This window comes from Haliotis cracherodii, unplaced genomic scaffold, assembly GCF_022045235.1.
Source record: "Haliotis cracherodii isolate W230 unplaced genomic scaffold, xgHalCrac1.p SCAF_16, whole genome shotgun sequence".
In the NCBI taxonomy this organism is placed as follows: domain Eukaryota; kingdom Metazoa; phylum Mollusca; class Gastropoda; order Lepetellida; family Haliotidae; genus Haliotis; species Haliotis cracherodii.
The window spans coordinates 22,002,910-22,130,528 of NW_027266271.1; the positions used below are offsets into that span (position 1 = coordinate 22,002,910).

General features: G+C 38.8%; 1 protein-coding gene across 10 annotated transcripts; it reads right to left on the reverse strand.

The window, feature by feature from the left end:
• Positions 1 to 754: 754 nt before the first annotated feature.
• Positions 755 to 119,284, reverse strand: LOC139463935 (neurabin-1-like). 10 transcript variants are annotated; one of them, XM_071245383.1, is made up of 23 exons: positions 119,164 to 119,284; positions 74,256 to 76,643; positions 36,241 to 36,347; positions 33,648 to 33,790; positions 32,427 to 32,559; positions 31,439 to 31,559; positions 27,764 to 27,868; positions 27,211 to 27,472; positions 26,154 to 26,384; positions 25,623 to 25,676; positions 25,028 to 25,156; positions 24,330 to 24,451; positions 23,500 to 23,596; positions 22,757 to 22,889; positions 22,121 to 22,225; positions 20,362 to 20,522; positions 19,436 to 19,527; positions 15,752 to 15,922; positions 14,438 to 14,598; positions 9,575 to 9,751; positions 8,582 to 8,688; positions 6,640 to 6,822; positions 755 to 5,871 (listed from the first exon to the last, which is right to left on the reverse strand). In XM_071245383.1, the coding sequence occupies exons 2-23, from the start codon at positions 76,277 to 76,279 to the stop codon at positions 5,722 to 5,724; spliced, it is 4,968 nt and encodes a 1,655-aa protein (XP_071101484.1). In that variant the 5' UTR covers positions 76,280 to 76,643; positions 119,164 to 119,284; the 3' UTR covers positions 755 to 5,721. The 10 variants fall into 10 exon arrangements, with proteins under 10 accessions (XP_071101484.1, XP_071101485.1, XP_071101489.1 ...); XM_071245384.1 differs by lacking the exon at positions 119,164 to 119,284 and adding an exon at positions 79,645 to 79,665; XM_071245388.1 differs by lacking the exons at positions 74,256 to 76,643; positions 119,164 to 119,284 and adding exons at positions 55,668 to 55,977; positions 60,024 to 60,136.
• Positions 119,285 to 127,619: the final 8,335 nt, after the last annotated feature.

The window sequence follows — 127,619 nt, forward strand, 5'->3', positions numbered from 1 at the left end:
GAACTTGAGGGCTTCCCACAGCAATGTGCCGAGTCCTACTATTCGCGTACATACTGCTGCCACATATCTTCTACATGAAAGGTTATGTGGATGCATCAAACTGAATCTCTCACTCGCAACTTTTTCTTGTGCTAAATGCAACAAAATTCATCACAAAAGCATGTTTTGAAGGATTGAAACGCAAGAACATGTATGGATAATAGCCAATACCTTGAAAATACCTTTGTTAAAGTTCATCTACCATGTGTAAGGTACAGGAGCTTGTATTACTTCTGGATGTTAGAGACGACTTTGGACACAGCTACCGGTATTTGCGCTCAATGGAACTTATGGCTCTAATACAAGTTGTCTCCCTTATTTTCTGTTTGTGGAAGTACGGACTACTCAGTTCAATCAGCAACCAGGTGAGGTGAAATTGAGTTTAATATGGTGTTCCAGATTAATTTGCTCATACAGGGACATTCATTCATGAGAGCAGCTGCTTTTACTAATGCAGAGATCTGCAGGTTTTATAGTGCTATACCATGCCTTGTAGATGCCCCCACTCAGACACAGTAACCGACTCTGAGGTGACCAGTCCTTGTTTTATCCCCATAGTGACGAGTGGCAGACAGAGTAACAACAAGCACCGTCTGTAAACGTCTTTTGGAACATTGTGTATATAGGGCTCAACCACTGACCTTCCACTATCCAGGCAGACTCGATCCACAACACCAGATGGCTGCAACCAGTTGAACAAAATAACAAACACGTGTTCACATCATACATACTTTAATATACGGCTCCCAGACCGAAATGAAGACCAGAGATATATAAGAGTGTCTACATACAAGTGTTTACACCTGAATTTACAGACTGTTTACATGGATAAAAACTTACAGATTTGCCTCCTTCAAAGTTGTGTTTTTAAGAAATGATCGTAATATTAATCACTTCTGACGTGTGAAAATTTAAGACACATTGATGTGTAAGATGAAGAGATGTCGCAATGCAGGTCGACATTCAGACTTTTTGAAGTTTCTATCCTTGTAAACTTTCTTACATGATCTGCTATACATAAGTGCAATTATGATATGTCTGAGAGTCTCAATCATCGAACACACACCAGTCATTCGATCAGAATGTGCAAAGCCTGCAGGGATCCAGGGTTAGAAATTAACACTAGCCTGCTAGCACGAGGCTAGTACAAATTCCTACGGGCTAGTACATATTTCAAAATTTCCCCATTGTATTAACATTACAAGGGCATTTTATCTTCAACCAGGCTAATAAAGCTATTCAGTTTAGTTCTAATCCTGGGATTGTATTCCAAAAAGTTCCCAGGGTTCAGAGGCCCATTTCACAAAGCGATCGTAGCGCTATTTTATCTGTCGTAAGTATGTGTTAAAGTATAGGAGTTACGACAGTCGTAGCGCCATGAGTTCTCTTTGAAAGAGGCCCTGGGATCACCACCAGCACAGATGCAACATCTACACTAGAAAAAAAGTTGTCCAGTGGATATAAAAATATGAAAGTGTTTTTTACAGTTGTACGTTTGCAAAAAAGGTGTAGACAGCATTATTAGCATCGGCATGTATGAAATAAATCTTCGTGGTTGACAATTTCATGTTTAAAATCAAATTTAAGTTGAAATTATGTATGCACAGTTTGGGTATATCAAGTCTATTACTAAGTCACACAGTGAAAGGCATCTCCTCGGGGCTTGAGGTGACGCACACAGGTACTGCCTGAACATACACTAATAAAGTTACATGGTGTGGTTTTTGTGCTTTGCACAAATCAATAAGGCGCTTAATTACTGGCAACGAAAGGCTGGCAGTCATCTAGGCATCATATGGGTTTGGTTTCACAGAGGAACACAACATTGCAGACACTCTGGTACAAATAAAGAAGTCATTTGTTAGCAGGAGAAGGGTCGGAGTTGAGTATAGAATATTTCACTGCTACAAGTTAATGCTGTTTTTTAACATGATACAAATTGTTATCTGACTATCAGGGTCGGCTTCCATTGGTCAGTTGATATTGTCCTTATTACCTGACTAATTCTATTGGACATTTGATATCAGTATTCAATCAAGTTGTGATATTCTGAGTCATTCGGAAATATCCATGAATTAATCCTTGTGGGAAGAATGTATTCCTACGACTACTAAGTAGATTTCTACTGATTTTGTTATTGCATATTTCTAAATATATGTTAATACATCTTAGGGCTGGGACGATACACCATCTGCACAATCTGATATGTATCACAATACCTTGCTCACAATCCGATACGTATCACGATACTTGCAAATGCTCTTATCGGTGATGTGTAAGGCATCTTTTTCATAGACTGGATGGCCAAATACCTCGCATACTGACAATTTACTATTGGCATTGTCAAGTATGGCGCAACGGACGAAGATATTTACGTTTTCACAACTCATTTTCACTAGTAATTAGTTTTTTGTGAAACATTTATTAAAGAATACATTTAAGGTTAAAATTTATACTCTTTACTTTCGATTGTGATCGATACTTGTATCAAGAAGTGAAAAATCGCGATCCGCCGATGCATCAGTGTATCATCCCACTACTAATACATCTCCCAGTGTATATGGTGATACTTGAGTGGAACTACAAAAATATGTAACTAGAGTGAATTTTGATTATACTTTCACGGATTCCATACACAAATGCAAATTGTGACTTTCAAGGTGCACTACAATGAATCCAGTTGTATGAGGTGAGACATGGAATTTGAACATATCTATGAGAGTTAATGTTGATATGATACACAGTGAATAGAACTGATATCGGGATAAAAATTAGTTAAAATGAACCAGTCCCGAAGTGATTCTGATCACATCTGCCTAGTACATCTTTACCAGACCACACACTCAACAGATATTGAGCATTAGCAGCAGGTTAGGTTTTCAGCATGTCTATCATGTAGAGATCACCCTGAAAAAAAGGTGTAAATTATGTCTCTACGACATAAAGATTCAAAATTTACCATTTTGCTCAGAAAATTCTAATTATTTCTAATAATGCACACTACTGTATACCTGAACACATATGTGCCATTTTGAATACAAAAACTCCTATGTGCCTGCATTGTCATCATATTAAAAACCATACGATAAAGAAGAGTTGTAAAGTTGACTAAATAAATCCCATTATACACAAGGAAAGGTACAGACAGAGCATGCACTCTCGTCTCACAACATTAATATTAGCACTTGGTCTCGTAGAAAATTGATTGCATTTGTTGAACAAGGCAATTACAGCTTCTTTGGTTCATACCGCTCTTATGGAACTGGTAAACTATGAACAACCACTTGCTGACTTGCACCCATGATTGACTCCCTTCAGTCACACAAGCTTTAGGGGTCCCTCAATCACAAACTTAGAGAATAAGAACAAATCATGTATAAAATTTCATTTGGGAAATAAAGTATTGACATGGATAAACATGTAAATAATAACAGTCGACTTCAACACGCAACACAGACAACAATTAGAAGCAACAAACAATATGGCGGCATTCCAAGGGAGACAACTCAAGGTGCCATCAAAGCCTGTTTCTTGTGTTGAGGATAAAAGATTCTATCTGTCAAATGCTGTAGTTCGGTGGCAAATTAAAACCTGGAAATACTAAACCAAGCTTTGCGCAATTTCATACTGAGGTATAAGGCTTGCTGTATTCAGCATGATGGATTGTTTAAGACTAGAAATTAATGCATTCTGATATTCAAATTTATTGTGGCTGTTAAGAGGGATTGCATAAAACCATTTCATTACTTACAGGTACATATTTCCCCGAGTTGTCTCCCTTGGGGCACACATAGTTGAACATCGCGATCGAGACAACGGGAAGTTGTGAGCAAATCACACTCTTGAAAATGTTTCATTTATTGAGCATATTGTCATCTACATCACAATAGTTTGTCTCCCTTGTCCAAAACTTAACACTATTAAATTGTTTCATAGCACTCACTTATCAAGTTATCAGTTTAAATGAAAATCTTTATGCATTGTTCAAGTTTGAGCATTTATGGAAATCAGCATTTCTAACACTTTGAAGTGGCGTTAGAACCTAAAATACCTTCAAGTTTGTAAGATAAATATAATGATAACATCAAAGACCTGCCTCGAATTTATGATGGATGTTAGCGTCACAAATTAATAAAAATTTGATGAATATGTTTTCAATATCAATGTACATTCTGAGACCTGGCTGTCGCTAATGGTCACAAATTGAGACAAGCAATTTCACACCTCAGTCAAGGTTATATAACACATAGGGTCAAGGTTATACCACATGGGGTCAAGGACATTAATACAGGTCAAGGTTAATTAGAAGGTAAAGGTTACAAAGGAGGAGTGAAATCTATTTGAAAACATGATTACACCGGATCCTGGACAATGTGACCAGGACACAGAAAATATGACGATAAGTTATACTGATCTGATTATCTTACAGACTGGCGGGGTATACTGAACTGTAACACGTGAATACTTCTCAAGGTACTTCAATCAAGCAACACAGCAGTCAGACAGGACATCTGTTAAACATTACACTGATTTTCTGCATAATTTCACATATCTCAAAGTAATTTGGAAATAATATTCACGCAAGAAGTATCCATTCCATCAGGGACATGAACGTATTGTCCAGAGGCCTAACAACATGTCTCTTTCCATACACTGATTGAGGTCTTGCGCCGAATTGAACATTTTCAGTTATATCACAGCGGGTTGTCAGCGTGGGAACAAGGCCGGAAGTGAGCGACTATGCACAGTAAAATGTTGCACCACAGACAATTGGTCATTCGATCATCTCGCAAACAGGAGTGCTTACAATTGATTTCACTTGTAAATGTGGTTCTCAATTATTAGCAGGAGCTTTCATCAACTTGTAAATTCAGTCATGTGACCAGAAATAGAACATCCCTGAAAATGCTGACACTGTGTGATTGTTTGGCAACTGAGTGGATCAGCCCTCAACTGGACATGAACGTGTAGGTAGCTATCTTTACACAGACATATATACCAAAAATGATGACATTTAAGTTCTCTTATGACATGAATGGGTTCTCTAGAAAATCAATCAATGACATGGTTTCATGATTTCATGTTACACAATCAATGTCTGACATGTTCATACAGTTTACTTTTTATACAGAATCTATAATACATTGGTATATTGCATGGGTAAAATACGTCGAGATGTGTTGATAAATGTACCACTGCACAATCGTGATACAAGGAATAATACAATCCTTGGATCGGCATTAGCTTGATTTCTAACATGTAGTTCCTTCTGTACACACGTAATGGTATTTGTTGCTGAGGGCTTGCAGGAGAATCAACTCCTTGGTCACTGTCATGGGAAGATCACTAAAATACCCATCAAGGGTTTTATCACGTCCCACTTGTCTGGTACCATCGTACAAGTTCCCAGGCACGGAGGGGCGTACACACAACTGTACATACAACTGTACACACATCAGAACTATCACTGTACTGATAATCACTTTGTGACACGCTCTCTGTCCTAGCTGCATGTTGTCCTCAAGACTGCCCATCTGTGTCCTTCATTTCAGTCATGTGACAGCTTCCACGAAATCTTCATAATTCTCCAAACAAAACAGGAGAAATCGTTCCTTTCACTTTCTTGGCCAATCAAATGTGTCCATTTCACTTTTCAGCCAATCACAGCTGCCTTCAAAGTATTCATTTCTTCTTCATCTGCTTCTTCTGTTCCTTCTCTCTGGCTTTCCTCTCCTTCTCCTGCTGTTTCTTCTCCTTCTCAATGGCAGCTTTCAGTTCCTTAATCTTCTTCTTGAGTAGTTCGCGATCTTTACCATTGGTTATCCCTAAACTCTGAAACACAGGAGGAGGTGCACTGGTAATGGGGAGTGTTCTATCCAATTATTATTGATTCATTTCCACATGATTACATACTCCTCTACTCATCACTAAAGCAGGAAAAAGATGATTATTTCTGAACAATCATCTCAAATACAGTCCAGTGATCGATATTGTGAGCACTGATCAACAATGACACATAATTAACCAAGCCACCCAGACTACCCAATCAATTTGGTCACTTCTACAACATAGTTTACTGAGGACGTATTAATAATAAAATAATAAAACCGTATTCGATGTAATAAGCGCCAGGGCGCTCTCAAAATTAGAAATAGGGGGCTCTTATTAGAATATTATTTTAGTGAAAAAAAAGCAGAGTTAAAAGATAAATTTTGAGGTTTATGTTGACAGCCTGAAATGTTTATGTATGACAGATATATCTTTCCAGAATTTAAATGCCCAAAATTAAGTGTGCATATAACACAAGAGTGCGTATATCACGCGAATAAATAAGTCTTAGGTACATTGATCAATCGGAAGGGGTGCTAATTAGGATAGTTCATTGGCAAATATATTAGCAAATATCGCTGTGGGTGCTTATTGGAGCAGGATGCTTATTACGTCGAATATGGTAATATGGCTATTTCTTTTGCGCAAAATTCCACATCACTGAAGGACATGCTCAATGCGCAACACAGGACATGTACATATATACAACAGGAAGGGGACAGTATTATGATAAAACTATGCACATCCCAACCTAGAATCACTTGTACTAACCTTGAGTTTGGAACCGTCCATCTGGAGCAGCTGTGGTCCCGAGATGTTCCTGTCCTGGAAGGCATCATTGTACTTGTCGAGCTCCAGCAAGATGAGCCAGCGACACACATGCTCCGAAGTCCAGTCCAACGGGTGCACCGACTCAAACTGGTTCTGGTTACGTTTATTCGGAGCAACCATCTCCTGAGAATGATAAATAGATGTGTGAACATTTGCTGGGCATAAATGAGATACTTCAAAACAAAATTTCTATGCATGATTTAACCTTTGATTGCAGATTATTTTACAGTTCACATAAAATAGGACCACATGTATCAAATAGTAGAATGTGGATCATATTATATTAAGGATAGCCCCAGTATTATTACCATGATATACCTAGTATTATCAGGGTATCCCCAGTATTCTTATCAGCATACTTTTTTATTGTATTTTGATCTGGATATTGTTGGGAAATCCCTGGTAGTTTTATCAGGTTATCCCTACCATCATTATCATGATATCACTCATATCTACATCATGATATCCCTTGTATTTACATCATGATATTCGTAGTATTTACATCAGGATATCCCCGGTACTATCCCTGCTATTTACATCATAATATTCCTAGTATTAACATCAGGATATTCCTCATTTTGTCATCAGGATATTCCTCTTATTGTCATCAGGATATTCCTCGTATTTACATCAGGATATCCCTGGTACATGTATTTACATCATGATATTCCTCGTATTGTCATCAGGATATTCCTTGTATTTACATCATGACATCCATGGTATTTACATCATGATGTCCCTGGTATGTACATCATGATATCCCTTGTATTTACATCATGATATCCCTGGTATTTACATCAGGATATCCCTGGTACATGTATTTACATCAGGATATTCCTCGTATTGTCATCAGGATATTCCTCATATTGTCATCAGGATATACCTTGTATTTACATCATGATATCCCTTGTATTTATATCAGGATATTCCTCATATTTTCATCAGGATATTCCTCATATGATATCCCTGGTATTTACATTAGGATATCCCTAGTATTGTCATCTGGATATCCCTAGTATTGTCATCAGGAAATCCCTAGTATTGTCATCCGGATATCCCTAGCATTGTCATCAGGATATCCCAGATATTGTCATCAGGATATCCCAGGTTTTGTCATCAGGATATCCCAGGTTTTGTCATCAGGATATCCCTTGTATTGTCATAAGGATATCCCAGGTATTGTCATCAGGATACCTAGTATCGTCATCAGGATATCCCTTGTATTGTCATCAGGATATCCCAGGTATTGTCATCAGGATATCCCAGGTATTGTCATCATGATATCCCTTGTATTGTCATCAGGATATCCCTTGTATTGTCATCAGGATATCCCAGGTTTTGTCATCAGGATATTCCTTGTATTGTCATCAGGATATCCCAGGTTTTGTCATCAGGATATTCCTTGTATTGTCATCAGGATATCCCAGGTTTTGTCATCAGGAAATCCCTAGTATTGTCATCCGGATATCCCTAGCATTGTCATCAGGATATCCCAGATATTGTCATCAGGATATCCCAGGTTTTGTCATCAGGATATCCCTAGTATTGACATCAGGATATCCCTAGAATTGTCATCAGGATATCCCTGGTATTGTCATCAGGATATCCCTACTATCATTATCAGGATCCATATTGTTAATAAGTACATGGTAACCCTTTTATTATGACCACCATATGCCTAGCTCATCATCGTGTCCCGCCCGCATCTCTTGACATCAAGCTAGATTCAGCTGCCTATTTACTTGCTGTGGGTCTGAAGATAAAACTCAGACATGGAACATCATCACTGGCCAACATTCAACATTGAAGCTGAGGATTCCGAGCTCGACAAGCTTCTCCTCGTTAGTTCCTCCAAGCTTCTCCTCGTTAGTTCCACACTTACCCCTGTTGCTGGTGTCCCTGAAATGTTGAACCTGCTCGACTTCCCCTCATCATCAAGTTCAGACACCATCAGGGATGACGAAATTTCACTGGTTGTGCTGCTGCCACCTAGCAGGGAAATATCACAATGAGCACTGGGTACACGTTTCAAACTGATCATTGAATAAAAGCTCAAATCTTTTGTAAAATCAAATTAACTTTTACAATATGTACATATGAGTAATAATAACATTCTTTCCACACATATATGTTCTTTTACCATTCCTATTATTTTACAAATAAAATCTTATTCCACACTTGAATCTCTCTGTGATTTTGGTTTCAGAAGTTGTTAATTTGAGAAGAAAAGTATTTCAAGAAAATAAGACTTTAAGATTAGGAGTAATAACATTCACATATTCAAAGGGGTAAAGTCAAAAGGAAACAACATTTTTTAAATTTCAGATGCGATCATATTTACAAGAAAAAGTTATCTACATTCAATATATAAGTGTTGTCTGTTTGAGATGGAACAGGCATATGATCTCTGGAGCTGAAAAAAGTTGTCAGACATTGTTGACGAATGAAAGATTGAGAAATGACATGCACGTTCCTACCAGACTGACAAAGGGATCCCTACACTATTCATGCGTAGTGTACATTCAGTTAGTTCATGGAAGGGTTAAATCCTTTCCCATGCAATATAAATCCTTATCCACTGTAAGAAAACATGCCATGACTGTCACGGACATTATAGAAAAGAATAATTTCAACAAATAACACATATAATCGAACAAATACGTACGTAAGCATATAGCAATCACAACACAGAGAAAAAAAAATATGATTGAAAGTCAAGAGTTTATGAGAAATACAGGAAAGATTCAGTTCAAGACAGGAAAGGCATTATCAAATGTTCCCCAAATAGGAATTTGATAATTAAACTCATTAAGAGGCCGAAATGTGTTTCAAATTCACTAACTTCTTGTTCATTTCACTGAACCAAGTAACTTACCGTCATAATCATATAAGCCTGTATCTATGTTTTTTTTAGAAATGAGAGTTATCCCCCCCTCATCAGAGGTGGCAGGACTGTCGCGTGGTCGGCTAGACAGCAGCACAACGCCACTGGTGCTTGAGCTGCCCCCGCCCAAGGACTTGGGCCTCAGCGAGAATTTAGGAAAACCAAAGCCTGCATGAGGAACAAGTTGTATGTCAAGTCAGTTATATACAGGGTGGGGATGGACAAACGTGGGCAGCTGGCTGGGGAGGAGGGTGCAAGGTGACATCCTTGACTGATCGGACAATACATATATTGATATGAGATAGCCTGGCGGTTAGTCTGTGTCCCAAGCAGGCTGGAGTGCAGGTATGGATGAACTGGTACAATGGAACATTGTTGTGTCACTCTAAGTGTTGTAGTGCAGGGTAGATTGTTTACTGTTGTGCTATGTAGGAAATGCTTGGTGTGGAATAATAAGGCAAGGTGTGGCTTGGTGGTGTGTGGTGTGGCGGGGCGGTGTGCGGCATGGCGTGGCATGGTGGTGTGTGGTGTGGCGTGGCATGGTGTGGCGTGGCATGGCATGGTGGTGTGTGGCATGGCATGGCATGGCATGGCATGGTAGTGTGTGGCGTGGCATGGCATGGCATGGCATGGCATGGCGGTGTGGCTTGGCGTGGCATGGTGGGTGGGTATGTGGCGAGGCGAGGTGTGGCGAGGTGTGGCGTGGCGTGGCGTGGCGTGGCGTGGCATGTGTGGTATAGTGTTTGGTGTAGTGGTGTGTGTGGTTTGTGTACCTAGTGTGGTATGGTGTGGCATGGCATGGTAGAGCTAGGAAGGCATGGTGTGGCATGGTTTGGTGTGAATTGGTGTGGTGTGGCAAGGCGTGGTATAGCATGGCAAGGCATGGTTTGGTTTGGTGTGGCATGATGTGGTATGTATGGTACAGTGTTGGCATGGCATGGCATGGTATAGTGTGGTAAGGCATGGGTTGGTGTGGGAGTGTGGTGGCATGGCATGGTATAGTGTGGTAAGGCATGGGTTGGTGGGGCAGTGTGGTGGCATGGTATAGTGTGGTAAGGCATGGTTTGGTGTGGCAGTGTGGTGGCATGGTATGACTTGGTAAGGCATGGCATGGCATGGGTTGGTGTGGCAGTGTGGTATCTTGAAAGGTTGTGGAGAGGCAAGGTGACACTGATGAAGATTCAGGGTCAGTGTGGATAAAACTAAATAGGGAAACCGGTGGGGTTGTGGATTGGGTCAGAAAGAGAGAGGATATTGGTGTTGCAGTGGCTGCAACAATGGTTAAGGAATTAAACAGGAGCATCAACATGGATAAGGACATAGCAGATGAACTGAAACTTTGATCTGGGCAGAGAGCAAATGTGTAACTTCAGTCAAATGTAAGTGGCCGAGGAATACAGCTAGACAAACAGCTTCAGTGTCCAATAACAGTCAATGTTAACCAGTGTTAGGTTTCATTATACCGTGAGTGAATACATTGTTGGCTTACAGGGGTGAGTTGTGTGAATGTTGTGTTATCCCACAGTCAGTAATATTACAGTTTTAATGCCACCTGCAGGTGATCAGGTCTGGACCGGAGGAACTGGTTGTTGACAGCAGAAGCAACAGCTCAAATTGTCTTCACACAGAGACACAAAAGAAGCAAAGTCACATATTGTAGCTTCCTGATCCATCAATGGAGAATTCAGTTTGGGCAGCCTTCTCAATGGTTAATAAAGATTTAAACTTACAACTGAATAGGTGAAAAACACTTTTTATCCTATGAGTGATCCTTTATGTAACTCTGTCAGTCTCAAGTAACATTTGTTTGTTTGTTTGTTTGTTGTTAAACGCTGCACTCAGCAATACACCAGCTATACGAGAGTGCCTTTAAATAATTGAGTCTGAACTGAGCATGATTCGTGCCATTATTGGGCAATGACTATGCATCAAGCCGTCAAAGAGCCTGACCAATCATTCGATCCAGCAAGTCCTCTCTTACGTAGGTTGCTGGGGGGTCTATAACCCAGAATCCTGACAGTTCCAAGTAATAGCTGATGAGAATGTCCGCTGACTAACTGGAATGTGGCTAAATGACTAAGTCTGTGCTGTTTCAAACCCCATTTTGGCTAGAGCACCACCTATTAAATGTTTGTGGGACGAAGCCTGACGTCACACAGGTCACAGGTGTTTACCTTGCTGAAACCCACAAGCAAGGCTGACAAACCAAGAATGAAAATAGGGGTGATTCTAGGAATCAAACCAACCATCAGCATGTCCTGCAAACTTAGGGAGGAACCTTAGTCCACTGAGCCACCCATGTCCCCTTGAATGAAGTAAAATGACAACATAGGAAGCAATAGGAGGCAACAGAATGTCCCAACGACCTCAACAGAATGTCCCAACGACCTCAACAGAATGTCCCAACGACCTCAGCAGAATGTCCCAACGACCTCAGCAGATTGTGAAAAGACTTGAAGACAGAAGACGATGACAATAGAAGACATGAATTCTGAAACCCAGGCCTCGTTCCACCAAACTAACTCGGCACTATGACTGCCTTAACTCTTATATACACCTATAACAGTGTTAGAGCTAGATTGTATTGTGGAACGAGGCCCTGAAACAGAAGGGGAGGATCTAATATTGGAATTTGTCAGAGGGATAGGGCAGCATTTGTGTGTTATTTGCTTGTTCACATAATAATTAGTGAAAAACACTACATTCAGAACTGGAGACTGCAGTTGCAAGAACAAGAACAATGGTTCACAATATGACAGCAGTACAGGCAACGATGTACCGATTCATATATAACCTTCAGGTCTGATTAATACGATTCTCAAATACATGACATTTAGATGACTGTCATCTCTGTAGAACTGGCAGCAAGAACTATGGTGGAATTGCCAAAAAGTATTTAACAAGACTTTCCAAAAAGACCCTGTAGAGTGGGTCCTGAAATGCTAATTACCAGATGGGCAAAGGAGACTTTTTCTTTATACATAAAAAGATTAATTAATCAGAAAAATCAGTCTTCTTGACTTCTTGAAACAGGAACCAAAATGCAAAAACTTCTAATCCCTAATGATTTTGCCAATAACATGTGTCTTGATTAATGGGGATTTAGTGTATTTGAAAGATCACAGCTAGCAATGACTCCCCTACAACTGTAAAGACAAGATACTGTATGGATGACAACTTGTTACAACTGCAGACTGAAGTGGTGAAAGGTAATGTTATTCCTCTGGTGCTTATCTTGACATTGAAAGCTCGCTTCTAGGGAACAGAACTATCTACCTGTTAGTACATTTGTTAAAAGGGGCTAAAAAATGGAGTGTAACATCTGATACATTAGTGATTAATATACAAGTGTTACCCAAGTGAAATGTGAATTAGTAAATACACCCAATGTTTTTGGTAAGCCCATCTGGGGACGTTACAGTTTGGCTGTGTTAATATTGTTAACTTTGTGGGTCTCATAAATAATTAATTCCAAGTTGTTTTGAAAATAAACACATTTTGTTAATGTATATTGACAATTCACATATCAACATGGACAATCATAAATAATAAAATAAAAAATTTAAAATACCTCAAAATTATCCATGCTCAACAAATTCACATATATCAACATCACAACTCAAAACAATTTCAAAATACACCCAAATTATACACACTGTTAAAAAAGCACTTTTGTTTTATGGAGGTGTTAAATCACTCTAATAAAACACAGCACTTCAAGAAATACTCACTCGACACTCTATCAGTGTTATAATGTTAGATGTAAATTGGACTGTGCATGGCTATCACACCCATAAAACACTGGTGGTGTATGTGACACTGATCATGCATATGTCCTCTAATGTCAGACAATCATGCATACATACAGGCACACCATTCGTGTCGACTACAGTGTATCGATTATTGTCTATCAGAGTCCACAGTTGGGCTATCTTTCGTCTTGGTTCACATGGACGTAGGTAATCATGATAACCATGATAAGAAGGATGGAGAAAGCACAATAATTTTATTTTATTTTGCAGTAAACCTTTTTTCTTACCTATAAAATCAAATTAACATAGATCTATCTATTAAAACATTTTTTTTAAATAAAAATATTTTTTTAGGATATCTTTATCACAGGAAGTTCATCAAGTTTTTCTGCACACATTTGGCATATTTTCAAAAGATTATTCTGTATTCTAAGCTATCTGAGATGTCACAGAAACATGCTTTCATATGGTGTTATTAATTTTAATAATTAATTGCAGAAACACTTAATGTTGCTATGGTAACCAATGTAGTATTTCAACTTCCATTGTTACAAGTCATTGAGGAATTCATGGAAGATAATTAATTTATACTTCCCAAAATGTAACTTAACTGTAGGTGTTTGCAAGTACAGTAAACTACGTTTATAACAAACAGGCTTACAACGAAAATGACATATAAAACAAACTATTTGTGGTCCCGAACATTTTCTGTATATTATATCAGACAAAACGGATGGATACAATGAACAAGCTTATAATGAAATAACGGATATAGCAAACTCAATTTGTGGTCTCGTGTGTACTCAATGACAATGTTTATGTTTATAACGAACTGTTAATCTCTGAGTTGCTCTTGTGTCTCCAATCAGCCTATGAAAACATCTGCGGCCATGCATGGCAGTTCAAAACACAATACACAAATGAAGACAAGTGATTAACTAGATCAAGTACAAACACTTGTCCTCAATTTTCACATAGTCCAAAACCACATCTTTACAACCTATAGCCTTGTTAGAACCAAGAGTCAAGATAGCCCTTTGCTGTCTGTACATGGTTAAGTTCAAGGTGAACAACACTACCTCAGTCAACAGGCATTTCTTACCCTTAGATCCAGATCCTTTGGCAGGCATATGAGTGTTCTCTCCTGACTGACTCTCTCCCGAAAAATCAGGAATCTCAGCGTCCATATTTCGAAAATTAGGCTGTGATGGATCATAGGACGTCTGAGAAACTGATGAAGAATTATCAGAGTGGCTCCCTCTTCTGGAAAAAATGGCAGTGACTCTTGGGTCAGAGATAACAGAAGTGGTGTCATCGATTTAACATGGAAGAAATGAGGAGAACATCTGGACAATTATGTAAAAGTTAAGAGTTGACTTCAAGGAGGGATAAATACATAATGGTATAACATTCACAAGAAAGAAACCATCACCGGATCCAGATGATTTACCGTTACCACAAAGTACAATAATAAACATATAGTTTGATATAAAGGGTGACAGTGCATACATCACCATCATCCCGAGGCTACAGAGTCTACCGACTGAAAAATTCCATTTTCCACCCTAGCTGAACTCGGCTGGAATTATGGAGATATATTTTGGCGTGACTAAAACGTGTATGCATAACACAACCAAAATTGCATAACAAAATCAACATTCGGTTCGTAAACTTTCATGCAGATTTGGGTCGATTGCAGGATTTGCAAAACATGTGTATTGCCAAGTTTGTGTCAACAGATATTTTCCAAATCTTTTCAAGGTGCTCACGTAATTGGATGCACTGTGCGAAGTTTGACCCTTTTAATTAGAAAATAGATTTTGATTATCTATCAGATCGTCTTTACTGGGCGCCACCATTTTTTTTGAAGCAAATAAATTGATATGAGAGGTGGAATCTGATTGGTCAATAGGAGGGACATAGAAGGCACATAAACTCATAAAAGACACTGGTGTGGCTATAACTGAGCCCTGAAATTCCATCCTTGTTCGGCAAGGGTCGAAACAGGACTTTTACAGTCAGTTAACTCCCTTGCCTTGGGAAGATGATACATCACATGTTGGTGACAACACAAGGCTATTTTGTAGACACAGCTCTGACTTACAGAAAGAAACATAGGCAAAGTAATAAATATTGCAGATAAACTAACAGAAATAAAGATACATAAGGCTGACAAGTGACTCGCAATGTAATATTTGCAAAAACTGGCCCGCAAAGTAATATTTGCAACAACTGGCAATGAAATGCATGAATGGCATGATGATGACTTATGATGATGGAAGGACAAGTTTCCATGGGAGAATTATGTCTGCTGAATTTGGAATGATTTCCTGTCAATCACGTTTGTCTCATTTGATCCTACTTATTTCCCTTCCTGTTGGAGTTGGTAAACATGCAGATATCCAAGTTGGGTTACCTAGACCATGATGATTGTTCAGAATTATTATCACTCTCATTCACAGGGGGAGCCACCTGAGACGAAATGGGCGGAGGAGGAGCAGAGCGGGGAAGCGGAGGTGAAGGAATTGCTTCAATTGGCTGAAATGCTCGACGCTTTTTAGCATCACTTTTCCTGACTGTGCTGTCGCTGTAGATAGAGGCGTCAAAGATACCAAGGGATGTAGATCATTGTTGGTCCAGATTACTTAGTGGTCAAATTTATATTTTTTGGTACATTTTTAATGTCCCCAAATTGGAATATTGAACATTCAAGTTAGATCTACATTCCTTGTGAACAAACAGAAATGCAAGCAGAAAAAAGGTATAGCCACAGAGTCTGATAACCACAGAGCTGAAAACGGTGTTAAAATGACGACACAAGACTGTGGCCCAGTTTATGAAAAGGATCGAAATCATGATTTTTTGAAAATTTGATTCTAAAGAATGATGTATTGATTGATTCTGTTTGAATGCATCATTTTAACTCATAATATTTGAAAACAAAATTACACAACATACAATATTAAATGAAGTTGGCAAATATAGCATAAATTATCTTAAGTATGAAAACATTGTAACATTTCACTGAAACAAAGATATCGTAAGAGCAAAATGCAATGCACACATAACTGCACAAGACTTTCTAAGCCTAGAGCATGCAGTAGCTAAAATTGTAAGGTTTGTCATTGTCCCCAGGGTGTAACTTTTTTAAATTAAATTTTAAAACAAATTCCACAACAAAATTAAATTAGCAATTTGTGTCAGTAGCTAAGGTATCTAATTTTCTGCATAAAATATGAAAAAAAGTGTCACATCTTTCACCGAGGTAACTGTATCCCAAAATATTAGTGTTATGTCGAATAAAACTTCATCATATTTCCCTCAGAAACAAATATTTTCGAATCAAATTGAAAACATTCCAATCAGATGTTAATGTGCTTTAATGACAAGTCTTACAAGAATGAGTTACTTACAGATAGATGAAGGCTGGCAGTCTAGGTGAGCAGACAAAGAGAGAATCACTATCTGCCACCTATGTTATAAACTAGCTCTACAGGGTATATAGCTATCTTAATGATACAGCTGCTGCCGCTATCATACTGAAGATGTAGTTGATATGCATAGAGAACCGGGGCCTGCTTCTTTAGCATCAAGCTGAACAATATCACATGTGGCTACTAAATCTAATTACACAGAAATATTAAGGTTAATTTTGGATTTTGTAGTTTACAATGTAATACAAAACAGGAAGCATGGTATGAAAAGAGGACATGTTCGTTAGAAGCAAGGGACATTCTTCTTACGTTTCAATGACCTTGTCCTTTATAGATTTTAAAAACAAGACAAGATTCATCACATCACTTCGGATGTGACAGCTGAAGGTCTGGGATAGATTAACACACCAAAATACCAACTGTAAGTATACAATGCATTATGCATTAACATAATGCATGAACAATCAAACAATTACGCTAAAATTAAAGTCTGCAATGCATTATCTCTCAACAATCACAGATATCTGCTGAGATGAAGAATTGAGATGTCAAGTATCAGTGGAAAAGAAAACCATATGAGATTAACTTTCAAAGATGAGTAACTGATTGCAATAAGTTTTCTCATGCAGATAGAATGAGATGTTACAAGAGAAAAAAACTATCTGTAACACAACTAGTTACAGACTTGATCTATTCATCCAATGACTAGAAGGATGTGAGAAGCATGAAGAATATTATAATGGGACTGATGTATCATTGAGTGAGATGCAGCTATGAGTGAGGATGATGATATGACATGCATCAGACGAGCAGATGACTGGAAAAACTCTACTCTACTCTACTCCAAAGGAACATTAATGAGTATATTATCATCACACTACATGTCAGTCATGGTTAAAGGGCAAGTTCACACGGAAATGAACCTTTTTTTCTTGTACTTTTTCCACATTAAAAGTGTTAACATAGAAGTGACATAGACAAAAATATAAAAACATCATATTTAATTAACATATTTTTTGCACTAAAACGATTTATATTTTTCACATTTACCAAGTGTTCTATTTCCATAACAAAAACACCATGGCTTATGTCCCTTGCAATATGACGTCATTGGTGCCAATTGATAAACATTATGACGTCATCATGCTTTGTTAGAGCCGCTTCACGTGGTGTAGGTACAGTTTTGTGATTCTAGCATCTCAGATGCCAGCCAGAATTGTGTTATGCTGAGTCACCACTGCGCCGGAGTGTGTCGTAGACCATGTTGTTTTACCGCAAACTGGTCCTTGATATCGTTTGCGTTGAGAATAGACAGGGACCCAGTTGAATTGGCACCAATTACGTCATAATCTAAGGGGGATAACTCAGGCCTATTTCGCTCGTAAAACGAAGGCCTCATAACGGCATATCACTTTCACACTATTGTGAGCTTCCTACTTTCACTGTGAAAAAAAATGAGTGTATATTTTCAAACACAGATACTAACTAATTCTAAAACTGCGTTTTGTTTAGAAAAAGAAAGAAAGTGATTTTTGCGTGTACACTTCCCCTTTAAGCTACTCTAACAGAGTGTAGAAATATAACCTTTACATATTCAAAGTACCAGACCAATCTAATTTCTTGTCTTAAGGATAATCCTTGACAATATGCAAGATTAAAATCAAAATTGTTTTCATGAATATTTCAGTTTAATTTCAAACAAAATAATTTATTTCTTTATTTTTCTAAACGTAGACCGGTCCTTAAAAGATCAATTGGTCTGGCATTATTAATGAGTATGAACATCTTAAAGCCCGAATCATGTGTGAAAGATGTCATATTTACAATTATAGAATTATTTTCCCATTGGTAATTCACATATATATTGTATCCATATTTCACTTTGTCTGACCTCCAAACATAAAATAGGTAAAAGGTCATATAAGAATGTTGTATTAATATTCCTTCTCCCAACACAGCTGATAGAAAAGAGCATCACCATCCACAGCACGTACCGATCTGCAAGCAGCAACACTCAGGAGCTGTTTACGGTGGGCAATGCTGCTAAATGGGGAACCATGTCAAAATGCTAGCTTTTCTACTACCAACTGAAGAACTCAGTGATTTTAGCCAGTATAGCCAGACAACCTCCTTCTGTCCAGTAACCTTAGCTTGCGGAATTGATGTCATTATTTACATTAAAAATCCAGTGAAGGGCAAGATGAAGATAGGAGATTCAAATGATTATGTGCAGGCTGGATCCCCCTCTTGCAAAATTCCATTTCCTCCATCTTGATTTTCGTATGTGAAATATTTGATATCAGAGAAGCAAATAAGTTTTGTAAATGACCTAACATTATTAAAAGGAAATGATTACACAGTTTTAATACATGTACTGTAATTTCTTGACCAAGAATATATATACACAATTCAACACAAGGATTATGATGCTTGAACAATAAGTTTTATAATTTATATTTCAAACAATATCCTGTCAAGTCCATTTGTGTTTTGTGTTCCTGCCTGCATTAGAGTCCTGTGTTTTTATTGCCCCATTGTGATTTTGACATGGTCCCTTGACCCAGATTGATTTTGACATGGTCCCTATGACTAGTGGAGGCTGTGAGATGTTACAGAAATCCAGCGGAGTCACACACACACACATACATACACACACACTGTCCTACCTGTCATGCTTTATCCACGTTTCCAAACCACTCTCGCTGCCATCGTGCCTCAGACTGTCTGTGTCGTTAGTGTCCTGGTCACTCTCAGACGACTACAAACAGCCACAATGGAAATAATTGCTTTGAAAATCTAAGAAGAGTGAGCAGTATTGCAACTATATGATGGTGGCTTGTAAATAATCAAGTCCAGTGATTGATATTGTGAGCAACGATCCAAGCTGATAATCCAGTGATCGGGGTACGTTGACACGCAATCAACTAAGTCACCGAGTCTGACCACCCGTTCCATTTGGTCACCTCATATGACAAGTATTGGTTGCTGGGGACCAATATTCTTACCTGGAATCTTACCTGGAATCCCTATGGGGTTCACCCTAATTCTGCAGCCAGCAATACTGAAGCTATACTACTCTAAAGAGGTTAAGGACTACCCGGTTCGTTCATATTACTCTAGTGAATCTATCATGCCCGCTTCTTTCACATTGCTATAGTAAATCTGTATGCCATGACAGATTAACTATAGTAACATGAAAAAATTGGGTGGTCCTTTACTTCTTTTGAGGAGTATATATTATTAATCATAATGTCTGGGCTGGGAAAAGACTGAAAGCATGAATGCCGATTCCACATCTTTGGGGCTTAATGACACCAATCAGCCGAGTCACATAAGAGTGAGTGAGTGAGTGAGTGAGTGAGTGAGTATGGTTTTACGCCGCTTTTAGCAATATTCCAGCAATATCACGGCGGGGGACACCAGGAATGGGCTTCACACATTGTACCCATGTCGGGAATCGAACCTGGGTCTTCAGCGTGATGAGCGAACGCTTTAACCACTAGGCTACCCGACCGCCCCGACAAACATAAGAACAGGACTAATCATGTCTTAAGTTCCACAAGCTTACTTGTAATGCATATGCAAATCTCACCTTTGACCTCTTTGTTGGGGGCCTCCTAGCACCCATGCCGCTAGCAAGCTGAGCCTTGGCGCGGTGGGCGGAGGTGTCGAGGAGCGGGGTGGAGGGCACCGACCCCAGGTCCTGGGCGGACTCGGATTTGGTGGGGGACTTCTCCATATCATTGATGATATCTGAAGATGGCATATCACCTGAATAAACTTGTCTTATACACATGAATCGCTTAAGTCCAAGCAGTCAGTGACTAGAGGTGTCAGAGTCAGCAATATCACAGATACATCACAGCAATGAAACATGGCCCGGAACACGTAGATATCGAATGATCATTGACCATCTTCAAACAGAACTTACAGGATAGCTTCCATTAAATACTTTCCAAGCCTCAGTGTTCATTTCTGTATTTCTGTTGACATCCGAGACACCTTTATAATATTATCACAGACAGCAAAAATGAATATGATATTCACAGCAGTTACTAATCAAAAGGTCAGTAACAAAAAATTCAAGAATAGTTACTAAACAAGAAAACAAAAAAACTGAATTTGGAAACATTAAAAATAAATTTAGAAATCATTCAAATTCCCCAAATTCATGCTACCCAGCACCACCAACATTCAGCCACATCCCCAATGCTGTGTCAACACAAAGTGCTCCAGCTATTTCTACTGCAGAACATTCTTCTACCATAGTCTTATGTTCATTGTGTCAGTACTTACGTGTTCAACACAAATATTGTCATATTCTTCTCGATAAGATAAATGAAATTGATTTGATTTCCTTGATCAAGAAAGGCACCACTGACTACTGCCACAAGATGCTGTCAACCTAAGCCTGCCTCATAACACATTAGATTCAGTATCTGATCAGTCATTCATTACATATGATCAAGTGCCACTATGAATTTAGTCATGACATCATTGGCCCAACAGTCAAAGAGTCATCTATCTTTGTTTTTTGTTTAACGCCACACCCAGCAATATTCCAGCTATATGACGGCGGTCTGTAAATAATCGAGTCTGGACCAGACAAGCCAGTGATTGACATCATGAGCATCAATCCCTGCAACTGTGATACGATGACATGCATCAACCAAGTCAGCAAGCCTGACCTCCCGATCCCATAAGTCTCCTCTTACAACAAGCATAGTCGTCTTTTACGGCAAGCATGGGTTGCTGAAGACGTATTCTACCCCGTGTCTACACGGTAAGCTGGCATTTCACTCTGGCTGGTGTAAGAGCACATCTAGCAGCTATGTTATGTGTTACCTAGTAGCTGTAGGTGGTTATATGAAGCATGTTAAGGTGCTCAAATATTTTATGGATTAATATTTTTAAAATCCTACTACTTGGTTTGCATTCTATTGCTTTGCTTTGAACCCATGACTAGGCACGCCTGAGGTATGCAGCTCTGCATAGCTAATCACGGTGCCTTAGAACGTCTTGGCCACCCGTGCCCCGAATACTCCAAACAGATACAGGTAGGATAAATTGATATAGTAAACTGGTCATCTCGGACTATTTCACTGTGTTCTGTTTGTTTGTTTGCTTGTTGTTTAACGCCTCACTCAGCAATATTCCCACTTTACAAGGACACCCTGTAAATAGTCGAGTCTGGACCAGACAATCCAGTGACTGATATGTCACCAAGTCTGACGCACTGATCCGTAAGTTGCCCATTACGACCAGCATCGGTTGCTGAGCAGCAATTCAATCCCGGCATCCTGAGGGCTGCTTCTCTGAGTAGCAGGTGTACAATGTGTAGGAGCATGTACCTGGAGTTGTGACTGGTTCTGAGTTGGAATGGTCGGACCCTGTAGATATTTCTGAGAGGTCATCCCGGGACTGTTTGGCTGATGATAAACTTGACGTGGTGTCTTCTATAAACACAAAGTTGGTATTGGGAAGTCTGTATTTGAAATGTACTGCTTCCCGAAGAATATACTTTGTGGTTTACAAAGAAGGGGGTACCACTTCCTTCCAAGAAACCAGCATAATTTATAAGCAACGTAAATGTTACAGGCAAGTAACAAGTGAAGACAAAACACAAACTAAACGCAAACTAAAAGCCCATGAACCATGTTATTCCACTTGCACAAATGCGCTACAATAACTGGCCAGAGAGAAAACTTAAGTGTAATCTCATGTCAAAAACATTTATATTCAATGGGTGAGACCATATGGGCAAAACATTTTTTTGACAAAAATCCCTGGCTTTGGGTAATAATGCTAACTGGCAGATGCATCAGTGGTATGCTAACTATGTGCAGACATTTGTAAGGAAGAATAGCCAGATGATCTATGAAAAAACTTTATGTTACAAATATCTATATGTATCACAAATGTGACTGTGGAAAGATACAAAGCAATTAAACTGTTACCAATCTACTACTTCCACCACCAGATCTTACCCAGTCCATTGGAGGTGGTGATAGCCTTCACGACCTCCGATTCTTCGTTGTCCTTGGATGTGTCCGTGGACAAGTCAACAGGCAGACCAGCTGCCTGCCGGGCCTGGATCAGGTCCTTCTCCAGCTGGAATATCTGCAGAAGGACGGTCAGAGGGTGAGGGAGTCGTGTTAATGTTGGATCATTGTTGCCAAGGATGCCATTTGGGGCAAAATCAGACACCAGGGCCCCACTCCAAAAAGCAATCTTAGCAGTAAGACAATCCTAACTCCCAATCTATAACACTGACTTACAATTATTAAGATAAGGATTACTCAGTGGGATGGGGCCCAGATGCGGGGATCCTCACATTGACCTCGACAGTACATGCAGGGTTCATTCAGATCCCAGAGATAAAAATTCTAGCACTTTTTCAGGAGAAAGAAACATTATTATGCATCCCAAACTGATCAATCAACAGTCTTAGAGCATCAAGTTCTCTTTAACAGTGAGTCACCTGATGCTAAGAGGAACCTAGATGTTGTTCAATCTCATAACAGGGAAGCCAAAAGTGCTGTGAAATTAGAGAAAGAAGTATTTTTGTAATCTTTCAAGGAGATATTGGTTTCTGTTAAAATTCCAGTACTTTTCATGTATATTAATACCATTCCAGCACTTTTCAACCACTTTGTTTGAGAAATGGTAAATGTAAGTAATTCACAGAGATAAAACAACCACAACTGAACATCCATGGCACACTACTGACCCTATCCTTGAGCGACTTGACCAGAGCGTTGTACTGCTGATCCTTCTCCGACTGCTGTTGTATAAGAGATTCCCGCTCCTGGATGAAGTCCTTCTCTCTGCAGCACAACAACAGAGTATATAGATAGGCTTTTGGACAATCAGAATGTGCGGGAAAAGGTGACAGGAAATAGGGTTTAACTTTGTGTCATGATTATTACAATTCCACAGCAACGGGCATCCACATGTGGACTACTCCAAAAGTATGCCGGTCTAATAGTGCTAGACCACTGAGTTACCATGCTGCAGTTTAACAGGGACACCCAAATCAGACACAGTACACTCTGAACCGATCAGTCCTTGTCTTATCCCCTGAATATCGAGTGCCAGGCAGGGCAACAAAAAATAACATCTTTTAACGACTGGCATGATGTGGCAAGGGATCAAAACACAGACCTCTTCCGTTCTCCAGGCAGTTGTCTACCCACTAGACCACAGAGGCGGCCTTACGCAAAAAGGTGTCTCGTTAAAACATGTATAATATTTTGAGACATCCAATAATTTTCAATTAAGTCTGTGATAAGTTTTCACCTTTTCCATAATTAATCTAAAGTAATACTTTTGGACCAGCATGTATATCAAATTATCTGATGACAATGATGCATACATTTTATTTCCCCTCATCATGATATTAATCTGGCATCTAAAGCAAGAGTTGGCTATCTTTTCTATAGGATGTGAAGGAATATAGTATTACGAATAAGGCATAATTCTCAAATACAATCAGGTACATGAATCCTGGAGGCCTGAACGACCTGCTGCTGATGCAGTCTGATAGTGGGTGCAGCTCACCTGAGTTGGTAATCCTTAATTAGCTTCTTGGCCTTGTGGTACTTCTTCTCCAAGGCTGTGAAATCAGCCTTCATTTTCTTTTCAAGCATAATATACTGGCCCTGTGATCCCTCCATTAGATCCTGGAAATCATGGGTTTATATGCAACATAATTCCTTAACAAGCAGTTGCCTAAATGAATAAGCAAATGAGTTGAAGTCATTAATTAATAAATGGCAAATAACCATGGTTTTTTTTCTCATTTTGTCTGTCAAAATGTATTACTTAGATACAGTGTCCAAAACATCTGCCTGCCCACTGCCCATGGCTTGTTACTTTTCTGTCGGGCTGCATGAAATTTATAATTACCTGCCTGACTATCTGGTAGATCATTTTAAAACTACTCACATATTCAGTTTTATGATAACTAACTTGTAGATTCTCTTGTTATTGTTTGCATTATTTCATCTGAATCAGGACGTCAGAATGTGGACAGTAACTTTGAAGATTGGTAGGCAACATTTATGGGTCACCTGCCTTGTTGGGTTTTAAAATTATTTCAAACACTGCTTAATTAGCTATACAAAAGATTGCTTTTCCAATACATTCCTTATATTCCAAAGGGTACTGGACATCTGTCTTGTTCAATTTCAGTACATTAGTTGAACTCCTCATCATTTTGTTCCCTATACACGACTGTATTTAAGTGTCGGTCCTACCTGGTAGTGAGCCAGCTCCTTGCGTGTATTTTCATGGGATTTCTCCCCCTCCTTCAACTTCTGTGTCAGTTCCTCATTCTTCTTCTCTAGCTGCTTCCTCTGTGTCTCCGCTTTGTCCAGTAGGATAATCTGGAGAAGGAGAACATGGATATAGTGCAACCATGGTAGTCTGGAAACCCTGCTTTGCGGACATTAAACAATACTTCCCATTGCTAATAATTTTAAGAACACTACCTCTATTACATCAGTGCCACAATCCTGTATTTTGTGCTGTCAACACACTGCAAATATTATTTAGATTTTTCAACACTGTCAGCTGATTCTAATAAGTTGTGTGGAAAATAGTTTTCCTTCACCCAGTCCCGAAACCCGGCACTCAAGTTGAGAAATATACACAGTGATAATACCATGTATCCATGATTTGAAAATCTATCAGTTAATTCACATATTAAGTTAGAGGACTGATGGTTGTTCCAGTGAACTGTTAAAATAAAATCCTTTCACAACAGTTGGTTGACAACAAATTTGTATGACATCAAGTGTGTTCAGGAATGTTCAATACAACAGACAAGTTGATGTCAAGAGAAACTCTTACCTTTGCCCTCAATTTGGCCAACTCTGCATCAGCAACAGCATTCTTGTAATGAGACTGAAAATGAAATATGACCATTTAGTGGAGATATCGTCATATCAAGATATGTTCCGAGTTTGTTTGTTACTAGTTTAATTCTGCACTCAGCAAGATTCCAGCTATGTGACCGCAGGATGTAAATAATCAAAACTAGACCAACAAACCAGCGATTGAAATAATGAGCAATGATCCACGCTGTTGGCGTACAATGACACGCTATCAAGGTATCCACCAAGTCACCACGCCTGACCAGCCAACCATTATGTCGCCTCGAACAACAAGGGTAGGTAGCGTGGGACTTATCTTTAACCGGAATCCTCATGAAGAAGTTGCCTTAGTACACTGAATTCCATGAATATCATGGCAGAAATACCTCAATGCCAGTAGTGTGGAACTTTAATATTCTGTGGTTAAATTTAATAATGGTATACATTCTTAAGAAAGTATATTTCTTCCAATTCCTTAGTTAAAACTTTGCTAAATCGAGTTTCTTACCTCCTTTAACTTAATAAACAGTGCGTCTATCTTCATTTCCGGCGACATGGAGTCACTACTGCTGTCGGGAAGCTCAAACACCTCCACAGTCGGCTTCTCCAAGTCGTCCTCGGGGGAACTCATGTCACTGTCCATCCCAGATGGCATAGACATTGGAGTTGCCTCCCCTGCAGCAGGTGCCCCCTCTACCATGTCTAATGATGTAGCCTTTTCCTGGTCCTCAACGATGCCCTAAACACAAATGGAAAATCTTTTACTTGTCACATTGATTGATTGATTGATTGATTGATTGAAGCAGCATTTTACGTTAGTTTAATGCAGAAAGAAAGCTGAAGGTGATACAGGTCTCAGACACTTGCCACTTTGGGCATGAAATAACTTGTCTATATATATAAATGTATCCACACATATATTTTTTCTTATGTTGAGAGCTTTTTATAAAATATTAAGTTTTTAGTTTTGACAAACTAAACACAAATCACAAATTCCTAAATTTCATATATTTGTCAAGGACAAAAGGACGAGTGCCAATTTCTACAACTGCTTTACATCTAAACAATGATGCAAATAACAACGTAGATTCTTTTGGGAACAAGAAAATTAAAAGAATTATGTGAACTAGCAAATTTTCTTGAGAAGTAGTTACGTTAAACAAAAGATTGGCTTTCCAGAAGTTGTTAACCATAAAGTTGAATGTTTTTCTTTTCTTTAAATCCAACCAATCATGCAGGTAACAGCTGAGATTTTATTAAAGAAAATTTATATGAAGTAGCACATTTTCAGTTGAGAAGTAGTTCCAATAAACAAGAGAGTAAATACAGGAAGAAATCTTTTCGATATTCAAATGTGCTGCTTCTATCGCAGTGTAAGTGAGTGTACAATATGAGTATTGGAAACAAGTTCAGCGTGACCAAGTGTTCTAACCACTTCAACCTATTCACAAACTATCAACGGATTTCAAGGATTTTCCTGGATAGAATGTGAGCAACTCAACTCAGTTTAGTTTATAAGTAGAGGATGACAATTGTGTAAATCACAACTTCCTGTCAATTCCCACCTTTTCCGACTCCGACATGTGACTTTGCTGGGGCTCCATCTGATCGTGATCCTTGAGTTCGTGTTCCAGGACCTCATCTCTTGGCACCAGCTCCTCCTTTAGCCGCATCCTCTCCTCCTCCTTCCGTATGCGTTCCTCGTTCGCCCGGCGTTCCAGTTCCTGCCTCCGTAGATCCTCCCGCCGCTTGTCCTGCTCCAGCGACTGCTGAATCAACCTGGCGACCTCACTCTTGCTCGGGTCCTTCTCTCGGCCAATCAGAAACCTGGCAAAAGAAAGATAAAAAATGACAAAACCAAAAATTAAAGTCTGAGTTGGACAATGAATATCTACAATAGAACCATTTCCTGTACACTAATGCTACCAGACCAGTGAAAAGTGACTTGTACTTTGCTCCCCAGTGAACAAAACACCCACCAACATTCTGGACTTAATTCTGACAAGCTAGATTTAGCTCACCTAGTCTATTGTTGATTACACAATTACTCCTTGCACACATAACAAAGAGATTCTAGGTCCAACTAGTTGAAATATCTGTGTTTGCTGCAGCACTTACTTGACAGTCCCTTGAGTATTGCGGAGAACATTAGCAGCGTAGGCCTGGGTGACTCCCACTAGGCTCTTGCCATCAACCTCGATGATTTGATCATTCACTTGTATTCTGAAAATCAAATGCATATGCTAAAACAAAACATTTTGGGGAAAAAATTGAATTTCTGCCTCCAGCTACCTCCATCATCCATATTCTGTTGCTCGGAGCTAATGTTAACTGAACATTCAGGTTGCCTTGTATCAAAGGTCATCATCAACACTGAATAAACAAATCAGAAAATATAATCTTGCATGTATAACAAGTGCAGATTGTATATCAGTGAAATGCTGTGTAAATGTTGTCAGAGCAAACAGTTGATGCAGATATTAGGGTCCCCTCCCCCATTAGCACAGATTGATGCAGATATTAGGGTCCCCTCCCCCATTAGCACAGATTGATGCAGATATTAGGGTCCTCCCCCCTCAGCACAGATTGATGCAGATATTAGGGTCCCCTCCCCCATTAGTACAGATTGATGCAGATATTAGGGTCCCCCCCCCTCAGCACAGATTGATGCAGATATTAGGGTCCCCCCCCCCCCCCCTCAGCACAGATCGATGCAGATATTAGGCCCCCCCCGCCCCAGCACAGATTGATGCAGATATTAGGGCGCCTTCCCCGATGCAGATCTCTGGGACCGCTGCCCCCCCTCTGTTACCCTACCCCTCACCACTAAGTATCTCCCCCCGCGCCCACACTATCTCTCCCCCCCCCCCCCCCCCCCCCTCTCTACCCCTCCACCCATCACCCCTCTCTACCTCCCCATCCTGAACTTCATGGATCCGTCCGTGTTGCAGATCACTGATTATAACTTCCTCATTACATTTCCTGATGTTAATAAGGTTATCTTTGCAACAACAGATAATACAGCTACACAAAACTCCATTGCTCCATAGCCTCAATAAATATGAGTGGCACTCAAAAACAATTGAAACCCCCTCTATTTTATGACTGCCGATAGATAACACACAAAGTAAAGCCATCTTATCATGAAGTGTCAAGACAATGACGACATGATGGTAACCACCATCTACATATGTAGTAAAACAAGGATTAGAAAAAACGGGAAGTTTGAGGACCATCAAAAATATAGTGAAACTGCATCGTCTGAAACCTGTTGATATCTGGAATCCTCAGGACAATTGTTACTTGGAATTCTAACCTGTGTACAAACTATATTACTTCTCTGTTCAGGGTACTCTCCCTTGTTTACAGTTGTTACAATGGATCTGCCCCAGCCTATTTACTGGAGTAAAAGTTACAATCAAGTTAGGAATCTGCATGCCATGGATAAACTAATTATATCTGTTCCAAGTGTCAATGTCAGGACCACCTATCAGATGATATCACATGGGGAGATTCTGGGTAAGAATATTGGTCCCTAGCAATGTTGGTCATAACAGGCAATTGGGTGGTCAGAATCGATGCATGTCATTGAGTATTGAGTTGAAATTTATTTCCCCAAAAATCATTCTTGAAATAAATAACAGTACCCCCCAAAAAATGTTTCAAAAAACACATTTTCATTCAAACAGTCTATTTTTAATCATTCTTGTACAATCAAAGTAGGCTGGCCTAAACACCAATATAGTATTCTGGTCATGGCAATATCAATACTGGAATTGTCTGGATTTTCCACTCATTTGGTGATCACATTACAAAGGGGATTCTAAGGGACAAAATGGCTACTCATCACTCAGTATATCATGGTGGCATCTCGATATGTACACAAAGTCTACATCCCCTGGATAAAAGCTCAATACGGACAAGGAATGGGAGTCATTTGGTGAGCAGACGGGTTGCAATGTCAGGTTTTCCAGGGTCTGCTCAAGAAAGGAGGCCATTTTGTAACAATACCGTGTCGTCTGTCATGTGATCAACATGCAGAATCATGGGAGTTCTCGTGGAGATCTTTTCTTAAAATACATGTGAAATTTCACATTCTATTTGCTTTATTTAAATAGACCTGGAAATTCTTCTGAAACAGGGAATAGAATACAGAATTCTAGTTTGAGAATAAATCACTCATGTCTTTCCATGAACATGTACTTCCCCATGTAGAATACATGAGAAACCAAATAGTTTTATTATCCCTTGGAGAGGTGAAATGTGAACCATGATCAAATAATTTCATGGTCAATTACGGTTTCAGGCAACCAGCTTTCAAAGCGTCTAATCCAAGCCATTACAATGCAGTTCTGCTGTAATGAGGTTAAGTGGAATATGTGACAGGAATGCTGGTCAGCTGGTCATGGTTCACTCAGGCCAGTGTTTCAACACGAATTCCAACTGAACCCATTCCGTTTGTCTGTCTCCCAGACCCTAGTGAGTGAGTGAGTGAATAAGGTTTTACGCCGCTTTTCGCAATATTCCAGCAATATCACAGCGAGGGACACCAGAAATGGGCTTCACACATTGTACCCATGTCGGTAATCGAACCCGGGTCTTCGGTGTGACGAGCGAACGCTTTAACCACTAGGCTCCCCGACCCGCACCTAGAGAATATTTTCATAAATACAACTCAAGTCTAGAAAGATTTGGCAAGTCTAGACTGCCTCGGCTCTAATGAAATTAAGCATTGTTCTGGGCTCCATTTTGATTTGATTTTGAGTTTGTAGATATATATTATTAAAGAAGGTATAACTTTTTTTCTAAGACTAAATGTAAGTCTAATCTTACAGTGCTTTTTGACGATTCAGACAAATATAAATTAATACTTTGGAGTTTGTGGTGATGATATTAATACCCTTTTAGGTCGTTTTGTGTTTTGAGTAATAAATCTGACAATTAACTTCCTGGTTTTGTACATATACATATTTTTGTGAAAAACTACACAACTTATTTCTTGAATAAAGACAGACTAGCTGAAGAACATAACTTTAACAGTTGTATCCAATTTGCAATATAAATTTCGTAATTTGTGATTTATATAATGTTTCTGTATACAATAAATCTGTTTCCACAACAAGTTTCTCCCTGTTGTCTACTGTCAGCTACAAAAGCTCATTCCATAATAATTTCAATGATGTTCATTATATACTAAACAATAAAAGTTAGGGGGGGGGGGGATATTTTTTCAAAATTGTGTTCTCAGTCTTCACCACAAATAAATATCCCCCAAAATATTCAAGATCCCTAACTTTCTATTTCAGTATATATCCAGTGATTGATATTATGAGCAAATTCCCATGCTGTCAACAAAGTCACCGAGCCTGACCACCATTCTGTAACACTGCATAGGTTGCTGGGCACCTATTCTAACCACAGGGTCGGTTTGTTTGTTGTTTTACGCCACACTTAGCAATATTCCAGCTATATGACAGCGGTCTGTTAATAATCAAGTCTGGACCAGAAAATCCAGTGATTGACATCATGTGCATCGATCCACGCAATTGGGATCAATGACATGCATCAACCAAATCAGTGACCTTGACCACCCGATCCCGTTAGTCGCCTCTTACGACAAGCATAGTCGCCTTTTACGGCAAGCATGGGTTGATGAAGACCTATTCTACCCCCGATCTTCTAACTACAGGGGAATCCCAAGGAAAAGAAAGGCAGAGCCAACAATACAATTTCCAGGAGCCATATGCCACAGCAGCCTCACAACAGACACTGGTGCCAGGCACCATAACCAACCTGGAGTCTCTCTGAGCGGCGCCACCTTCAGTCAGTGTCTTGATGAAGATGCCAAGTTTCTCCAGACCAGCATCGGCGCCAACACCCATACCGATAATACTGAGACCAAGTCCCTCCGAACCTGAACACAGGGATAATATTCAGTTATATCATTAATGTGTAATAAAAGATGTTTTGAACAGGTTCCATAGAGCTTCCTACTTTCTCATATCACAGCTCTCAGCTCTCGTATTCGATTTTCTAACCATTACCAAGATTATATGCTGCAGATAAGGAGTCGTAAGATAAGGGTTGTTTAAGAAAGTGGTGTCGGTGAGCTACCAGGATGCCATTAACAATACCTCAAAAATATACTACTGATAATTTTATACACCATAAGGGATGACAGTGGGGCATTTGAACTTACCACTAGGTAGTGGTGTCATTGATTGGAAAGTTTTGTATCGATACTGGACTCAAACGTATCACAATATATCAACAAATCGATCAATAACAAAACTAGTTATTCTCTATGTGTATAGATAAAAACAAAATCCATTTAGACCTGCAATTAATCAACTTAATGCTAAATATGAGTGAGTGAGTTAAAATTTAACATCGCATCAGCATTATTTCAGCCATATAGCAACAAACCAGTCGAAATATAGACAAGCAGGTCATGAATACAAGCTAAATATGAACTTGGCTGATCCATTACATGTGTAAAATGGATTTCCTGCCTTCGTATAGTCCATCTAAACCATAGGTATTTTAACCAATGTTAATATTACTGTGGCAGTGAATTATTGATTCAATCTCGATATACAACAATTTGTACTGATACAGTATCAACATTCAAAGCCGGAAAGAATAGAGGCCTTCAATGTTTACACTTTGGTTAAACCCACGAGCGCAAGTATGGTGCTAACACTATCATCAATTCTAGATTGTGGAATACATATGTTTCTGTTGCATTTAGAAAACACCACAAAATCAAGGCAGGTATTACCTTTCTGAAGTTCCACGGGGAAGACATCCATCTTCTCTACCCTCTTCTCCAGTTCATACTCCGCTGACGCTGCCACTGGGTCCACGTCTTCATTGCGGCGGTCGTAGTCGTCCGTGGAGTATGTGAAGAAAACCTGCGACCATCAAGTTCATGGGTCAAATCTGCTAGTCTCATTCACAGATGCTGTAAGATTTTCAGCTTCACAGGTGATCTGAAGTATCTATGAGTCTGTGGGGAGATAGTATCTCAACAACTTCCCATGGAACAGTAATACCGACCCACAACTAATTCGAGTAATTCTTCCCCCTAGGATGATCTGGACGAAGATATAGTCTATTAAATCTTTATTATTTTGCCCATATCTGCCATCAAGACAGTTTGTGGTGCAGGAATAAGGATGATCATCTGGGTAGTGTTTGAGGTCACTGTGTGTAGGATCAAAATCCTACATACGCTATGCAAAGTGTTGATAGCTTAAAACAACCAAGACCAGAGAAGTTTATTTCTTCTTTTACTGATTTGTTTAGATCATTTTGCCAAAAGATAATTAAAAGAAATGTCAGGATAGATTTGTCATTAATTTCCAAACATATCCCCTCAGTCTGACTACAAATACACCATTTTTTCAAACTGTGGGGATAGCAACCATGGCCAGACCAAGTTTATTTCTTATTTTACATATCTGTCTTGATCATTTTGCCAAAAGATAATCAAAAGAAATGTCAAGATAGATTTGACATTAATTTCCAAAATTTAAAAAACTCATGAAAGAAAAGTGTTTAAAACATTTATATTTTCGACCCCTCTGTAGAACAAGGCAAAAAATAGGTCTAGCTAAATTACTCACAAATAAAAAAATTTATTCATGAAAATATTTCTCAATAATCTTATGAGGTCCAAATGCTCCGAAAACTTAACTCAATGTTCAAGTAAATTTCACAATATTTTGATGAAGAATCGTGTAGTAAGCATGACATACATCCTTGATAATCACCAGGGTGAAACTCTGTTAGTCTGCAACATGTTACCCTGAAAACCCCTTCTTCTGTAGGATTAATGATGGGCAAACTTACATGTATACAAAGTGATTCTGTAATCATAAATCGTCAATCCATAAATTTATCAATCCTGATGAATCTCGTGAGAATGCTACCATCTGGTTTAACACATGGTTACACTGTTCATAAAACCCACAACTCGAAATGAAACCATTTCACTCACCCTGATGGGATCCCGGCTGAATTTAATTTTGGAGGCCATCTTGAAATCAACTTCATCTTCACTGCTGTCTTCGTCTGTGCTAGACAGCCCGGGCATCTCGAAGTACACAACCTCCTGCTCCCCTTCATCTGTGTAAGCCTCCCCTGCAGCAACATACAGTGAGTGAGTGAGTGAATCAGCACCACTTTCAACAGCATTTCATTCATATCTCATCATGTCAACTTAATCTGGAAGGAATGTACAATAGGCTCTCGTGAGTGAGTTTCATGCCACTTTTAGCAATATTTCAGCAATATCACCATGGGGTGGGGGATGGGGGTTGGGGTGGGGTTGGGTGTGGGGGTTGGGGTGGGGGCTACCACCAGAAATGGGTTTCACACATTGTACCCATGAAGGGAATCTAACCCGGGTCTTCAGTGTGACGCACGATAGCTTTAACCACGAGGCTACCCGACTGCCCATCAGAAGGCTATAGACATTTACCACTTTGTGCCACCTGAAAGCATGAGTATGGTGCTGACATCATCATCATCATCATCACCATCACCATCACCATCACCATCACCATCACCATCACCATCATCATCAGATGGGATAATAGTTTGGTGAATCTGGGATCAGAACCCTTGACAACATGATCCTGAAGGATACAACACCGCACTGTGAATTGAGCCGCCTTAGATCACTGGGCGACAACATTGGCAGGAAAAGCTTTAATGTTTTCAACTTTCAGTTTCTGTTAAAAAAAATGAGGAGAAGAAAAGAACACCTAAACAACACAGCCAAATGAAATAAATACCAGCAAGTATTGTTATGACTAGGTTCTCCAAAATGCAAATATAAACGGAAGATATACACTACGTTTCTCCATGGTGTAGTGTATACAAGACCATATGTATATAGTACTACAGGGCCATGTATATGCTGTTTCTCCATGGTGTAGTGTATACAAGACCGTATGTATATAGTACTACAGGGCCATGTATATGCTGTTTCTCCATGGTGTAGTGTATACAAGACCGTATGTATATAGTACTACAGGGTCATGTATAAGATGTTTCTCCATGGTGTAGTGTATACAAGACCATATGTATATAGTACTACAGGGTCATGTATAAGATGTTTCTCCATGGTCATGTATAAGATGTTTTTCCATGGTGTGGTGTATACAAGACCATATGTATACAGTACTACAGGGCCATGTATAAGATGTTTCTCCATGGTGTAGTGTATACAAGACCATATGTATATAGTACTACAGGGTCATGTATATGCTGTTTCTCCATGGTGTGGTGTATACAAGTCCATATGTATATAGTACTACAGGGTCATGTATATGCTGTTTCTCCATGGTGTGGTGTATACAAGTCCATATGTATATAGTACTACAGGGCCATGTATAAGATGTTTCTCTATGGTGTAGTGTATACAAGACCATATGTATATAGTACTACAGGGTCATGTATATGCTGTTTCTCCATGGTGTGGTGTATACAACACTGTATGTATATAGTACTACAGGGCCATGTATAAGATGTTTCTCTATGGTGTAGTGTATACAAGACCGTATGTATATAGTACTACAGGGCCATGTATATGCTGTTTCTCCATGGTGTAGTGTATACAAGACCATATGTATATAGTACTACAGGGCCATGTATATGCTGTTTCTCCATGGTGTGGTGTATACAACACTGTATGATCAGTACTTCAGAGTCATGTATAAGATGTTTCTCTATGGTGTAGTGTATACAAGACCATATGTATATAGTACTACAGGGTCAGGTATATGCTACGTTTCTCCACGATGAAGTGTATAGAAGACCCTGATCAGTGAGTGAGTGAGTGAGTGAGTGAGTGAGTGAGTGAGTGAGTGAGTGAGTGAGTGAATTTGGTTCATCAACGCTTTGAACAGTATTTCAGATATTTCACGGATTGATGTGTGAGGAAAGCCCAAAGTGATGCAGGTCTTCGACTGTTTCATCCTTGGTGAAACCCACAAACATGGGTATGGTGCTGACAAACCTAGAAACATCAACAGGGCGAATCTGGGATTCAAACCTACGATCAAAGGTTGGCCCTGATACCTATCTCCAGGACGTTTTTGCCACATTGGTGATGGTGAGGTACTGGCCTAGAGACCTATCTCCGGGGCCACTCTATGCCACATTGGTGATGGTGAGGTACTGGCCTAGAGACCTATCTCCGGGGCCACTCTATGCCACATTGGTGATGGTGAGGTACTGGCCTAGAGACCTATCTCCGGGGCCACTCTATGCCACATTGGTGATGGTGAGGTAATGGCCACGAGACCTATCTCCGGGGCCGCTCTTTGCCACATAGGTGATGGTGAGGTACTGGCCTAGAGACCTATCTCCGGGCCACTCTTGCAACATTGGTGATGGTGAGGTAATGGCCACGAGACCTATCTCCGGGGCCGCTCTTTGCCACATCGGTGATGGTGAGGTACTGGCCTAGAGACCTATCTCCGGGCCACTCTCGCAACGTTGGTGATGGTGAGGTATGGGCCTAGAGACCTATCTACTTCCAAGAGTTTAGTAATATAAATAGAAAGACGGTCACACTTAATCACCTTCTGAGCCGACATCGATGACGTTGCTGTCCGGGTCCTCATGCCCATCCCCTTGTTCCCTCTTCAGAAGCAGGCTGTCCGCATCTTCTAGAATATTGTGCTCTGAGCTGCAAAACAAACACACTGGTCAGACAATACATTCATAAGTTTTTCAGTGATGATTTCAGTGATGAATCAGCGTGGTTCATGCTGAAAAACAATATCCATATCTCATGCAACCAGCACCTCTGATTTCATACAAATAAAATGAAAACATAAATATAAAATAGAACTAATATGCAAATGAAACTAAATACCATAAGAAAAATATTTATTTTCAATTTACTTAAAGTAATTACAAATAAACAATTCTGTCGATAATTTCAACTCTGAAACACCTACTAAAACACACTGCCTCAGTGTGTGGTAGGGGCGTGAAGCCCAGCAACCAAAGCATGCAGGTCCCAGGTCGTGATTATAAGACCTGAAGCAGGTCTTCAACACAGCAAGCCAAGTGCTTGATACAACATGTCAGATTCACTGATAACTTCCTCCCAAAATTAATGGCTGCCACGCATGATGCCTCCTCATCACACTAACATGGAGCAGAACAGTTCACCATGGTGTGTAGTTTGATGAGTCAGGATAGGCTCAAGTCATTACACTGCCAGGGATGCTACGCTCATTGATAAAGCCGGAATCCCTAAATAATCTTGTCCCATCTGCATGTCTGTTGTAATCAGGATGTTTGGCGGAAGGACCTTGCTAGATTACAACCATATTTGATTCCATATCAGGATCATAGTACTGGTTAGTAAATCAACATGACACCGATCGAGTTAGTAAAATGTCACATTATATTGACAACATCACAGCAATAAAGTGACGGAAACCATGATTCATAGTGCTAGAAACTAACTGTTTTAGCCCACTAGTCCAGATAAGGATAACAACAAAACCCTTTAAAATGGCAAATTTCTACAAGTCCTTATGATGCCTTTACTATTGGGCAGTTTGGCAAGGACTACAGGACTCTGTCAGTGCCAGTGTTGTTACAGAATATTAGAACATTCATTTAAAACTTATAATACAAAATGTTCTATTTGTATGTTACACTTTGCAATAGAATCCTGTCCTGGTACCTCCAGCTAGTAAGGATGCAAGGGCATTGATGTCAAATCATGGCAATCCTGAACAAAGATATTTTAAAAAAAGAAGTAATGAAAAGATATTATATATTCATAAAAGTGTCATGTTTTAAGTTTTCACGATCCAGGAATTTCCAATTTAGTGACCCTACCACAGAATTGTTCCAATTTTAATATCCAAAGCATTTGATTAAAAATCTGCCTGCTCCATTGCGTGTTGGTGAAACTGGTGCATTACCCCTGATATTTGCCATGCTTCCATAGTGAGTGAGTGAGTGAGTGAGTGAGTGAGTAAAGGAGCGAGCGAGCAGCAACATTAGCAATATTCCAGCAATATCACAGTAGGGGTTACCAAAATGGAACAAGCTCATAATCCCCTTTCTAGTATCCTGTTGCTATCCTGTTGCAGTTGTACCCCAATAGGATGTTAATACATAAATTCTTATCCAGTTCCTGCATAGAATTAATAGAATTAAATACATTAGGAGTAACTTCCAAGGATCCCAGAACGCGTTTTATTTATCCTAAGTATCTTTTCCCCCTCCAACTACAAACAATTGAAAAATACTAAGTCTTTAAAACAGGCCTATTCACTTCACCGCTGGTGTTTTGTTACAAGTGACACACGCTCCTCAAGTTCCATGTCTAAGATTTGAGTGTGTCTGTATTAGCCCCTGCTGCCGCCGCCGCCGCCACCGCTGCTGCTGCTGCTGCTGCTGGTATATTGGCATCTGTGGCACCATGTGCAGGCCATGCGTACATGCCACAGTGTATACTGCATCAAGCGGCTTCATTCATACCAGTCTGGTCGGAGCTATCCAGACACAACACCACTGAAACATACCTATCAGACTTACCCAAGTCTCTATGGAAATTATTTTAAGTTTAAATTCACAATTCTTAATTCCTAGACTATAAAAATAATAAGAACAAGTTGTCCCTAAAAGACTGGCTGTCCTGTTGGCATATCTAGACTTTCCTAGGATAGAAGTATATATCCATCCGTGGATATATCATGCAGTACAGCCTTGGAGTAAGGCTACATACTTATGTCTGGGATGCAATACTCTTTGTACAGTGTAGATTACTTGTAAAACATTTATGTTTACTGTGGCACATACCATATTCGACGTAATAAACGCCCCGCTCTAATAAGCGCCCATGGTGATATTTGCTAATATATTGACGAGTGAACAATCCCAATTTGCACCCCTTCCGATTGATCAATGTACACAAGACTTATTTATTCCCGTATAATACGCACTCATGTGTTATATGAACCCTTAAAACGGGCAATTAAATTCTGGAATAATATATCTGTCGTATATAAACATTTCAGGATGTCAGCATAAACCACGAAATTTATCTTTCAACTGTTTTTTTCACCAAAATAATATTCTAATAAGAGCCCCCTATTTCTAATTTTGAGAGCACCCTGGGCGCTTATTATGTCGAATATGGTACTTGTGATTACAGTGTTTGGAACAAGGAGAGGCACAGCTAATAATCTGGGTTTGAAAATAATTTTAGTCCACATAAATTATCTCAAGTGAGTTGCCAACTACCTACTACTAAAAGTGATACTGATAGCCCACAAGATAGCCTGCTTCGGTTTGGGTCATGTGAATTATTCATCTCTAGCAGCAGCTGACAAGCCAACACATGTTCTTCCGAATAATTTTTATTAAATTTTAATCTGAACACATGGAAAGTTATCAGCCAAGATTACAAGACCAATCTTACATTATCTCGACTGCGGCTTTAAACTAATGGCTGAAGTTCCAGACTGAACTGTATACATCAAACATCTTTTACTGGAATTGCAAATAACAAGAATTTAAGAATATGTGAATGTTTTAAGAAGTTATAATTTGCATGACTATCCCTAGGTCACCTGTCCCAGCCTCGCTCGACTTCCCTTGAGAGAAGCCCTACTTCTGACATCATCAATCACAAAACATGTCTACATAATTAACATACTGCACTGTTCTCATGCTGTAACACTAATCCATTTATAATGCTCAACAGATGTGGACAGTTTCATATGCAACAAACCCAATATCTGCCAAATACCATTTTCCAATACTACAATATTAAACATTTTGCACCGAAAGTCAGTGCTGCAAATTTATAGAATTCAATCTTCTTGTCCCATAAAGAAATATCAAGACATCAAACAGACATAGCTTAGAACGCACTGTGACTGATACTCTTGATCTTAATGTCCGTGTTTAATTGTAAGTCCTTACATCAAACTAAATGGGAAAATAAGTTGTGAGGACAACAGCGTTTAGCCCTCCAGGCCCTGAGTCAGCATGGAGCAATGGTTTACATCATGGTTGGTCATTTTCTGGTTTGTCTTGTGCTGGTTGATGGTGTCATGATAGAAACCATATGCAGAACATACTGGGTACAAATACTCATTCCAACTTTTAATGTTAAGTGAGGACAGCATTTAAAAAGGTACAGGAAGATTATCAAAAGGTGGAGTCCGATTTAGAAAACTTTACATAGCAAAACTCCCCTTGCCTATCATTTCACCCATCAAACACCCCTCCTCCCACCCTAACACCTTGGAATCCCCACAAGGTAATACCTGAGAGGTAATATATTTTATTTTAAAGGACCTTATTCGACGTAATAAGCGCTCCACTCTGATAAGCGCCCAAGGCGATATTTATTAATATATTGACTAGTGAACAATCCCAATTAGCACCCCTTCCAATTGATCAATGTACACAAGACTTATTCATTCATGTATGAAACACACTGGTGTGTTATATGCACCCTTAATAATGAGCAATTCAATTCTGGAAAATATATCTGTCGTGTATAACACGCACAGACTTTTCTTTTGTATCATTTGAGGCTGTCAGCATAAACCATGAAATTTATGATCATTTAACTGTTGTTTTTTTCACTAAAATTATATTCTATTAAGAGCCCCCGATTTCTAATTTTGAGAGCACCCTAGGCGCATATTACGTCGATTACAGTATTATTTCCCCCCGAAGCCTTACAACACTATCCAAGCCTGACTTATATTCTATTAAGAGCCCCCTATTTCAAATTTTGAGAGCACCCTGGGCGCTCTTACGTCGATTACAGTATTATTTTCCCCCGAAGCCTTACAACACTATCCAAGCCTGACTTATATTCTATTAAGAGCCCCCTATTTCAAATTTTGAGAGCACCCTGGGCGCTCTTACGTCGATTACAGTATTATTTTTCCCCGAAGCCTTACAACACTATCCAAGCCTGACTTATATTCTATTAAGAGCCCCCTATTTCAAATTTTTTAGAGCACCCTGGGCGCTTATTACGTCGATTACAGTATTATTTTTCCTGAAGCCTTACAACACTATCCAAGCCTGACTTACTTCCATCATGTCAGCCCCTATCTCTGGCCCGACTCCCCACTCCAATCTGGTCCCACCTCTACCCAGTGTAAGTCCCCAATCACCAGCAGGAAGCTGTGCTGCCTGTTTAAACATATCTTCAGCACCTCAGCTGCCATCAAAACACAAATAGTCGGCCAGACAAAGCCCTACTGCAGTTTCCTCTCCCTTGTTTTCTGGCTACGATTACATATCATTCTGGCACTGAGTGAAAGGTTTACGTTGGTAAACAAATCTAGTTCTGACAGGATCTGCCAAAAATTCTCCAGAACATCCCTGATCCTCCTCTTAAAGATCATTTGCTCATATAAAGTAAAACAGAAAGTTCTCTGTACTCCAATGCAATACATAACCTTTTAATAATCTGGTTTTGGGACAAGTTTTAGAAGTTGTCAAAAGAAAAGGCATTTGTAGCACATCCTTCATGGATATAACAATGAACAAAGCATGATACATAATCCGAGTCAGCAACTTATGCAGCTTTCTTTGACTGTCATCTTGCCTCAGACGATTCAAAAAAATATCTCGTAAATGCACCAAAAAGATTCTTTGGTAAAAATAAAGTTGTCAGTCATACTGCTGCTTTTGAATACATTTTCTTTTTGTTTTGCACTGCAATATTCCAGGTATAAGATGACAGTCTGTAAATAATTAGTTCTGGACCAGAGAAACAAGTGATGGATATTATGAGCAACAATCCCATTCTGTTTGGGTATGACATGATGACATGCAATCAACCACTTGAGTAACCTCATGAGTGAGTGAGTGAGTGAGTGAGTGAGTGAGTGAGTGAGTGATTCTGCTTTAGCACTGCTTGAACATTATTTCAGTTATTTCACAGAATGTCAGCTTGAGGTGTGAGGAATGCCCAAAGTAATACAGGTCTACAATGTTTATCATTTTGGCGAACCCAGAAACACAGGTATGGGGCTGAGAAAACCTTCACAACTTACATGACAAGCATAGCTTATTGGGAACCAATTCTAACCTGGAATCCCCACTGAGAAACCAGCAGAAACCAGTGCACCACTAAGCACAATATCTGACTACAATAAAGCCGTAACAGAACACATGCCTCGCTTCAATTTGATATTGACAACTCCTCTCATTCACAAAGTAAAACAAAGTTCAATATCAAATCCAATTTCAGAGAGTCAAGCAAGGACCATACACCAAACAATGACACAAATACTGTCACTAAAACATCACCTACCACAATATCAACGACCCATGTAAGTCAGGATAAAATCCATGATCCAGTATCACTGAGTCCAGATAACCACAAACATCCGCCATACAATCTCAAATATATTGACAAAATATAGCGACTGTTTCTTCAGGTAGAGCCGAGCCATACAGCTGTATATCCTCCAGGAGCAGAGTGACAGGAAGAAGGCAGTTACATCACAAGCAAGGCTTCCTCCTGTCAAGTGTTGCCACTTCCCTCCCTCACAGTCTGCTTACTGAAGGAGTCATTACTGCCAATTGGGGCACAAGTGATTACTGGTCATCAAACTGACCATTAGGACGGTGGTCAGTGGTCTCCAGTGGAGTTCAGCTGGGGATGGAAATGAGCCCAATTTGATGGACTGATCTTGGAGGTTCAACTGTGGCACTATAGTGCTTCCAATGACACTTACAAATCATAAGCAGGAATCAATACACCAAGTGTGCGATGGGGAAGTGTTATTAATTTTCTGTCAATGAATTAGCCTAGACTAAACTTAACAGTTGTGTCAACTTTTGACTGATGAAGCCAACCTGTGTTGCAGCATACAACAGCAGTTTTCAGCCTGATTGTGAGGACCATTATTAGCTTAGTTTTACTTGTTCTGGGCCCACTTGCACAAAGCGATCTTAGCGCTAAGATGATCGTAACTCCCATACTTTAACACAGGCTTACAATAGTCGTAGCACTAAGATCGCTTTGTGCAAGTGGGCCCTGGACTAAATGAGACCAATGTTATATCTTGTTTTACATACATGTTTGGGGTTCAATATGGAAAGAGGAAGTAAGAACATAAAAAAGGGATGATTTGGGATTCATTTTCTAAAAATTTAATAAAAATGTTTCAGAAAAACAGAAGTTACGAATTCAAACCCAGCCCTTTATAAGCAACATTTTTTCCTTTTTCTGTGGGATAGTCCATCAAACATGTAACTTATATGATCAGGCCTTATATATATATATTGGTTTAGTTACTGATGTGAATACACCAATATTAATATCTTGACTACAACAGCTTTAATTTCTAGAAAACATTTCTCTGTTATTACATGTAACTAGGATAGCTTTCGTCAGAACATAAATAAATCACATGAGGTCAAACTTATCATATTGCTGACCTGTTGAACAGCAATACTGAAGTACACACCATGTTCAACATATCCGTATGTTGCACTGTTGAAGATAATAAACATTCCTGGTATCAAATTTATTTCCAAATTCCAATGTAAACTATCTCAAATCCCAACAATATGATCACATGAAACACACAAGACTGGAAAAAATTAACATTCGAGTTTTCAAACTAAAACTAAAAACTTCAATTTCAACATTTCAATCTAAATTACCTCAAATCCCAAACATCTGATAATTGATACATGCTAACTGCAAAAAATTAACATTCATATCTTCAACTTGTCACAATAGAAAGTAGGGCAGTCATGTGCATCATGTCTTAAAACATTTAAAAAAGGGAATAACTCTGTAACATTATCAATTTTCAAAGATGTTTTTTGAACACTAACATATATATCCCTCTTTGATATACACAATATCTCATCTTTGTATCAATAGTGGTCTTTGTAATAAATTGTCCCCATGATCGGACACACGAAGCCGAACCCTATATCCCCTGCTAAACTTCGTGACAAGGATAATAACTTTCAAGGTACCACAGTACAATATTCCCGAATGGCAACAACCTGATCAGTTATTGCATGTTGTGTTGTCCTAAACGAGGAGTATTGATTACACACTAAAGTGGTAAATCGCCACTGGAATGTTGGTTATGTGTCCGAGTCAGCTGCCAGGACGAAGACAGATGGGCATTGCATAAACTTACTAATTTCTCTGCTGGGATAGGCTGTTACTTGACATGTACATGGATGACAACTTGACAGTGTGTAAGTTTTTTGATTGATTATTAAATCTGATAGGTAATTTCAGGTCATTTTTGTGGTAATATTATTCAATGATTGTTAGGGTTGGTGAACTACGTGGGTGTACTACAGGCAAGGTGGGTGAACTACAGTCAAAGATGGGTGAACTACAGGCAAAGGTGGGTGAACTACAGTCAAGGTGAGTAAACTAGTCAAGGTGAGTAAAGTACAGTCAAAGGTTGGTAAACTACAGTCAAGGGTTGGTAAACTACAGTCAAAGGTGAGTAAACTACAGTCAAGGGTTGGTAAACTACAGTCAAGGGTTGGTAAACTACAGTCAAGGTGAGTAAACTACAGTCAAAGGTTGGTAAACTACAGTCAAGGTGAGTAAACTACAGTCAAAGGTTGGTAAACTACAGTCAAAGGTAAGTAAACTACAGTCAAAGGTTGGTAAACTACAGTCAAAGGTTGGTAAACTACAGTCAAGGTGAGTAAACTACAGTCAAAAGTTGGTAAACTACAGTCTAAGGTAAGTAAACTACAGTCAAAGGTAAGTAAACTACAGTCAAAGGTTGGTAAACTACAGTCAAGGTGAGTACACTACAGTCAAAGGTGAGTAAACTACAGTCAAAGGTGAGTAAACTACAGTCAAGGGTTGGTAAACTACAGTCAAGGGTTGGTAAACTACAGTCAAAGGTAAGTAAACTACAGTCAAGGTGGGTAAACTACAGTCAAAGGTGAGTAAACTACAGTCAAGGTGAGTAAACTACAGTCAAAGGTGAGTAAACTACAGTCAAGGTGGGTAAACTACAGTCAAGGGTGAGTAAACTACAGTCAAGGGTTGGTAAACTACAGTCAAAGTTTGGTAAACTACAGTCAAGGGTTGGTAAACTACAGTCAAAGGTTGGTAAACTACAGTCAAGGTGGGTAAACTACAGTCAAAGGTGAGTAAACTACAGTCAAAGGTTGGTAAACTACAGTCAAGGTGGGTAAACTACAGTCAAAGGTTGGTAAACTACAGTCAAGGTGGGTAAACTACAGTCAAAGGTGGATGGGTGCCATAAAATCTACTGCCCCAGGATTTCACACACAGCTTTAATCAGTATCAGCCAATATGGTGCAGCAAGCTTTATCAAAGACAACCCCTTCTTCAAAGTACCACAAATGACACAAGAACAGTACCATCATAAATCCTCATCTCCCCAGTTCATTACCCACGTATCTCAACTACCGGAGAAGACAGCTGGCTCCCAAGATAAGGGATGGAGGTGAAGAGACTGGAGTGGGGTTATAAAGAAAGTAATAATAAGTTGTTGTACCGATAGTTTCTGTGGGACGACTGAGGAAGGTACAAAACTTGATACTACTAGTTTACAGTCAGGTAGATGAACAACAAATATATCCTTGTCATTTGGAAGATATGTTATCATAAGTCATTAACTTATCTATATTAAATTACAATCAAGATGAATTTTCAGTACAAGTAATTTCATTTCTGAAATGGTTGTTGCATCTCATCCTTGATGAAGAAGAAAAATATTCTGTAAAATAGGCCATGTCCATCATTTTTACTTGCTTTTTCAGTGAGTATGGTTTTACACAGCTTTTAGCAATATTCCAGCAATATCACAGTTGGGGACACCAGAAATGGGTTTCACACATTGTACCCATGTCAGGAATCAAACCCGGGTTTCCGCGTGATGAGGGAACGCTTTGACCACAAGGCTACCCGACCGCCCCACTTGTTTATTCATATGTCTACCCTAAAACATGTAAAGGTAAATAAGCATAATTGCTGTGGTTGATTAAAAATAAGATTATTTTTACAATCATCTTATAACTAGTTTATTTATTACCTTAGTTCCCTTGATATTTTATTTCAATATATTTTTACACCTGACATATTGCCTATGGACCAAAACATAAAATTGGTAAGGCCAAAGATAACATCAACCAACACCTAGGAAACACCATCCCGTTACACTGATCTCATTTTTAAAAATTTTACCTGCTCCCGTTCCATGTTTTTTCTGATGTGGCTGGAATTGCCACAGTTTATTACTCCTTTATGTTTACATCACTGCATTTGCTCCTCTTTCTAAAGCCAATCTGTGCCATAACTAAGTTACAAACCAACTCTGAAACTCCTCTTACTGACTCTTTGCTACTAAAGTGCCTGATGTAATTTCTAACTTCTTAACTCAGAATGAGTTTCAACACACTGTCTACATCTCTTCTTCTAAAATTGTACATTTCAATTAAACAGCTAAGCATTTTATCCAAGTCCCTTCCATTGAGGGTCCGCCTCACATCCTCAGTGCCGAGTCAGACGAGTAGACGGAACCCACACCATCTTGTATCTCCTCTCCACAAGACAACCATCAAAGGTGTAATGGCACCGAGGAACTGGTTCCTGACAAAAAGCCTGGCGTTTTTCCACGCATTACTTGCAGAGACTTGCGAAGCAGGCAGCGCCCCAGAAATGTGCATTACAAAGATGACAGGGCATGGAGGGTTGTCCACGTGCAGCACATACAGTGGCTCATGTGTGAGGGCTATTCCTGAGGGCTATTCCTGGCTGGATATTTCAACATATGTTTTCACCTATTTGAACATTTCCCTCACCCAAACTTAGAAATAGCATGACGAGCCAATGCTTTAACAGCAAGGCTACCCAACCGCCCCATATAGCATTTGTCATTTGTAATAATTGTAGAAATATAAACAGAATGGTAACATATACTGATGGGACACAAGATGCTCTCAATCCTAAATGCCATGTAGCTATCTCCCTCATATCAAAAAAAAGAAAGAAGAGAAAATAAAAGAGCTTTCAAAGTATTTCTGATTCTTCCCTACCATCATAACTACTCCTATAGTGCCAATACTTCCATGAAATGCTAACACTCACAATTAACAGATTCTTCACTTTATTACCCAACAAAGGAAACAGCCAAATTTCCAAATTTCTTTACCATGCAAGTGAGCTCAGTGATTTCATAACCCCTTACCAAGCACCTCCAGCCATGAAATCACCTTGTGTCTGCTACAAGCATAAACACAAAACATCCTGATCTGATTCTGTTTCCAGACTTTTTTGCAGATAGGTAAGAAGAGATGAACAGGTCTAAATGCTATTAGACTTGCACATAAATGATGTCTGTATATTTTACTTATGTAACTCTTCAGCAACCCATTCTTGTCATAAGAGGTGACTATGCTTGTTGTAAGAGGCGACTAACGGGATGGGGTGGTCAGGCTCGCTGAATTGGTCATGTTGGTTTGATGCATTGTCTGGTCCACACTTGATAACTTACAGACCGCCGTCATATAGCTGGAAATTTCCTGAATGCAGCGTTAAACAACAAACAAACAAAACTTGTATAACTAAGTACGCGAGCTGTAATTGATGAAAAACATTTCCTGATCCAATAAAAATTTGTTCAGGAACATTTATGTCGTGTTATTATGGTCATGTCTAAGGAAGTTTTTCCACATGTCGATTTAAGAAACAGAACTCTCATCTCTCTAAGCCGTCAAAGAAAAACAAATTCAATATCATTACACCCGCTCATGTAAAACAACAACCTCAAAGGCCACATTACCACAGTTAGAAGCACCAATTAACTTGTTCATGCATCGCTGACATACACTACGTTGCAACCACTGATTAATATACATAATGCATATCTTAACGACCATCTTCAAAACTGCATCTCAATTTATGCAACAAAATCATGATGAACTGAGGAGACAACAAAATTAACCCTTAACCACCCTCCCATACTTCATAAGATTACTAACTGCAATTTCTTGGCAGAATCTAAAGGAGCCAGAAGTAAGTCTAGATGTGAGGAGTTCGCTCTCTTTAGATGGCGTTTTTGATGAGAGGAAATGTAGCAAAGTTACAGGTTTTCCACCAGGGTTACTAAGAACATTCTATCTTCCACATGTATTTCTTTCTTGGGTTGGCCCAAAAACATGGTCCAATGTAATCAAATGTGTCTTGAAGATAACTAGTGAACCTTTATACTCCAATCTTTTTTGGCAAGGAATAACAACATCAGTAGAACAGAGACCGGGGAGATCTGCCAGAAACATCCCCATGGAACATTACAAAGTTGATGGTACTAGGCTTAGAACCACAGAAGAAACCCATTTGAACCTACACATGACGATGCTTGCTAATTGTACAAAACCTTGAAATCATTAATCTGCCTCACATCTTCAATTAACAGCTTTTCTGAAGTGGCAGTAACATGCATTATTCTTATGGCATCAACATCTGTTAGACATCAACTTGGAGTGAGTGAACGAGTGAGTGAGTGAGTGAGTGAGTGAGTGAGTGAGTGAGTTGGGTTTAACACCGCTTTGAACAGTATTCCATTTATATCACGCAGTGTCAGTTTATTATTGGAGGAAAGCCAGAAGTGATGCAGGACTGAGACGTTTACCACTTTGGTGAAACCCATGAGTATGGGTACGGTGCTGACAAACCTAAAAAACATAATCATGGCAAACTGGGATTCGAACCCATGTCCATAGGTTTCTGGCCTGCTCAAGGGACGCAACACTGCACAACGAATTGTGGTGCCTCAGATGACTGGGCCACCCAGTTCTCCAGTGTTGGTGGTATTTGAATTCATGTTACATACCTAATTGGTAATTAAAAAAACAACTGCCGTATGTAATAGATTTGCTTCATCTGCAGCTGTGTGCCTATCTTTCATCATGGCATATCTATGATATTCTATATCCTAAGGAATAGTGAGTGAGTGAGTTGGGTTTAACTCCGCTTTTAACAGTATTCCAGTTATATCACGGCATGTCAGCTTAATGTGGGAGGAAAGCCAGAAGTGATGCAGGTCTCAGACGTTTACCACTTCGGTGAAACCAATGTGCATGGGTATGATGCTGACAAACCTGGAAACATAATTGGGGTGAACCGGGATTTGAACCCACAATCATAGGTTTCTGGCGTCCCCAAGGGCCGCAACTCTGCACAGCGAATCACTCCTAAGGAATAACTCATTTTCTTATAATTCAAAATATTGATATATTGTGATACTACTGAGTCGATATATTAATACTTAACTTTCCAGTCAATGACACCCCTAAATAGATACACAAAATACTTTCCTCATGGATTGACATCTTTCCTTTTCTTTCTTCCACTATTCAATAAAATACCTAATCGTCAACTTCTGATGTTACAAATTCCTTCTGCAAACTACTTCTATTGTATGGTAGTTATACAGTCCTTGAGATGAAGATAAATCTCTAATCTCTAAACATTTCCTCAAACAATACTACCCTACACGTAACTAACCCAATATGCATGTGTAATACAAAGCTACCCAAAGCAATTTAGAATACATTCCCCAGGATAACCTCCTTGGGTTGTGTGTCAGCTTTGGTTAACAAGACCATCTGTGCTGGTCGGAACCCTTGGGACAATTAACCCATCAGGAAGCTAATTATCTCCCCTGAGAAAAAACACAGATTTGTGTGTTCAGCCCGAAATGAACACAAACTTAGAGTCTTCTTGACAGGACTAGTGTTACTGAGGGCCCACAGTCACACTGGTAGCTTTCTTGAGTTGCAGTAGACAGTCAGAATAACTTACTCATACACGAGGCTGGCCAATGTCACTCCGTACAGCTGAATACTACCTAAAGATGGTTGGACAACATAGGATATCTATCAAATTAGTGAAACTACAAACTGTATCATCAGAGCTTTCAGCAATCATGAATGAAACATAAAAAGATAGAATTAGATGCACAAGATAAGATAAGATAAGATAAGATAAGATAAGATAATATTTATTGCAGAATCGTTCCATTACGGGACACATGCTGGTTTTCAAACACTTTCCCATTGAACTTGGGACTATATAAATAGATTATTATTATAATAATGTCTAAAAAATGCACCATGAAAGGAGTTTAAAAGATATCCTGTCAATCTATTACATGCCATTCATTTTAGACATGCGGAACTGTGATTCATGCTTGTGTCCGTTCAATAGCCTCAGAAGCAGTAACTACATTTGAATGCACTCTGATATGCTGAGGGGGCACGGGTTGTTGGCCCAGTCGTCTAAGGCGCCGCAATTCACTGTGCAGAGTTGCGACCCTTGGGCACGCCAGAAACCTATGATTGTGGGTTCGAATCCTGGTTCGCCCCGATTATGTTTCTAGATTTGTCAGCACCATACCCGTGCACATGAATTTAAGCAAAGTAATCAATGTCTAAGACCTACATCACTTTGGTCTTTCCTCCCACATCAAGCTGACATGCCGTGATATAACTGGAATACTGTTAAAAGCGGCCTTAAAACCATCTCACTGACTCAAATTGTTTGATAGGCATTACTAAGAAGTTGACGGATGACAAGAGAGACACAATTTAAGGATAACAACTTCTTTAATACCGTGAAAAGCGACGTTTCGGTATAGATCCTTATACCATTGTCAAGCAAGACAGTTATGCTTGACAACGGTATAAGGATCTATACCGAAACGTCGCTTTTCACAGTATTAAAGAAGTTGTTATCCATAAAATTGTGTCTATCTTGTCACTCACTCACTCTGATATGTTGACCTGGGTTATTATGTCACACACTTAACATTGTGTGGAGTCTTCATAAGTTTCTTTGATCAGTATGATTATCAAAGAATAAGACTCGGAGCTATGGCATAATATACCCTCTGAAATGAGGTCCAGTATTTGAGAAACAGGGCTTGATGCGACATTTTGCTGGATAAAAAGGTCATGAGGACATTTTCAATTCAAGTTTATCCCATTTTGACATTCTTCTGTATCTTTACCAAATTAAAACAACAACATCATCTTCAGGCCATTTTGGTTGACTATCAGTCAATGCCCAAGCAAAGGGTCCATTCCGAAAGCACGGTGATATTGCCCAGTGCATGAGTTAGGGAAGACTAACATCTAGTCTATGAAATGAACATATTTTACAGAAAAAAAGTTGTTAGATAATAGTCATAAATATAACAAAAAGGAGCCAAGAGACTTTCTTCATTTTCAGACCTGATACTGCAGTAATCTAGACTTGCCAAACATTATAGACTTGCATGGGCTGTATTGGATATATTTGTTTCAGGGTCTGTATGACAGACTCGAGTTAGGGGTTAAGCCCCTCACACACTCTGGAATATGGCAACAACCCACAGCTCCATGTGGTCAAGTTGGTCAATGGAGGCACTCAGTGATTTGGGTGGAGAGGTTGGCATTGTTGACATACAAGATATCCAGATGTTAGCGATAAGGTGCGACTTTTGTATCTGTGTTGTATCACTGCAGGAGGCTGTTGCCCTGGAGAGGTGATGGATGTAGGGGGAGCTGTTGGCCTACACCATTGTGTCTGGATCCCATCTTCCTTCTGATAACCCACTGGTAGGCAGTGCTCTCTGGCTGAACATACATGCTGATGTTAAGATGCAGATGCATAGAGCCTAGCCATCCTGGCTGCCTCCCTGTCATATTTCACTGGTCCAATACCAGTGTTTTCTGGCAAACAAACGCTTTGGATTAAACAATCTGCTGATTTGGAGGACTTAAAAGGCATCTGAAGAACTTCAGAAATAAGAAGCCTTTTGAGGTGCTTGCAGAAGAAAAAATATATTGTGTTTTTGAGTTAATATCCTGTGAGTTCATTAATCGTACACAAAACACAATCAACAAGGGCAAGTCTAACTATTCTGCTCAGCATCAAGTCAAATATTTCAACTCACACTGTCATTTATGAGACAACTAGAAAGATATAATACCATAGCAAAACAACAATTAATCATCTTTGTTGTTTTAGTGGGAGGGCTTACATAACTTGACACGTAGGGCGCCATACAAGTAATGAACATAAAGGAAGAGCCATTTGATATTCTTTATTTAGAGAGAGAGAGAGAGAGAGAGAGAGAGAGAGAGAGAGAGAGAGAGAGAGATATATATCTTTCAAGTAAGGCAAAAGTATTGGTAATTTTTTTTAAATAAACACAGGCTCCTACCACAATATTCATTGATCAGTCACTTAGAAGTGTACTTGACTTCCATACTGACAATAACACTAACTATCTTTGAGTAGATGGGAAACACATTTTCTTCTCAATACAACAAATAAATAACCCCTGATAACCTAGTCCAAAGAAATAATTAGTGTTTCCACTCACATAACTATGTTGTGTCTTCACTGTCATAACAGAACTAAACCTCCAAAGAACAGCTGTACATTAAGGCTCTCTTTCTACGCCGACTGTCAAACAATCTTACCTTATGACACTGTACTACTCCACTGATGATACAGTGCTATTTCCATTGGCAAAAAGCTCAATCAAAACTATTCTCATCCACATACTGATTTGTTGCGGTTTGACAATTCATGCAAAACCTAAAATACAACATATCCTTGGGGTTAGTTGGGTCAAGCATGATTGCTTTTCAGATATCTTTTATCTGCTAATGTAATGTGGGAATGTAGCAGGGCATAGATTTATCTAACAGAAGACATCTTAGCAATATTCCAGCTATATAATGGCGGTCTGTAAATAATCGAGTCTGGACCAGACAATCCTGTAATAGACATCATGAGCATCAATCTACACAATTTGGATATGATGACATGCATCTGCCAAGCCAGCGAGCCTGACCACCCGATACCATTAGTCACCTCTTAAGACTAACAGTCACCTTTTATGGCCTATTCTCTACTCGGATCTTCACGGGACTCTTGGTCATGTGGACAAGGCGTCCAACATCAGATCAGAAGGTCCGAAGTTTGGTTCCCATCATAGCACCTGGAAATTTTAGCACCACCACAAGAGGAAAGTCTAAGTGATATTGGTCGCTTGGAACCTTGTGAAATGTGAGGTGAGGTGAAATTGGGTTTAACGTTGCGTCCAAGATTTTTGTACTTATATAGCGACGTGCATGCACGTGTGTGTGGCTGCTTGTACTAGTCCGGATTGATGCCGATTTATAGTGATAGCACACTGAGATGCCATGCCGCAGTTTAACATGAATACCCCACTCAGACACAGTATACTGACTCCTAGCCGACCATTCCATGTTTAGCCCCTAAATGCCGAGCGCCAGACAGGGTAACAACAAGTACCATCTTTTAACGTCTTTTGCTATGACGCGGTCAGGGATCGAACCTTGTACCTTCCGCTCTCTGGGCGGACGCTCTACCAATAGACCACAGAGGCAGTCCTTGTGAAATGTATGAGCACAGGTATGAAGGCAGACAACCCAAGGTCATAAATGGCCTAATTAGGGGGTCAAACAATTGATCTGTGGGTTGTGGCATTACTAAGAGATGCAGCTTTGGGTTAGAAATCAATGTTGATCTGCCCTAGAGATGTCATCTAACTAATGTTACACATTGTTGTCCACCAGAAAATCTCAGTGATCCTGATGTTTCCAAAAGTCTAAAACAAATGGACATATGTTGCACTTGAACCCAGGTCTCATACCACTCAGCCACCTTACGAAAAGATGGATATCGGTTTACTAGAAAAGCAAATATTTTGCGGGTACTCAACCACGCTGTACCATGTCGAGCCTACTTAGTAAAATAACAGCTGTAATGATTCATGATGATTCTAACCTTGCAACATACACAGGGATAGATTGTGGGCTTATCAATACCAACTAACACATGATACATTATTAATAGCTGTGTTGACTGCCATATGGTCACAACTCAGTCACAAAATACACAAGTTCAAGCAACTCGAAATAGCTGAAAGAACAACAACACAATGATAGATCTCCTCACAAGCTTTGCTGAACATGGCTATGCCACACAAGCATGGGCCACAAACAGCTGTGTACACAAATCAACAATTTGTACAAATGATAACTTAAGGTCCTATCCTTTCCTATCAAGATTGATGTTTCAGCATTAATTTGAAGAGGGATAGTAGTTCTTTAACATTAGACATAATGTTCCTGGTTTAGCATCAGCCATTATGTAGCTTCTTAAACATTGGACCCGATGTCCTTTCTTTAGCATCATGCAGACATGATGTCCCTAGTGTAGTATCAGACACTAATATCCCTACTGTAGCGTCAGACACAGTCTGTTAAATGTTAGACACTAATGTCCCTTCTTTAAAATCAGACACTAATGTCTCTTCCTTAACATTTTACATGATGTCACTTTTGAAGTTTGATACGGTGTCCCTTCTTTAGATCATGCAGACTGCAGCACAAGACACAATGTCTGTTCATGATGTTAGACATGATGTCCATTCCCTAAAAGCAGACAAGATGTCCCTTCTAAAACATCAGACAAGATGTCCCTTCTTCAACATCATACATGATGTCCCTTCTACAGCTTTAGGCAAGATGTCCCTTCTTTAGCATTTGCCATGATGTCCCTTCTAAAACATTAGTCAAGACGTCCCTTCTTTAGCATATGATGTCCCTTCTAAAACATTAGACAAGACGTCCCTTCTTTAACATTTGACATGATGTCCCTTCTAAAACATTAGACAAGGCGTCCCTTCTTTAGCATTTGACATGATGTCCCTTCTAAAACATTAGACAAGATATCCCTTCTTTAGCACTTGACATGATGTACCTTCTAAAACAGTAGACAAGACGTCCCGTCCCTTCTTTAGCATTTGACATGATGTCTCTTCTAAAACATTAGACAAGATTTCCCTTCTTTAGCATTTGACATGATGTCCCTTCTAACACATTAGACATAGACTCCCTTCTTTAGCATTTGACATGATGTCCTTCTAAAACATTAGACATAGACTCCCTTCTTTATGATGATGGCTGATTTCCATGCCGGGTATTGCTGACACACATCTTGTTCCTCCATAGCTTGATAATTAGCTGTCAGACATTATGGGCAGATTGTGGCATCAAGCAATTAGCTATACACATCCTGTCTCCTACCTTTCTGAGAATGGCTTCCTGACAGCTCACAGTCCAGACAGAGAAGTATTGGACTGAATACAAGCAGCATTGATTTCTGACTCACAGATGATTCAATTTGGTTCAATATTTCCATTAATTTTCAGTTTATTACTAATAAATGACAAACATGTTTGACGGTCAAAAAATGATTTAGATTTATCTGTTGTGCAGGAATCCATCCAAAAATAAAAACCGATATCACTTGTGATATTGAATGTTGTTGAATGGCTAGAGGGAGGACATGAACTACTCTTCAAAGATAATGGTAACAACCTCTGTTGACATAAATACACGATCCAAGAATATTTCTATTTAGAATGTTCTTTCTACTCTTGATAAGCTTTCTGATTTTTAAAAAGGATGTACCGTATTCGGCGTAATAAGCGCCCCGCTCTGATAAGCGCCCAAGGCGATATTTGCTAATATATTAGCAAGTGAAGAATCCCAATTAGCAACCCTTCCGATTGATCAATGAACACAAGACTTATTCATTCGTGTATAATACGCACTCGTGTGTTATATGCACCCCAAATTATGCGCAATTAAATTCTGGAAAAATATATCTGTCGTACATAAACAGTCAGGCCATCAGCATAAACCACAAAATTTATCTCTCAACTCTGTTTTTTCAACCAAAATAATATTCTTATAAGGGCCCCCTATTTCTAATTTTGAGAGCGCCCTGGGTGCTTATTACGTCGAATACGGTATTTCATATGACCAATCTCAACCAGCACAACATCAATAGATGAACCTGATATTTATTTTTTGTTACACACCATGCAAAACATAGTTAGTAAACACATATTCACATACACGTCACATATTGTTTGTCAATACTTACGTGAAAACAGCAAGTTTTGAGCACTCAAACTTGGCCTTAATTCGAGCAACAGTCTTGGACGTCGGCTTGTCAATGATAATCATTGTTCAATCAGTTCATGAAATACCCAGATACAAATACCAGGGCTCTTGTCTTGTCACTCATTGAATGTAACAGCATTTCCCAAAGCATTTAACACAACATCCTCTGTCACATCACTGTTAATATCCACAAATAACGGAATATATCACATTTCATGTCAGGCTTAATTGTTTAAGTATTCCGATGGACTTAATCCTTGTGATATTTTCTTCACAACTTGTTTACACTCCTGTTGAAAAAGACATAAATTGACATCAAAATTCAGATTCCATCAGTTTGAAAAAACAAATCCTTTTCTTGACCAAGAGATGAACTAAATTTGACACATGAGTATACCTTCCAGTGAAGACCACTATTTCAAAACAACTATCACAGACAAAACCAGTCTATTAAATATAGATCTAGACTGAGTACGGGGTACACAAGCCAAACCTAACCTGCCTTTATCAAATGCCAGCTGTCAAAAGTCAAACAAACGCTAATTAAAACTCCATATTTAAACCTGCAACATCAAACACTGACCCTCGGCTGTAAACAAGCAACACTAGGTACGCCCCTTCAACCAACACCTAGCACCAACAAGCTAGAAACCTACACAGGCAAATTACACACTGATTACATATTACATATGGTGCAACCATCTGGATAATGCCGGCACACAGATGTGAAAACATGGCTATGCATTTCGTTTGTCAGTTACAGAAAAGTTTGAGGGAAAACTGAAATTTTGTAGGCGGAGTTGAACATATTCGCTTTGACATCCTGGCCCAGACAGACTCTCCCATCACTCACAATAAGGGAGCCAGTTTCACCAAGTCCTCAGATGTTTCAGTGACTAGTGCTGGGGAGGATTACTATCCTTGCCGTCTGAGCCATCAGCAGGCTGGTTATATGTGATGCTTGAAATACTCATGTTTTCACATGCACTGTTTTGACCTGGATATGGCTAACGTCTTTAATAGCAAGTTTAATTTTCCATATCTGTTGAAACATGACTACAGATGTCAGACGATGCAGGTCCAATGATATCTTCCCCACAACTCATTCCAATACGAAAAAAAAAACACTCTTGAAATTGTGAATCATGACTTTAGAACTTGTAAATTTACCATGAAATAATTGTTAACAATTAAAAATCTACAAACTTGTCCAGTAAAAGAATTCCTCTTTTAAGGTAATGATGAATATCTTTGATCCAAGTAGTCATGTGTGAAGCCCATTTGTGGTGACCCCTGCCGTGATATTGCTGGAATATTGCTAAAAGTGGCATAAAACTCACTCCAAGTAGTGAAATCTGAGAAATTAGGGAAAATATCTCTTAGTCTTAAGAAGCAAGAAAGCTACCTAGACTATCACGCAAGACAATAATGAGTAGAAACTGGAGCTATTTGATTGTAAAGGTATGCAGAACCTGCCAAGATGAACATCCTGAGCTAAAGGTCCTCAATTCTCACAACATCCCTTCAAGTAGTCCAGCACAAAGACTGAACATCCCACCTGAGATGACCAATGAGAGGCCCATTAGAGGTCCATCAGTGAAAGGAGGGGTGTTCAGTTAGGTCAGTGAGAATCATCACCTGCTGCAGGTGTCTGTGGTATTACTGTAATACTTCTCAGCCTATAAACTCTTCACATATACAACCAAGGCAATAAATAATGTTGAAATAGCACACATTATTTAAATAAAAAACAGGACCAAAATCATCTGGACAGCTGTGTAAAATTGAAATTTCCAAGATTATAAGATAAAACACTATCAGAGCAAGTAATGAGTGAGTGAGTGAGTTTGGTTTTACGCCGCTTTTAGCAATATTCCAGCAATATAACGGCGGGGTACACCAGAAATGGGCTTCACACATTGTACCCATGTCGGGAATCGAACCCGGGTCTTCGGCATGACGGGCGAACGCTTTAACCACTAGGCTACCCAGCCGCCCCAGCAAGTAATGAAGTTCTACTGGTTATGTTTCATGCTAGTGAGTGAGTGAGTGAGTGAGTGAGTGAGTGAGTGAGTGAGTGAGTGAGTGAGTGAGTGAGTGAGTGAGTGAGTGAGTGAGTGAGTGAGTGAGATGTTTTTAAGCCACTTTTAGCAATGTTCCAGCAATATCACGGCAGGAGACACAAGAAACGGCCTTCCTACATTGTGCCCATGTAGGGAATTGAACCTGGGTCTTCAGCGCAATGAGCGAACACTTTAACCACTAGGCTACCCCACATCCTTTTTTTATACAAAAACACCTCAATACATCAAATCAATGTGCATGATTTCTGCCTAAGGCCAATGACAAATTTGTTTGTATTTTCCTCATAATAACAAAACCAAATTGTCCATGTCTATGTTCCCAAATTTTGTGTTGAAAAGGAAATCTGGCAAGCCTAACACAACTTTGCACAGCAAATTACAGCGCTACACAAACTCACCCACCAGGATATAGCCCCATAATGAAAAACCATAAACAGCTATCTGCTAGTGATGATAGTGAAGAGAAATTCACATGTGGGATCTGGCCTGGTCCACTTGTGTTGATGGTAACAGTGGCACCAAGTCATCAGACATACCAACTGAAGAAGGAGCACTGCACGGTCCAGAGTCATTAGGTAAAATCAGCTCATCCACTTACGGAATTCATTTTCAAATCTAGGTTTCAGATCCAGAAATTCTTCTACAGTTCCAAAACAAATGATTTACTCTGTATTTACAAACAAACCTTGGATATCTATCATTGCAAGATGTAATATGTTGGACTTCATTGATCTCATAGCAACATCTACCTTGAGAATGTATAGTTAAAACTTTTTTTCAAGAATGTTTCTTACCCAAGTCTTTGAAAGGCATTTAGAAGTGATACACATAAGGAAGAGAATTTATGGATGTCAACTTCTATATTATCAGGAACACAACATTTTGGAGTATATACTTACTCCTTCACCTGCTGAAGGAGTAAGTATATATCCTGAAACATTGTTCCTCATAATAGTGAGTGAGTGAGTTAAAGCTTAACGTCACATCGGCAATATTTCAGCCATATCGTGACGTAACAAAATTGACATTAACAATATATAATAAGTAGTATAAAATTCTGCCGACGAAGGGCAGTATAAAAACTAGCATAGCACAGATTGTCGTAAAACTAGTTTGAATATGTTAAAAGAGGTAACTAACAGAATCATTTGACAACACATTATAAAAACGGGCTATAGATTGCCACCAACTGAAGGTTGATCACCATGCTAGGGTCCATGGGGACTTACAGTACTTTTGCTACCTGCATGGACCCCAGTCGGATTTACATCATCCTTCCAGTTGTTAGCGACGACTGACATAATTTAGCCAAGCATTAAAAGAACATATATGCTACGATTAAAAAGTGGAAGATATAAATATACTTTGAAAGAAGTGGTCTTACATGTTCCTCATAATAAAGAAGTTGACATCCATAAATTCTCTTCCTTGTGTTTCTTACTGTATCTAGACCTATCAGATCATACATCTTAAACAAAATGCTACGGCAACAATGGTTACAGTTTCAGTCTCATAGGAAATATTGAAATATTGTTGTAGGTTAAAGAATAACAGTTTACAGACTTGGCAATCACATATAGTTTTAGAAAAAAAGCATGAAAGTCAAAGGGTCCTTATGTTGAATATCATAGTTGTAGTGGATCCATGGATCCTAATGTCATAACCTCAAAGATCCCAGTATCCCGAACTGACATACAGAGCATAGCTGATACAATACTACCTGAATACAGTGTCACTTCTATTCCAGTTTAGTTACATCAAGCACACCAAAGATTCCAGCAGAATGGCACAACTACACGTCAAGTCTGTTACTGCAGTGAAATCTTTCCTGCTTCATTATCAGGAACCTCGAGACCTCCCTCAGCACAACAAAACTTGCTACCAAATGGAGGTCGCTGACAGTTGAATCAGACAACATGTAAAACACATCACACACAATTTGATACCTGATACACCAAAACATAACATAGCGGCCAGTCACAGAACTCATCACACACTGGTTGAAAACAGGTTATTCACATCATCATGTTAACATACCAATCTCGGAATGATCACAACAAAATCCATATAAAACTGATCCAAAGTTGGAATCCACAAAAACTAATGCTGGCAGGAATACCTTCACAAAAACGGAAAGTCAGCTTGGTTGCTGAATCCACCAAAAGTCCAGTGACTCAAATCACATGGTTAACTCATCGACAGATTTCACAAAAGATGAAAGCATTTCTCCAACTTTGAAAACTACAACACACCTATGTAATCCTCTGAGATGAAACAGTGAGGACTCTCCACACAACGGTGCTGACCAGCTCACTGGTGTAGTACTACACTTGCAGACAACATGGCATCCATGTGTGCAACAGCATGGGCAACGCCGTGAATGAAGCCTCACTCTCACCCCTGTCTGTCTGTCTACATACATGACGAGATGCTGCCCTTCCTCCATCCCCCATCCCCGAGGTAACCACAGAGGGTGTATACGAGGGGGGCACGGAGCCAAGCTTAAACTGAATGTAAAAACATAAGTGTTCGAAATGAAGCATGAAAGTCAAAAGGTCCTTGTCGCAGACCTAATGTTAAACATTAACAAGGTCCCCAGATTCAAATACTATAAGTCAATATTTGGCTGAAATAATGCTGATGCGGCGTTGATTTTTAACTTACTCAAATACAACAAGAGAAACCCCACGGACCCCATAAATCCCCCTTAATTTGGAACTCTGCACAGCCTCTTGAAATACTTGTCTGTACACATCAACTCATATTTGTTGAACAAAGGACCAATATTGATGAAAATTGTGTGGGGCCTTAACCTTAATCCTTAATTTCCAACATTATTTTCTTCATAAAAAATATCACATTGTTGTACATGCCTAACTGTAGCAGCGTATTACATTTCGATGGTTGACTATTTCCATATCCAGGTGGAGTAAAAGATTTAATACTGTTGTCATTAAAGATACACCTTAGAGCAATCAAAATGGCATTGAAAACATATGAACATCTTTGCTGGATACTCTATTTGCTTCAAAAATACATGTATATCAAAACCCAAATTGTTGATGTTTTTAGTACAGATATTGTAACCTATCTAAGGCTTTACATATCTTTTGTTTGGTATACAGATCTGTCGACCCTAAAGATGAAAATTTTGGGGAAAATCAAATCTAAATGACAAGTATTTTCTACATATGTTAAACCCTAATCAACTGTCAGACCAATTAATCAACAACACTGAAATGCCACTGTCAGATTTTAGGTTCATAATAACTATAAGGACACCAAAACCAGGCCAAGATTATTAATTTTTGGAATCACCTACCGATCCAAATCAGACTTTAAGATGATTTAAAAAATCCTGAACAATGCATTTTAATATATATTTTTTCCCCAACACACCAATCAAATTTTTCAATTTTAAAATCTGTAATTCTCCAGAAAAATTTAGTATGGCTTCAGGTTCCGATGTGTACAAAATGACACACAGGATCATACCAAAACCCAAACTGTTTATGTTTCTAGTATGGACACCATAACCTGTTTAAGGTTCTAATATGAGCAAAATGTTGCAAACTTACTTTGCGTGTACAGTTCGTTTCCTACCATTCTCAACCCGCTGACAGGTGTAAGGTTCCCTATGGGATTAGCAACATTCAAATCAAATCTACCACAGCCTGGCTGCACTAACTGACTAATTACACACGCCCTAAAGAATCCGCACGCTGTACGCTAAACATGATAATGTAAAGTCCCGTTCTTATCTTCGGCACTCACAGAACTTCTCTCATCTTCATCTGTATCCTTCACCTTGATCAACATGATATCATAACCTATCAAAATATATGACACATCATCCAAACACTTCCCTAATGAAACTAGAGACACAGATTTGTTACACAAAAGCAACAGATAAATATCTGCAACACCATCCCAAACAGATACAACATAAAATGTGACTTTACTTAAATATTATTAAAACAAATATTTTCTAAAAATTAAAGGCACATAATTGGTTACCGAAAGTATCAGACAAATCTGCAAAAAGTCTCATGTTTGACTTCATCATGTTCATGATGCTACCTTTAAACCATAAGCAATTTAACTAAGATTAATTCTGGCTTGAGGTAATTCAAATTTAAAAGTTTAAAGTCAGACCATTATGGCGCCACCCAAGTGAAATCAGGACTTGCACCTGACCCTGATAAGAGCCATGTTGTTGGATCGGTCCTGGATATATAACCCTCCTGCGGACTTATCTGATATACTGAAAGTCTATCAAAGCTGGCTGTGTGCCAGAGATTTCCACGGGACTGCCAGCCACAACAATATACACACAAGCATATAAACACACAACATAAACACGCTGCATGTGCACTTAATGTTCTAATGATTCCTTGTCCTTCTCTTCTGTGACATCCAATAGATGAATTGAAGAACTGAATCAATGGCTGCATATGGAATCTGTCAACCAAACAACCAACCAGCCAACCAACCAGCAAGCCAACCAACCAACCAACCAGCAAGCCAACCATTCAACCAGTCATTCAACCAGCCAGGCAACCAACCAACCAATCAACCAAATGAATCTATGTCACTAATGTTTAAACAATGTCATGAAAACTGAAACCTGTCTTGATTTCTGCAAACTAGTGATCTCATGGTATCACAATATGTTTGTTTTTCTGTTTAATGCTGCACTGAGCATTATTCCAGCCATATGACTGTGACCTGTAAGTAACCAAGTCTGGACCAGACAATCCAATGATTGATATTATGAGCAACAATCCACACTATTACAAGGGTTACAAGGACCGACCACGTCAGCAAGCCTGACCACTTGATCCATTTAGTAGCCTCTTCTGACCAGCACAGGTTGCTGAAGGCCTATCCTTCCCCGGAATACCCACAGGGATGTTATCACAGCATCACAGCGACAGGCTTGTTGGCCACCAGGGTAATGATCATGTTGTTATTGTGAGCACCACAGGTGTAACTAACGTTGAAAACCAATCTCACCAAAACAAGATCATTTACTCTAATATGATACCTCTCTGTGTCAAGACCTGATGCTACCTCAATAGAAAAGTCGTATCAGATGAACCCTGATCGTAAACTGACCGTCCAATCTAAAGAGTGAATGAGTTAGTGAGTATGGTTTTACGCCGCTTTTAGCAATATTCCAGCAATATCACGGTGGGGGACACCAGAAATGGGCTTCATACATTGTACCCATGTCAGGAATCGAAATCAGGTCTTCGGCGTGACCAGCGAACGCTTAAACCACTAGGATACCCGACCGCCCCTTCCAATCTAAAGAAGCATGTTTGGTTTCTTGAGTCAATCAATACCAACTACACTTGTGCAAAATTTCAATACAACTTGAAAAAAGATGGCAGATTAATAGCCACAAATGGGTTTCTAAACATGGCCACCATGTCCGACCACAGACCAGCCACATCAGGGAGCTAACAATATTCTAAGAACCTACATCCTTCTACATCCTTCTACAGAATAACTCACTTCCTCAAAAATAATTTAGCACAGATGAGATCTATCAAGATGAAAAATCTCAGGCTGTGGAAGAATATAAGCAATATGTTACAACTCACCTTGCAAATTTATGAGTTCATCTTGTACCAAGTTCTTATCTAATAATCGGTGAAGCCTTCCTCATATATAACAGGTATCACTTTCAGATAACATTAATCTCTTCAAAGTTCATGTATTAGTTCGAGTTATTATATCTCTCAGTCATACTCAATTCCCCAGGATAATATTATCTAGGAATCCAAACTAAGTGCCCTCCGTAAGAAAATTGGCAAACTATTGATATTTTGTTCCAAACTGGGATGTTTTTTAAAATTCTTATCTTCTTAATTTCAGAGATCTCAAAATTTTACTAAAACATTAAAGCATCTTCTTTTCTATTGATCCTGTTATCTGTGAAATACAAGTCCGCTTGACCAACACCAGGTATAACTTCAACATGAATTGGTAGGGGTACACAAAATCAGAGATCCAGACTACCAATTGTTGGACTTCCATATCTGTTGAAGCCTCGGTGGCTAAGTGGGTTAGGTTGTTGACTTTGTGTGCTGGCATTTAGGTACCTTACTCTGAGAGTTTGGGTTCAAATCCCAGATAAGATTTCACCCCAAAAAGTACTAGAATATGTACTTTACTTAGGAAGTGTAAACGCAAAAATAACATGTTACATGAATAAGGACATTTGCTGTCAACCTTGGGCCAAACAGCCTATGAGGAGGTCTAGATAAATCTCAGGTACTTGGTACAAAATACATGAATGTTATTTCTGCCTATGAAAAGCTTACATAGTATTCTGTTGACATTTTACATCAGATATATTGAGGTGAGGTGAGGTGAGGTGAGGTGAGGTGAGGTGAGGTGAGGTTTAACGATTATTGCACTCATATAGCGACGTGCATGTACGTTTGTGTGTTTGTGTGGCTGCTTGTACTAGTCTGGACTGATGACGATTTATAGTGCTAGCTCACTGAGATACCATGCCGCAGGTTAACATGAATACCCCACTCAGACACAGTATACTGACTTCGAGCCGACCAGTCCTTGTTTTAGCCCCTTAATGCCGAGCGCCAGACAGGGTAACAACAAGTACCATCTTTTAACGTCTTTTGGTATGAGACGGCCGGGGATCGAACCCCGGACCTTACGCTCTCCGCTCTACCACTAGACCACAGAGGCGGTCACATCAGATATGGAAGTATATATATGTACATAGAAAAAGTATATGTTAAGTGTCTTAAAAACATGCCCATAATTCACATTTTAAGTTAGCAACACAATTTGCAAAATTACATTCTACTGTTAATGGTTTATGGTACAAAAAGATTGCTTGAGAAGGTTCAGTTAAACACCAAGTGATAAAACTGCACATATGTTTCCGATCAAAAGGATAGCACTCCATCTCAGACTCTGGCAGAGAAACAAATTTCACACATTCTTCAAACTTACAACATTTTTGTGTCTATTATATGTCCTTAGCACATTCCTGGAGCATATTCATAGTCTCCCATACTCATATACTGCCAGCATAATCGCCTGAACCCAGGGGTGGTGAGTCAAACCTTAAGTCTTGCACATTAACCTTGCACACTTTGCACATATTTAACAGTGAGGTGCTTATTTTCAGCAGTAACAAGTTGCTTTCTCTCATTCAGGCACTTAGCTGTGACTGTCCTAAAATCTGTCATGTAGATTGTCGCAGTTTGGGACAAAACTATTCTATTACTAGCTAGAGCTTGTATTTCTTAATAATTTACAGATGACTAGTAAGCTGGTCTCGACTAGAAGAGACTTTACTAGACTTCGGACTAGTGGTTCAAGTCACTGTTTTCAAAGGATGTAATCAGTAATGTTTGTGTCTACTTGACAGAACTCATCTATTGGCAACATTTTTACAGGTTTTAATGTTAATATATACCGTATTCAATGTAATTAGCCCCCTATTCTAGTAAGTGCCCATGGTGATATTTGCTAATATATTGACAATCCCAATTAGCACCCCTTTCAATTGATCAATGTACACAAGACTTATATATTCGTGTAAAATACGCACTAGTGTTAATGCACCCTTAATTACGGGCAATTAACTTCTGGAAAATATATCTGTCGCGTATAATAAGCACAGACTTTTTTTTGTATCATTTCAGGCTGTCAGCATAAACCATGAAATGTATGATCTTTCAACTCTGTTTTTTCTCTCACCAAAATCATGTTCTAATAAGAGCCCCTTATTTCTAATTTTGGGAGCGCCCTGGGCGCTTATTACATCGAATATGGTAGGCTATAATGAGAGAGCTTACTAAACAGATAGTGATTCTACTTGACTCGGATTCGGACTGGTGGCTAAGTCGCAGTACTGTGTAATATATTTTTCATCTTTGCACTTTCTTAATAATCCTAAAGCAACATTTCAGTAAGATATTAGTACCTCTAGCAAGTGATCATCAGCTCTCTAAGGGCTGATAACATACCAATGGTTACATGTACACTTCAATTTAGGTGCCATATCTGTAAAATTAAAATAAACTGATCATTTTCATAGAAAAAAAACTCTGCAGCACTCAAAATTCAGAGCAGTTATAATTCCCATGCAATTCATTTTAGGAAAGGGTCTCATCCAGGGTATTTTTGTTCACATCAGGACACTGCTGATTTCAGGAGTGTTTTAAATAGAATATATGTAGTTAGCATATACTCAGCTTGCCACAAGCATTGTTCCAGGATACAGCGTGCTGTGTTCATAATTGGCTTGCACATCAAACATATTTGACTTTCTCATGGGCGTTCCTGTGGGTAAAGAAATATGCATGACAAAACTCCCCAACCCATCTACCCCCTAGGTTGGTACTTCGCGGTTCCGCGTAACCCTGTCCGTTATCCCATCACATACCTTCACCTATCAGTTATGCTGCTTCTTCATGACTTTCAGCTTTTACCACAGGTGAGAGCAAAAAAACGAGAGAGACAAAAAACATTACCTTGCCAATTAGTTGGATGAGTGAAACACTACGTGGCCCGTATTGGACTGTGCATTCAAAATATCACTTCTCTTGCCGGTATGTTCCACATATAGGTGGTATTATTGTAACAGCCAATAATATTTATACAGAAAACATCATGAGACTATATGAGACAGTTGGGAGCTCATTACAGTTGGGGTGTGATTTTAACATAGTCCACTCTTACGTATACCAGTTGGAGGGCACGAGTGGCCGAGTCATCTAAGGTGCTGCAAATGGTTGTGCTGAAACCTAACATGTGGTATCTGGTGAGACGGGATAGAAATGTGAATACACAACCTAGCATGGTAGAGACAGCTAGAGTTGTATACTCCCTAGGGAGCTGAGAATGAAAATTGAATGTACGCTTATTAGATGATCGCCTAATAATTAGGAGAAAATTGTCACCATTCAAAGTAACATTTGTATACGAGTACCCTCACATTTCTTATATATTTTTCTTATCGACACACTTTCCTTTCGCAAAGACTCTGTATCATAATATGGAAGCAGAATGCATCCTTTAGCTAAGCCCTGTATCATAATATGGAAGCAGAATGCACCCTAAAGCAAAGCCCTGTATCATAATATTGAAGCAGATGCATCCTTAGCAAATCCCCATATCATAATATTGAAGCACAATGCATCCTTAAGCAAAGCCCTGTATCATAATACTGAAGCAGAATGCATCCTAAAGCAAAGTCCTGTATCATAAAATTGAAGCACAATCCATCCTTAAGCAAAGCCCTGTATACAATCCATCCTAAAGCAAAGCCCTGTATCATAATATCGAAGCAGAATGCATCCTAAAGCAAAGCCCTGTATCATAATACTGAAGCAGAATGCATCCTAAAGCAAAGTCCTGTATCATAATATGGAAGCACAACTCATCCTAAAGCAAAGCCCTGTATCAAAATATTGAAGCAGAATGCATTTTAAGGCAAAGCCCTGTATCACAATATTGAACCAGAATGCATCCTAAAGCAAAGTCCTGTATCATAATATCGAGGCAGAATCCATCCTAAAGCAAAACCCTGAATCATAATATTGAACCAGAATACATCCTAAAGCAAAGCCCTGTATCATAATACCGCCAATATTCCACAATATCAATGTTGACAGCTCCTATAATTGTAGCTGTGAGTAATTACCCTGGTGTTGATACATGTGCTAATGGAGCATTAGAAGGCAACTGTTACCATTAACCCATTTCCTATGATTACTGAAATTAAGGTTTCAGTTCCTAGCAATTATCTCCCATGTTGTAACAAGCAGCATGTGATACAGCCACCTGCTCCACAAGCGTCAAACAACTTCCTACAAACATGGAGCTAATTAAAATTTACATCGGACTCAAAAACTGCCTCTTTTTCTACACCACTATTTGGACAGAAACCAAGATTATTAAATATTTGTTCCAGCTTTCAAAATACTATAGAAAATGTTGCATAATTATTTTAGATCACTTGAAGACACAGATGCTATAAATATATGTAATTGATTGAGAACTTTATGAACACTTTATGGAGTCATAAAGGTATCTAAATAAGCACAAAGCGCTGTCAAGAGTTCTATTCAAGTTCCACGAATAGCAGATGAAGTACAAATCCGACATTTCCTGCAAACAGCACTTTTAACTCTCCACACAAAACACACGTCCCAGTGTAAGTCTCAACGTGCTTGCCGATTGATCAGCACTGTCTTATAAAGTGTATACTGAAATCGATAGAGAAAAAATTTCATTTGTATTGCTACTTCCATGGTGATGCAGTCATCAAATTAGTTGTTTCAATCAGAGGTTGTTACTGAGATTTAAAACCACTGACTGTCCAATCAGAATCGTATATTTTCCAAATTCATAGAATGATTGTTTATCTACCATTTAAACCCTTATCTTCCAACATATACAAAAAATAAACTTCAAATTACTTCATACTGCTGTTTATCGGATTAGATCTTCACTTGAGTTAAGAATGCAATCTGTTGCCCAATTAAAAGGGTAGTTTATTGTGACAGCCAGGCACGCTTTTATTATGAGACTAATAGCTAGTTGGATCAAAAATCAATATGGCTCTCAGATCTGAACAAAGAACTCTCCACAATTTATAATCACAACCCTGTTGTCCCAATTGTAGTGTAACTAACACATGCATTCATTCAATGAGTTCACACAGTTTTTTTACTGCAAGTAGAATACCTTTACTTAAATCCCTTGTAAATGCAAGAATTTGTGACAAGATAGAATGAAGCCACATCAAATTCATATTTACCCAAATTATGAATATTTATCATATATGTTCTATCTGAAATCATGCTTCTTCAAAGCAATTTCTAACATGGCAACACTGAAGAGTGTTTGTTCTTATGAATATATACATCAAGAAAGTTTTTGTCCCGATTAGGAACATCAAAATCTTGCAAACATTAATATACTTCCTGGTGACACATACCACTCTTTGTCAGCTACAACATACTGTTTGAGAGATTTCCTCTCCAAAACCTATCCCAATAAATATATATTTAGAAATTAAGTGAGATAATTGAGGTTTTATGTGACAGAATATTAATCTAAGGATGACCTAAATCTATGTTTCTATGAGAGTTATAACAAGGGCCCCTTGACTTAAATTCTCAAGAAGGAATCCTCACTTTTTCTGCTATACAATATTTATCGAGACCCCTTTATATACATTTATATCTTTTTTAATAAGGTAACAACAAGGACTCTTTGACATAAAAAACTAGTTTCAAACAGGTACATTCAATATTCAATAAAAAATTATCTTCCTTATCAACTGTGAAGAGAGTGTTTATTTTTTATGAATATTGTAATATTTAATAGCATCATCAAGATTAACGTCAATCTATCATAAGGTATAATGAGTATATAAAAATCCAGTGTGTATTTACTTACAATTTGGGCTGAAGACAGCCTTCATTAAGACTGACCTCAACAAGTCCGACAGCCAGCATCAATGACATCTGTCAGCACATCCTTCTAACACACGCAACTCAATAACTCTCAACACTTAATTGCACACAATATCCACTGCCTATCCTGCACAATCCCATAAGACGGGCTGTAGTCGTTGTATCACTCCATTGTCATGCCACTGTATAGTATGGCCAGAATGCTGCAACATGGCACAGCCAGAAACCGATTCCCACACAAAGCCTGTTATCACACCCAGTGGCTAGAGTGTCGATAGCTCACGCCTGTGGAAATTGTCCCATTGAAATCTACATGACAAAAGCCGGTGATAACCACTGGTTTCACACGAGGGATGCAGGAGGGGACAAAGCAACACAAGCTATGTGACACAGTTTCAATGTCTATCGGTGATCTGACATTAGAAGAAGTTTCTCTTGCCCATTACACCCTACACTTAAAGGATTAGCTTTTTAATATTGTGATAGTCACCCAGTGTCAAGAAATAAATCTGAAATAGATTTATTTTCAATCATAGTAACCCATGCTCTGATTTAACAGAAATGCTGTTGTCCATATACAGAAGTAGTGCAGCTATTTTAAAGATAACCACTCGAGTCAAAACCTAATTCTTAGATAATTAAAAAAAAAAGTTTTAAAGTTTATGCTCTGCTTAAACAATTTGTTTTTCCATATACACATTTGAGTTGGAAGAAAATAGTATATTTACTAATGGTAATCATTAGAGTGTTAAAAACAAATTTTAATTTTAATGGAGTTTATGAAATTACCACAAATATTAAACAAAAATAAATGCTATATGAAGTCATGTATAACATTGCTCAACTGTAGCTACTCATGAAACTAGGCCAACAACAAACCAATCCTTCAATTATATTCACACCCTATCCGAGTTTCCGAAATCTAAAAAGATTTTACATCATGGGGATTGTTGCAAAAAAACTCTTTGAAATATTTAATCATTCGTTTCAAATTCTAAAATAAACTCATTACTCATGTTATTCTTCAGTTGTTTTATCTAAAGGCTTGCTGTTCCACTTTTTGAGCAGATTTCTCCAAACATGCTGAACAAAGGCAATATAATATTTATTGGATCTGCTGCCAATATGACCCTTTTCAATGCAGGGTGTCAATAGCATAATCAATAATGCATTAAACCAGTTGAAACATGATATTCATTTCTACAGTGATTAAATGACTCAAATATTTGCTAGCATTTACGCAGAAGCAGATTCTATCAAAGAGTTATAATGGAAACATTTTTCCCAAAGCTGTATTTTTCTCTCAAGCTGAATGTTTTTGTTATATAGAAATTAATTTTCTACTTTAAAAAGCCTTTACACATGCATGAGAGGAAAGCTACAGTGTGTCGGGATATATTGTGAGATGCGGTGACTAAATTGTCATCCATATGTTCAGTGGCAGAAATTAACCGTTACATTTACAAGCACGATGTTTCACACACACACCCCAAAGACATGACAGCTGTTTAAATCAGGTGGCTTTAATCAACATGTTAATGTGTTTCTTATGGGCAGAAACAAATTGGTCTCCAAAACATAACTTGTCAACATGTCCAAAAATGATGTGCACAGATGCATGAGCAGAAACAGTTATCTAGGATTCCAAACTAAGTGCCCTTTGCAGGCAATTGGAAAATTGGTTTTGTTCAAAATGGTAATTTTCTTAAAGTTCTTCTATTCTAAATAGTTAAATTCAGAGCATGTTTACACTGTATTTGAACACTGTATTCAATGTAATAATGTGAAAATAACCAGTCTTCAGGGAAATACAAATTACCTCTGCAAAGTCACAACAATGGTCATAACTATACAAACATGAATTGGGAATTTCTTAATTCCAACTTTTCAAATATTTGCTGCAGAATTGGGGCCAAGTTTCATCCCCTGATCAGGTCAACCTAAATCCATGAGAGTGAGTGAGTGAGTGAGTGAGTGAGTGAGTGAGTATGGTTTTACGCCGCTTTTAGCAATATTCCAGCAATATCACAGCGGGGGACACCAGAAATGGGCTTCACACATTGTACCCCTGTCGGGAATCGAACCCGGGTCTTCGGCGTGACGAGCCAACGCTTTAACCACTAGGCTACCCGACCGCCCCTAAATCCATGAGAACATAACTGTTCATAAGTGCCAGAGTTCCAGACAAGGGACATCAGGAATGTTGTGTCTGTTCACCTGTACTCCACAATAAACATTTGATGACGACATCCTTCTGGGGGAGAAACGCTATAGTTGTTCAAGAGTTATGTCCCTTCACCTACCAACAGCCAAATGCCCGTGAAGGATGTGTACAAAACATATCTAACATTCCTACTTACATTTTTTCAAATACCCTGCCTATTACACCTTTTCATGAACCCTTCATTAACTCTGATGTGTTGTAACACCTACACACCAGTCTGTGTGAACAGTGAACAGAACATCTAACCAGTTTACCGCTGGTAGACAGAATACCAGTTTACTCTTTTACCACAGGTGCCAAGAATTTCAGATTGGTCTGTATTTTAGGCCCCTAAAAATAATTATTATTTTCCCAAATGTCCTATTTTTTCAAAATTGGTATTGACACAAAAGAATGTCCTGATAAAAATGTACAAAAATCATGCAAGTGTTGTAATATAAGCTAAATGCCTTTGTCACACACAACAAAACCAATGAAAGAATTAAGTCATCTAGTTGAAAACCATATCAGCGTAACTGCAGTGTAACAGTTCATTGCTAACTTTAGATAACAGTATGTTCAACAATTCTGTTACTTAGAACTGACATAGCAGAAAATCAGAATTTGCTAAGAAGGCCCAGATGTAAAAAGGATGAGCTCTCTGGTCAAAGGGAAATAACTCTGGCAGCCTTATCTGATCTCTTTGTAAGCTCTGCATGAGTCTCAAATAAGAATTCATGATTAGCACAGAAACGATTTACCATATTAATCCAGTGTTTCCGCTGGCTTTTGAAAAATTTGAACTCTATAAAAATTACCAATCCCCACTAATTTTTGTCAGTCCCAGCTTTCAACAAATTAAAAAAAAACGTATGAAAATTACCAGGTTTTAATTCCTTCAACATCATGTTTAATACAATGACGTCATCTCTGCAGTAACTTAGTTAGATCTACACGTCATTCACACAAAGTCCAGTCACGAATTTCTCTTTTTTTAAATATTTCGAGACTAAGTCGCTAAAAATAAACAGTTAACCTCGAAGCAAGGCCAAATGTTATCTCCTTGCACGTAAATTGACAAGGGGAGACCCTGATGGTGACAACAAGCTGACTTTGTACGAAAAATATACTAATATGAATATCACCGATGTTTTGTTCAACAATAAAGATTTATAAAGTACTCTATTTGCTTGTCCACAGGGAGTGGTAGTCAGATGAATTACTGGTCCACGCCTAATTATACCGGTAAAAAACTGGTAATTACCGGTAAACAGGAACACTGTTGTTAATATCATTTGTATCATAAGTATCATACTTGATGTTTCTTCATACCTGTTCATGTTTGGATATTATTTAATGATAAATTGAAATGACCACTGTCTACACCTCTTCACAGACTGACACAGTGCTTAGAAATGTGCAATGTCATCTTTTGCGTGTGGAGGTTTCTTATACTTGTATCATGTGTATAATGATCTCTGTTGATCTTTATTGCCAGGTTCAGCTATGCTCAACCAGGTCCACAAAACTGCTGATGGCTTTCTTATAATCTTTAAAACAATGTGTGCCATTACATCTATAAAATGATGTCATAAAAATATTTATTGTCTTTTAATTGTTTTAATAGCTTGGCACCCGTTGTTATTATGAAACATTGTTGCATTTGCAAATTGACGAAGTGTTGTTCGAGTCGGTATCTGAGTTGAAAGTTGCAACTAATACAGCATTTGCTGCACCTCACATTAAACACATCACTGAAATTGAATATTTGTAAACTGATAAAAGCTTTGTGTACGTAAACAATGCCATGGCTCTGAAACTGTTTTAATCTGTGCAAACACATCCCTAAATTTATGATGAACCATTTCAGGCTAGTAAACTAAAGTCTGGGCTAGTTCGGTCAAAAGATATTGGCACAGACTGTAGATGACTACCAGTATAAACATTTCCTTCTTCCAGGTTTCTGTTTCATAAAGCATCATGTCAGTCTAAAAAACACAGTTAAGTCAAAATTGTAAAAACCAATGTAAGGTTACTATGGCGAAATAACTATTTCAAGAAAGTCTTCGTAGGGCTGGTTGCATGACAAGAAAAATAAAGAAAATAATTTAAGCATGCATGGATATAAACAAAATAATTCATCTGGAAAGTAAAACTACATATTATTTGAAACAACAAACAAAATAAAATCATGGTAAATGTAAGAGTACAATAAGAACATTCTAAATGAAGTATATAATAAATATTAAGAAAATCTATATTAAGAAAATGTCTCATACTTGTCACAAGGCCTTAAAAATCAAAAGCCTTAAACTTTAAACATGCTTCTGAAAAACATGTTAAATAATTAAACATTGAGGGGTCACAGCGTAGAAACACCATAGCAGAAACATCAAGTACCTCCTTGGCCAGTCTTTTTCAAAACTAGGTATTTCATATTTATGGACTGAAGTTATTAGAATTAATTTTTTTACCTATCAACCTTAACTTGGTAAAAAATCCACGAGTGAGTTTATGCTTTACGTCACATCGGCAATATTACAGCCACATTGTGACGATAAAAAATCTGTAACCCCCCAATAAAAGAAAAAAGGCTGGCCTCATGTTCTATCTGCTCTGTAGTCAGCAGTATCAGAAATTGGAGGGAAGGGGATTGTGTCCCGGAAGTTTGCTGCTATATATTATCTGAATCTGGGCACCCCCAAATCTTTCACTCTTGACATTAAGGTTATAACATTGATGCTTCACCATCTCATCAACACAGAATCAAACACAAAATCATGACTGATAATAAATGCTGAACCTACGTTTGGTTGACATAGATGTGGTCCTCCGGGGAAACAAACTCTACTTCTCCAGTCGCTTCATCAAGGTCATCTGTACTGTCACTCCGTCGGTCCCAGTCCGGGGTCGGTAGATGCTGCTCAACTGATGACGATACAGTAGAAGTAGTTGACTGGACAATAGTCTCTGTGTTCTCTGCCATAAAATCCTCAGGTGATTTAGGCTTTGGTGCCGGTGGAGGTGGAATAATAGGCCTCTTTGAGTTCAGGGTAGCATTTGGGGGCTTGTCAGGGGGTGGAGGAGCTGACCGTCTTGGAATGGGGGTGGGCCGAGAGGATGAGGATATTGACGAGGAGGATCTGGTGAGCTCAGGCTCACTGTCATTTAGAGATGATCCTGAATTGGACAGATGTACAAAAGCATTACTGATAACAGCTTCAGGCACAGAACTAGAGCTACCATCACCTGTATTTTCATCGAGTGATGAAGTCTGGTCTCTACTACTGTCCTCGTTTAAAGATGATGAACGGACTCGAACCTCACGAACATCTTCTTGTTGTTTATCAACATCCCACGATTGCCTCTTCCCACGTGAAAAGTCATCCCGTCTTTGATTTAGATCCCATGATCTTCTTTTCCCCGATGGTTCATCATCTCTGTTTTGGAGATAGGAGTCGGCCTTTTCTATGGCTTTCTGAATATCTTCTTTACTTAGCCGATTACTTTTTGACACACTGTCCTCTTTCTTGGCCCGCATCATGACCGCAGGAGCTTCTGAATCATTTTGTTCATTAGCACTGGAATGTGAATTTGAAAGACTTGAGTCCTGATCGTATGATTCTGCCTTACAGGATGACTGTGCAGCATAATCAGAAACATCACTGCCATGTTTAGATCTGAAGTGGGAACGACTTGGTCGAGTCCAACCAGTGACACTTGTTCTTTCGGGATCGCTGTTGGAGCGATCTTTACGTTCCTCTCTGTCTTCTAGCCAGCTTTTCTTCTTGTCGTTCTCTCCATTGAGCTGAGACGTTCTGTCTCTATCTGGAATGTTTGCATTGTCCCTGGTTTCATATCTCTTGAGCCATAAAGCACCGCGCGTTGACGATGAATACGATGGTGGAGGTTTATGATACGACTGTGACACTGTGGAAGACACTTGTGCATCTGTGATGTCAGGCTGAAAACTAGGGCCTGAATTCGAACTCCCATGAATTGATGATAAGCTATCACTGTCTCTGAGGGAATCACCTTTTAACATTTCTAAAGAACCACACAATTTTTGTTTGCTTATACTGTTGTCCAAGTTAAGGATCTTTGAATCAAGTTCAGTGGTACTTGATGATGATGAAGTTCGACCCATTGGGTCGTAATCGAACGACTTTCTCGGTTCTGGGCTGAGAGGTTTGTGTCGTTCTGGGCTCATGGTTTTGTGTCGTTCTGGGCTAGATGGCGATGTACTGACAGGTGACAGAGTAGGGGGTGTGTGAGAACGACCAAGACGATTCGGTGACGGTCGTCGAATCCGAATATTACGTTCACGTTCTTGTGCAATTTTATTTTCCTGCTCCATACGAGCAAACATATTTCTTGTGTAGTTAAATCGCTGTACATGATTGGTTGCTTCTAGGAGGTTATCTGAGGGGGATATTTCTGCAGATTTTGAGGTTGGCGATATAACATCCGATACTCGCTTTCGTTTGATCTCTGGTGATTTATCCAAATCACCAAGAGGCGTAGGTTTGGTGTCCCGCTGCCAAGAGTTGCTCGTTGACGACGGAGCACTGTGAGGCTTCGTCAGTTTGATCTCGGGTTTTGAAGATGCTTTGTCCCCTGACATACTAGCCTGAAACATTTCTTTCATCTTGCTGACTTTGGAACGAAATCCACGTAATTGGTTTCCACCTTCCTCAAATTCAGTTTTTGATAGATCTTCTGGAGGCTGATTTTCAATATTTTCACGTTTCAAACTCCCACTTCTTGTACGACTCGCCTCCAAAACGTCCTTCCTGTCTGATGACGACGTGACAGCACCTGTAGCGGCCATGTTTAATCACATAATGCTGATGACATCATTTCAAAGGAATCACGGTAATACTAAACTAGTGATTTCCTAACAAGTGTTCAAGTGGACAGAAACATTAAAACACAATGATTGGGTGCCATTTGATAACAATTGCTTCAGTGTAAAAGGTCCATTCCATACAACTTTACATAGTGGGGTATTCACAGACACAGTGCGGAAGTTCCAATCACTGGCAGGCAAGGTCACATGGTGGAGTTGAGCATGTCAGTTGATTGTCTTTCTCGGAGGTGGTTATCGGTTTTCTCAGAGGAGTGAACACTGATGTACTGCCCCATCATGTCAGAGCGGCCATAGACGAGTCAGTGTCAGACTTTCTTGTACGGGCCTGCAACAAACACAACTTTGTAAGTTTTTGCAATAATGTAAATAAGTTCAAATGAGTGAGCGAGTAAATATAGTTTTACACCACTTTTAGCAATATCTGAGCATATCCCAGCCATATCCCCCGAAATGGGCTTCACAGACAGTTCCCACATGGGGGAATCAAACCCGGGTCTACGGTTTGACAAGCTGACGCTTTTACCATTAATCTTCCCCGAGAAAGAAATTACGATCACCTGAAGGCCCAAGGCTAGCGGAAAGTACCTCAGGCTAAGAAAATAATAATTCTACTCATTCGTAAGCTGTAAGTTTCTTGACACATACTGTAAATTATCTATCATCCTTTCAATTCCTCACTAGATATTTAGCACATTTCAAACCTTTCTTGTAATGAATATTGTACTTAATTTCACTAAATCCATATATAGACTGTTTCTTAATATTTGTATTTCTTTATGGTACATTAGAGATTGAAATTTTGCAAGTTTTCTTATCTTATAAGGATTAGTAAACTTTTGCAGGGCGAACAGAAAAAATAACTCCATTAGCCCTGTGGGGTTGTTTGGTTTTTTAGTTACTTTCCATCCCTGCTATTCCACTGCCCAATAAGGGTTAATAAAGGCAGACATTTTCACATTAACTTGATTAATATATACTTCAGATAGCATAATGCAGTGCAACAGTGCAGATCTCATGTATGTATGTATTACAACAATCTACTTCCATGTGACTGCAAAAATCACCCTTATTGCTTATTCTACACACAACAAAAACAACCTCGTAACTATTTGATAGATTTTGACAACACCAAAAAATGACAGATTGAAATATGGATTTGATATGATTAAGCAATGATATCATCATTACCAGTTTATTCCATTTGTATTGAGCAAATTATATCAACACCATGTGAAAAAGCATCGTCAAAACCAGAGAATGATCAGTCTTGATTATCTGTGGAAACAGATTCCATGGTAAAGTAGTGGTGAAATATTGATATGAATGGATCACAGAAAATCAGTGATGACACCAGGTGTTTGCGAAAAGGGTAACCAAGTCTGGATCGTAAATCACTAACCCCACCCACCCCCTCACCCCCAAAATAAATCTAAGAATATTCATAAAAGCCAGAAAATTTATAAGACCAGAATGTAAACACTGAATATTTCGACTAACAGTAATGATTACAACAACTCAAAAGACGCAAAAGACAATGAGTATAATACTCTATGAACCCAAAGAAGTCCAAACACGTCAATTAATAAATCTCAATAAACATGATAAAACATGAACAGGAGCATTGAAACAGTAACCTACCATTTAAAAAACAGACTTTATCTAACAGTGTAACGGTAAATATCCTCATGAAAACGTCTGATTTTTTAAGCCAACTTCCCGGTCAACTATACTGATAGTAAGAGGAGCCAGGTCAACATCTACTGATGATAACGACATGATAGGAACATTGCAGTTCATATAATTAGAAAGGAAATAGGATAAGACCACTCATCGCGTCACGATCCAGATGTCGTGGACACATGAATATCATATGTGTCATAATTAAACCGCTGATGAACTGTGAAATCCTACACTTGACACATGTCTGTTAGATCTATACAGAAGCACGAGATTCCATATTTGGACTGCACGGCTGATGGCTTGTAAGTTAGTGAAAGAGTGAGTGAGCGAGTGAGTTGGGTTTAACACCGCTTTTAACAGTATCCTAGTTATATCATGGTGTGGGAGGAAGGCCTGTGATGCAGGTCTTAGATGTTTACCAAGTATTCCAGCCATGCAATGGATAGTAGGTGTCAGCTTAATGTAGGAGGAAAGCCTGAAGTAATGCAGGTCTCAGACGTTTACCACTTTGGTGAAACCCACGAGCACGGGTATTGTGCTGACAAACATAGAAACATAATCAGGGCGAACCGGGATTCGAACCCACAATCATAGGCTTCTGGCGTGCCCAAGGGACGCAACTCTGCACAGTGAATTCTAACTAAGGTCATGTAGATCGGTAAGCCAATGGTTGATAGCCCGAGTAAAGAATACAATCTGCAACCATCTGATAAACCACAAGTTTACTCTGACAACTGATAACGTGTTAGACAACTATTCTGCTCCTGCTCAACATGAAATATTGAACATAGCATTTGATTCTGACACAAGCAGATTGCTGTCACTATCAGTCATTGTCAATTGAATCAACTCAAAGATGTGTGTTGGGAGATAACTCTGATATTCCATTCACATCACCTGTGCTCTACTAACATTATGTTTCTAAAATGAAACACTTTTGTGAAGACTTTTAACATAGAATTTAAAAATATGGAGCCATAGAATGTCTCTTTATGTTTAGAACAGAAGACATTACGACTTCTTATAGTCCTGCACCATGACCGTGGAATATATTTATTTTATGAAAAAATAATAATCTAGAAATGCATACAAAAGCAAGTCTAGCCAGCTCAAGCTAGCTCTATTCCACAAAATCAGCATAGGGAATTTTTTTATTTTTAGAGTCAAGAAGGATATTGTGTAATATAAGATTTCAGAGACTAAATGTTAGTCTAGACTTCGTACTGTTGAGCTGCGTAGGAGTCATCAGACATTTTTGTTTCAAGGTTTAAGGAGAGGCAACACCTGAGCTTAGAAGTAAGGACTTAGGTGATGAAGAGTGAGGTAAACTTTCCCATCACATCAGCAATACATGGTCCTAATGGCAGTAAGCTCTTCCTAAATGACACCTGATCATTGTATCGCATACCACACATGAATGCTGTGGCATATGACACTGACGTTATGCAAACAGTCATATACCTGATTCATGTTAAAAATAAGCAATCATCAATTCACATGGACATCTTGTCGAATATAATACCCAAGGAGTTAAATTAATATTCATGAATAATAAGAACATTAATTGATATGAATAAATAAAGCTATCATCTACACCAAAATGAAATTGTACAGCTTGTTTAAAATTGGGACTTAGATTTTCTTACTTGTTAAAAATTGCAACCACCGAAACAATTAACTTGATCCTATTTCCTAGTCTCTGTCCACAATACTTCAAGGGCTGATCAACTACATCTGTCAAGCATCCTTCCATGAATATTAAAGTCCATCACAAAAGCTCATATCAGCTGAATGACAAATTCACTGCATGCCACCTGACCTCTAACCTCCCTGTACATTCCCAGCATTCCAGTGACACCTGCCAAAGCATGTTCATATTTCACTCCCACCCCACATACTTCCAGGTATGTCAACGTACTGTACACAGGTGTAATCACATAGCTGTGGCTAGGGTGGGTTCAGGGAGAGAGAGTTCATGGGGGGTGAGTGCAGGGGGTGCGAACCGGGAGGGGTGAGTTCAGGGTGTGTGGGTTCATGGGGGGTGGGTGCAGGGTGTGTGGTTTCAAGGGGTGTGGGTGCAGGGCTGGTCGGGACCGGGAGGGGTCAGTTCAGGGTGTGTGGGTTCAGGGTGTGTGGGTGCAGGGCTGGTCGGGACAGGGAGGGGTGAGTTCAGGGTGTGTAGGTTAATGGGGGGTGGGTGCAGGGTTTTGTGGGTTCACGGAAGGTGAGTTCAGGGTGCTTGGGTTCATGGAAGGTGAGTTCAGGGTGTGTGGGTTCATGGAAGGTGAGTTCAGGGTGTGTGGGTTCATGGAAGGTGAGTTCAGGGTGTGTGGGTTCATGGAAGGTGAGTTCAGGGTGTGTGGGTTCATGGAAGGTGAGTTCAGGATGTGTGGGTTCATGGAAGGTGAGTTCAGGGTGTGTGGGTTCATGGAAGGTGAGTTCAGGGTGTGTGGGTTCATGGAAGGTTAGTTCAGGGTGTGGGGGTTCATGGAAGGTGAGTTCAGGATGTGTGGGTTCATGGAAGGTGAGTTCAGGGTTTGTGGGTTCATGGAAGGTGAGTTCAGGGTGTGTGGGTTCATGGAAGGTGAGTTCAGGATGTGTGGGTTCATGGAAGGTGAGTTCAGGATGTGTGGGTTCATGGAAGGTGAGTTCAGGGTTTGTGGGTTCATGGAAGGTGAGTTCAGGGTGTGTGGGTTCATGGAAGGTGAGTTCAGGGTGTGTGGGTTCATGGAAGGTGAGTTCAGGGTGTGTGGGTTCATGGAAGGTGAGTTCAGGGTGTGTGGGTTCATGGAAGGTGAGTTCAGGATGTGTGGGTTCATGGAAGGTGAGTTCAGGATGTGTGGGTTCATGGGTGGTGAGTTCAGGGAGATCGAGTTCATGGGGATTGGGGCAGGGTGTGCGGGCCCGGGAGGGCTGAGTTCAGGGTGTTTGGGTGCAGGGTGTGTGGGTCAAGGGTGTGAGTTCAGGGTGTGTTTGTTCAGGGTGTATGGGTCGACATTTCAACATCACACCACGTAACCTCATCCCCACCTGAGTCATAAAATGAGACGTTAAAAGATGGTACTTTTTGTTACCCTGCCTGTCGCATGGCATTAAGGGAATAAAACAAGAACTGGTTGGCTCGGAGTCAGTACATTCTGTCTGAGTGACGTATCCATGTTAAACTGTGGCATGATATCTCAGGGATTGATATTTCAACATCCCATGCCACCAGAGTACAATGATCCAAAGAAAAGAGTGAATGTTGTTTTACACCAAATCAGCAATAGCCATCAGCCTGTAAACAGTCTAATCGTGGCCACCAGTGGTTGATAGCATGAGAAACAATCCATGTTATTGGAGAGCAACGACCAGTGTACAAAATAACTGCCTTCCCACTATGATGACTATTGTGGATGGTGACATTTCTGTCAGGATAGGTGAAATTCTACCTGCCCGAACGTCAGTTAAACATTCCATTGCTCCACTGACACTAACAAGTTTGAATCAGACACTGGCAGTGACTCAATTACTTGAGAGCAAGCACTACCATTGAGATTATAAAGCTGTAAATGTTAAATCACAGAGTAAGGAATATCTGTGAAAAATTATAATGATTATCTACTCTGGCATGTCGTTACAAATGGGGCCTGTAACTTTCAAGTAGACTAGTTACATATATTATATGAGTCACCACCTGCCTGGTTTGTAGGCAGTAAAATTATTTCAGACACTGGCAATGACCCTTCATTTGCCAGGTTAAACGTTAATTGCAACCACCAGATCCTCATCAGCTAGCAGGAGGCCTCGGGATGTATTCTGACACTGAATCTTCAAGGGGAAGTTGGGCAAGGAAAAAATATTGACAACATACCATGCTTTCTCAGTCTACTGGTGTATGAATAAGCAACATAAAAATATCCACTTATTTACACCACAGAAAAAGGAAATGAATGAATCGACCAGATTTATCAATACTGACCAAAACTAACAAATTAATCATATTATCCTGAATTTCTTGATCCTATTAAGATGATCAATGAGTTAATGAGAAGCTGTTAATTGTAAATTAGCAGTGATATGAGCTTCCATATCACCAGCCATCATCATATGCCATATTAACAGTTGACAGTCATTGCCACAAGGACCTTTAGAACATTTCCTGCTTTCACACACTGATGTGGGGTACAAATAAACTTTGTCATGCAAATGAAGAGAGTTTAATTCAGTAGTGTCATTAGTAATGTTTATCAATATTCCTGCAATGACACTGCAGTGGAGATAAGAACTGCTTCACACACCAAGTCCATCTTGGGATCTGAACCCAGGTTGTGAACAGCTCTAGCTTACCCACATGGCTACCCCATCAACCTTACTGTTAAGGAGGTTTGATTTATTATGTTGACCAGATTTCATTTTAAATTCAACCCGTGAAGATCCAGGTTAAAATTGGTCTTCAGCAACCCATGCTTGTTGAGGCGACTAACAGGATCGGGGTCAGACTCACTGACTTGGATGATGCATGTCATCCTATCCCAGTTGTGTAAATCAATACTCATGATGTCAATCACAGGATTTTCTGGGCCAGACTTGATTATGTACAGACTGCAGTGATATCTCTGGTATATTGCTAAGTGCAGCATAAAACAACAAACAAACAAATCCTTTCAATTTCACAAGTTCCACAAGTCTCATACTCATAGTACCTGCGACAGTCCCTTGACTAAACAGACTTGCAGAATGTTCTATACATCATCAGCAGTCCCCTGACCAAAGGGTGTGTCCCACACTGGCTCATCAATCATCCACTGTGACATTGACAACTTAGGTCATGTCCAGCTGCTGTGAGGTTAGCAATGGGCTCAAGGTTTGGACGAGGGAACAAGGTGTCTGGCTACATGCCATGCATTTCCACCATGTCAACACACCTTGTACTTCATAGAACAGGTTCCAACTCACTGGTTTATCATTTCAGTCAGTGGGTGTAGCTACAAGTCCAAGTCTAGTAAAAACAATCTCAGCTTTTCTCATGACAGCTCTATGTAATGAGTGAGGGGATGAACAGTTTTATGTTGCCTTCAGCCATATTCTGTTTCATGGTGAACATGGTGAAGGGACACCAGATATTACCAAACTACCCATGTGGAAATCAAACCAAGATCTTCCTTGTGATAAGTCAACATTTTTACCACCATGCCATTAGGAGCAAAAGCTAAAATGATGAGAAAGGACAAGTTCCTGGACTGTAGACTCAATATTTTAGACAAAAACTGACATTAAATATGTCATGCAAATTATATCTGGAAAAAAATGAACTTACAGAAATTGACTAGAGCTTGATAAATTAATTTGATCATCTATTCAGAATTTGAAAAGAAAATTTGTGACAAGGAGAAAGAAACCTGATAATGTTCTCATAGGTACCTGAAGAAAGTCATCCAACTTGCTTCAACCAGAAGCATGACCAAACAATTACGCTGAGCACCAACCACTGAAATATTTGCACTAAGAGCCCTTTAACACCGCTCCTCAACAATTTTAATACAAAACACTTCAATCCCCAAGAAATAACACCGCTTCAGGAACACACACTATTTACAGAAAGAAACATCGCAAGAAACTCTAAGGTCAAGTCTAAATATGACAACTCCAAGTGCTGCTGGTGAATCCATACGCTCCTGGGGAGATCTCCGCATCGTCTGCATCCCATAATCCAAGGATGTCAAATGTTCCACTAATCCGGAGATCAAGTGATGTGCCAGAAACTGATCCCTAGACAAAAGCTGATTACAACGATCAACACTGGTCACTGTAGTCCACACAGCTTCCCACACCTTGCTAGCATAGTCCCAGGTCGGAGCCTTCTCTCTGGGAACAGCAGGCTTAAAGCACAATTTGTAAACACGTCTAAACTCTGAGTGATACAAAAATTATATTAAATCAGGTGCAAAGAACACACAATTCCATCACTTTGTTGGTGTAGTCACAAATCCAAGCCTTCTCTCTGGTAATGATTGTTTGTTCTTTAACGCCGCACTCAGCAACATTACAGCAATATTACGACTGTCTGTAAATAATCCAGTCTGGACCAGACCATCCAGTGATTGACATCATGAGCATCAATCCATGCAATTGGGATACGATGACATACATCAACCAAGTAAGCGAGTCTGACCACCTGATCCTGTTAGTCGCCTCTTATGACAAGCATAGTCACCTTTTACGGCAAGCATAAAACTTAATATTTAATAGATATGAGGTTATCCCCATCTTTCTTCAAGTTGGCGCTTACCATGCCATCAGCAGTTTTCTGGTATACCCTAAGGATACAAACATAAATAGAAATGATCATCCATCAACAAATATCAGCTACCTTTCAGACTGAGTAAACCATGCCTTCAAACACACAGGGTAAGATTAAGTCATACCAAGGATTCATAAATCTCTTTCTACATTTTGAATCTGATTAATGTTATCATCATAAAGAAATAACATCTGACGAGGCATCAAAATCAAATGTACTAGCAGCAGCACCACCATTCCACCAGACTTCAGCGGTAGAAACTAACACTTTAGTCCACTTGTCCTTACTATAAGATATGGGGCGGTCGGGTAGCCTAGTGGTTAAAGCGTTCGCTTGTCACGCGGAAGACCCGGGTTCGATTCCCGACATGGGTACAATGTGTGAAGCCCATTTCTGGTGTCCCCCGCCTAATATTGCTGGAATATTGCTAAAAGCGGCGTAAAACCGTAATCGCTCACTAGTATAACATAACGGAAATCCCTTTAAAAAGGCAAATTTCTACTAGTCCTTATCATTGCTTATGATACCTTAACTATTGTGGAGTTTGGCAAGGACTACAGGACTAGTGCCAATTTCTAACGCTGAGACTTTTTTAAATATATTTTTAACGCTGAGACTTGTCTTTCATATATTTTTCAGTAGATTTTAGTAATGTTGCATATTAACATACCGACTATTACTTGATGAAGACAGAGCGAGAGGGAGATCACATTCTGTAAGTTTAGGCACTAGTCTGAAGCCTATGTCTAGTAAAATGTGGGGTAAGTTCAGCTGGTTCCAGTTCATATATTAATGCTAAAACCTATTGAAAAAGATGACACAAGATGGGTTCGTCCTTGGAGCAGTAGTTTGGGCATGGATTATAGTACCCAGCTTCTTTTGCCCACAAACTCTCCTACAAGCAGACCCACCACAAAGTTCACCACCTTTTGGAATTTCATAGAATGCATGTCAGACAATCTCCAGTCCTCTTCACAGCTTGAGTTTGCACAGGAGACCAAGACTGTAATTCCCAGTACCTCGGAGAATGTAGCGACTGTGTCAGTGTCATTCACAAAGCCCCATACCACAGTGAAACACCCCCCACACTCTACACACTTTCCTCTACAGCCCATCTCAATCCCAACGGTCAACATGTCCAGTCAACATCACTGACCTCCCATCTTGGTGTGACAACAAAGTAAACCTAACTTGCTAATTGCTTGACTGTGGAGATTTTATTAAAGACCACTGGCCAACTAAGTAAAGGTGTAGGCTCTAAGAAGGCCTAGGATAAACCGTGACATGAAATTGGTCCCATTATTATAGAATGGGTTGGTAATCTAGCAGGCACTGACATTAGGATGAGAGTATCTACCCAGGTCATGGGGCTATAACTAGAGTCTTAAACATACATTAAAGTCTTACAGTATTGGTATGTCGACCGCCAGCTGATGGGCCTGGGTATGTACTCAGTAGGGCTGGGACAATACACCAACTGTGCGATCCGATACGTATCACGATACCTTGCTCACGATCCAATACATATCACGATACTTGTATGCGCTCGTATCTGTAGTGCGTAACCCATATTTTTCATAGACAGGATATTCAAAGACCTGGAATACTGATGATTTACAGTTGGCAGTGTCAAGTATGGCGAAATGGACGAAAATATTTACTTTTTCACTACCTCATCATAATCCCAATATTGCTATTGTGAAGACTGGCTCATGGATAACAACTTGTAGTGTTTCATCCATTTCCTGAAGTCCAATTTTGAAAAATTGCATTTGATTTCCTGAAACTTGGTAGTTTTGAATTCAGTACTCTATCTTTATGTTTCCAGAAAATAGTGACAAAATCTGTCATCCACAGTTTTATCTGTCATACACATTTTTAGGAATTAAGAGAGGCCTCTTTGTAAACACCTTTGCAATAACACTTTGATCTAAAGAGCAGCTAAAAATATTACTGTCAACATTAGGACATATGACCTCATGACTTTCATCTCCAATTTTGAACACTGTTATTACAACACAGACCGTTAATAAATGAGTAGCCGAAATTGATATGTCACCTTAATCTTTCAACAGTGTCCTTGATCATGTTGTTTATTTCCAAAATTTTACAGGATATACACTTTGAATATATCATTTTCAAACATATCAATACTCCCAAACCGAGAGTAAGAAATGCATTAAAAATTTCAGAGATGAAACAAGTCAAACCCCATAATAACTTGCCAACCATTTACTTTTCAAATAAATATCGCCCACACTGTGTTTGATTTCAGGCCCACAAAGATGTTGTGTGTTTAGCAAGGATCTCCTGTCAAGATTATATTATTCAGGTCATAAACACACAAATTACCTGGGTTTATTCCAAGCTTACCTTGGCAGCTACAAGCAGACAGACAAGGCTTTAAATATATTGCATTGGAATGAGCAAAGCTGAACTTCATTTCAGCAAACAACTATGATATTGGGCATTCTTTCCTTACGTACTGTTTGCCAATTTCAGAAACAGAGATGCATTTACAGATAGTGTTTACAGTCTGGAGTCAAATTGCCAATAAAGAAACATCAAAGAACTCATTTTAAAACAATCTCAAATCTAAAATAAAAACTTACATTCATCCTTTTTGTCTTAAAATAATAATCAAATACAGTGATCCCTCGCTACAAAGCTACCTTTGGGGTTCAAATAATTGAGGAGTGTTATAGACAATCAGAGGTTTAACGGAGGTGGAGTCAGTTGTAGTGAGTGAGTATGGTTTTACGCCGTTTTTTGCAATATTCCAGGAATATCACTGCAGGGGACACCAGAAATGGGCTTCACACATTGTACCCATGTCGGGCATGACGACAAATGCTTTAACCACTAGGCTCCCCGTCCGCCCCGGAGTGAGTAGTAGGGACTAGATGACCAACACAACAGTACATGCTCTGCCTACCTAACACCAACTATGATGCACGTTTCTGGGTTTGGAAACAGATTAAAATAGTAGTTGTTTATGATTCATAGTGTAAAAAAAGATTTATCGAGTGTTATGCTCTCAGTAAAAGAGATACATTGTATCCCATCAGCAAATTCAGGTGAATGAACCGGTATAACAAACTTGGTCAATAAATATATGAAATTTGATATAAAACATCACTAGACATGGTGATTCAACACCGAAATTGCATTTCCTGCTCCCCAAGGCATTGTTTTATCAGCAGAAGTTTATGATTACCTTCTGTATTTTCTCGTAAACTAAGCCTGTAATAGCAATCAGCTGTACACACGTATTCTCCCAATCTACTGGTGATTCGGTCAAGAACTAGCCAATGATACAACTTCCAAGAAATTTTATGCAATGGTCGGAAGAAATTGTATCTGAAATGATTATATATCCAGGAATAACATATTCCAGTATCGTATTATTTTAGGTGCAGCTTTTACCATGTTTACTATATATAGCTAAAATGATAAGAATCAAAAGTGTAGCACTTTGGTACAACTGAGTGCAAACACAGTATATTTTTTACGGATGGAACAATTTGACCAGCGCTAGATGTATTTTGATTGCGATAACGTTATGTTGACGTATAATAGTCAAAGTGCCACATATATTACTTTTAATGAGTCAAAGTATGGCATTTATGATATATGTATCCATTCTCTGTCAACATGCTGAACTAAAGTTCGGTTCAAGGCGTCACAAGCGGTAATCTGATTATCATGATTATGGTTGCTCTAATGAACGGTGAGTTGTGCGATTACTTCACACACGATTTCACTGAAATTAATGCAAACAATATTGAAAGCAATTTTGAATAAAATTAATAAAATATACAAACGCAAGTCCAGATATACAATGAACACGTTTTTATAATCACATAGTGTAATAATAGGATTATTTAGCGTATTTCAGTTTAGATTTGTTGACTGGTATTTCCACTGTTACATGCACGTGATGATCAGCTGGTAATGTCTTTTGTGATGGAGAAGAAACGATGAGTCAGTGTAAAACTTGAGTTCATAAAAAAGGTAAGTAAAGTTTGGGAGCCATGCATTTCGGCACGCTATAACCATGTTAGCGTTATATTGAAGGAAGCAAAAGCGAGGAAAAACTGTTTTCAGATTTTATCTCATCCAAAACTGCTGTCAGTACGACACAACTATTAAATACAATCAATGTAGGTACTTGTTACGATAAAAAAGCATCTCTATTTTTCCTTTTATATATCAAGATAAATATAACATGAGATGGATCATAATAAATTTGCATGACCCCCAAATGTATAGCATTATCTACCCTGAACATTCTGTTTGCTTTTGAAACTAATCCAGCTCATTTTATATAAAGCAATAATGCTTCTAAACTTGTCTCTCACAAAGTACCAGAGCACTTGTCATAAACCGTGTTCACCATTACAAAATGCCAAGAGGTCTAGGACTTTCATTTTGCCATATCTTATTCTTGTCCTCTCCAAAATCTTTTATTTTGAACATTAGAGTCATAAAATGGATCCCTGACATTTATTCTGAACTTAACAATGCATAAGTGTGTTATTTTATCTTACAAAATCTCTAAATATCAAGACATTTTGAAAATAATACCTACTTGCCAGAATATCCTGCCCATTCTGAAGACACTACAACACTGGTCTATATATACATGTTCTAATATCTACTGCACTTCAATCTCACTCGATGCAACATAAACACAGATGGTCTCTCCACAAGTAGACATTCCTACACCAACTGCACACCTTAAAACCACTCTCCTCAGATCATCCCTCCCTTTTAACTCAACAGTCTACCAGTGATCGCTGCATTCAGTCTCTGTTTGCACATAACACCAGTGCGAACTCAGGGACTATTTCCACTACTTCAACGTCCAATCTGAAAGATTTTTTGTATGGTAGAGCGCAAGCATTAGGGTTCATTTCAACAAAAAGGGATATTTTTTGCTAACTTCGACTGACAGCTGTTTCTTTTTGAGCATGGCAGTTGCTAGAACTGGATCAGCAGGAATTTCAGCTCAGAAAGAAGCATAAAACGTTTTGAGACGAACGTTTAAGAACCTGCTTGTGTACTGTGGCTGCCCAACAATACACACCCCAGTACGTGACAACTGTCGGACACACGGCTCGCTCAGTGATCATGTTGTGAGTGTCAATGGCAGTTTTCTACAAAGATGGTGAGCACACACTGGCGCATTCTCGCCTGCAGCCTACCCATGCAGCCACAATACCTGGTGCAGGTGACGAGGCGACACAGCTACCACATCGTGTGTTACCTGAACGTGGCCCAGGTACAACAATGGCTGCTTACAGTCTCTCAAGGTGCTTCCAAAACTCTGAAAGCTCCAAAAACATATTGTGACCAATATTGGGCTAATAACTAACAATAATATTTGTTTGTTTGTTTTTTAACGCTGCCTTCAGCAAAATTTAAGGGCGGCCAGAAAATAATCAATGCTGGACCAGACAATCCAGTGACTGATATTTTGAGCAACACTTCCAACCAGCATAGGTTGAGAGGGAGACAAGCTTGTACCCAGTCTGGAGGATAATTGCATTTCACCAAGTCAAAGTCAACTACTCACCCAAAAAAGATGAGAAGTCTAAACTGGGTATTTTGATAGTGAAAGTCTGTCGGTGTGTAAATAAGACAGCACTCCTAGGATGTGGTGGGGCTAATTTTAGAAGGATGTTCTCATGGTATCACAGTTTATCTAATATCCCAATTCCCTGATCATCAGGAGATATCAATCTTATAATATCCCAATACAACACAATCCTTGCTCAGACTGAAACTGTCATTTGTTCACGTCATTCACGTTGTTCATTCATTCATGAGTGAATGACAGATAGTCTGTGCCAAAACCTTTTGTGCACGGAGCAAAAGTGACAAAAGTCGCATCCTGGAGTAAGTGAGTGAATTTTGCTTTACCCCGCATCAGCAGTTTTGCAAAAGAACAGCAGAAAGAAGTTCCCAATATCTTAAAATCGAGTCAGTTTTCTCGACATCAGATGTTATACTATAGATTCCCCACCTAGTTCTGTTTCTCTTTCAGAGGAAGTGATGTCTTAACATTTTAAAATTAATTTTAAAATACCTTGTTCAGATTATTTTCTTACCCTGTGAATGTGTACGAAAGTTCTGCTCCTCACATGTAACATTACTTGATAACCGAGGCATGCAAACAGACTGGCCCACACTGAAATGACGGATACTGCTGCAAGTGTTCTTATTGTACGAGAGTGGAAGACAAAGTGTTTCATGTTACTATCAACATCCTCATCTACTTACAACATGTACATGACAATCGAAAGACATTTCCTCTCCCATGCATAGTTTCTATTAACATACACAGTGATATGCCATGATATACACAGAAACGATAAAAGGGCATATTATATAATTTCTACAACTACTTAGATGCAGTAAGGCATATATATAACTAGGACTAGCTATTGATACAGATCATTGAGATCGATAATCGATAAGAAAATATCGATCAGTTATCGATAAATATTGGAGAAGTATCTTTGAGCAAATATGCAAAAATAATTCCTAAAGAAATCAACCTATTACACTCCACTGGTGAGTGGTGGCACATGTATTCAGAGATTACTTTGTGGACATTTGAGATATAACAAAAACAGTTACTTTCCATCTTCAGCAATTAACATTATTGATAATAACAAGTCTTACCAAAACAGACTGAACTTTATTTCATCACAATAATTTATGTAAGGTATTATCGATGACATAATTTTCATATCGATAAACGTTCATATATCTTCCCATCGATGATAATTCCAATCTATTTTGCCAGCCCAACATTTAACCCTCTCCATTAAGCAATCTCATTAGAATCAGATCTTAATTCTCGCTACTGCTAACAAAGATGTCAGAACATGCTATTACAGGTCACGTCAAAACAACCTTTCTCGAACTTCAACCGACCAATGAAATGACTAATGGGAAGTTGCCAGTCAGAAAGCAGCTTTCTTGAGCTTTAGTTTCAAACTGGCGACATCTATTCCAGACAATGCTTAGAAAAATATTGACTCAAAATTTAAAAAACTGGACGAAAGAACATTCTAGAATCCTAATCGATGGCCTAGATTGTCTGGTAGTACTTCTCACGGGTCGCTCGGAATATCCTGTTTTTACCTTTTTGAGGTTGCATGATAAGGAAACACATTCCGACTGTATCTGGCAAGCGATATCTTTAACTTTTAACTAACATAGTCTGTGATACAGACCCTGAAACAAATATATCCAAACCAGTCCATGCAAGTCTATGATAGTGGGCAAGGCTAGATTACTGCAGTATCTTAAAATGAAGAGCCTCTGGGTTCCTTTTTATTATATTTTATAAAGATAATTGAACAACTGTTATGATATGTTCATTTCAGAGACTAGATGTTAGTCTTAACTAAGGATCAAGACAACACTAAGGTACTCATGTTTATAATTGGTTGTCTTGTCAGGCTTGCTTACTTCATTGATATGTGTCATCATATCCCAATTGCTTATATTGATGCCCATGATGTTGATCACTGGATTGACTGGTCCAGATTGATAATTTAGAGCGCAATCAAACAAACACGTCAACGTAGGCGACGGAAGATGAGCCACAGAACTGAAAACAGAACGTTGCCAGAACAAAAAAGAACTATTTCCTAAATTGAGCTTCTCTTTTGTCAGGTTGGAAAACCTGGACATTTTGATAAATCACCAGCTGTTGTGAGGTCACATCTTACTTCAAGCAAGGTATAAAAAGCATGTGCAGCATATAATCAAGCCTTGCTCCAAGTCTGTACTGAATGGATGTCCATGGATGTATAGTAATTCTATCCTTACAATAGGCAAGTCTATATACAAGCATACAATATATATAATATATAAAATGATATAAGCAGACAGTACCTCTGAGGATGCCAGTCTTGTAATAACTTGCTCTTATTATTCATATTATCTAGGAACTATGATCTAAACTCATAATCATTGCCTTAGAGACTTGTGCAAGTCTACATGTACTCCCATGAACCGCACAGCCTGTAGTGTAATTATCGGGACATAAATGTCCTCCATGTGATCCAGCAATGATCTCTGATTGGACAAGAACCTTACACGTAGTGCTCCAATACCTCATCTGCCACTTAGGAAGACTGTCAATCAATCATTCAGTCACTTCTCAGGATTGAGAGGAATCCATCAGTTCATCGAAATCTTCAATGCCTATACAGAAAGTTCGTGATTTTTAACTATAAGGTCCACCATCAACTGAGCATGTTTCACTTGTATCATACATATTAATAAACTAATATTATACCATGTTTCAGACACTCTATAAAACTGTAAGGTACAAAGAATAACTGTGTTTGCTACTAGCCCTCAGGCTTTCACATGGGACAGTGGCTCATTGTTTCACAAAAAGTCCTTGATTTTTTTTCACATTTAGTGATAAAATAAAGGAAGTCCTATCGAAACTTCATAAAATCATGAAACGTCCTGATACCATTTGTTCCCAGCAAAATCACAGATACATACTACTCAGAAGAGTGAGTGAGTGAGTTGGGTTTAACGCTGCTTTTAACATTATTCCAGTTATATCACAGCGTGTCAGCTTAATGTGGGAGGAAAGCCCGAAGTGATGCAGGTCTAAGACATTTACCACTTCGGTGAAACCCACGAGCATGGGTATGGTGCTGACAAACCTTGAAACATAATTGGGGCGAACCGGGATTCACACCAAAAATCAGAGGTTTCTGGCGCGCCCAAGGGACGCAACTCTGCACAAAGAATTGCAGCGCCTTAGACGACTGGGCCACCCGTGCCCCACTACTCAGAAGATGTTAAGGACCACTACTTCTTCAATGACAGATTAACCATTAAAATAGGAAAGAATTGGATGGCCCTTAACTTCTTCTGAGTAGTATATGTTCAGATCTAATGAAGTAAACATGGTAAATGCCAGTTTCTCAATGTAGTTTACCAATTTACTTCTTGTCATAACAATAGGTAAATGTCACAAAATGTCAAAATGCATACGAGTATACACTGAAAATTTTACAAGTTCCCATATGTTGTGATTAATAACCTTGATGAATAATTACTTTCCTCACGCTGAAGTTTTTGCAAGTCCTAGTCAAGAAAGTTTACAGACTGTGGCATGTTGATCCTGTTTTAATGTTCTGTTTAATTTCCATGTGGCTGTCTTACTATGGAGGTTACATGCTACATAAATATATTACTTCACTGTTTATCATTATATTTTTTCACCCATAAAGATCTGCGGTAGAATAGGTCTTCAGCAAGGTCACTATGCTTGTTGTAAATGGCGACTAGCGTGATCGTGTGGTCAGGCTCACTGACTTGGTTGATGCATGTCATTGTATCCTAATTAAGTAGTTTGATGTTCATGACGGAAATCTCTGGATTGCCTGGTCCAGACTCGATTATTTACACCATACAGTCAAATAGCTGGAATACTGCTCAGTGCAACATTCAACAAACAAACAAACAAAAATGCTGCTCTGAACAGTATTTCAGTCAAAACAGCATGTCAGCTTGATGTGGATGGAAAGAACAAGGTGATGCAAGTTTACCACTTCGGTGAAACCCATGAACACAGGTATGGTGCTGACAAACCTGGAAACATTATCAGGGGGAAATAGTACTCAAACCTATGATCATAGTTTTTTGGTATGCCTCAAAAGTGGTGCACCTCGGAAGAGCAAAGTGCAGCCCCTCAAATGACAGCTGACTGGGTCACTTGCATGCATTTTGTTGATAACTAAAGCAAAAGGGAAGATAGAGCTTTTTTTGGCAGTTTTGCATGTACAGGCAGTGTTAGAAATTGGCACTAGTCCTATAGCCCTTGCCAAACTGCCCAATAGTTAAGGTATCCTAAGGACTAGTAGAAATTTGCCATTCATAAGAGTTTTGCTACACATTATCATTATAAGGACAAGTGGGCTAGAAAGTTTAGTTTCTCTCACTTACAGGACCTAAAACATAGTTAATGCACAGATCAAGCTAACCATGCTAACTGCCTCAAAAAGCTAATTCTAGAATTCTAGAGGTTTTAAGGAAGCTCTTTCAAAATAGTTTGAGTGTTGCTAATTTCAGAGCTTTAAAGGAAGCTTTTTGGAAAATTTTGAGCATTGCCTCAGCTGATCGTTTCAGGGGATATAGAATACAAAAGAAGACTTATGTTACGTTATGAACCTACTCATCGTCAGAAAATTGGAAAACTGGGCACCTTTCACTCAATTCAGTCATTCTTATGTACTTGATCATAAAAGAAGTCCACAACTCGCAAACGTAAGAAAGGAAAAAGGCTAGTAGTCAGCCATTTGAACATATTTGATCATTCTTATATCAATATCTCCATGTTTTCTGTGATTTTCAAATTTGATTCAGACTTGACTTGATTATTTACAGACTGCTGTCATATAGCTGGAATATTGCTGAGTGCGGCGTTAAACAACAAACCAACCAACTAAAACCCTGTATGTATCACATACAACAACCTTGTCTTTTCTGTAAGTAAAACGACACGTCACTCACAATCCCATGTCAAATGGATTTATATTTCAATGTCAATAATTTCAGAACACTTAAATCCAGCATGTATTCAAAATATTCAGCTCTGATGATTATGAAAAGCCATGTATTGGAGTGCTAAATCGAAAGAACATAAATGTGCTATTAGTGACGGTTCCAGCTCTCACTACAGTACATTTGTTCCACTCCCAAATCAGGCATTCATAAAATCAATTTCAACAAACTGCTATAAAATCATAAAAGCTAGTTTCACCTGGATTAGCGTGAGTGTATCGGTACATACATGATCATAACATGTCAAACATTTTCTGAAAAATACAAGTCAACAGCACCCCTCCAACCTAACTACAAACTAAACACTGAATGTTCTACCTGTCATCATAGCCATGATAACAGGATCATAACAGTATATAAATGATAAATATGTGTGATGATCATTACAAATATCATAATTTAGGTTTAACATGGTACAACTCTCGACTGTCAACAGCCCTGTTGAAGTCTGGGCATCTTTACAAGGACTTTGTGTGAAAATGATATTGATATTGATATTGGGGTTTTTTTTAAAGTAATTTTCCAAACCAACAGTAAAAGATATCATAGTGTTTCATAAACACATGTTCATTATATCATGCATATAGTTGAAATTGTACATTCAACTCTGCTTTCAGCATACAATTTTTATGAATATGGAAAGGGTTTTGTCACTTTTATTTAATTACAAAATCGAAATATGAAAACATTTTAAATTCTGGCTTGCAGACAAACAAAATCAGTTTCAATGTCTTGAGTCAATATGTTGGGCGTGTCCATCGGTATGAAACAATCCCTTTTGAACTGACCTGTCATTCTCTCAGCTGGTGAAATTGACAATGCCAGCTTACCCGAAAGATTTATTTCCCAGTGATATTGACAGACTTATTGACTTACGTGATATACAGCAGGAGCTCAACATACCAATGTAGACATGACTTCCTCTGATAATCACACACTAACACAAAGGGAGAGATGTGTGCATAGCAGGAGACTGGGCTGGCACAGGGACATTAGGGTTTGGAGGTAGTCGGATAATTACAGGTGCAACCGTACAGTTGCTTTGACAGTATTTAATTTATATCACAGCTTCATGTGGGAAGAAAGCCCAAAGTGATGCAGGTCTTAGACAATTACCATTTTGATGACATCCACGAACACGAGTATGTAGCTGACAAACCTAGAAACATCATCAGAGCGAACAGGTATTCAAACCCAAATACACAGGATTCTGCCATTGCAAAGGGACACAACTCTGCACATTATTTTACAGACCGCCATCATATAGATGGAATATTGCTGAGTTTGGTGTTAAACAAAAAGCAAACTAAAACCAAATTGATCACATATAGCTACTATGACATTGTCAGACAGAATTGTTATATTTCCACTGGTCAGCAAACTTTATCTGCTATGGAGTTGCCATCTATCTACCTCATGGTCATGATGGTAAAAGTGGTTTTCCACAAATACTATTCCTTCCTGAATGTTACTAGTCTTGAACTAGCGGAATGATGTTATTTTGCAGTGCTCTGAACTACCCTGAGTTAATCAACCAGTTCTCCCAGTCACTGTGGAAATGTCTACCACCTGTTACTAATAAAACAACCTTGACGTTATGTTACACAGTAGGAGTCCCTGAACTCCCAGGAGAAAAAACTACCTGTTACTAGTGTAAGCATCGATCATGCTTACTCTTTCTCAAAGTTTTATTTTCACAAAACAATGACTTAGGAAAGGATGGATTATGAATATTAAAGGATTATAATAACATTTCTTCAATTAATGCACAACATTGTATATACAGAAAACTACGGTTATAACTAATTCAAAGGGACTGCTAATTTTAGTTCGTTTTAACCGTAGTTTGTTATAAGCATTAGATACAGCAAATGGCCGGGACCAAATAATAAGTTTGTGATATGTCTGTTCGTTATACATGTTATAAGCGTGTTCGATGTAAACATAGGCATTTCGTAGGATTGTTAAAATATTCAGTGGCAGATTTCTATTGGTACTCACTGTAGACTGACATCCACGCAAAATACTTTAAAAAAACAAACGGTTTAGGGTATTGACCAACCCACTTTGCCATACCTTGGATTTTGATCTTAGAAATGCGGGCATTATCCAGTAAAAGAAACCATCAACAATGTATGTGAGCCAATGAACTCTAACATATACATGATATAGGCAACACAGTTGTGCCCAAACACTTAAGTAATAACCCAGATATTATCCTTGGACGCTACATTTTCAATTGTATGTCAGTTGTCGAAAATAAAGTAGTCACTCACTGAACATGCTGAAGAAAGGGAAGGTTGTATGAGACATTTGGGGAAATTGATGCCGAGAAAACAAGTTGCAAGAATAATGATAACATATCTGCAAACTATCAAAATGATAAATGTCTTCTGGCCTGAGGGAAGCTTCCAACATGAGCCAGGCTGTTTCACATGAGTGGCAAAGTGCCTAATATTTTCCCTGTTGATAAACAAATAAGGAGGCAACGCAGTGAAAGTAATTAATTGTTGATCAGCAGACACATCATTCTTGTCGTCGTCATCATCATCATCATTATCATAATAATATTTTGTTGTGCTACTGCTGAGCAGCAATCTAAGTTGGAAGTCAGGTGCTTAATAAATGCATCATATAGATATCATCATCATCTTCCTCAAGTAAAGTAAGCAAATAAAATTTCCTGGCATTGAAATTTGAACACTCAATAACACCTGCAAATCATAAAACACATAATGTTTATCAACATTGTTACCAAAGTTTCAGCTTTCACTAATTTCAGTACTCTCCCTCAAAACGGAATACTCAATTTTGAGACAATATGTAACTGTATATACCCGGAAGTAGAATGCCATGACGTCATGACAAAATGGATGACATCACATGCTGACATGCCAACTGACTGAACCTGCCTGGTTAGCAGAATGTGGAGACAAACAACCAACTAAAAGACGTTCTGATACATGTTGATCAAACTTCATATATAATTAACGCAATACCCATTTCCCAAAGGACCCGTGAAGATCCGGGATAGAATAGGTCTTCAGCAACCCATGCTTGCCGTAAAAAGGTGACTATTGCTTGTCGTAAAAGGCGACTAACGGGATCGGATGGTCAGACTCGCTGACTTGGTTGATGCATGTCATCGATCCCAATTGCGTGGATCGATGCCCATGATATTAATCACTGGATTGTCTGGTCCAGACTGGATTATTTACAGACCGCCGTCATATAGCTGGAATATTGCTGAGTGCGGCGTAAAACAACAAACCAACCAACCAACCATTTCCCAAAGTTATGAAAAATTGGAAAGGAATTGGCAAGGGATCCAATCCTATTTAACATTTCTTCACCTATAAGATTTCATTTTACATCATAAACCAAAGCACTATTTGCATGTAAAATATTGTTCATTATTCATCACTGGCCGCAATTGGCAACTTCCTTCTATTCAAACACGTCCTCATAACCAAAACCCGTCAAAACTACATATATCAAAGCATAAAAAGCATTTATCCCATTCTCACAAGTATCTGTAATAAACTAACCAACAAGCACAAGTTCTTTACAACACCACGATATTGAAAGACGAAACTGCCAATCTAACTACATTTACACAGTCTAGTTGAGCACACTGTGGTTATTGTATGTAGGTATATAGGTGCATGACACTGGGAGCCCTCCGATATTGTTGTTGTCAGGCCAGGAGTGAAGGTACGGTCATGTGACCTCTTTGCCACGCTCTGATTGTTGCCACAGCTCCACTTTGATGTATGTCTTGACAGTATCTGCTTTGAATGGCTGTGAGTGAGATCAGGTACCTACTTTCTTGATAGTTACTCCTTGGACGACTTCCATGACATGTATGGTTTCAATACTGAGGTTCCAGAAATATATTCATTTGTATTTACTGCATGTCAAGAAATCCGGATTCAATTGGAAGGAAATGTTTTACTAAATTAGTAATGGATATGACACTGTTGTTCGTTTAGCAGTATTCCAGCTATATGATGGCGTTTTGTAAGTAATCGAGTCTTGCCCTAGACAATCCAATGAATGACATCATGAACATTGATCTACACAATTGGGATATGATGACATGCATCAACCAAATCAGCACGCTCTACCACCCGATCCCATTAGTCGCCTCTTACAACAAGCATACTGAAGACAAATTGTAACCAAGTTCTTCACGGGTTGATTCAGACAATAGGAAATACTGTAGATGTTTAACATACTGTTGCCCCTGGGCGTAAAACAGTATCTCAACTGTGACCAGGTGATACGCCAAGGAAGACAATAGCGATGAAGTTAGACTAACATCTAGTATCTGAAATGAACATATGGTACAGAAAAAAAAGTTGTTCAAATATCTTAATAAAAATATAATAAAAGGGAGCCCAGAGACTCTCTTCATTTTCAGATACATCCTGATACTGCAGTAATCTAGACTTGCCAAACATTATAGACCTGTATGGGCTGTATTTGATATATATTTGTATCAGGGTCTGTAAGACAGACTACGATGAAGTCTAAAATAATTCTCTGTGGAATGCCATAACTATCTATTTGTTCCGATACATATTTTTCTCACCAGGTTTATTTATTTCAAAAGTGATTGTTATTTAATGCCACAGTCAGCTATATAATCAAATAATCAAGACTTGTATGTCCCAGACAAACCAGTGACTGATGACAAGAGACACAATCAGCACCATCGTGGTGTAAAGACATGCAACCACAGTCCGACAATGCCAGTGATCACCCACTCATTATATCAGTTGACTAATGTCACATGAAGATCCAGGTTAGAATATCCCAAATCCGTAGATTGATGCTCATGATGTCTATCACTGGATTTTTGGTCCAGATCAGATTATCTGTCATAGAGTTGGACTACTTCTGAGTGCTGCGTTAAACAAGAACCAAACAACAGTCTGCTCATATGAAAGCTGAAAGGGACTGGGAACTTAATATATGTTTGACCTCAAACCTGTCAACAAACATCAATTCACTACCAAGAATTTCTTATCCAGTCTGCTAATATCTGGTCTGTCCACTTTGACACAGCTTTCTATGATCTTCCATGGCTGGTTACAATCAGCTGAAGAAAACTGGACAAGATTCTGTCACTGCTGGAGTAAGACCTTTGATTTCACCAAAGTGAACAGATCATCTGCCTGACAAATTCCTGTAAATCTGCTTTACTTTTTCCAAAGTTTCTTGGGCCATTTTGGGTAAAGGCCTTTGTCCTCCTAAACTGTAATTTGTTATTGACCTTGACCTATTCTTGTGGACCATGGTGGACTGTCCACAATCATATTTTGCTGAAAATATATTGAATTTTGTTCAATTTCCAGTTAAATATTTTTACATGGCTAACACCATGAACACATCGGACGATGTCATTCACATTGGGGTTTTTTCAATCCAAATAAGTCGACCCAATAACAATGACAACCAACTATCAAAATATCCAAACAAGCATGTCTTATGTCAAATACCAAACCCAGAATTTATCCTAACCATCAACGTCAACAAATATTTCTAAGCATTGACTTTGATTCTGTCGTCAAATCCCAAATTCCATCAAATTAATTCATACAACACAGCTCTACTAATTAGTCTGACTGAAATATCCCACAGATAACACCACTTCTGTGAATACTAGCAAGAAATAAACAAGAATGCAACTGTTATAACATCTGTGCATCAGAGTAGTTGGCATCTGTCTTCTAGGAAAACTGAGAATGCTGCAAAGGTCAAAGATCCACCAGCAAGTAGTGTAGTACCAATAAACATTTCTTATTGACCTCCAAGACTTATCCAAATTTCTTTCCCTGATTTCTGTCTGTTGGCAAATGCAATCAATCAGAGCCCCCTTCCTCAGCTGCCAAACCATCCACATCAATAGAGCTGACTTTCACATCAGCCGAAATACATCAGGACAAATAATTCCCCGTCAATGCCGCCAGTGAAACACCTAGTCACATCAAATACCAGGTACTGTACAAGAAGTCAAACACTCGACACAAACAATCAACAAGCGTGGAAACTAACTGGAAGTGACATGGCATGTTCAATAGTCGTTTCACTATGAGTAATAGTTTCACAACAACATTCACATGGTTTTTTTTAACATCATGCTTGTTTCTGTGCTTTTCATCAGGTTATGTCCAATAAAGAATAATGATCCCTGACATATCTCACTAATCAGTATTGTTTCATGAGGTCAGGAACAGAACAATGCCTATGTACCAGGAAGACATGTCAAAAGCATGATAAGACACGAGTATACTATTTTTGGACTGGACGTACAACATTCCTTGGGCAGTTCAATCAACAAAAGTTTACTAAACAATGGAAAGAAGTTGATATCCACAAATTCTCTTCCTCATGTGTACTTCTCAATGCCTTTCAAAGACTTAACATGCTTAACATGATGTCAGGATAAACTCAACAGCCTAAGTCTAAGCATAAATCTAATAAGGTAAAAAATATCAAATATCACAGTTGTGAATTCAATATATTTTTATTATGTCCCTGAAGTAAACATTAGAACAAATTCAGTGAGTGAGTGAGTGAGTGAGTGAGGATTAACACTGATTTGAACCAATGACCATAGGTTTCTGGAAAGCCAAAGGGTCACAACTCTGTACAAGAGATTGCAGTGCTTCGGACAACTGTCCCAGATGGATATCTGTTGAAAATAACATATGCTGATAAAATCATGTACTCATGTAAGTTTGAAAACTACTGACATCCTCTATTGATCTTCCTATGTAAGAAAGAGGGTATACAGTTTGAAGGATTGTCCCCAAAATGATGAAAACATGTTTGCACAACAAGCAGGATCAATGTAGGAACATACAGCACTAGTCCGGTTCCACACATACACTATCTATCACATGACTGTACATGTGGAACGAAGACTTACAGTGATCAAACTCTCCTGACAACTGGTTATATGCACCTCAACAAACCTACAGCCTCAGGCATGGCCACTCATATATTAGGTTTGCAAACAATAAGTAGTTGTACAGAAATGAGCTCCTAAAATATCTGGGTCAGCAAAACGAAAGCTTTTCATCATGGCCATTTACAATATTGTTTAACCAGACTGGACTTGGTCCTGTTTACATGAAATAATTTGTATTTAATCAGGAGAGGTAAACTGCAGCCTACTAGCAAGCAATCACCGGCCTGATCAAATATGAACTAACCACAGCGCTGTTTGGCCATCCATCTCTGCCAACAATTTTAACATATACACCAAAAACAACACGCCATATTTTGCTACTTCAACATTATCACAAGATGAATTCTTCCAAGTTGCAGACAACCCAATTTTCATTCCCTGTAACCTGTGTGTCTGTATCTATATGGAAATGGACCCTAGAGCTGAAAGTTAAACAAATATGGAATATGATCTGGACATCAACTAATTACATGCGATGATAACAAACACTGAACCTTCACCTACTGAGAGCACAATGCGTCTTTTGTCATGACAATGACAAAGACCGCGGTACAAGCACCCAGAAACCTTTTATAGGACAACATAAGGTACATGCTACCAATGCATGTAAACATATCCTTACATTCTAAGAAAAAAACTGTCAGTCTCCTTGTCTTTGATAATAGATATAAAACCCATCTCAATGAAATATAATATCGTGCTACCTTTCCAGCTCAACATTAGCCCAAATTGGAATATTGCACTTCATAGTTTTGTTCTTTTACAATGTGTCTCGTTACAATCACAATGAACACCAAGAACTAGAAAAGACAACATTTCAAATACTACAGCTTGTCAAATGTCATATCTCTGAAAACAGGATTTTTGCTTATGAAAATAGCATATTCTTGCAAAATTAATATAATCACCATGAAGATTGACGAATTATGAACACCTTGTCTCTGTCACAGTTTGACAGTAAATAAGCCCTCCTGGGATACACTGCTACTATGTTTGGGACATACCTCCAGTTCAACTATAAGCTTGGTCTGTTTGAAACAGCAACTGATAAGCAATAGCAATAAAATACAGGCAATTAATTACCTATACATAAAATGTTGCTGTCTGTGTTAAGAACAACACCATCCACTGACACACCACTGGCACTAAAAAAAAGGTTGTTCTATAACCTAATTTGCATACTTCTGTTAAGTCCACTAAATGTTGAAAGGAACATTGGACCAAATGATAGACTTTCATTCAAGGAGAACTGACCACAGAATGTCCTTTTCCGGTTTCAACACTTATAATCAACTTCTGACAAATTACTGATCTTCATAAATGTGATGTATGTGCCAACCTCATTACCATTTTACCAACCTCATTACCATATTACCAACCTCATTACCATATTACCAACCTCATTACCATCCTCCAGTATTGAGTGTAAGGAATTAAACATGGTTCAAAATATACATAAATCTGCTCAGGAAGGACTAGTGACCTTTCCATGTGGACTACCACTTTAACCATAAGGATGATTGCAACTCTTTTGGGGACAAGTGAAAATAAGAATTAATATCTGACAACACATCAGGGTGTGAGGTAACTTGACTCACATCTAGTCCCCGAAATAAACTTATGTACATGTATAAAGTTCAATAAAAATATTTCAACACCTAAGTACAGTAAACTACGATTATCATGGTTATAACGAAGTCAAAGGGACCACTAAATTTAGTTCGTTATAACTGTAGTTTGTTATAAGCACATTTACAGCATATATCATGTGTACCGTATTCGACGTAATAAGCGCCCCGCTCTAATAAGCGCCCACGGCGATATTTGCTAATATATTGGCATGTGAACAATCCCAATTAGCACCCCTTCCGATTGATCAATGTACACAATACTGATTTGTTCGTGTATAATACGCACTCGTGTGTTATATGTACCTTTAATTATGGGCAATTAAATTCTGGAAAATATATCTGTCGTATATAAACAGTTTAGGCCGTCAGTATAAACCACGAAATATATCTTTCAACTCTGTTTGTTCCACCAAAATAATATACTAATAAGAGCCCCCTATTTCTAATTTTGAGAGCGCCCTGAGCGCTTATTACGTCGAATACGGTATATACAGGAAATGGACAAGACCAAAAAACAGTTCGTTATATCCATCAGTTTGTTATAAGAGTGTTCATAATAAACGTAGTTTACTGTACGGAAGGAACCTTAGTCTCAGGATTTCAGTAGGGGATGAGTATACCTGCTGGAGCCGAGATGGGTCAAAGATGGAAGGAGGATGATGGTTCTGTAAGATAGACTCTGAGGTGAAGACAGACAGGTTACATGTCCTCACAAGACGGTGTCAAACAATATTCAACTTCATCCCTCAGCAATACCAGGAGTAATGACGGATTAGCCCTGACTTTCCTCAGTCTGCTACTTGTCTTCCACTAACACTACAACAATGCAAAATCCCAAAATATCCTTTGAACATGTCATGAATTTGTGCTCATTATACACAATGCTGAATTGGCTACAAATTTCAACAAAAGTTGACAGCAGTTCAAATAAGATCTATCTTCAACCCAACTAATCAATGCTCAAAAGTGTGAGAAAATTTTCAATTTTAAAACTTGATTTCCCAAGTGTCTTTCACCATGTTCAACTGAGACGCCCAATACAAAACATCTTACAACTAGTTTCCAGCAGTTCCATTTGTGATGTTCCCTGCTAAGTCAATATATTTATGTTAAAAACACTTTTTTTAAAATCACCTTTACATTTCCAAATCTGCATGGTCTCAGAACATGCAGAAGAAGTAAACATAATATGAAACTCAAGAACTAAATGAATATATCACCGATATATATATTCACCTTTACACAGCCAATGGATGCCCATGCCTGCATGGGAATTAACACTCGACAAAGCCAATACGACAGCTGTTGGATAATAAGCATGACATTTCCTCAGAGGGAGATCAAATTCTCCCTGTATCATCATCATCAGATGGGACAAGTATCCTTAAACTGTTTACAACCGAGTTCATGCATGTTCATGTAATCGGGTCAAAAACTGCACACACTATCTGTCAAAAGGAGGACATGTTAATATACTTTGCTGTGCAGGAAAATCATGGGCCGTCTACAGGTCCTTCTTGTTTTCTATCAGAGTGCCTGACTTACAAATCACATCAAAGTTGTAAAAGTACTCCAACAGTATGAGATACTACACTTGGGTAGTATCGCCATGCTCATAAACTGTTGCTAGTCTAGACTTTAGGGTTTTACACCAACACCACCAGAGAATTTAAATTATGAACATTAATAATCACCGTCGGGGGCATGGGTGGCCCAGTCGTCTAAGGTACAGCAATTCACTGTGCAGAGTTGCATCCCTTGGGCACGCCAGAAACCTATGATTGTGGGTTCGAATCCCGGTTCACCCTGATTATGTTTCTAGGTTTGTCAGCACCATACCCATGCTTGTGGGTTTCACCAAAGTGGTAAACGTCTGAGACCTGCATCACTTTGGTATTTCCTCCAACATTAAGCTGACACGCCGTGATATAACTGGAATACTGTTAAAAGCGGCATTAAACCCAACTCACTCACTCAATGATCACTGTCAGATATTCAGGACCAAAAAAAAATGAGGTCCTCACTAATACCTTGTAAGCTGATGCCTGTAAAAAGGGGTGGGAGAGCCACATTCCTTAATAGCCTATTGTGTTCATTCCATTCATTCCTGAACTAGTGGGTGGCAACCACACAGATCCAGACTAAGACCAGTCCAATAATAGCAGACTATATAACACCCCTCTTTACCAGAATACTAAAAGCAGCTTATAGTGACAACTTGGGGTGAAGCAATACAACAAGGTCACCATACGATACGATACATATCTCGATTCATAGATAATGATACGATACATATCTCGATTCATAGATAATGATATGATACATATCTCGATTCATAGTTAATGATATGATACATATCTCAATTCATAGGTAATGATACGATACATATCTCGATTCATAGATAATGATATGATACATATCTCGATTCATAGTTAATGATATGATACATATCTCAATTCATAGGTAATGATACTATACATATCTCGATTCATAGGTAATGATACGATACATATCTCGATTCATAGATAATGATACGATACATATCTCGATTCATAGATAATGATATGATACATATCTTGATTCATAGATAATGATTTGATACATATCTCGATTCATAGTTAATGATATGATACATATCTCAATTCATAGGTAATGATACGATACATATCTCGATTCATAGGTAATGATACGATACATATCTCGATTCATAGTTAATGATATGATACATATCTCAATTCATAGGTAATGATATGATACATATCTCGATTCATAGATAATGATCTGATACATATCTTGATTCATAGGTAATGATACGATACATATCTCGATTCATAGTTAATGATATGATACATATCTCGATTCATAGATAATGATATGATACATATCTTGATTCATAGATAATGATATGATACATATCTCGATTCATAGTTAATGATAAGATACATATCTCAATTCATAGGTAATGATACTATACATATCTCGATTCATAGATAATGATCTGATACATATCGATTCATTCGATACAAAAGAAAATGTACCGTGAATCGTATCGTTGCATGAAAACTTATGACGCACCGATGCACCGACGTATCATTTCACTCTTCGTGACAACACAGACTGTACTATTACCATGATTACACATGTATGTTTAGCTTTCTAGTTTGAAATATACATCATCAAGAATATGACTTCCATTTCCTTGGCATTTAGAGCACCCGGAAATCAAACATTATTTAAGCAAAAACATTTTGATCTAGAACTAGGTTGTTCTTTGTTTGGCGGTTTAGCCGCAGCGAGAACTTAGATCTGCTTTTAATGAGATTGTTCAGAAACATTCCTTACGATTGTCATTAAGACGTAACAAGTTTTTCTAACATAGTTTATTGCACACTCACCAATAGACAGAAAAATTATTTCACAAGGGTCATAAGCAAGGGTCTTCCTCGATTAAATGCCTGGGGGAATATTTCTCTTAGCGTTTGTTCGTGGCCGACTAATGATTCATTCAGGCCAATCTTTGGTACCATAGTTAAAAAAGGTCTCTTAAATGCTTCGGTTGAAAGCATATACGGTATGCGTTATGAAACCTGGCGTATAGCACCAAGCATCAGATACACCCTGATGTTTAATCAAGGACGGGCATTTAATTGAGGAAATACTGTATTCTCATTTGAAATCATAAGTTTGAAGTAGAAGTCAGAGCATTATATTTTAATACTGTCTTTTCGAAATACAATAAAACAAATAATATAGAAATTCTCCCTCAAACTGACATCACTCTAATCTGTGGAAATGAGATGGAATACATAAAGATCATTTTTCCATCAAATGATACATTTATCATGAATGAGCCATTTCACAGACTGGCTTCTATATTTAAAATATAAAGACCTCCGAACATGCTTAAGTAAACAATGTGTCATTTCCAGATACTGTCAACAGTCAATGTAAAGGGAAATGTTGCTTTTCATTTCCTTGTCAACCGTATATGCTGTAATTTTTAGAATTATTATCTTTAAAATGCAAATAACAGTTCACAAGGCCACTCGCTCAAGACTAGTTTTTACAGGTTGAAAATAAACTGGCACTAATGCAAGTTACCGATAGTATTCCCAGCAGACAGGCACTATTTACTTCTCCTCAACTCTTACAAAAACTACCAAGAAATCTAAAGTTTATCACTCTATTTTGTTTCTCAGACATGAACCAAACACTTGAAAACCCCATTAGACACGACATGGGAAACAGGGTACCCTTTCCCTGCACTTCCTTGTAAATGTTTCCTGGTCTTAAAAGCATGAAACTTCTGATTTAGTTCCTTACTCTGCATTTTGAAATAATTACACCTTCCTCCATCCAAAACCTCAACTTTTTCTCACTGTTTCCCGATCTGAATGTTCAACAAAAATGGCTGACAATCTGCCTATCACAGACGATAAAACCCTGACCTATTCTGATCTCCTCATCTGACTTGGGTAACAGAGTGAAGTAAATGATGACACTACAACTATTACCCGAAGCTTTGATCTGTTGCAGCATCTGCTGAATAAGTTAACAATTTAGCTGGTCTGTAGACAGACATAAATTCTGCAAGCTCTTCACAGGGCACAACACTGCAATGAGTCAACAGTAGCCTTACAAGAAAGCACCAAGCACAGAGTGAACAGATGGCAAAAAATAGCTCTATCACTATTCCCTAAACGGCTTGACGCTAAAAAATCCATATTTGCTTTTGTTAATTACACTAACTGCACTGGAATGAAATTAACGGTGCGTCTCCAGTTGGATGTGGTTTAGCTGACTGAGAATGGCAACTTCACTCCACCAAGGGTGTGACCAATTTCTGGTGAAAACCAGACCTTTAGTCTGTCTTACAGACCCTGATACAAATATATATCAAATACAGCCCATGCAAGTCTATAATGTTTGGCAAGTCTAGATCACTGCAGTATCTGAAAATGAAGAGAGTCACTGGGCTCCTTTTTATTATATTTTTATTAAGATAACTGAACAACTGTTTTTTTATGTAAGATGTGTTCATTTCAGAGACTAGATGTTAGTCTACCAGACCTTGTTTTACCCCCTATAATCAACGTATCACCCTGCAGGATAGAACAGCACAGTAATCTCCCTTGGGTCCATGCAGTGGAAACATTATAGACAAAAGCTGTAGTCCCAAAATAGGTACACCAGGGAGTGTAGGTTGACATAAGCCAAGTCTACCATTGATTTATGGACCTTATTACAACTGAAATATGAACAGAGATATTTCATTTTCATATCAAATACTGTTCATTCATATATTCTGAAATGGTACTTCATAAACAAATCTCGGTCCTTCTTGCCCAAGGCTCTGTCCTTGGAATGGGTCAAGAGCTGAGTAATTGACTGTAAGGTGATCCAGAGGGGACAAAGATTCCGAACAGGGCCCCCAAGCCAGACAACCCTTGCCCACACTGATGCTTATTGATTCTGCTTGTTCGTGAGTCACATCATCACTCCAAGCTTGTCTTTCCCTCACTACACATTTGCAATGCAAAAGCCCCAAACAGAATATTTTGAAATAATTCTGGGTTGTTGAGACATGGCTGCTTACAAGAAACAGATTGATATCCTTGATAACTAACAAGCACCGCACCAAATATTGATCATCTTAAACCCACACTGCGCATTCTTAATACTTCTCTGCACTATATATCATTTACCAAAAATGAAATTTAAGCTACATATCTGTATACCAAAATTTGTTAATACAGAAATATGTATGTACATTTCAGAGTGCTCTTCTTTCCTGATGTCAAATATCATTTGTTTTTCAAACATATATATCTCAATCCTGAAATTAAATATGAAAATATGTACACCCATCTGAAAGTATCTTTATCACCTCTTCTTACTTGGATAATAATGAAAATACGCAACCAATCGGAACCAGAAAACAATTACAGACTGTACTGATATTCGACCTTTAACATGTGCATCCATTATAAAAAACAAATCAAATGGCAAATAACACATCATATAAAACATTTTTTCTTTGGCATGAAAACATACACTGACTGAATCCTAATCAATAACTCCTCCTAAAATGTCCATCACGCCAAACTGACTTCGAACCTTGAATATTTCCTTGATGTTTGTTATGGTGACAGCCTATACGCAAGTACGTAAACACAAACCTATGAGGTGCAGCTGGCGCAAGCTGCGCATGTAGTTGCAGCATTGAGCTTCACTGGAGGCGCAATCGGCACTGGCAGCTGGCAAACCTCTGTCAGTACCAACAGGGATTTCCTTACTGCAGTACAAAGGGGGAACTCAATATTTCTTTGGCCCTCTTAGATATAAATACTCTGTTAATAGTTTGGAGGAAAGTAGTTTCAATACTGCGGACTAGATGTATTACAAACAAGGGTTTGGGAGGTTAATGAAGTCTGGGAACAAATCACAAAATATATGAAACAAATTGTGTTGATTCAAAGTTTGTTTAATTTACAGACAGAAAAATAAGGAGGTCTGAAAAGTTTTAAAACATTTCTAAAATAGATCAGTGATTGAAACAGCTGAGAGAGCTTCAAACACTCATACACCTGATACAAACAACAAATAACGTTCCTATTTAGAATGTCATAATTCAACCAGACTCTGACAACATATGAGAACAAAAGTATATAGTATTCAATTGAGATTTAAAACCAACCCTCAGGCAAACCTTCATTGGCCCCAGTCCATATGCTTATCTGTGCCAGAATTACTAAGGAAACTATTAGCGATTTAAAGGGACACTAATATTAGACAAATTGGCTGTCTTAGCACCTTTGATTCAAGCTGCCATAAACACACCTTGATGGTCTGCTAACTCCAACCTCTTGACAAAGACAGCTGCCCTACTAACACAGAGATGAAGTCTCAAGTTGGGAACTTATGGCAACATCTTGATCTAGGTTGAAAATAAGTACCAAACCTTGGAGTCCCCCTTTAACATTGTAGAAACATTATTTCTACCAGATCGTTTAACAATCTCTTGTGAAGCTTTCAAAAAACAAAACACAATGTTAATAAACTTAAAACAAACTGCCTCTTTGAATCAGATGTACCGCGTAAGAACATATCTCCCTTGAACATACCCCACATCCTTCCCACTCACAACCTGACCTTGACAAGTACAATGTTTTTGACCTTACCAGCACGATGCCTCTTTGAAAAAATAAAATTGCTCTGGCAGCCAAACTGATACAGCTTGTATGTAACTTCGTAAAAACAAGCATCAGTATGGAGATAGTGGCACATCTCTGGTGTTTACAGCCTTTGATTCCCTGCTGGGAATTTCTCTGGAGGAACTTTCAGTGTACAAGTGTTCAAACCACTAATGTATTCTACAGGTGTATCTGGTGTTGCTGGTGGAGAGGTGTTGATAAACACTAGTAGCAAAGCCTGGATACACACAGCATGCTAAATCCACCTCAGCATATATTCTTTCTTGTCTTCCACTAGAAAATAACAGATGACAGTGGGATATTTCAAAACAAAAAGATGCAGAAATCTGTATCTAGTAACATCCTGCATCCACTCATTAATTCACAACTTGACTATCATCAATAAATATCTAGTGCACCTTTAATAGCTGCAGTAAGACTAAGAGCTTGTTCATGCAGGGTTAAAACTGGATTCAAAAGCTTTAGTCACCCAGGTAAACACGTGGTAAAGGTAAAATGCCCTTGTAATGTTAAACAATGGTGAAATTTGGAAATTTGTGTCAGCCTGTAGGAATTTGTACTAGCCCCAGGCTAGCGAGCTAGTGTTAAGTCCTAACCCTGTTAATGTAGTCAGGAGCCTGCGTCAAGTGAATTTTCTGTTGGGCTGGAAAACATTTCTTGTGGATGTCAAACTTGGTCAGATAAATTAAATTGGTGTTGTTAATTTGTAATTTAACAAGAGCTGTTGACGTCTGAAAGGGTAAAGATTCGGCATCACATGTGACATTCTTCCATATTCCCATTCTTACATCCTGAGAGCAGCTACTCTCCATGCCATGACCATGTAAGTCAGAGAACGGAAACCTGTATTTACAATTGATCATTTTTCAGGGCAAAAAGCCCACAAACACACAGTGTCGATAAAATAAGCAAGTCAGCATATTTGACAAGTCTATGGTGGTGTTGACGAAACACAGAGACCTTCTAATCCCATTAGCCAATACTAAGTCAACGCTCTGACACTGTCCAGATTTGATTCGTCACCTGTTGTACGTAACACACGCCGATATCTGCCAATCAGCTAAGGAATAATGTCCATATCAATCTGTTGCAGGACTAATATACCAATGACGCCTTGTCTTGGTTCATACCGCTGTCAATTAGCTGTAATCACCAAATGTGTTGCTCTCTAATCATATCCTTGCTCTACACACCATGTTTGTCCCAAGCAAGCTTGTTCTCAAAATAATCACAGTTATACCCTGAAAAGTAAACTATCTTGTGGTCAAAAGAAAAATATAAAATTCACAAATGAGAGATCTGCATACATTGAGGTCACGTAAGGGGGTACACTACATGGGAAAAAAGACAAGGGCAAAATAACAGGAGGTGCGCCTGAGGAAGGTCAAGGTTTTCTTTAGGACAAGATCTATTGTCTAAGAATATTCGAAAAAAAATAAAAACATTAAAAAGTCAACCGCGGGTCACAGGAGTTTTGTTAATAATGTCCAAACACACATACGGAAATTAAACACTTGTTCTTTTCATGCAGGCAGCACAAATAGAGAGATATTGAACGAGACTTTCATAAAACAGTTGCAAGCCTCGGCAAACAAATCCTTGGGATTGCACATAAATAGGTCTAATCTCACTTGATAGCCTGACAGAGATCCGTGGAACATAATTGTCTTCAGACATTTCAATTGACAGGATGCTCTTAGTCATTTGGGGGCGGTCGGGTAGCCTAGTGGTTAAAGCTTTCGCTCGTCACGCCGAAGACCCGGGTTCGATCCCCGACATGGGCAGTATAGGGTACAATGTGTGAAGCCCATTTCAGGTGTCCCCCGCCGTGATATGGCTGGAATATTGCTAAAAGCGGCGTAAAACCATACTCACTCACTCCTTATCATTTGCATCATTTCAACAGATCTTTAGTTCTTTTTTTTAATGTCAATGACACACAATGGTAAAAAAAAATAATAATCTGAAACCCAACATGCCATTTTGATCTTGTTCAACAATTTTTGTTATAAAAATGAATTTGTTGGTATGATAATAACATAACAGTATTTTCGTATTAAAAATTATACCAACTTCTTAACCACGTTAACCATTTTAACTGTAACACATACTACTCAAAAGAAGTAAAAATACACACCAATATTTTCATATTATTATAGTTAATCTGTAATGGCATGACAAATTAATTATAGTCATTTGAAAAAATGGGGTGTTCTCTAACATATTTTGAGTAGTATACATTTGCATGGTCCCTGACCTGTACTCTACTATGCTTAATAACTAACAGATTACTATAAGAGTCATAAAGATATTTATGAATCATATAGTACATATATGTACCTCATTAGCTTATGAATTCATAGAGACCACCAGACCTTCATTGAGTTAATATAAGCAATATCAATTAAACAGTAATTATCTTCAGTCAATATCCAAATTAATCACTAACTATGGTACATTTAGATAACCACATCAGAGACAGAGATACTACGTGTTTATCAACAAACCATATCATATTTATGTCCCTTATCTGTTTAATAGGATTAGGGTGCCAAGATAAAAGTGTAGCATGAAAGATCACCGCCACTCCTTTCTGTGAATGTTATCGCTTGTCTACTATACAGCTGGTTTATGATCGTGTTTGTATCATATGGATTAAATTCTAGTAAATGAAATGTCTCGTAACTCCAGTTCCCTGTGGGCATTTGGAGTAGAATAGGTCCCTAGCAAATCACGCTTGTCTTAGTTATGACTAAAGTGGGTAAAATTCTGTCCGGTCTAGTAAGCTCTGCTAGTAATTGTCCAATAACACCTAAATCTATAGAAAATGATGCTCATAATAAGTCAGGTTTGGGATAGTACTAGCCGACTCAAACATTTTTGGCAAGGACTGTGGTAATGCGAAAGATATTAGAGTTTATTTAAGTTTCAATGTCAGCTTTTTCTAAAATAATCAAATTGGGATGAGAGTCAGATAAAACAAAATGTAACATTCAATTTTCAAACATGCTGCCTTGATAAATGATCATTGCTTAAATGCTACATACATCAAAAGGAAATGGACCATTGATGTGCTGCATGCACTGCTCACTTGTCACTCCATCCGCCTTACTGTTTATGTGCATACCGTATTCGACGAAATAAGCGCCCAGCTCCAATAAGCGCCCACGGTGATATTTGTTAATATATTGGCAAGTGAACAATCCCAATTAGCACCCCTTCCAACTGATCAGTGTACACAAGACTTATTTATTCGCGTATGATACACACTCGTGTGTTATATGAACCCTGAATTATGGGCAATTTAATTCTGGAAAAATATATCTGTCGTACATAAACATATCAGGTTGTCAGCTTAAACCACAAAATTTATCTTTCAACTCTGTTTTTTTCCACCAAAACAATATTCTAATAAGAGCCCCCTATTCCTAATTTTGAGAGCGCCCTGGGCGCTTATTACGTCGAATACGGTAATACATATATTGACATGTATATGATGACAGCGGCAACAACAGTGAAAACAATCCCTAATGTACAGGTGAATCAGAGACAGATCAAGGTGCAGTGAGCGAGTCATTCAGATTGGACATTGACCTTATGAAACTCATCCTTTCTTTATTTACATCTATAAGCCATCATTCCAAATTTATACACACAACAAACTGCACTTGTGAAACTCACCCCTCTCCATATTCACATGTATAAATGGATACCATAGACACCGCTCTGAACCAAGCCAAGAAAATGTAAAAATTGATTGAGGACTGTAATCTCAGATACCATGGTTACAACAACACCTGTCATCTTAGCAACCGTACAGTATTGTTCAGTATGGCTCAAATAGCAGTGTTGTAACTGGCAAAAACAGATTCACTGTTACATAACAGGACCAGAACAAAACAAAGTTTGATAACTGGGATTAACTGCAAATTACTGCTTTTTCTCAATAAATCAGAATAAGGTATGTACAGAATACAAAGGGAATCAGTCTGTTATCATAGATTTGATGAGATAATTTGAAAGTTACTTTATCCAGATATCGAAGTTTAAATTTAAAAAAAGACAGTGTGTCTTTCATATGGTTTCATGTATCCAAACTTCCAAACTATTGGCATAATTTATTAACTGAATCTTTTTTGTCACTTTCCATGTTCACACTTTTAAAACCTATCGTTCCACACGAATAACTGAAAATAATTCACACATTTCTACATTCAGACCCAAAACAATCACTATACATAACAACAACAACAACAACAACAACACCATGTAGGCAGCCATTCACAAATCTTGTCAATAAACCAAGTAAAAATAATCTTGGCATGAAGATCCTGCAAGATCCACACAACATCCAGAGCAGCAGACATTGCAATGACCTTCATTGGTCTGCTTAGGATATTGACAAAGTGTTTATCTGTGTCAGATCCATGTTCGTGAAGATGGCCTTGTGTGAGTCTAATGTGTGGCTTACTTACAGTAAGTGTTAGAAATAGCTTATTCGTTATCCACATGGTTGAAAACAAGAGCATGAAAACATCCACCTGAAACACACATGTATAAATGATTCCACAGGCTCTTCAGCATTGGTATAATGCAAAGATCTCTGTCGCTAGTAGACAGTATTATTGTTGTAAAGTTAAATCCCATCACATCATAATGATTTGGTTGGTTTGCTGTTTAAGGCCTCACTCAGCAATATTCCAACTATATGACGGCGGTCTGTAAATAATCGAGTCTGGACCAGACAATCCAGTGATTGACATCATGTGCATCGATCCACGCAATCTGGACCAATGACATGCATCAACCAAGTCTGCGAGCCTGACCACCCGATCCCATTAGTCGCCTTTTATGACAAGCACACATCATAATGATAATGATGTCACTGCATGTGACTGCTGATGTCATGTTGACCTTGTTAACTCCAGTTTTCAACATAAAAGACACAACCTCTTCACTATCGCTAATTATTAAGTATGGTTATTAAATACGTAAACTTTATAAATACTTTTGTATCAAATGACTTGACTGATACTAATAAAATACCTGAGATGTGTTCAAAAAAGTTCTAAACTAGCCTATTCGTAAAAATATACAAATCTGTTTGGCCCAAAAGGGTTCTCTTAATACTTCATCCTTGTATGACAACCTCTGTGGTGTAGTGGATAGAGCATCTGCCCAGAGAATATACAAATCTATTTGGCCAAAAAGGGTTCTCTTAATACTTCATCCTTGTATGACAACCTCTGTGGTGTAGTGGATAGAGCATCTGCCCAGAGAATATACAAATCTATTTGGCCAAAAAGGGTTTTCATAATACTTCATCCTTGTATGACAACTGCTGTGGTGTAGTGGATAGAGCATCTGCCCAGAGAATATACAAATCTATTTGGCCAAAAAGGGTTCTCTTAATACTTCATCCTTGTATGACAACCTCTGTGGTGTAGTGGATAGAGCATCTGCCCAGAGAATATACTAATCTATTTGGCCAAAAAGGGTTCTCATAATACTTCATCCTTGCATGACATCTTCCCGGAGAGCAGAAGATAGGTATCAACAGACACGTCAAACCGAAAGACGTAAAAAGATGTTACTAGTTAAGGGGGTAAAACAAGGACTGTTCGGCTTGGAGTCAGTACACTGTGTCTGAGCTGGGTGTCCATGTTTAACTGGAGCATGGTATTTCAGTGGTAGCACTATGAAACCAGCATTACTCCGGACTCAGACAATCAGCCACACACACATAAAGACACATACATGCATGTCGCCTAATAGTGCAATAATTTTGAACACAAACTAAACTCCATTTCACCTCACCTTATCCTTATACTAAACAGTTCAACAATTGAAAATCTTGACCTCATTTGGATCTATAACATGTCCACAGTTCATGAACTACAAGCCACTAAACCAACATCAAACTAACACAGCTGTTAACATCTCTGACCATGTCCAAATGAAGGGATAACTATATCAATGTCTGTGTGAGTACCATTCCTTCCAGTGTTTATGTACATTAACATAGCCATATCAACTTCATTCCATCTGCCACTTCACACTGACCCAAGGTCAAGAAGGTGAACCAACCTGTGGGCTGGCCACATCCCTGGCCAGAGGTAACACACCAATGACAATGGGGGACTTCCCTGTCCATCTCTACAATTTATCACCCATCAAATACGACCTGTTGACAAGGACCCTGTTGAAAGTGACAAGCACCTATTTTACCTTGACTAGACACCTACTGTGATAGATGCAAGAAGAAACAGCTAAGCTCTCCATGTCATTAAGTCAATGTTTAAATATGCAGAAAGTTGTGAAAGTATACCATGGTTACACTAAAACAGTCCATTAATTATACTTTGCATGATAAAGAAAATCCTTCAAATTTTCCTTTTTGAAAAATGTACATAGGCAGCTCCAGTCTAATAAAATTTTCTTTCATCTACTGGTAGTGCATATTCCAACAATATATTACTCAAAAGAAGTTAAGGAGACCATGAAGTGATGGCATGGCAGATTAACTATAGCAATATGAAAGAATATGGTTTTCCTTAACTTCTTTTGAGCAGCATATACACTTTAATCTTAGGAAAGTCTGAAAATTATGCCAAGAGACAATTTGGGGCTCATGGTCTCAGGTTTTGGCACAAACTGTGCACAGTATTTTCAAATAATACATATACAATAATAATAAACAAATATAACTTTATCACTTCCAATGCTCGTGTTGCCTGTAAATACTTTTCATTGATCAATTTATATGTTGATAAAGAAAAAATATATAACTTTTCATAATTAGGTAACAGTCTTTTGAAAAGTTCCCACCTGAACTGCAAGCTCCATTTCAACACCTGGATTCCATTTTACTTTTTTAAATTAACACAGTTGCTCTTTTATCCCAAATCACAATAATCACCAGTAAAGTTACAAGTTCACCTGGGTTCAGATATTCTGTAAATTTATGAGGATATTATCAACGGTCATAAAATATACATTTGCAAATTACTCGGCAAAATGTCAATTTCAGTACAATCAGCAAGGAAAGAAAGTGTGAAATCAGTCTGACTGATTCTCTATGCCCATTGGCAGTCACACTTGAGTGGTTAAATACCTGACATCAGTTATAGCATGCAGCTACGCACTGGTGCATATCATACACGACACTCCCCTTTCCATCCCGACACAGCTCAAACTTCATCAAAGTAGGCGGTCAGGAGTCACAGCAACTCAAAACCGCACCTGCATAATTCAGTGTTCTCAAAAAACGTTTTCATTCAGCTGACATTCTGTTGGAATCAGTGTTATCATCTTTCAGTTTTGTAGTCTGACAGTTTTGAGTTTGGTTATCCGTTTAAGTTTCAAATTCCTTTCAGCATATTTATGTTATTTTTTTAACATGATAATATGCAATAGTTTGGTGATAGATATACATAAACAGTTTATAAACTTCATTATGAACACATTTCTTTTAATTTGAGTCAAACAGGAAGCCTGTTGGAAGCTATTAGATTCATTCAGGACACTTATAAATGTAAAGAAGTGTTACAGGGTTTAAGCATACTAAGGTATAATCTTTAAATAACAGCAGTATGCTGCATGCATTGTTTAATTTACTGATTCCGTTGATGCTATTCTGTAACATACTTCAAGATAATAGGCATTATATGCACATATAACTATTTCTAGCGTTATTGAGAACTTTATCACTGCAATTCTTTAGAATATTGCAATACCATGAGTTTTTTAATAAAAATCATCACATGGTATTACATGTAGACAACGATGATATAACGGTCTCATATCATAATTGGCAAATTGCTTACATCCTGGTTCCAGCTGTGCAGAACTTTCATCTTAACAGTACTTTGATTGTAATGCTTACATAGCACAATGGGTGCAGGCACATCTTGGATGAAGAAACTAGAAAGTTTAACTTCAGCAACTAACTCCATTGGAATGTTCCCAAATTCCTTCAAAATACATTGAATAAATTATTATCATTAACTCTACTGATAAAATGCGATTGTGTAACTGTATGATCGAGGCAGCTCCTTGCAGTGGTCATTCTGAAAGCAGATGTCCTCTCTGCACGGTAGTCGGTCAGAGGCAGTAGCCATCTGACTCCACGCGACACCAATGAACAGTTGTGAGCGTGACAGTGTCAGATTGTAAACAATCGCTGACAGTGCCTCAAAACAAAGGAAATCCACAAAGTCTAGACATACATATAAAAAGCATTCATCAAATCAAGCTACCATAAGCCTAAACGTTGAAATATTTGTGATATACAAAATGAACCAGCACAGACTGAAATGCGATCCTCGTCACGGTGTTGTAAATTGCACTCAATGTTCAACGCCTCCCGTCAGGTACACAAGAGTCGATCACAGTGCTGCTCTGCAGTTTGCATGCAATCTACTATCAATTTAAACACGCCTTCCTACCTGTATATCTACCAAAAGTTATCCGTGTATTCCAGAGTGTATTGCTTGAGAAATAACTCCAGACGCTAAACAGGTGACAACCACCTCCGATCTTCCTTGTCAAACAACTCCGCCATTACTCTCGAACCCAGCAAGTGCCCGTATTCGACGCCCAGAAGTTATTTCCCTTCAACTAGTTATTGTCATTATCACGGTCCTCTACCGGATGCATTCATGGCGCGGCAGTGAGGGGGTGTAGAATGATGGAGCATCTAGAAGATAGTCAAATGATTACATTTACAATCACATCAGCGTTGCATGGGAATTGTAAAAGAACTTCTTACATGTTGTTAATAAATACGAGTGATGCATATATATTTGTTTTTCGTCGACTTAAGTCAACGTCTTAGATAAACATGACACCTCAAAAACAAATGCAATTCTAGACTGAAGTGTTTTATCAGAGATTTATATCAACCCCTTAATAATCAGGTGTTCCGTTATTAATTCTTTTGATAATTATGTTGATATAGATATCAAATTATATTTGCTCTCCTTTCTCATTAGCATTGAAATTTGGGATTTGAAGCGGGAGAGTTTATTCAAAGCTTATATTATTTCCTCTTTGAACTAACAACAGCTGCAGTATTAATTCGGTTTGGCGTCTTCAGGATAAATTAAATCAGCAATGCCTCCTCCTATCAGCAGCTGTACTATATTCTGGACAACAAGTACTTATAAAACAATATGTAAGAACACTACTTTTATACGCTACCATAATCTAATGAGATGTGTATAAAAGGCATTGTAAGTGTGACACTTATGCCTAATCTATTTATTTTCGCAATAAGGTGTGTTTAAAGTAAAGTAAGCATCGTATAGTACTGACATTCATTGCATGCATATAAAACCTTCAAACCAGATCAGCAATTAATATACGAAGACAACACTGGTTTGTAGGCGCTTCAATATAGCCAGCGGGTAATCCACACGAACACAATAATTTAAGACACGGCTTAATAGCCGGTTTGTAGCAGGTGCTTGGGCTTAATCGGGAAAGTTGTGCATCCTGGTTGATACCCCTTTGAACCAGATCCTCACATACGCCGATTGTCATCCTTCAAAGCGGCGAGCGTGCGCCTTGGGGCGAGGCATGTACTCCGTCTCAGCATCTCAGCTCCATCACAAGGCAATTGCATGAGATCCCACCCCATTGTAACATGTAAGCGCTTAATCCAGATTCTTTATTTAACAAATATTAAATTACCCTTTGTTAACGTTATCAAGAATGTGTTATCAAAGTGATATCTTTGCCGTGACATGGACCCTTTCTCCATTTATTCTCCCCAAATGTCCTCCAGGAAACATTCACTCATCCTCTCTTATCCAGGGTATTATATGACATATCTCCATTCCATATGGATATTTATGATACAATGGACAATCGAGGATGCCCTTCGTTACGTGTATGTCTAGGATTCAAACAATAAAGAGTGAGTTTGTGAGACTGTATGACGAGGGATGACTTCGAATTTCCAATAGTCACTTTCCCTTCATGTCGAGCTATATTCCAGGCGTTCCAGCACTTGTTGTCTACATTTCACAACTTCTGAGGTACAATCCAATCTCATTAAAATCAGATTTTAGTACTCGCTACCGCTAAACAAAGATCTGAGGACATCCCGTTAGAGGTCACGTCAGAACGACCTTTCATCCGACCAATCAGAGTGTCGCTTACCAGATCATAAAAGTGACAGTCGGAATGTGTTTTCTAATCATGCAACCTCGAAACCTTTAACATGGTGTATTCCAAACTATAGCTATGGGTTTAACGACTGAATCCATACAATCTAGACCATATATTTGCCATTCCAGAATGTTCTTTTGTTCAGGTTTCAATTTTTTAATCAAGAATTTGTCATAATATGTTTCGAAGCGTAGTCGCCAATTTGAAATTAGAGCCGCAAAGCACGAGAAAGCTGCCTTCTGATTGGCTAATGTCGACTTCTTGTCAGTCCTTCCATTGGTCGGTCAAAATTCGCGCAAGGTCGGTCTGATGACCCGTAATTGGATGTCCTCAGATCTTTGTTAGCGATAGCGAGAACCAAGATTTGATTTGAATGAGATTGAGGTACAATCGCTCTTAATCTATCTACCAAGATTTAAAAGAGAGTCATACGACTCTTGCTAACATATTGTTTTATCGTGGTTACAACATTCAAGGCCTTAGGAAGTCTTTCAATTTTTTTTATGGTAGACATGTGGAGGACGTTTCTAAGTTTGAGGAATCAGTGACAAAAATGATGTCTGATGCAAATCCCTATTTTGACTTGTACGATATGTTCCCGTGTTTTTATAGGTGAAACATTGACCTGTCTTTGCATGTGTTTGTGACGGGTGCCACTGGTGGGGCAGGATACGTTCAACTTTTCGCGAACACTTGGTATAATCACTATTTGATAGTGATTCATAAACACATGTTCATGATTTTGTCGGAATCGTACAATCGACTCAGCTTTCGGCCGATATTTCTTTATGAATATGAAAAGGGTTTTGTGTCGTTTTTTATTAAGATTTCAAGCTCGTTTTTATCATGTTTTGTTATGCATAGTGATATCGTTTTATCGTTTAATTCTAGTTTTAAATATGTCTGTGATACTCCAGTTATTTTACTGTCCTTTGTTGACATGTCTTTTAGAAATTCTAAACATATTTCGTATTCATGTCTAAATTGTTGTAGTTACGATATAGCTGAGATACTACCGATGCAACTATAAATCCTAACTCACTCAATCACGCTTTTATTTAAAAGTTGAAACGTAACGTGAGTCAGGTGACATTTATACGTGTCAGGATACAGTTGGTCGAGTCCAATCCTTTCTTGGTCTGTCAGCGCATGGGGTAGCCTATTGGTTAAAGCGTTCGCTCGTGACGCCGAAGGCTGGGTTCGATTCCCCACATGGGAAAACCTTGTGGAGCCCATTTAGGGTGTGCCCCGTCGTGATATTGCTAAAAGCGGCGCAAAACCACACGCTCAGCGCAACACAGGTACATTCGTGGAGCTTATCCTAAGTTATAAACATCTTCAATTTGCGTCACATTATGTTTTCTTACATCAAGCTGCCACGCCGTATAAAAAAATATTGCCCAAAGCCCATTAAACCCCACTCACTCTCTCTATATATACACCATATAACATAAGTTCGTGCGAGGACACGAACACGGGAGATTAAGCTAGAGTTACTTCAGTATGTGTTCAAATCCCCTAAGCTGAATATTGTATACAGGGCCTATACATTCATCGTATACTGTTTCTTAAGTCCATATGGTTTCATTGTTTCTGTATTTGTCCGGGCTGTTTGACATCAGTCTTGTTGCCATGCATTATGTATACTAGTAACAAGATCACCTACAGTGTCATCTCTCCTCCACGGTGACTAGCACGTGCATAACAGTGCTCATAGGGACAGACAATACAAACTGCTGGGCAAAATAAACTATACACATGAAAATTGATTTTACAAAAAAATATACTAACGTTACCACAACGTTACTAGGCTAAAAACAGTTGCGACACCTGGTGTCAACACTGATTTTCATTCATATGATTTTAACCGCTATTTTGCCTATCTGCGCCCAATGGAATCTCAAGTTTGATTTTTCTCTGGTGTTGGTCACTAATAAATCAGTGTGGACACCATGCGTTCGCCTGGAAATATTCTAACGTCTCCTCGGAACAAGACGGCAAAGTCGGTTCCATCAGCTGGCAAGGTGGTGGCTTCGGGTTTCTGGGACTCCAAATGAATCCTACTAGCTGACTACCTCCCGAAAAGCCAGACCATGAAGAGCCAATATTTTGCTGATCTGCTCAGGAAAATGGGTGAGAATATCAAGGCTAAACGTCGTGTTGTTCCACCAGGACAAGTCTGTTGTCGCCAAGGCTGCAATTACTGACTGTGGATTTGGACTCAATTGAACATCTTCCGTATTAACCAGACTTGGCATCGTCAGATTTCCATCTCTTACCAAACTTGATGAAAGAACTGTCTGGAAAGGTATACGGACACCATTTACACCTGCAGTAAGCCCTCTTTTGGTTGTTTTTGTTTTGTTCCCAATTTACGTCGCACTCAGCAATATTACAGCTATATGACCGCGGTCTGTAAAGAAACGAGTCTGGACAGTCAATCCAGTGATTGATACCATGCGCATCGACCTACGCAATTGGGACACGATGACATGCATCAACCAAGTCAGCGATCCTGACCGCCCAATCCCGTTAGCCGCCTCTTACGACAAGCATAGTCACCTTTTACGGCAAGCATGGCTTCTACAATAGACGGGTCCAGGCTCTTCTAGCGCTGGCAGAAGTGTGTGGGCCTCGGGGGGAATTATGTTGAAAAATAATTACCAACCAACTCCATCAACGCAGTTCATTAGAGTTAGGCTCGAATAGGAATTAAGATAAATATTTTTAATACAGAGTTTTTATTTGTAATATATGTTATTTGTGATACGGAAACTCACGAGGGTAATACTCTCTTTATCACATAATGCCATTCCTAACATGGAATTTCACGGGGTGATGTACACGAGCCTCGTATCAAGGTGTATTTATGGTCTATGACGTAATAGAGCATGCATACCCAGTGATTAACCAGGACAGAATGTACGATACATTACGATGTATCATTTTTTTCCTTTTAGTTTTATGCATATCATATTTTATGCATATCATATATCACGTCACGTGGTGATACCTCAGGGTCACTTTCGTTGGTCTATATATATATATATCCTTCTGCGTACTCGACAAGGAATGTTTCGAGACTCATGGTATGAAAATGAAATATTAAAATAAATAGTCCTTTACTTCCTTCCTTGTTTAAAATGTATTCCCACGCGATAAATACATGTATATATGATTATGATGATTACCACGTTACAAACAGAAATATTTGAGTATTCGAAAACTAAATAAGCAGCCAATAATGTTATGATGTATACATCTATCTGATTGAGGGGCACGGGTGGACCAGTCGTGTGAGGCGGCGTGATTCGCTGTGCAGAGTTGCGTCCCTTGGGCACACCAGAAACCTATGATTGTGGGTTCGAATCCCGGTTCGCCCCGATTATGTTTCTAGGTTTGTCAGTACCATACCCGTGCTCGTGGGTTTCACCGAAGTGGTAAACGTCTTAGACCTGCATCACTTCGGGCTTTCCTCCCACATTAAGCTGACACGCCGTGATATAACTGGAATACTGTTAAAATCGGCGTTAAACCCAACTCCCTCACTCACTATCTGATTGTATCCTATATCAAAATATTAATGTACAAACTTATGTCCCTGCGATAACGACCTTGGTCCGAAATTGTCGCGCTAAATTGTGCCACGACACTGGGGAATGCTTGATTTTGATTGGTCAAAATAAGATTAAGATCGGGTAATCCATTCGACACCTCAGATTAACATGCCTTTTCACACACAAAAAAAACTGCGTATGAAAAAACGATATATCGATAGCATAAAACAATGACTGCCGGTAACCCATTCGAGCTATTTAAGAGCTTGGTTAATCTTTAGTTCGACACCGTCATCACAAGTATATAAGAGGTACCTGATCTATAGTTAGACTTCCTCAATAGACGGCGGTTGCAATGTTTACAACACGGTGACACCGCCACCACGGGTATATAAGAGGTGCATATTCAACAGTCGGACACCGCCATCACGGGTATATAAGAGGTGCATATTCAACAGTCGGACACCGCCATCACGGGTATATAAGAGGTGCATATTCAACAGTCGGACAACGCCATCACGGGTATATAAGAGGTGCATATTCAACAGTCGGACACCGCCATCACGGGTATATAAGAGGTGCATATTCAACAGTCGGACACCGCCATCACGGGTATATAAGAGGTGCATATTCAACAGTCGGACACCGCCATCACGGGTATATAAGAGGTGCATATTCAACAGTCGGACACCGCCATCACGGGTATATAAGAGGTGCATATTCAACAGTCGGACACCGCCATCACGGGTATATAAGAGGTGCATATTCAACAGTCGGACACCGCCATCACGGGTATATAAGAGGTGCATATTCAACAGTCGGACACCGCCATCACGGGTATATAAGAGGTGCATATTCAACAGTCGGACACCGCCATCACGGGTATATAAGAGGTGCATATTCAACAGTCGGACACCGCCATCACGGGTATATAAGAGGTGCATATTCAACAGTTGGACACTGCCATCACGGGTATATAAGAGGTACATAATCTACATTTAGACGCTGTTATAGACAGTGATAGTAATGCCTATCAAACAACTCAGTTATAGTGCTGGCAAACCATGAATAATAATCATGGTGATTCCGAGACTGAAACCTTGAAAAGCGGATCCTGTCGCTAATATAGGACGCAACTCTAAAGGGAGAAATGCGGTGCTCTAGATATCCTAAGGGACCATTTCAAAAGTTCGAAGTTAACTAAAAGACTCAATTCCTTAAGTTGTGAGACATGAACATCCCCCCCTCCAAAAAAACACAAAACAAACAACAACAAAAACAAACAAACAAAAAAACCAAAAAAAACCAAACAAACAACAACAAACCCCAAACAACAACAACAACAACACACACACAAAACAACAACAACAACAACAACAAAAACAAACAAAAACAACTTAATTCTGAAAATGAGTGAGTTGGGTTTAACGCCGCTTTTAACAGTATTCCAGTTATATCACGGCGTGTCAGCTTAATGTGGGAGGAAAGCCCGAAGCGATGCAGGTCTCAGACGTTTACCACTTCGGTGAAACCCACGAGCACGGGTATGGTGCTGACAAACCTAGAAACATAATCGGGGCGAACCGGGATTCGAACACACAATCATAGGTTTCTGGCGTGCCCAAGGGACGTAACTCTGCACAACGAATCGCGACGCCTTAGACGACAGGGCCCCCCGTGCCCCCTGTGTTCTGTAACATTGAAGGTTGTGCGTGTGCTTGTGTTCAGAAACTAGCGTACAATATTTAAAGATGAGGTGGTGTTTGGTTTGTCATTTTTTCTATGTCCCACTAAGCAATATTCCATCAATATGACGGAGGCCTGATAACAATCCAGGATGCACAAGACAAACCCGTGACTGATATTATGAGGTTACCATGACGTACAATCAACCAGACCATCTAGCCACAACATTCGATCCATCTTGTCGCCTCTTATACGACAACCGTGTCGCTGGAGAACTATTCTGATCCACACCGTGGATCAAATCGTTTAAAGCTCCGTGCATTTTTGAAAATTATAGACCTTTTCCTGTCGCATCATTTAATATCGATTAGTAGTGGAAGCGTACGTAAAATACTCATTGCCCCAAACAGTTATGCTTATGACCTACGAGGTGGGCGATTGAAGTGGCACAAATATATTTTTAATTTTGTTACCGGGGATGAAAACTACTGACAACATGGCAGCATCACCTTTAGTTGAGCTAAAACGACCTGAGTCGAGCCGGATAGGGTTTAACGTCACGTTCAAGATGCATACCGTATTTCCTCTATTAGACGTCGGACCTCTAATAGACGCCGGCCCCTAACAGAAGCCAGGTCAATTGTTCAGTGCCAAAAATAGAAGCCGTGCCTCTAATAGACGCCGGGTCGATCAATTCATTCAATTAATGACCCCTTTTCGGGACCTAAATTACATAATGAGGACTCCCTTTCTCTTCCGGGAACTCCACGTGTGTCGGAAAATATTAATACAAGCCGGGCCTCCAATAGACGCCGGGTCAAAGGCTTGTCCAAAATAAATAGAAGCCCGGGCGTCTAATAGAGGAAATACGGTACATGTTTACAGCGACGTGCTTGCAAGTGTGTATGCACGTGCGCTCGGCTCCTTGTACTGGTCCTGACCAATGCCGATTTTATAGTGCTGGCCCACTGAGATGCCATACCCCAGTTTAACTTGGGTACCCCACTCAGACACACCATATACTGACTCCGGGCCGACATGTCCTTGTTTTATTCCCTAAGGCAGGGAAAAAACAAGTACCATGTTTTAACGTATTTTGGTATGCCGCGGTGGGGATTGAACCATCGATCTTCAGCTCTCCAGGCATACGTATTTAAGACGACGTACTAACCTTGAAAGTTTAATCAAGGCTAGTATTAACGATCCAGTATTGCGTTCCACTTTTGTTTACAAATTATATTAAATTACATCCTCGATAAGCGAATTATATCTCCTTTCTATTATGATAAATATTTATGAGTTTAGACGAGGGATATATTACACTAAATGATTAAGGATGCACTGCGATAGCGACATGTGATCTAAAGACAAGGTCCGTTCATTTCACAACATAAATAATTGTATTTTGTTTGTTACCCCATTTCGGTTAGTGAGCAATTGTTTAAGTCGCATCAGCTTTTAATTAAATCCTGGCCTTGCTCAGTAAC

What these genes read in the sequence shown, in the direction of transcription:
- LOC139463935 (XM_071245383.1), bottom strand. Translation starts at nt 76,279, where the DNA reads ATGGCCGCTACAGGTGCTGTCACGTCGTCATCAGACAGGAAGGACGTT. An exon ending in AGGAGCTGGCTCACTACCAG is followed by an intron (nt 24,452 to 25,027) that starts GTAGGACCGACA and finishes CATGATTTCCAG; the next exon opens with GATCTAATGGAGGGATCACA. An exon ending in AGGCTTATATGATTATGACG is followed by an intron (nt 8,689 to 9,574) that starts GTAAGTTACTTG and finishes TTTCCCTGCTAG; the next exon opens with GTGGCAGCAGCACAACCAGT.